The 133,507-nt window shown below is 37.6% G+C and overlaps 9 protein-coding genes and 1 non-coding gene across 17 annotated transcripts in view; 4 read left to right on the forward strand and 6 right to left on the reverse strand.

Annotated features, from left to right (window-relative positions):
* Positions 1–695: 695 nt before the first annotated feature.
* LOC113666762 (uncharacterized) lies at positions 696–10,190 on the reverse strand. 2 transcript variants are annotated; one of them, XM_027182550.2, is made up of 7 exons: positions 10,033–10,190; positions 8,673–8,793; positions 5,141–5,257; positions 4,282–4,446; positions 2,791–3,301; positions 2,252–2,497; positions 696–1,842 (listed from the first exon to the last, which is right to left on the reverse strand). In XM_027182550.2, the coding sequence occupies exons 1-7, from the start codon at positions 10,113–10,115 to the stop codon at positions 1,427–1,429; spliced, it is 1,659 nt and encodes a 552-aa protein (XP_027038351.2). In that variant the 5' UTR covers positions 10,116–10,190; the 3' UTR covers positions 696–1,426. The 2 variants fall into 2 exon arrangements, with proteins under 2 accessions (XP_027038351.2, XP_089049879.1); XM_089193753.1 differs by having other exon boundaries at positions 9,916–10,182.
* Positions 10,191–10,501: 311 nt separating this feature from the next.
* Positions 10,502–25,736, forward strand: LOC113666768 (CLK4-associating serine/arginine rich protein). Of its 2 annotated transcripts, none has more exons than XM_089193757.1 (22): positions 10,502–10,780; positions 11,498–11,595; positions 12,545–12,583; positions 13,323–13,382; positions 13,956–14,038; positions 14,145–14,229; positions 15,034–15,164; positions 15,958–15,995; positions 17,060–17,118; positions 17,880–17,958; positions 18,395–18,477; positions 18,988–19,029; positions 19,588–19,731; positions 21,070–21,408; positions 21,844–21,889; positions 22,082–22,136; positions 22,789–22,847; positions 23,353–23,399; positions 23,613–23,656; positions 23,999–24,035; positions 24,689–24,738; positions 25,303–25,736. In XM_089193757.1, exons 1-22 carry the CDS (start codon positions 10,682–10,684, stop codon positions 25,380–25,382), a joined length of 1,797 nt encoding a protein of 598 aa, XP_089049883.1. In that variant the 5' UTR covers positions 10,502–10,681; the 3' UTR covers positions 25,383–25,736. The 2 variants fall into 2 exon arrangements, with proteins under 2 accessions (XP_089049883.1, XP_089049884.1); XM_089193758.1 differs by having other exon boundaries at positions 24,692–24,738.
* A 5,677-nt stretch (positions 25,737–31,413) lies between these two features.
* On the forward strand, positions 31,414–31,487 carry Trnas-aga (transfer RNA serine (anticodon AGA)). Its single transcript has one exon. It is a non-coding gene; the product is annotated as a tRNA-Ser (tRNA).
* An 842-nt stretch (positions 31,488–32,329) lies between these two features.
* Positions 32,330–37,628, forward strand: LOC113666760 (solute carrier family 52, riboflavin transporter, member 3-B). The gene is made up of 3 exons (XM_027182547.2): positions 32,330–33,440; positions 35,213–35,400; positions 36,216–37,628. The coding sequence occupies exons 1-3, from the start codon at positions 32,435–32,437 to the stop codon at positions 36,396–36,398; spliced, it is 1,377 nt and encodes a 458-aa protein (XP_027038348.2). The 5' UTR covers positions 32,330–32,434; the 3' UTR covers positions 36,399–37,628.
* A 125-nt stretch (positions 37,629–37,753) lies between these two features.
* Positions 37,754–47,411, reverse strand: LOC113666761 (dnaJ homolog subfamily B member 11). 2 transcript variants are annotated; one of them, XM_089193874.1, is made up of 10 exons: positions 47,308–47,411; positions 47,071–47,227; positions 45,736–45,839; positions 44,915–45,047; positions 42,623–42,848; positions 42,148–42,205; positions 40,941–41,052; positions 40,135–40,294; positions 39,490–39,579; positions 37,754–38,704 (listed from the first exon to the last, which is right to left on the reverse strand). In XM_089193874.1, the coding sequence occupies exons 1-9, from the start codon at positions 47,373–47,375 to the stop codon at positions 39,524–39,526; spliced, it is 1,074 nt and encodes a 357-aa protein (XP_089050000.1). In that variant the 5' UTR covers positions 47,376–47,411; the 3' UTR covers positions 37,754–38,704; positions 39,490–39,523. The 2 variants fall into 2 exon arrangements, with proteins under 2 accessions (XP_089050000.1, XP_027038350.2); XM_027182549.2 differs by having other exon boundaries at positions 37,754–39,579.
* Positions 47,412–52,348: 4,937 nt separating this feature from the next.
* On the reverse strand, positions 52,349–63,410 carry LOC113666798 (uncharacterized). Its single transcript, XM_089193884.1, has 13 exons — positions 63,304–63,410; positions 60,789–61,151; positions 60,433–60,582; positions 59,810–59,932; positions 59,430–59,555; positions 58,241–58,489; positions 57,567–57,881; positions 56,743–56,994; positions 55,884–56,207; positions 55,250–55,501; positions 54,397–54,714; positions 53,402–53,650; positions 52,349–52,848 (listed from the first exon to the last, which is right to left on the reverse strand). Exons 2-13 carry the CDS (start codon positions 61,129–61,131, stop codon positions 52,529–52,531), a joined length of 3,021 nt encoding a protein of 1,006 aa, XP_089050010.1. The 5' UTR covers positions 61,132–61,151; positions 63,304–63,410; the 3' UTR covers positions 52,349–52,528.
* An 8,841-nt stretch (positions 63,411–72,251) lies between these two features.
* On the reverse strand, positions 72,252–90,386 carry LOC149033952 (allene oxide synthase-lipoxygenase protein-like). Of its 4 annotated transcripts, XM_089193879.1 has the most exons (15): positions 90,251–90,386; positions 88,982–89,129; positions 87,588–87,689; positions 86,985–87,086; positions 86,381–86,482; positions 82,678–83,029; positions 79,812–79,947; positions 78,790–78,896; positions 78,268–78,472; positions 77,730–77,836; positions 76,238–76,492; positions 75,371–75,477; positions 74,596–74,689; positions 73,764–73,982; positions 72,252–72,903 (listed from the first exon to the last, which is right to left on the reverse strand). In XM_089193879.1, the coding sequence occupies exons 2-15, from the start codon at positions 89,041–89,043 to the stop codon at positions 72,670–72,672; spliced, it is 2,184 nt and encodes a 727-aa protein (XP_089050005.1). In that variant the 5' UTR covers positions 89,044–89,129; positions 90,251–90,386; the 3' UTR covers positions 72,252–72,669. The 4 variants fall into 4 exon arrangements, with proteins under 4 accessions (XP_089050005.1, XP_089050007.1, XP_089050006.1 ...); XM_089193881.1 differs by lacking the exon at positions 86,381–86,482 and having other exon boundaries at positions 90,251–90,385; XM_089193880.1 differs by lacking the exon at positions 87,588–87,689 and having other exon boundaries at positions 90,251–90,360.
* A 7,000-nt stretch (positions 90,387–97,386) lies between these two features.
* LOC113666771 (polyunsaturated fatty acid 5-lipoxygenase-like) lies at positions 97,387–114,277 on the reverse strand. 2 transcript variants are annotated; one of them, XM_089193877.1, is made up of 15 exons: positions 114,214–114,277; positions 112,971–113,118; positions 111,625–111,726; positions 111,023–111,124; positions 110,420–110,521; positions 107,052–107,403; positions 104,524–104,659; positions 103,925–104,031; positions 103,402–103,606; positions 102,874–102,980; positions 101,374–101,628; positions 100,506–100,612; positions 99,732–99,825; positions 98,901–99,119; positions 97,387–98,038 (listed from the first exon to the last, which is right to left on the reverse strand). In XM_089193877.1, exons 2-15 carry the CDS (start codon positions 113,030–113,032, stop codon positions 97,805–97,807), a joined length of 2,184 nt encoding a protein of 727 aa, XP_089050003.1. In that variant the 5' UTR covers positions 113,033–113,118; positions 114,214–114,277; the 3' UTR covers positions 97,387–97,804. The 2 variants fall into 2 exon arrangements, with proteins under 2 accessions (XP_089050003.1, XP_089050004.1); XM_089193878.1 differs by lacking the exon at positions 110,420–110,521.
* A 12,220-nt stretch (positions 114,278–126,497) lies between these two features.
* LOC113666801 (polyunsaturated fatty acid 5-lipoxygenase) overlaps positions 126,498–133,507 on the reverse strand; it is a 21,152-nt gene continuing 14,142 nt past the window's right edge. The window contains exons 8-16 of the mRNA XM_089193885.1: positions 133,196–133,331; positions 132,781–132,887; positions 132,255–132,459; positions 131,722–131,828; positions 130,510–130,764; positions 129,639–129,745; positions 128,849–128,927; positions 128,180–128,398; positions 126,498–127,132 (exon numbers count right to left, since the gene is read on the reverse strand). Coding sequence (XP_089050011.1) covers positions 126,899–127,132; positions 128,180–128,398; positions 128,849–128,927; positions 129,639–129,745; positions 130,510–130,764; positions 131,722–131,828; positions 132,255–132,459; positions 132,781–132,887; positions 133,196–133,331 — 1,449 coding nt within the window. The 3' untranslated portion in view covers positions 126,498–126,898. The remainder of the gene's footprint in view (positions 127,133–128,179; positions 128,399–128,848; positions 128,928–129,638; positions 129,746–130,509; positions 130,765–131,721; positions 131,829–132,254; positions 132,460–132,780; positions 132,888–133,195; positions 133,332–133,507) is intronic.
* The window catches only part of LOC149033953 (uncharacterized), a 3,021-nt gene continuing 2,942 nt past the window's right edge, over positions 133,429–133,507 (forward strand). Inside the window, exon 1 of the mRNA XM_089193761.1 lies at positions 133,429–133,436. Within this exon, the coding sequence (XP_089049887.1) occupies positions 133,429–133,436 (8 nt within the window). The remainder of the gene's footprint in view (positions 133,437–133,507) is intronic.

The following is a 133,507-nucleotide window of genomic DNA, read 5'->3' on the forward strand; positions in this document are numbered from 1 at the left end:
ATCGGGGCGATTTATATTGGTTTCGGAGTTTAACGATCTTGCGCTGGGTTACATTCGAGTCTCGACGCAAATGGAATTTTTCCGTTAATTTTATAATCAGTCGAATGCCTGGCGTGTGGCAAAAATAGATGTAATGACAGGTTGTTTTTTAGAAAATACCACCTGTTTGAAAAGTAGTGACTGTTTTGATACACGACGGTATCAAAATCCATCTAAGGACAGAAAAACAAACAGCCTTTTCTATTTTTGAAAAGAAAATCAGAAAGACAACACACGTGTGAACAGAAAGTCGTAACGATGGTCTCTTTAACTCTGATGATGTTCGGAAAGTCCAATTTATATAAATCAAAATCGCTTCGTTGTTCAACAATCTAGTTCCGACTTATATGATACTTTCGATGACAGATTTCTTTGTTAACTTTGTTCTCTACGTCAAAAAGGGAGTAAACATTTGAGCACTTATGACATCGCAATTCCACCGTTCCTTAGCAAAGCAACCGGTTGCTAGGCGTTCCAAACGAAAAGCGACTGAGGAAGGTTAGAATAAATGAACGTTTTTTTTTTTTTTTCGTTTTCTTGCCTCTCTAAACGTGCTCTATTGAGAAACGGAACATTGCTTTCATGAATCACTTCCTTAAGGCCTCTAACACATGCCGGAAGGAAAACTATTTTAAAAACGCACCAACAATTATGTGCTTTCGAAAATCAGCTTTCCTTTTATTGTGTTGTACAACTGAATGTCCACCTTCCAATGACTTTGCTTGTTTCTAAAGTATAATAATGGAAGTTAGGTTTGTTAATGAGGAGTTTATAAAGCTCATTAATTTTCTTATCGTGTCTAAGGAATCCCTGATGGTGACGTCAGACAACCACTTCCGCCATTTTGTTAGTCTTGAGGTAACATGGAAGAGAGGGGCTGGGTACTTCGATTACATCTTTTTTGGGCTTCTCCCCTCGCACGTGACTCGCACTTGCCTCAGAAAAATTACACCTGTTTTGCAGGTTACTTTAATAATAATAAAAAAAATTGGTATTACACGTATTTCTAATTATTACAAATATACATGTGGCGATCTCTTTATAAAATTTACGGCTACGAATAGAAAAATGGCATGGTTGAGTTTCGCTAATTTTGTTACGATACATATCAATCCCTTAGCTTGGTAAAGATTATCTCTTTTAATATTCCTTTTCTTGTTGCAAACTCCATTTTCCTTCTCAAAACGAGAGGGATTTGTAACAAAAATTCTACTAACTTGATCAAATTTTACCGCCAAAGGCTTCGTAACCGGTTCCTTCAAGATGTGAATTTCGCGGGCTCTTAGGATTAGGGTTAGGGTTAGGGTTAAAACAAAACCCCCTTTGGTCCGTTCACTTCACTACAGATGTGAGAAATCCAGAAATTTCAGCTGAGGCTGTACTCCACTTATCGGTTCAATTCATTAACTGTCACAGGGATTCCAGAAATTTCCACGATTGCTTCATTGGCTTGTAACTGGCTGAAACCATTCTCACCACTCAATTGGCTATTACCAACATCCACTCCAGTCCCTTGATCATCAAAAGCGGCAACTTGCGCCCGAGGTGTACCGAGCCCGAGATTCGGTATGTTTCTGTTGTAGCCGTACAGCAACTGGTCTTTTTCCTTGGGATCAAGCCGGGGTACACGGGAACGGGCAGTCCGCTCGGCGGTAACCACACGGGGCATATTCATACGTTTCAATTGTTCTTCTCGCTGTAAACGGCGCTGTGCACGACATTTGCTATCAATCCTTGGCTTCAGAAACTGCCATCGCAGCTCTTCTTTCTCGGCGCTAATTGGAAACTTGTAGTTTACGTGAGCTAGAGAGAAATAAACAAATAATTTTTTTTAAAGAAAGATGAAAACACCAAAAAAAGATTGACAATGTTAATCAAAGAGGGACAAAATGTGAAGCATCTCCTGTGCTGGCAATCAACCTGACTAACGTAAATGCGTCACGTCACATTTTCCAAAACGTTTTTGGAGACGCGAAAAGTTAATTCAACTTAAAAGAGAGTGAGGAACAGAAAGCTTTCAATCTTTCTTAGTTCGGTGTGACGAAGGAACGCAAAAAAGCTGTCAAAAAACCAAGAGAAAACAAGTGTGGCTAGGAATGGGGAAGACTGAAAGAAATAAGAAATGACGAACTTTGCCTAATTTTTCCGATACACAAATCAAGACATAGCTTCGCTCAGCCCCCTTCTCCCACCCCCAGAGTTCACAACTAACCTTGAATTCCCTTTATTTTTATTGGATCTAGCAACTCTCTGCCACGTGCTCCGTTGATGTTTGACGCAGCCATCTCGTCCCGAACAAAAAACGCCTCCAGCAAATTGAGAGACAGTTTGGCGGGATTTGATCCTGAAGCCTCGGCGCGCCCTAGAATCTTGGGATTGCCACAGTACCACACACGAGACTGAGGGTTGCTCCTGTCTCCAAGCCAACAGCCGCGAGAATACGATATGTTTTCCAGACCTGCGGACAACAAATCAAGCGAGTTAAGTCTGAACACGACAATAATGACCCATCTCTCCGTAGGATTAATTGAGTGTTGTCACTCCCCTTGAAAGGAGGACTTTTCCAGTGCAGGTACCCTCCCCCTTGGGTCTCCCAGACAGGTAAGGGTAAAGATTTTGAGGGTAAAGTCTATTGCACAAGAACAAAAAACAAAGATGACCAGGCCTAGGCAGTTATCCTAACCAGCAGTGCAGAGCATTGATATTGAGATGTGTAGAGTAAAGGGGTTAAGAAAGTGCAATTTTGTATACCTTCCATAGCGCACGGAGCACCGTTTATGATATCTTTTAGAGGCACTTCCGTTGACACACATTTTTTGTCTCTATGAGAGGGTGGATTATCTCCAAGTGACACTATGACTGGCACCAGCCCTTCCTCGTCACCTAATGAATGATCTGTTTCTGTCTCCCTGGAGACTGATACCGGTTTTGTCGCCATGATGACAGGCCTTGCCACTGATTCAGCCCCTTGCCTTACGATTGGTGTCCGCCCTTCCTGTGGGATTTGCTTTGCCATGGTATCGAAGCCTTGATGGTAACCTTGATTCCATGCAACGAATGAGTGAGTTGTGACCGGGGAGCTTGCATGATTTGAGCTCACACCAGGAGACAAGCACACGCTAGGTGACTTGGTGCTGTCCGCGGGACTTGACATACTGGTGTCCCTGGGGTTCCCTACAGCAGTGGTAAGTGAACTGCTCCTGTCTGTGAGCACAGACATATCACTGTCTCCCTCAGGTATTGGAGGCTCTCGTACTTTCATCTGAGAAACAACATTTCAACTTATGCGCTCATTTTGCTATATTTGTATAAGAGAAGTATGGTGGAGTAACTAATTGACCAGCATCTAGTTTCTCCTTACAATATCACCCCTGAATCACACATTGAGGTCATGAGAATAAAGGAAATGATCACCAACTAAAGAAGCTCTTGATTGTTAAACAAATTCTCCCCGTCAGCACCTTAAAAACCGTAACAGAGAACAGTATAAAGAAAATGTATAGTGATATTGGGGTTTAAGTGTTGATTAGTGTTTACTTGTATTTTACTGAAAGATGAATTAATACAGGTGTATGTGCCGTCTAACAAAATGGAAGGAAAACAAAAATATTAGCCTCCACGAGAAAGAGTCCCACGCCTCCGCATTTCCTGTTGCTATGCTCTACCACTGAGTCACAGGGAATCCTACAATAAACTACGCCACGTTAATAGGGAGTTTGAGAAGCGACAACGGCGACGCCGTGGACAATGTCGGTTAAAAATTCAAAATATATTTTACCTACAAATCTCGCGATACTGTAAAGTCACTTAGTTTGTTTCTCACTGTCAAAACTATTTCGAAACTGAACATGGAATACAGCGTTGAATTAGGCATAGAAATTTTAAAAAAAATTAGCCGTCGTCGTTCGCGTTCTTCAGACAAGGCAAAGTTTTGCAGAGGACACAAATAAATTTGCAAAGATTTATAACGCTCGTGTGCAGCCATTGTTCTGATCACTAAACCTTTCGTTTAATGACGTTCCCGTTGCCGTTGCCTTCGTGGTTTTTTTTTAACTCCCTAATACGTGGCACCTGTCCCGCAAGTAAACCGAATAAGTAAGACGGTAATTTCCTCTGATTACTTTTGACTCCTGCAGAGAATTAAGTTAGAAAAACTCAGAGAATGTAAGAAGTTTATTCATTAATAAAACCTGTACAATTTCCCAGACACAATCAATCAATCAAACGTGTTCAGTGACCCACCTCCATCTTTCTAAACGAGTCTTGAACATGGTCTTTCTTTCTTGGTGTTTCTCGTGTTGATTCACCAGACAGAAAACTTTCAATCTTACAGTCTAAGGCCTCCAGGAACTTTTCAATATTTTCCAGCCTTTTACTGTTGGCTTGGACCATTTCACTGACAAAAGACTAATCGAGGTAGAAAATATGATAAACTACTAAAATAAACTACTAAAAAGAGAAAAAAAAACATTACAATGGAGATCAAGACATAAGCCATCCACATAACCACAGATATATTACCAGTGCTGCTATACCCTTTGACTCCCAGAAGTGATTAACAAGTAACTTCTCCCTTTAAAATCCCTAACTCATTCAACAAAAAGGTAATGAGAATACACAAATTTATCAGGTAGAAGTTTTATCATGATCTAGCACCAAATTCTCGTCACATATTTACAACAAAATGGGTAGCAGCTAGAGGGGAGAATTAACAAACAGATCTTGAGAGTTAAAAGACTAACGTATAGCTCCCTTAAGTCAGATTGACAACCACTTGTTGATAAAATTTCCTTCACAAAACATTTCCCTTTTTAACACAATTAGCAGTAACGTTGCATCATCTGATTGGCCAATTTGCTGTTGTCAGTAAATGTACAGATAACACTGCCTACATCAAGCAATGGTCTTGCACTGAGAGAATTATCTTATTTGATGTCAATATTGTGGTAAAAAACTGTGGTCAACAACATTTTGACCACTGTGATTAGGAATATCATTGTTGATAAGAGTATAGACTGCCGTTGACTGGTTAATTGTAGCAGTTTCCTGCATTTAACAATAAAACAAATCAAAAGTAATCCATAACTGTCTCATCTCCTACCAGAGATTTTGTGTAGTTGTCTGACACAAATGAAGAATCTGTCTGGGTATACACATCTAATTTCAGACAAGAGCCATTTGCCCATACACAGGACCTGTCAAATTTTGCACCTTTCTCCTACAAACAAAGAAAGTGACACTGTTATTCATTAATTCATAATGTGATGAAATCCTTGATTATGATTGGTTCTTAATGTGTCTTTTATTTGTAATTGGCATACAATCAGTGGGATGTCCTATCACTGCTGTGCAATTTTAACTTCAACTTTCTGTACCACAACACTAGCAGCAACCAAACATTCATAACGTGTTTTTCAATCCTTTGATCTCCAATGACGACCAAAAAGAAATTTCTCCTTAAAGTAGCAATACCTAGTCAAGTAGAAGGTAACAAGAAAAGAGTGAAATATATCCATAAAGGGATATCATTTGATCAAATTAGAAATTCTTAGAGAAAACATCTTAAGAAATGAAGAATAGACAGTCACTGACACATGTATTTCCAGACCCTTCCACACTTCAACTGAATTTCTACATTTCAAAAATTACAGATTCAATGAAAAATCAATATGTACTTTCTTCAAGAACATTTAAAATGTATTGACACAGTGTGTTTGCTGCACATCCCAACAATTTCACAATTATAGAAGTTTGTCCTTTTTCTCTCTAAAATAGTCTAAATGGTCCCAGTTACTTTATCCTAGTACAACCTCGAAGAATAATTTAGTACAGATAGCACCCAATTTATGGTGAAACATTACTGCTCTTAACGCAGAAATACCCCATCTATTGTTGTCTGTTTTATTTGTTGTTGACAGAAATAAAACAGGCAAACCTTAATTTAGAAATGACCTGACCTATATTCTTCCATGTCATTGGTTTGTTGAGGAACTTAGTTGCTGAAGAGTAAGTTTCATATTACAAACCAAATCTGATTGGTTGACTCAGTAACTTATATCCCAAAGAACTAATTAAAAATGTATTTGAGATCTTATTGGTTCATTCAGGAACTAAGATACCTAAAATTTCAAGTACACATCAAAATGGTGAAGTACATATTTAAATGGGGAGGTGTTTATAGTTGAAATTAAGTCTCCCTCCCTTTTGATACTTGTCTGCCAAATGTCTCTGTTTTTCACCACCACTTGGCAAATGCAAGCTTCATAGCTCCCTATGTAAGAAGCTGTGAATTAGCTGTTTATTGATTTGAAAACTTTAAGATCCCTTTCTCCCTGGGTAACTGAATGTTTGAAAATTGGTTTTGTATAAATTCCTACCCTTAGGCCAAAACTGCATTCAAATGCATCATTTAAATGCACATTTTGAATAATTCTTTGTGTGATCAACAAATGTTGAAGAATTTGCTGATTTCTTGCTTTTAAGCATCTTCAATGCTATTTGCTCATGGAAGCAGTCACTCTCTTTAAACCTCTCCAGAATTAAATTTAAACACCTGTGTTGGATGTTGTCCTTGAGTAGCATAGTGTTATAAAGTCAGACGTGTAAATTAAGTGAGGCCAGGTATGCTACGATAATTTAGTTTAGTTTTCCGAGCTTTTGCCAATCTATGGCATCATCAGGGAATGATCATCATTCCCTGATGATGCTGCAGATCAGCAAAAGCTTGGAAAACTGAACTAAATTATTTTGGTATACCTGGCCTCACTTGATTTACTTGTCTGATTTTACCTGTATTCCACCAATTTAATTTTCCCACCCAATCCAGACAAGGGTCCAATTCCCTATCACCAGGGCTCAGACAACAGTCAAATGCCCATGGGGGTGGGATATTGAGGCTTTGAATCAGTTGGCCCATATTAGTTGGCACATTATTGGAAAGTAGATCTGTAAACATTGAAACATTTGTCTAAGCTACATTCTCTTATCTTAGTGTTTCCCATAACCCAAAACTTGCTATAAAGAACTTAAAAATTATTCACAAGTCTTTTATTGTTTACACACCAAGATTACATCATACTGCTTAAAAAATGTAATGTACGATAACAATGAAAGACTGTTAGGTTTGATTTCTTAGTCCTACTTTTTAAAGTGAAACCAAGATACAGTTGTTGACTCCTGTTTAAGAGTGAGATAAAGGTTTCAAATCATTCCCACACAGTAACTAAAGATATGATGTTGAGAAAGTCTCCAAACATGTATGTGTGTCTACATTTGAATTGTCTATTTCAAGACTATAAAACAACTGCAATGAAAATGTCATTTGCAAAAATATTTTTGTCAAACAGACTTCAAAAATAGGAACATATTTTTCTTACCATGGAAATTAGAGGTTTACATCTGGGTAAAAAAGGGTAAAAACTGATAGAAAGGGCAGCTAAATCTTAATGTTAGAGTTTAAAAGAAAAAGTTGTTTTTAATGACAAGTTTAGGAGTTACAACACAGGAGAACCCTATGTTTCTTGTCTCAAAAAAACTACTTATGAAAATGTCATATTGATACCATTGGTTAATTTTTAGAAAGGGCTGCTAAATCTTAATCTTAGAGTTTGAAAGAAAAAAAAGTCATTTTTAATGACAAGTTTAGGAGATACAACACAGGAGAATATGTTGCTTGTCTCAAAAAAGCTACTTGCGAAAACGTCATAATATCAGTTGATTTTTTTTGTCAAGGAACAAAGACTTTTGCAGAAGTATAGTTTTAGAGTTAACAGCAAATATTTAGTATAACTACACTAAAAATATTTCATATATTAATTAAATTTCTAAGTTTGTATCACTATTTTACAAGCTTGCAGCTAAAGAATGCTTTTTTTTCTCTAATAATCATAAGGGAAAAGTGATCTGCATGTGTAAAATGGACTTTATAAAATGTTTTTAAATTCATCTAGGACTTGAGGATGTATATGTTAGAACTGTTACTGAGACATCTGCTTCAGGTCATCATGTTCAATGCTTGTTTCTTCTGAAATTTTAAGAGTTGTAGAAGATTTAATTAGCTAATTGGTTCCTAAAAATATTGTTAATGTTCTAGTTAAATTAAGTTAAATTGTAGAGGGGGAGAGAGGTAATTATTGTTTTTATGATAACAAAATGATCTTTAAGAGTTTCACCTGATTAATAATCGTTGTTGTTCGTATTCTGAAAATCTATGATTTAATGGACCTAAAACAAGTTATTTTTAATCTCATTTCATGTGTCTTATTCAAGGACTTAATTCTAATTTGAATTAATTTTTTTATTATGTTACAAGTAAAAAAAAAAGCACAGTAGAACCTCCCAGACTAAAATTACCAAATAAAATGAAGAACAGTATATTACAACAAGGAGTTTGGTTCAACTGATAGTTCATGAACCAAAAATGAAGTTTAATGTTGAGGTCTTTCATTAAAAACCCAAAGAAATTTTTCCATGGTTCCAGATGGTATTTTCATTTACATATTGCTTTACAAATGATATACATTTCAGAACTGTTGTAAAAAAGAATCCTAACAGAGGAAATGTCTGATCAAATGGCTTAAAATTTTGAAACAAAGCAAAGGCCTCTTTTAATGGACCTAATATTGTAGCCTTACCACTAAAACATCACTTTGCTGTCCATCTGTTGCTTTTCTTTTACGAACAGAATTTGAATTGGTTACATTGTTGTTGTAGAGGTCAGCCTCCATTGGCTCCATAGTACCTGAGTTTTTATCCCTGTGAGAAACAAATGATCAGTTGACAACATTAACCCTTTCACTCCCACAAGTGACCAAGACAGAATTTCTCCTCACAATATCAATACAGTATCAAGCAGACAAGTGATGAGAATAAAGAAAAATATCAATTAGGGGATTATAAGTTGATCCAATACAAAATTCTCCAAATTAACATCGCAAGAACTGTATAGCAGACTGTAAGGAGAATTACTAATGAGATCTTGGGAGTTACAGGGTTAAAACATCATTTGAAATATTTCTAACAACTGTATTGCTTACATTTGTCTGACCATTACATTCAATGAGGTAACATCCTCTAACAGATATGTTGGTTTGTTCTCATTACCTGCTTGTGGGAAAATATATTGATATTGTAAGGAGAAGATGCATGTTGGAGGTGAGAATTGTGTAGTTCTAGAATTACCCTGCAAGCACATGCAAGTTAGTTGGGCTGCAGCACAGGTGTTTTTGCCCAATAAAAAGAACCAGACCCCTCCCAGACCTGAATCTGGGTTCCTTTCCACAAGGCCTCTAAGTTTCTTGCCAGTAAAGAATTGCTTGTGTTGCATTGATCATGATGTGAGCCTGCTGTAGGCAATTCTTGAATCCAGAGTGTGCAGGATTTTTGGCCAGCAATCACTATGTGACAATGCTGGTAGCTTTTTTTTTTAATGCTGAACAATTACCTTACCTCTTCCTCCCCCCCCCCCCCCCAGCCGCCCCCACCCCACCGTCCAAAGGCATGGCACTTGTCGCGTACAACTCAAGATAAGTGATAAGTTTTCAAATGACGCATTCTGGCATAGAAAATGTCTGATTTTCTTACACCACAAGATTTGAGTGGTTTTGTTCAACGATGAATTTCCTGAAATTAAATTTTCATTCAAGTGTCTCGCGAGACTCTGCGTAGGCCTAACAGCCTTCAACTCGGTTTGCGCACATGCAAGACTTCATGATCGCAGACAGTAATGCGATCTAAGGTGAATCTTAATCAATTCACTTAAATTTTCAACACGCAAGAAAAAGCCTCGCCGCTATCTTGCCTCATTCATACCAAAAACCATCTGCGAATCTCAAAAGTTGCACTACTTATGTCAAAAATAGAAAAGCGAACGTGTACCTCCGTGTTGTCGAAGCCGTTACGTGTATCTGAATACGTGCCAAACCGAGAAACGCGATGGTCTGCGCTATTTTGCTCTGTTTCGTAATATTTTAGACCAAGGAGATGAAAACTTACTTGGCAGGTTGCATTGTCGACAACAGCTTCTGTTGAAGATTGGAAAAGTGCGCGTTTAACGCCGTATAACGCCAAGCTTCCATTAACTAGACGCGCTATTTTCGCATTCCAACGCCATCACACTCAGTCGAGGGCAACCGCGTGATCTCTGTCCGACCACGCGTGTGCTGCGTGATCAATCTAATAATTTACCCGAGCATTAGCGGGCAGCCCTCCTTGGGGCTTTTTCAAATATGAGTCTATACAACAAAATCATCTCAAAAACAACCAATATAGGCCTAATTAGAGATTTTCAACACTTGGAAAACATGATTATGTGGTAAATTTCCTAATCATGGATAAGGTGAAGACCTTTTCATGAAAGAAAACTAATTGTGATCTACCTACCGATCCCTAGAAAGTGAATTGTCGAAACGAAATTACCGCTCTTTCTTATCTTTTTACTGAGTGTGCGCTGATACAAAGATCTGCTGACCAACAAATAGAGCTAAAAACAGTGCAAAAACGGTGATAGCATAGTTGGATTATAGCATTTGCCACATTTTCCCGTAGGAAACGGGAGTCCCAAGGATGGGAATGCTCCAGAGTGACTTTGTAAAGATTTAAGTATTATTTGAGTAAACTTTCTATTGGAGACAAATCGTTGAAAATGTGGCACGAAGCGAGAAGGCAAGAGAAGAAATTGCGCGGAATGATGGTAGATTACCGCAAAAGGGCAGAGCGAAGAAGAGCTTTCTACGAAAGGATGGTTGGATTACACCTTCATGTTTATGATTTTACTTTATAAAAAGATTCTAAGGCGATGAATACGAGGTTTCGGACAACCAGACGGGGCGAGGTTGATTCCGAAAACCCTTTTGATGTTGAATCCGTATCCCACCTCCGCCATACCCCAACCCGCAGGATGTACCCTATAGTATTATGAAGGGATTAATTAGCTTGTAACTTCTTCCCATGAAATCGATTCATTACCAGCATATAGGCGATGAGAGCAGACAAACTTATCAGCCAAAAGGTGCTATTTAGATTTAACATCAAATTCCCTCATCTTACAACAATTAAGATAAAAAAGGAGGGATTTTCAAACAAATCTTGTAAGTGAAAGCGGGCTTCGAGACGCATGAAAGGATTTCAAATTCTGAAATGTTTGTCATTGTTCTTAGCTTGTTGTTCCTATCATTTGTCTGGCACTCCCACTGGGCTGAATTTCTTTTACACATAGGTTCAAGTGAGAAAACTTGTGAGTTCCAAAAAATAATGTACTCTAGTTGTTTGGAGGGAATACTTACAAAAGCTGGCAGCCAGCAAAGGTTCCCCCCTGATTTGCAGGGCTTCATTAGCTTATAACCTACACAGGGTAGAGAAGACAGTTTACTACAGATCCTCTGAGAACTATAAACAAAATCCAGCTGGATGATTACTTAGCAATAGTGTCAATTTTTCTCTCTTTATTATATTTATTCAGAAACAAGATCCAACTCAGTTCCTGAGAGTATATGGACAAAAATATAAAATCCATATTGATCCACAGTTGTCATCAGCAGGAGATGGGAAAACTGTAATGTGAGAAGGAATGATTATTAAATAGCATGCAAATACAGACTTTTTGGTGGCAGAGAAGCCGTAAGCAACAACCAGAAATAAAAGTGCATTACTGGACTATGATTAAAAGACTCACGAGAATTGTGAATCGAATAAAGTAGAAAGCTACAACTGATGAGAAAGTTAACACAGACAAATTTTATTTTGGTCATATATAAGCTTGCAATGGTTAGGCAAGCCAAGACTCCTAAAAAATGGCTTATGCATGTATGCTGATCATCAGCTCTTCGTATTTTGCACTTAACCCTTTAACTCCCAATATCTCATCAGTAATTCTCCTTACTGTCTGTCATACAACTCATATGATGTTAGTTTTGATATGTGTGTACGCTGTACCATTCTACATTACGCTGAGCCATTTGACGCAACGCTACACCGTTTGTGTGTAGGCTGTACTACTCGACGTTACCCTGAACCGTTTAACGCAACGCTACACCGTTTGAGTACTGTATTGCAAATGAGTGCTAAGCTATTCGTAAGTGAGCTAGTCCATTTCACAATCTCATGTTCCAACTCAACATGGGCTACTAGACCGTTTCTCATTTGGCTAAACTATTCATGTTTAGGGTGTTCTGTTTCACTAAGGAAAACTAGACTGTCTATAATTTGGCCATGCCATTCCTTTATTAGCTATGCTATCCTGCAACTGATCCTTAAGCCATCTATGTATTTGCTGATCTATTTGACATCCTTGTATTTTTGGTGGTGACGGCCGCCCATAGAATCAACCAATAATCACCTAACTGATATTTTTCTTTATTCTTATTACTTGTCTGCTTGACATTGTACTGATAGTGTAAGGAGAAATTCTGTCTTGGTCACTAATGGGATTTAAAGGGTTAAGTAATTTATTATTACATTTTGATTAAGGAAATTATGTTTTTATTTTTAATTTTTTTTCTTTCTCCAGGATGCCATGGCAAGGTGACTCAAATAACATGATTGACAGGTATTGCATTACTTAACCCTTTACACCCTAGCATCAGTATGCATATTCTACTCACATTTCCTGTGGTACTGACAAGGAGAATTTTTTTGATAATCAGGAGCTTCCTAAACTGGAGATATTTTCCTTTATTCTCTCAACATTTATATTTGAGTTAAAGGTGAAACCATGAGGAGAATTTAGAAGCTAGTCACTCTTAGGAGTTAAATGGTTTAAAGATAAAATTTCCAAAAGAAATGTGATGCTATAAGATGAAGTGTGAAAGAGGACTTCAGTTAACCTTTCTACTCACATGAACAACCAATATGGCATAACAGAAATTCTCTTTACAGTATCAATACAACATCAAGGCGACAAGTAATGAGAATAGAGAACAATATCAATTAGGGGATTATTAGTTGATCCAATAACAAATTCTTAAAACTCACATCAAAATAATTGTCTGGCAAACAGTAGGGTGAATTAGTAATGAGATCTTATCAAAGGAAAGGGTTAACAGTAATATATTTTAAGTGAAACATTAAAATGTCAAGTCTGTGTATTGTAAATGATGAATTCTAAGTAATGTATTGTAAGTTGATAGTTTAGGTATGGTAAACATTTTACATCTGTGTCAGTAGTATTATTAAAATTTGCATCATCAGTGTCTTAAGTCAATTTAATAGTGTATACTGAATAATTTAGTTGTTAAATGAGCAAAAAAATGATGTAGAAGTGAAAAGTGTTGGTCTTTCGTTTTCAGGTTTGATGTTCGAGCCCACCTTGATATTATCCCAGAACAACCATCATCAAGTTCTATTGGGTAGGTGCACAAATTATAGACAGAAATGAGATCTGTGTCAACCAAGAAAAAAAAATTATGATATGAATGCCTTTACACCTCTAAGTCCCGGTTGTGACCAAGACAGAATTTCTCCTTACACTATCAGTACAATATCAAGCAGACAAGTAATGAGAATAAAGAAAAATATCATATATTGGTGGAACCAATTCCAAATTCTCCAAACTAGCATCATATCAATTGTAAGGCAGAAAATGAGGAGAATAACTGATGAGATCTTGGGAGTTAAAGGGTTAAGGCAGATATTGGCTCCTTCACTTCTATTCTTTGGCAGTCTTGTTTCAAAACTTAAAAATTCATGCTGACACTGAAAAAGGATCCAAAGCCAAGCAAAGAAAGTTCAGCCTTGAAAGAAAGTTTTGTTTGTTTTTCTCCTATTTTCTATTTGTTCTCTCAGGATGTTACCAGTATGCCTTCTCTCAAAATTCTAGACCTTGTTCTCTTGACTTGCGTCTAAACGTATTGACTGAAGTCTATTGGATCAGTTGCAAATGTGACAATACTGAAAAGATTGCGCACTATTGTTTTTCTTAGAGCCTTGATGGAGACTGATCCAGAGGAAAACAGATTAAATTATGAAAGATACAGAACATTGGTAATGATAGATTACAGTGGAGGTCAGTAAGTCAGTTATCACCCTGCAAGAAAGAACAGCCCAGTGACCAAGAGAGTATGAAATAGGAAGCTTGTGGTGAATTTTTTGATATTTCATTTTTTTTTTAGCCTCAGAGGAGTCTTATCTTCGGCAGTTGGAAATAGAAGAAATGTATGGAGCCAAGAAAGCAGATGAGAAAAAAGACAAAGAAAAGTAAGCAACACAGCTTAAAATCTGAAGAGGAGTGGAGTTCTGTTTAAAGTAATCTGTATTTATATTGTAGACCGTAAGGAAACTGTGACAGCAACTGCAATGAGGAGGTAGTGAAGCAAAAGATCTAGGGGCAGAAAAATAGCTCAGCACAAGCATATGTATATACATATGGAAGCCTTCCTCTGCAAAATAACATTTTGAAATCACCAAAATTGCATGTTCTGAGAATGGAAAATTATTTAGGTTTTCATTTGGAACTCATCATTGTTGACATAAATTATACTAAGTTGAGGTGTAGTGTGATAAAAGACAGTAAACACATCCTGCTATTTGTTCTAAATTTATAAACTCATTTTTAATTGACCCCTTCTTTGGCGTTGCTGTCCTTACTGTTTAACCCTTTAACCCCTAAGACTGATTAGCATCTAATTTCTCCTTCCAATATCACCACTGAATCACACATTAATGTCATGAGAATAAAAGAAATGATCACCAACTAAAGAAACTCTTGATTGTTAGACAAATTCTCCTTGTCAGCACCTTAGTAAATGTACGGAGAACAGTAGGGAGAATATGAATATTGTTGAAAGTAGTGCTTGGAGAAAATGTAATTAATTTACCTCTACTTATTTCTCCAAGCTGTAACCTTTTTGGTGGCCACGACAAGAAAAAAAAATTTACCAGACACCTTAAAGTTTAACCAAATTTTTTTGGGGTATGAAGAAACATGAAAGTTTGAATGCTGTTTAATATTTCACTGTCAGTTATCTTAGAGAATAACTCCATTTCTTGATGATGGTACAGGAGTCAAGCTAAAGCTACCATTGGCTTCACGTATGACAACAGCAAAAGTGTCGGCGATTCGGACAAGGACGACGATGATGATAATGATGATGACAGTGACAGTGATAGTGACAGTATCCTTAGTGATATAGGTAAGGCATATCATAAGCACCTAATATGATAACACTGATAATTTCAAACCTTTGTTATCTTAAACTTGATTATCCATAATTTTTGATTATCCAGACTTGGTCCCATATTTTAAGGATATTTAATATTGTAAATGCGGGGACACAAACTACATCTTTTCTCCCAACAAATCATGGGGTTAGGGTTGGGGTTAGGGTTAGGGGGCTGCTTATTGGTGAGAAAATCTGGAAAACATGCTGAAAATTTGTATTAGAAAATACTATAAATTATAAATTTATAAGTCTGTATAGCAAACTGTTAAGAACTTCACAAAACTGTACCAGGATAGAAATTAATCATTGTTGTTGCCAAGTCTGCTGGGGTGCCCCTAAATGAGCCATTTTTGTTCATAAGCATAAGCTTCTATTTTTTGCTGTGGAATAGTGTTAAGCCTTCTTTGTTATGAGGCCTTTCAACTTGCATAGAGTCACTTAAGCTACCTTGATGAGCTAATGTTACATGCCAAGGAACCGTGGTTTAACTTTTTGTTAAAACTTTTTGCAAATGGTGACAGTTTATGCACAATGAATTATGGAATTTATAATTGCAGTGAATTATGGAATGTTTCTTTAGTTGGAGAGAGAAACACTTGAGAACTTGGGAAGAAAATCATGCTGTAAGGGAAAGAACCAATAGAAAATTGACAACTATAGATGCCAGATTTGAGAATCGACCCATGGCCACAGATGGTAGCAGATAAGCATTCCCAATGCCCAAAGCCTGATTGCCATTCCCCGTTTCATTTTTATTTTGTAGATGTTACAGTAGATGTGGATGAAATTGATACAAATCAGGTAAATACTTGCAAACTAATTTATTGCACTTCTACCAACAACATAAAAATATTTCTACAAAAGCTAGTCAACTCACAGATTCGAACAGCTTATGTAGGTCAGTTAATGTAAATGATGTGTCGACTCATTTGAATGGGCTTATTTCTTTTAAACGATTTGTAATGGGGAGCTGCATGTAGCAACAGTTATTGAAATACAGTAAATGGTTTGAACCCGGGGTAAAATGCGATGGTGTAGTCTGATCGTCAGGGTTAGTGTATTCCTGAGAAGGACTGTTGTCGGTAGTGGTGACTGACGTTTTTACAACCTGAGCGGAAATCATCATCAGAGGTAAGTGAATAGTTGTCAGTCAAATGTTCTTAGTCCGGTTTGTTTAAACTGATTGGTCAGTAGATAGAAATAAGAGATATGGTAAGTTTTGAGCTCGATAACCTGAAGAAATAGAGAAAGATGTTTTTTTCGTCTTGTCACTAGCGTGGGACAAAGAAAAAATTCTCAGTCCCCATGAGGAATCGAACCTCAGACCTTCGGATTCCGCGCTCCGATGCTCTAACCACTGATCCACAGAGACTCCACGTAGAGCGAGGTCTATTACGAAGTTCATATCACACGCGTCCTGCATACTGCTAGGATAAGCAATGTGTCGTTTGCATGGTACCGGTAGTAGCTGAGACACTACCGGCACCATACAAACGACTTCGCCCAGGTTGTCGAAACTTCAGTCGCCACTACCGATAGGACTACACCCCCCTGGACGATCAGACTGCACTCTAACGGTTGTTGAATGAATAAAGTGGGTAAGTTTCTAAAGAAACTGTGGTGTCGCGTCGGTGGAAGAGTAAAACAGGGTAATTTAGTATTATCAACTGAGTTGATAACGTATATTTGCCACCGTAAAGAGTTTAAAAGCTGAAGTTTTGAGCGTGAGCCCTTAGTCAGAGCGAATGGAGGAATCGTAGAAAAAATGGAGCCACGCTATTGGTGGGAACACGGTGACGAGAAAACAAGAATAAATTAGTTGAATGAAAAACCTGATGAAATGTTTGCCTTTGGTCTATCTGTAGAGAGAAACCTTAGACTCTCGCGGACTCCATTACGGCATGGCATCAGCACAATTCTGCAGGTTTGTCAACTTTATAAGTAGCTTGAATACTAGTTATAAGGTTGCCTTTTATGGTAGTGGTATATACCGCGGGTAACTTGAATAATAGGTCAGTAAGTAAGTCCAAAGTATGTTACCATTCAAACACAAGCCAGTTAGTGGATGACTGGTTTAGTCGCCCAAAAGTTATCTTCCCCGAAGTCATGTCGTCCCATACCAGAGTCATGTCGTCCCATACCAGAGTCGTGTCGTCCCATACCAGAGTCGTGTCGTCCCATACCAGAGTCATGTCGTCCCATACCAGAGTCATGTCGCATGAAATCCTCAGTCATGTTGTCCTACGAAACAGTAGACTTATTATGCTCTGCAGGGTTGTTCTGACCTTAAACCCTTTGATCTTTAAGAGTGACCAGCGTCTAATTTCTCCCTAAAATATCATCCCTGAATCACACATTAAGGTCATGAGAATAAAGGAAATGATCATCAACTAAAGAAGCTCCTGATTTTTAAACAAATTCTCCTTGTCAGCACCTTAGGAAATGTATAGAGAACAGTATGGAGGATATGCATACTGATGTTAGGGTGTAAAGGGTTAAGTCTGCACCTGAAAACCTTGTGTTTGACCATTCAAATGAAAGCTACTGAGCGTGGTGCTGTTTACTATACAGTCGGTACAGCGTGGCACTAACAACCACGGAAGTGTGGCCTTTCAAATGGACGCTTCATTGTTGAGTTTGAACGATGTTGTGATACTGCAATACAAGTCTGAATGTATTTTGTAGAAAGCTGAAAGAAGATAAAGAAGAGTTGGAAGAGCAACGGAGGCTTCGACAACAAGAAGAGGAACGTTCACTTGTTACTGTGAGTTGCATGAAATCTCTGATGTGGAGAGTTCGTCGTTTTTGATAGATTAGACAAAAGAAGTTACTATCGTAAGGAGGCAGCTGTTACTGAAGGTTCGACAGTACTGGTTAACAGTTTGAGGCGTTTAACCAGTAAAACGGAGTGACTTGGCAAACGACGCGATAACAGTCATAGTAGCGGATGAGTGTAAAAGCGGAGGAAGTCTGGGACGGGTCGTGTTCATAACGCGACCCGACCCGACCCGACCCGACCCGACCCGACAAACTTCCCTCGGCTTTTCACTCCTCCGCTTCTATAGCGCTGTCTACCATCGTGCTTCGTTTTACTAAGTGAACGCCTGGAACAGGCTTAGTATTGGTTCACTATATAGTCCATGCTTCTTTTATTATTATTTTTTAATTAACTGTTGAAGCATGTGCAACTTAAATTCCAGGGTCGGCGTGCCCGTCGTGAAAGACGTTCATTGCGAGAAAGACAGAGAAGGAAAGCACATGATGTGGAACTGTCACCACCCAGGTACTGTAGGTAGATGCACTGCTTTTGCACCAATGCGCACATTTATTCGTGCTAGCACGTCTTCATCCAGACCTTCATCATTCGTGAATGTCCTCGTTCGTTCGTTTGTACCTTGATGTGCTCATGCACTTGCTCGGTTTTTTTCGTGCGTTCGCTTCTTCATTCTTCCGGTGGTTTACTCGTGTGCTCGCTCCTTTTCCGTGCGTTCGTTGGTCCCCTTGTTTGTTCGCTCTTTCATTCGTGCATTCGTTAGCTAATTCGTTGGTGCGTTTGTGAGCTCGTTCGTTTTTATGTGCTTTTGTTCGTTCGTTGGTTCATTCGTGCAATCACTCGATTTCTGTGTATTCGTTCGTTCGTTGGTGCGCTCGTGCGCACGCTTTTTTGTTTTTCGTGCCGTTGTTCGGTCGCTCGCTTGCACAGGGGTCAAAGGCCGCTTCTTTTTTTTTTAAGCTGATATGAATGATTTAACCATTTGTCACAGGCACTATGTTTTTTACACTTCTTTTACAGTTATGCCAGAAAAGCAAGCCCTACATATGAACCATACAGAAGGTTAGTAAAAGTGATCGACTATTCCTTTTCTCTTTTGTTGAAAACCCTGGAAAAAACACAAAACAAAACAAAACAGAAAGAAAAACTTGCGATGCACTTCCATCGTCAAGTTATGAAGCGTGACAGTTCTGGTTTTTGTTGTTGTTGTTGTTGTTGTTTTACATTCTATTAAAAAAGTAATGAAAGTAGTTGGACTTGTGATAAGCGTTGATCAAAGAAAAAACGTGGAGTGTACTTGAGCAATTGAACCTCAGATCGACAGATTCCCCGCTCCGATGACCTACCATTAAGCCACAGTGAGCCAGGCCAACATTAGGTTCATAATTTGAGTTTAAGTGCATACCAGTGAACTCAAGCAAATTTATAATGTAGTGTGGAAAGTAATATAGGACTGCTTTGGTTTGGCATTACTTCTTTCTGTGATTGGTCCAGAAAACTCCTATCACATTCTTAACCGATTAGATTCAAAACTGAAACCAATCGCGACCTGGGAGTAACAGAAGGCTCCTACGATGTAAGTTTGACTGTTGTTAACTCTTTTTTCTCTTTTTCACTTAGGTCTTCCTCTCGATCATCGTCCAGATCGCCATCACCAGAAAACGCCGGCAAAGTGGAATTTATCACAGAATTCAGCCATTCTTCGACCGATCAGCCTTCCACGAAAGCGAGCGGTGATTCACGATCACGTTCATCCTCCTCCCGGTCGGTTTGCCTTACTTTGTTATCCGCTCGCTAGACCAATGCTTCCATCTTAGATTGACTGTAAGAAAATCGAACTGGTTCGTTCCTAGCTGGGTATACTGTGCGTCATTGCTGGGTATACTATTTGTCATTGTTGGGTATACTGTTCGTCATTGCTGGGTATACTGTTTATCATTGTTGGGTATACTGTGGGTATATTTTTGTCCATGGTCCACAAGTAAAGAAATGATCCTCGTGAGGTGAGCTGCGATTTAAAGAATTGCAAAGAAGAAACTTTTTTTAGGCTCCGACAGGATTCGAACTCTTGCCTCTCTGAAACTTTTAAGCGCTTCTACTAACTGAGCTTTGCAGCCACATGTTGTGAGCGACGAAAAGTTTATGTTGACATCGCTATTTTAATTCTTCGCCCCAGTGATTGAAGAATATGTTTGGTATAGCATAAAAATTTTGCGAATTTAGTACCGGGTTTGACAAAATCGCCATTGAAATAAGAATCCTGCAGTATGAAACGCTGCAAAAATTTACTGCCTCTGTTTTGATAAAACTCTCCATGGTAGTGGCTTGAGGTTTGGGGTAGGCTGTTTATTTTTGCTTAGTTCCCGGCTAAAATTTCGTTTATCTCAAGCGGCAAAAAATAATAATACTAATAAATCAGTGATCCATAGAATGATATATATATATATCAACAGGGTGCGATCATTTTCTTCTCTTACAAGATTACCATAGCAACACTACAGCCTCTTAGTCGCACCCCTAATTTTAACTTTGTATGCTTGTTACTCGAAAGCGAGTTCGGTGACCCCGTTTTTTTTTGCAATTAAATTGTGAACTGTTAAGATTCATCTTTTTGTAATATTTGTTTAAAGATATGTACATGCGGTTAAGAGCTACCAAAATGTCTTGACAGGTTCAGAGGGGTATTAAGTCAAGGTGGGGAGAAGGGAATAAATGAATCGGTTATTGTTAAAAAGTCCTTTATCTGCCTGTCAGTTCCACCCAGTTAGTTGAGATGACACATTCTAGGTGCCTTTGTTTGGAAAATCTAGGGGGATTTTACAAGATACAGGAACTTCTAAAAAAGAATAAAACTATTTCTGTCCAACTATTCTCTTTTTGCTAATTTTTTTTTCTTCTTCTTTCCTGCACCTGCCTTGTGCTTGTGGTTCCTCTGTGATTGCCCAATCCCTCGCCTTGTCAACACGTACTCTTCAAACACCAAATTCGGTATGTAAAAATGTAAATTTATAACGGTCCGTTAATTTTGCAACTATTTCTTCGTGTTATGCGATTTCTTTTGTGTGCGTAATTGTGCTGTGTTGTGAAAATTAAAACCATTAGTACTTCTGAACGAAAGAAATCGAAGGAGCGTGACAGGTTGCAGTCACACAAGAAACACAGAAGTAGAACACGCTCACGGTCACGCGACCGCGATCGACGGCGTTATCATGGCAGATCGCGAGACAGATCCCGCGAGAAAAGTAGGTCACGCGAGAGAAGTCGCTCACGTGACAGAAGCCGGTCACGTGACAGAGACCGTCACGGTACTCGTGGGCGTGAAAAGCATAGACACCAGAGTCGCAGCAGAAGCCGCAGTCATGAACATGACCGTGATCGTCGAGAGCGTGACAATGACCGTGACAACAAGGAACGAAAGAAGCAGCCGTCCAAGGGATTGGGGTGAGTTAGTTTAGCGTTGCTTTAATTTTGTTTCTACTAGCTGTCAAAATTTCTCCGCTAGCTAAAAATCGAACAATTTCAGCCGAGTATAGAGAATAATCCTGGATTACGTTGGATTTTCTTACCTACCTCTCTGATTGGCCCTGGAAACTCCCGCCACTTTCTCAACCAATCAAATTCAAGATAAGTTCTCCTCAGCTCCTTGTGATATCTCCCCTCGTTCTGATAGGCCGTCAGGGAATAAATTTGGTTTTGGTTTTATGAAAAGCACTCTATAGAGAAATGACAAATCCAGGGAAAAGGAACAACGGCCGACTGAACCAGTTTGCCGAGTTCATATCTTTTTTAATTGTGAAGTTACACGTTTGTTTTTTCTGATTTATAAAAGACAGATTATTATTATTATAATCGTCGCCATGTTCTTGTCACACGTAGGTTGTTGAAAACTAAAGCAACACCTTCCTCAGGCAGCAAAGAAAAGGTAAACTGTGAAGTTGTCGACCTTTTATTTTCTAGATCTGAACAGCTGTTGTTCTAATTGAGACCATACGATTCTTTCATCGCTTGTAAGAAGAATTTGTTTTGCTATCGAGAATTAACTAATCGATCTGCGAGTCAAAGGGCTTTCTTTCAGATGTTTGGTTTTTGTTTCATAATTTTCGTTTGTTTGCAGTTAAGTGCTCAGGAAAAGATGAAAAAACGAATGCAAATGATGCTCAACAAGCAACGTAAGACTCTAAATCGCTGCTGTTTGTGGTTACTGCTTATAAAAATAAGTATTTTTTTATTTGGCTTGTCGCAATGAACAATCTATGCGAGAAAACGTGCAAGCTATTACAAGGCCGATGTAAAGCGCAATGAATTTTCGAGTGGTGCAAAGCGCGGGAAATAATTTTATCGCAGGGCGCAGGAAATTTTGCACGGATGCACCTCATGCACCCTATATCACGTCAATCAAATTTTGTAATTGGTGGGAGGCGCGGAAAATTGTTTATTTGCAAAACGCGGGAAAATTTTGCAACCGGTGCAGAGCGGAAAATTGCGCGATAACAAAGCGCGGGAAAGTTTGTAACTGGTGGGAAGCGCGGGAAATTGCGTATTTGCAAAAGCGAAGAAAATTTTGTTACAAAGCGCGGGAAATTATGTAATTGGAAAGCAGAGGGAATTTAGTAACTGATGAGAAGCACAGGAAAACTATGCAAGTTGTTCCAAGCGGGAAAAATAAAGCAATTGTGTTAGAGCTTGAGGAAATCCAGCTGTTTTAACGTCGTAATTTACCATTAGCATATGAGGTTTTGACCAATCACATCACTCCAGCTGGGTGTAAGACGAAAACAAATTTGAATTTTGAAAATATTTTGTTTGTTTTTGTTATTGTAGTGAAATCAGACAGAAAAGAAGATAGACGAAAACGAGAAGTCAAAGAACAAGAAAGACGGGTAAAAATCTGCTTTTGTTGTATTATCGCTTGTTAAAAGTAGTCGGACTTGTCACAGGAAAAAATGCAGCCAATCATTTATATATATATTCCTCCCGAAACTTGTTCAACATTTTTTTAGATAACAGTGAAAGAAATGGAACATCTTATCCCTTCAAGGATCTATAAAATGAGTTTGTGTTAGTTTTAAGTCATTGCGGAAGTACTGCACCGCATTGCAAGGAAAGCTAAGCTTTGTAAGCTGTTAATACCAGTCCTTGTAGCTCAGAGTGCCTCCTAAGCTTGTGTCAAGACGAAAAGAATCCCACTCTAATTCATTACCGAGTTAAAAATTTACCCATTCCTCAAATACTATTTTACACATTGTTTGTTACCTTATGTGGTGTGAATCACGAGAATTTCTGATTCGTTCACGAATGGCGCGCAGTAATAAAAAAAAGAAAACTTTTGAGGATAGGAATAATTAAGATTTATGATGACTGAAATAACTTTTCTTTTCGTTTCAGGAACGCGAGGATGACCTTCGCGAGATGCAGCGGAAATGGCGTGAACGGTAAGAGCACACGATGTCATTGAAAAAAAAAAACATGGATCCTGTTTTGACTTTTTCAATCCGACCTAATTTCATCTGCCTTGGTTGTAAAGTATTTAAATGATTCCGCACGCCGGATTGTGTGATATGACTTGGACAAAAGAGAAGCTTGCTTAATCTGTCGACTTGAACCATTATGTTGTTTATGTTTTCGTGTTTTTGTTTTTTTCGCAGGGATAGGGACAGATATGACACAAGTCGGTCGCCTTCCCCTAGAGGTAAAAAGAATGTTAAAATGTGTCGAGTATGGCGAACAGTACTTCCTGAAAATACTGTTCAGTAACTTCCATTTTAATGGCTCGCACTTGGGTTTCATTTAAAAATGAAAGTTTGAACCAACTTGTACAGCACAATAAACAGAACCATTTGAAAGTGCTTAGTAATTTCTTTTTGAGTGGTGATACATGAGCCCTTCGCCCACGTTATAAGTTATGTAATTTACAACTGGAACCACATCGCACAACTTAATGAATTGTATCACAATTTATTGACTGACTTAACTGAAAATATTCAGTACACAGTGCATTGCCTTGTGACTTCACTTCGTATTCTATTCACAGGAAGGCGAAGAAGTGTATCTAGGTCTCCACCGCGGAGGTAAGACTTCTTTTTGTTTTATATTTTTTTCTTCTGATTTCAATTGAGTGTCGCAAAACCAAACCCAAACTAATAGCAACGACCAATTAAAACCAAGGCAAATTACCCAAGGAATCAATGAGAATCAATCAACTTCAAACAACCAATCCCCGCAAACCGCGGGAAAACGCGTGTTACAAAGTCGTATTTGATTTTGCCTTCTGTTCTGATTGATTGGGCAGAGTAAAGCCAAAACAATTTCAGGTTATGTTGATCACCCATTTGAAGAATTTTTCTATTATCCAGCTCCTGGGTGGCGCTATTTCTTTTTGCAGCTGAAAATTAGCCACAAAGGGTGACTGTTTTCTCATACTCTGTTAATAATATTGACGTTCTGATCAGTTTCCGGTAGAGAGTTGCTTTACTACGCTCTGTAATTGGTCCAGAAAACTCGCGCCAACTTCTCAACCAATCAGATGCAAAACTAACACCGATGGCGACTTGACCATTTGCGTTTTCCCACGCTTTTACCTGTTTTGACTTCGATTTCCTGTTTTCTGATTGGCTGTTGTGATCATAGTTTCCGTCTCTTATGACCAGATCCAAAAGTCCTCTGCCATGAAATAGACTTGTATTTGGTATCTGATCTTTGCCACTCTTTGAACTTGTTTCAGAAGACACAGAAGTAGGTCCCGATCACGATCGCCAGTTGAACCCCAGACAAGTAAGTTTTATGGAGAAATGTGTCACCGTTCATGATTCTTGAAGAATTGGGCCCCATTACTTTCAAGTTCGACATCCATCCTGTGTCATCCTTGCTCAATTAAGTTTGATTATCGTCTCTTTGGTGTTTTTCTACCTTACCAATTAATTCTTTTGTGGTCATTTACAATCCGGTCCAATCTCTTCCATTTTTAGCCATCCTTATACCATCTTGGTTTATCATTGCTTCTCCTGTGTTTTTCTATCTTACCAAACTAGTATTTTGTAGTCATTAACAATCCGGTCCAATCTTCTCCATTTTCAGCCATCCATGTACCTTCTTGGTGAATCATTGCTTCTCTTGTGTTTTTCTATCTTACCAAACTTATTCGTGCGTACATAATTTTTATTTAGTAGTGGTTGACAATCCTCGTTAATCTTCTTCGCATTTAACCATTCCTGTTTCCTGCCTAAAGGTCACTTGTTGGCACGCATGCATCCTTCGGTGTGGACGAAATAGAATTTGTCTGCTCTAGAAAGACGTCTTATGTCCTTCAGATATCGTTGATCAATTTGTTGTTTTTAGTCCCTGTTGTAGACATCGATGCACATGCTTTGGGAGAGGAGGTTGTCGAGTACGTCTACCCTGTAAAAGACCCCAAATGATGCATACCTCACCACTACTTCAGTTCTTGGATTAACAAAACAGCCTCTTTGTCATAAAGTGAAGTCATTGGAAGCTGAGATCTTAAGAAGAAATTGAAGTCGAATACAGAGGAAATTTCAGTGAACGAAGATATTGTCGGACACATAGTAATATAACATCATCAGGGATGTGGAAACCAAGTTTAAAATAGCACAGAGCGTGAAAGTTTTGAAGTCGTCCAACTCTGTGAACTGGTTAGGTGTTATAACTAAACTACGCAGCCAATATCCATTTAGTGTGGTTATTTAATACCTTGAGATTCCCGACATCATTGGAAATGACCGTTTCCTTAAATATTTTTTTATGCCTTTCTTTGAATCATCTTCTTTGTTATCTTCTCATACATTTACCCTTTAATCGAGAATTCCATTTTTTCCAGTGGGTGAAAGGAACGCTGTGCAAAATGAGGAAAAGGCCTTTCTTTCATTGTAGAATTAACCTCAGTGCGATGTTGCATTGCTTTTCGGGGTCAAATAAAATAATGAAAAAAGAAGCGTTATGATTGTAGCCACCAATTGCGAAGTCTCACGGTTAAGCACTTTTAAAACCTGCCCACTGACTGTGACAAAAATGACAGATAGACTGATGTCATGATTCTTCTTCTTTGTTTGAACATTGTGAGAGATAACGAAATGCTAGTTTGTTTTTAATCTTTATTGGCCCCCCGAAGGATTATACCTGAAACAGATTCTCTCCTGACTTGAATGGTATCAAAGAAATATGCTCGGTTACATAGTTATTTGCGACTGAAGAAATTTGCGTTTTACTCCCTCTCCTCATATCACCTCGGTGTGGTGCTCGAAGGCGCCTCGGATCTTAGGGTCACGTGAGTCAACCGATTGTGCGATCAAGCGGAAAAGCACTGGATACAAGTTCTTTCAAAAGGTCTGACTTTTTCCTTTCCCTTTTTTTTTCGTGGTTACGTTTTAACCAATTTTATTTTATTTTTTCACGACACGTCACTCGATAACACCAACAAGATACCATCTGCCGGACCAAAGGGTACTAACTACCGAGCCGAACGAAGAAGGTGATTTTAGATCAAGGAGACTAGGTACGAGTTAAACGGCTGTAAATCAGCCTTTTAAATAACTGAAAATGTTGAAGAACGAACCCAAAATCGAGGTCAGTTTGTTTTCATTCGAAAGTTGTTCAGAAGTTTTGTTTAAGAATGAGACCGTTGATTCTTCAACAAATCCTTACATATATGTGAACTGCATACGGAAGCATCCTCGCAGTTATGAACAAAATTACACCAGTGTCGCAGAGGTCATGGGTTCAAATCCCGCACAAGCCTGAATTTGTTTTCAGGCCTTATTTTTACTTTTGCTTAAGTTGTGTTCATAACTACGAGGGTCGCTTCCACATTAAATCCTTACATTTTTAAGACATTTCAGAACTGTACATCGGCAGTCGTCACCAGAGTCTCTCCTTCGACCAAATAATGGTGTTTCATGCAATCTAACACAACGAATCAATAACTTTCTGTAAATATATGAAAATCATATATGTGCACTGCGGTTGAAGAAACCAATATAGGAGCGATCCTCGCACCTATGAACACTACTGAACTAAAGTTGAAATAAGGCCTGAAAAGAAACTCATGCCCGCTCGGGATCTGAACCCATGACCTCTACGATACAGATGCAGCGCTCTACCAACTGAACTAAGAAGCCAACTGGGAAGTGATCGTTATGTTGGATCCAAGTAAACCTTCCAAGTGATGAAAAATGGCTGTAAATATATAAAAATGTGTACTGGCGTACGGGCCTGAATTTTTTTCAGGCATTTTTTTCAACAACTAGTTCAATAGTGTTAATGGCTGCAAGGATCGCTTCTATATTCGAACTAGACCCTGTGAGCAAGGTAACTGGGATACCTGGATGGTACTTGATCCTTGGAATCAAGTGTAGTGATACTACGGGTGTCAGACTAGTATACTGAAATAGTGCGCTCAAGTCTGGCCAAGGGCATTCACCTATTTCAAAACATAGGCATGCTATGCATGCAAGAGTTACTTTTTTGTAGGGTGGGTGGATTACTTGAAACATTGTGAGTGATGTCTACATTCTTACAAAAGGAGAGAAGAATATTAATGTGGGAAAGAACGAAAATGTCGAATTACCTCACCCACAGGTATTTTGTGGTAGATTATGTGTGTTTTGCGAATAAATGTAAGTAAAAATAAACTGTGTTGGTGCCACGGATACCTGTTAGCACAAAATGCAGACAGCAGACTGCAGACTGGATACAAAATATAGACTGCAGACTGCAGAGTGGGTACAAAATGCAGACTAAGAATCTGAAGAGTTTTTACGTCTGGTATATCACAACATGTCATCTTACAGCTTACCGAGCGTCACGCAATCGCTTTTCTGCGATCCGCCTTCACGATTATTTGCACTATTGTGGGATATTCCTGGCCCATTTCTTGATGAAAATCGATCGCAATATTATTTCAAGCCTTCAATATAGTCTTCTTACTTTGCGCGCGAGTTGGTTGGTGTGATGTCTGTACAGATTTTATCAACGTAATAAAAGTAGATGACGTGAATAACAGTGATGGTAAAGCAAGCTTAAAACAGCAGAAATCACCAGAAAATACAACGGATACACAGGGTATGAGTAAGTTTTATTGATTTTTACGAGAAAAATGTTCATATTTCGAAATATTTATCGTTGTAAATCGACCATACTTCGTTCCCTATACTATTCCTTATAACGTGTTCAAATTTCCAACAGTTCCTCTCGTAACTTAACACCGAGTCACACAACGCGTGAATTAATCGTTGAGCCGGTGACAAGACAATTGCGCAAACAATATTTAACACAATAAAATTATACACAAAAAAACACAGGATTTTGGATCACGTATTTATTAAAAAAGAATATCCATACAACTACAATGAAAACAAACATAAGATTCACCTTTCTGATCGTGAAATTAATACCATTCGTACTGTTATCGTAGCTACGTTCCTTGCCATCAAGTGAATCCAACATGTCGTCTTTCTTCACAAGCAGTTTGCATCCATTATAGTTATGTTCTTCAGTCTCACGGTAGTAGTGTTGTTCAATAGATTGCATAGAGTATATTCAGTTTGGTTTCAGATTTCAGATTTTGCTTTTTACAACAAGTGAACGTTTTTCAATTAAGACATTTAGTCCATGAGCCAAGACACCTCAAAAATGTCTTTCGTAGCACCCCCCATAAGACATAGTGTATTTGGTATCAAATGAAAGCTTAGTGTGTATACTTTGATAATATACTTGTTACTTTTTATGTAACTTGAGCGTAAGCGTGAAAAACAACTACTTCCAAGGGGGGGTGGGTGGTTTGACTTTTTGTCAAGAGTTAATTTTTAGTTTGAAAACAGCAAATATCCTCAGCCGTCTGATCTGATATGAAAAGAAAACAGCCAAAAGTGTTCTTAAGATAAAGTTATGTGCACTTGTTTGTCAAAACCCAAATTGGGTGTTGGCATGGCAACTGTTGCTAGGCAACTATTTCAAGTATAGACATTAAAATTTATTAACTTGATTTTATTTCAGAAACTGCATTTTAATAATAATAAAGCATTATTAGTTGCAAGCGACTCTTATCATTTAGATTAGATTGTCTCTGGCATTACTCGAAAATGGTGTAGAATGCCTACAGAGCTTACCTGATCAGACTACAGCTGTCATCATAGATGCAATGGCGATGCTACAGACAGTAGTCAGAGTGCCTGATAGATTTTGTGAGCTGGCAGAGATGGTGATGTCCAGAATTCTGACAGAAGCTGGCGAGGCAGCAAGAATTGACTTTGTAGGAGATCAATATCCGGCCATCTCAATAAAGAACACAGAAAGAAACAAACGAAGCAGAGATGGACAGCTGGTAGTCAACGTCACCAACGGTCAACAGCTGTGCCCACGTCAGTGGAGAAAGTTTCTGGCAAATGGTAAAAATAAAACTAACCTCCTAAGCTTCCTTTTACGGGAAAGGTCAGAAAATGCCGTGTACGCACAGAAAATTAAAGACCGCACCTTCTTTGTCACTCACGGAGACAACTGCACCAAACTTGTCGCCCCAAATGGTTCAACTACTGCAAGCGATGTGCCCGAACTTTGCACCAATCAAGAGGAAGCTGACACTAAAATGTTCCTCCACGCAGAACATGCATCTCAAAATGGACACCTGCGCATTGCCATTTAGTCCTCTGACACAAATGTAGAAGTACTAGCCCGCTATTACCAAGCCGTCATTTCTGCTGAAATAATTCTGATCAGTGGTACTAGTAGAAGATCTCGCATTGTTAGCATTCGACGGGTATGTGAAAGACTTGGCCGAGAAATATGCGAAATACTTCCAAGTCTCCATGCCATAACTGGTTGCGATAGTGTGAGCGCTTTTTCAACAAAAGGGAAGAAGAAGGCTCTTGATGTTGTACAGATGAATCCAGCTTTGAGGCAAACTCTTGGCAGTCTTGGTGAGAGAGTTCCTGCTAGACAAGATGACTTAAAAAAGCTAGAACGGTTTGTCTGTGCCTTATACAACGACCACCTATGCCAAAGTGTAAACGAACTCAGGTACAAGTTGTTCTGCAAGAGTAAAAGCCTGCAGTTACATCAACTTCCCCCTACGAAAGAAGCTCTTGAAAACCATCTCAAGCGTGCTAACTACCAGTCATTCATCTGGAAGCATGCCCTACAAACAGAAGTGAACCAGTCTCCTGATGGCCAGGGTTGGCAACAGAAGAATGGCCAATTGGAAATCTACTGGACTAACCAGGCACCTGCCCCTCAAGCGGTCATGGAACTTATTTGCTGCCGCTGCAAAGGATCGTGCCAAACACGACGCTGTTCTTGTGTCAGCAATGGCCTTCCCGGCACGGAGGCATGCACATACCAAGATAACTGCCTTAACTGTATTAGCAAGGACGATAGCGAAGATGATGATAGCGATGATGATACTAACGGTGATGAATATGAAAGCTAACCTGGGATTTCTTTTTCCTGTAAGCCGGCCACGAAAACAAAGAATGCTATTTGCAACACATTGGTTTAGAACACACTGTATTGAAAGTGTAATTAACCATGTACATTACTATTTCCACACAGTTTATCTTATAAACGATGAGAACAAAGTATGTTAATAGCAACACATTGGTTTTAAACATATTTGATATTATTTTGACTCACGAGTTCAAATGAGAATGTACAATGTCTCTCTTCAAATGTACCTAATAAGGGTGTAGTAAAAGACCTGCGTTAAATGTAACACCTAGTCTTAAAGACCCAAACGACGCAAATGCTACTGTTTTCATCAATTACAAAGTCTACTATCTATGCTTCTAAACGTTTAGCGTACAAACATTGCAATGGCAACAGTTGAGGCAGTAAAATTACATGGTACACCTCTTAGTGACTACAAGAGAAACATTGTTGGTAAGTTTTAATGCAAACGCATTTCAGTTGTCAATAGTATGAGTATTTTGAGTGTGTAATAAAGGTACTTCCGTTATCTTCCAGCCAGCCCCAACCCCTCCCCCACCCCCACCCCAAAGTTTAATTTGCATTTATCTTATTTTTCTGCGATAATTATGGCAAAGGATGCGCAAGAAAAGCCTAATTTTAAAAGTGGCATTCTTAACTTCTTCGCGTTTTTTTGTCAAAATTACACTCACAGCGAAATTTGGCCAGTGAAGATGACAATTCTGTAATTCACTATTTGGACGAAAACAGTTGCCATGGCAACTCCCAAAACCATGTTTTATACGTAAGATTCCTACAGTATTACGAGCATTAATTTTTTTTTTTTAAGTTTGGGGCAAAAACATTTGGTATTTGTGCAATGTGACAGCGCGATGCTGTTAGTGAGTTCGTATCTTGTTATGCTTTAATGTGACAGCGCGATGCTGTTAGTGAGTTCGCACTAATTACTTGGCTGTGTAACCGCGTGATGCGGTTCCAGTCAAGACCCATAAATTGACCCTTGCTCACCATAGAGTCTCCAGTAGCTCAGTGGTTAGAGCATCCGACTAGATCACGGAGGGTCGTGGGTTCAAATCCCATCTGGGGCTCGGATTTTTTCCGAGTTCTCCAAAATTTAATTTATCATTTAATTCCCTGTTCATAGTTTTTATGGGTTTACAAGTGCAAATTGTCCTTGCCTACCCCCCCTTGGGAAAAGTTGATTTTTTCGCTTACGCTCAGGTTACATAAAAAGGAACAAGTATATTATTAAAGTATACACAATAAGCTTTCATTTGATACCAAATACACTATGTCTTACGGGGAGTGCTACGAAAATTGATTTCTAGCCGCATTTCAGGATTTGGCTCATGGACTAATTAGCATACGTAGTGGCTTTCAAGCGTTCGCGACTCAATCCGTTCCAAAATTACCGCTCAATAACATCTTTTAGTAGTGTAGATTAGCCGCGATTAATACGACTTGTATATGCGTCTGTAAGTATTATGCGCGTTTGCGCCATGATGCTTCAGGAGGTCGCAATCCAAATACGTTGAAATACAAAATAACTGACCAGAAAGTTTTATAAGCAAAAATCTCGTGATTCGTCATGTGACCCAGCCCTGTCTGTGCATGACAACGTCAATCATCATCAAGATAACACGCGTGATCAGCATGTGAACACCTCATTGGATCACAGTTAGTTGTCATGGTGTTGAGGGCCCAATGACCACTGGGTACTATTGCGCAATTTTTCCATTTTGTGGCGGAGGAAAAAAAAAAAGACGACAAAAAAACAAAGGCATCTTATGACTGGGCTACCACAGGTATCCCAGTAATCAGTAACTAGTGTAAAATGCTAAATAATTGTCTTCAAGGAAGGTAGCCCAGGGTCATTTTGGCTCCTTGTCAGCGGTATGATCGCTAAACCAAAATAATGCCAAAATGGCCCTGGGCTCGAGACTGGGTCACGATGGGAAAGGGGGCATACTCCAGATCCAGTATTAGTACATGATTATGTAACTCTCTTCTGAAAGAGTTACCGGTAACTTGCGAAATGGCAGAGGGACAAGCTTTCATTCGAAGCACAGAATGGAACTCATTTTGCTTGAGAAAGAACATTTCCTGGACCACATACGTTCTAATCTGTCTATTTGGCCTGGGTTCCTGGGTAGCTGTCAATGGTTTGTGGGTTGAATTGCCTGTGCTTGTGGGACATGCCCCAGAACAGTGGAGCCTTCCATCGTATCTCACAGTTATCATTCAGTTGGCGAACATCGGCCCCGTGATTTACGCCTTGGGGAACCGCTTCGCTCCTCACATCGTTCACGAAAAAACGACGATTCTTTTTATTGTGGCGATTGGGTGTTTAGCGTGCGCGTTGTTGGGTCTTTATTGGGACGAGACAAGCTCTATTGGTGGCAAACAACACAGCACAGTTCTTTTTATCTTATCCTTCTTGCTGGCATTAGTTGATTGTACATCCTCTTTGGTATTTCTCACGTTCATGTCTACTTTCCCATCAACTTATATGAGTGCGTTGTTTGTTGGTGAAACCTCAAGTGGTTTGCTGCCATCATTAGTAGCTTTGGCCCAGGGCATTGAAAATGGAGGTACAAACAGCAGCAAAAACACTACTGATCACAAGACCCACTTAATTCCCCAATCAAGGTTTTCACCAGAGGTATTTTTCTTCTTTTTGTTCACAATCATGGTTATTTGTGGGATAGCCTTTTTGGCGCTGAATTATTTACCAGTGGCCAAAAGACAACATGTCAGACAAAAACAAATTAAAACACGAAGAAACAGCAACAGTTCAACACAGCCACTTTTCGATGATACTACAAGAAGTAGATTTCAGTCTACATCAACAAGTGACGTTTCTCCTCAAGATTCTTACTTGAGTCACCAATCTGTCAACAGTGATACATTCTCCTGGTGTGAACGTCACATATTACTTCTGCTCTGTATTCAAACTTGGATAAACTGCCTTTCCAATGGTGTCTTGCCATCGATACAAGCATACGCCAGTATACCCTATGGCAACAAGACATACCACTTAGGTAAAAAATGAATAATGAACTCCTTTCACTCGTAAGATCTCATGAATTACGGTCTTTTCGTCCAAAAGTCTCTTCGTCCAAGTCTTTTCATCCATAAAAATTTTCATCTAAGTCTGTTCATCTAATGGTAAAGTCTTTTCTCGAAACATATAAATAACTTTTAGAAGGCTAGACGAGGCCATATAAAGAACTTATTAGCGCGAGCCATTGCCATTTTGGTAGAAGTAAATTTCTTGTCGGGCTATGTTACTGGTCATGTTGGACACTTAGTGATGTTACACTTAGTTGTCTATTATGCCTAATTGATGCTTAACAACAAGCCTAATATTCCCATTTCTTTCGTGTGAAATAATTAAATGGCAAGTCTTTATTTTTGTCACTATTTAATAAAGTATACCTTGTTACAACTTCAGTTAAAACAATGTTGTAACTTTGACAAAAAGACTTGGACAAAAAGACTCTTGGATGAAAAAACTCTTGAACAAAAAGACCGGGCACTGATCTTGTAGTTATTACTCCTTACTGTCTGCAGTACATTTCTCATAATGTTAGTTTTAAGATTTTGTTGCTTGATGAGAGAATAATCCCACAATCAATATTTTCCTTTATTCCTATCATGTTTGTTCTTGATATTGTGTTTATGTTGTAAGTCGTGGTCATTCCAAGTAGTGAAAGGGTTACCAGTTATAAGGTGTTTGTGAATCAGCAGCTTCTTCCGAAATTCCTTGTGAATACCCACTAGGCAAGAAATGAAGTTAAAAAGGCAATTTAATTTAAATCCTGAAATCAGCATTTTGCTTCTTAGAGGGATTTCTTTTAGCTTATTAAAATGTTCCTACCTAATCCATTCAAGGGTATTGAAAATCCTCAGGAGGGAAAAAGCAACATTTTTTAAGGAAAGATACTGAAAAATGAAGTTTTAAGCTAACGACAAGTTGCAAGCTCTTGTTATTAAGGTCAAAAATAATGTGTGATGTCAGAATTTTACAGAAAGACTAGGGTGATATGTAAATTTGAGAGCCAGTGTGATGTGTGATTTGCCTCCCCCTCATTTCGCGAAAACCTCAAGATTTCCCTGAAACCTTGCACACAAGAAGAGAGATTTGAAGGTTTTGATTTGAAATTGTGACATGTTAAATGCAGTTTGAATATATGTGAGGTGACTTGTTGTAACATTGTAAAATCTGTATGTGAAACAGGATCAGAACACCCTTTGCTACCCTCTTTTTATGCAGAGCTGTGAAAGAATGGTTGTTACTCAGTACAGTAGAGTATGAGGCACAAATACCAGTTAATCACTCTTCCTTCTGAAAGAGATTTAGTCGTGCTTTATCTAACCCTCCCAGAAGTGATTAACAAGTAACTTCTCCCAATAATATCTAGACATTATCCTGCATATAGGTCATGAGAATACTCATACTTATCAGGAAGGAGTTGTTATAACACCAATAACACCAAATTCTCAGAACTTATTTACCAGGAAATGTGGATCAGCTAGAGGGGAGAATGAACAATCAGATCTTGGGAGTTTAGATGTGATCGAATTGTTGATTCTCCTCTTCAGATGCTACATGTTCCTGTGTAAATTAGTTACAAGAATTTGTTGTTGGATCAAGAAAACAACAATTTTTACCTGTTTGCTTGATATTGTTTGGATGTTATAGAGAGAATTAAGTTATATGATTATCACTTCTGGGAGTGAAAAGGTTAATTAATTAAAAAAACCAGGAATAAGTTAGCATCTTGACAGTGCATATCTTGTCTCTCCATAGTTGCCACACTGTCAAATATAGTGAGCGCATTGACTTGTTTCATTGCCTTATGGTTTCCGTCAACATCTTCCAGACTAGTTACAGTGTTGGCAAGTGTGTATACTGTCCTCAGCACATACATCATCATCCTTGCAGCCATGAGCCCAACACCACCCATGCATGGTACAAGTGTTGGGAGCTTGATAGTGGTAAGTTTATGAAAATGATGATTCACTGAATCTTGCATGTTAGTGGTTTAACCCTTTAACTCAAAGAGGTGATTAACATGTTACTTCTTATAATATACATACACTATTCAGCAAACAGGTAATGAGAATGTTCAAACTTACCAGGTAGAAATTGTTATTTTGATCGAACAACAAAATCTTGTTACTAATTTACAAGGAAATGTGTATCAGCTAGAGGGGAGAATTAACAATCCAATCTTGGGAGTTGAGGAGTTAAAAAGGTGAACTGTCTGAAAGTTGTCTGAACATTCTATGAACCATGTAAAATAAACCAAGTCAAAAGATACATAAGAGCTAGTAGAATAAGGAAGATGGTAGAGATGGTTTTCACAGGTGATAGACAAGAAAGTTTTTTGTCCCCATGAGGAATCAAGCCTCAAACCTTTTGATTTCAGGCTTTGATGCTCTACCACCACATGTAGGTGTTTCTCAGACCTACAATCAGCCTCAAAATTAGTTGACACATCATGTTTGAAGAGTGCTATTTATTTTGTAGAATAATACTCCTGTTTTTACCACACTCTAAATCATTGACAAGACCCTCCCTCCCCAAAAAGTTCATAAAATCATAATACAACATTGTTTTAGGGGGAGGGGGGATGAATAGGTTGGCTTAACTGAGAGCAAAAGAGATAAAATTGGAAAAAAAATGGGGACCTTAAATTGTCTAAGTGTCAACAATTTTGTTGCTGATTGTAGATAAGGAATTATTTGGCCCTGTATTTTTATCTAATTTAACTTGTTTTCTAATTCTTATTTTTGTTCTCTGTTTCCAGATTTTTGTTAGTATTGTCAGCGGCATTCTAATTAGTTATACTAAGTTGACCATCTCAACAATCATGCGTGACCATGGTAAACGGGCATTATTTTGGTGTGGTATTTGTATACAGATAGGGTCATGTATCGGTGCTCTTGTCATGTTCCCTCTTGTAAATATTGCTAAGCTTTTTCACCAGTGAAAGAGCTGTTAGCCAGTGAAATTCCCAAAATTTGTGGAATAAATCACTACTAAATCAAACAATCAAATTGCTTCAGAATTTGTCCAATAGAAACATGAGTTGCTAGAAAGTAAAATTCTCAGCTTTATCCTCTTCTGCTTTAGTTGGAAATTTTGACTCTGGTAGGGAACAGCTGTGAGTCAGATGCGAAACTTTTTTATGTGCTGAGCTAAATACAAGAGTTATAACCTTTTCTGTAGCTATTTCCAGAAACTGTGTATGGAACATTTCAAGATGGTTGGAATGATCAGTTGTATGTTTTTGAACAGGAGTTGGTCATGATGTGAATTAAGTTCAGCTCATGAAAACTTTGGTATTTGAACAGAATCTTATGTGTGATTAACTTCAGGCTTTAATGTGATTAATTTGTTTTAAGAATTCTTCAACTGGTATTTCTTTGATATTTCTGAATACCACGGAATTCTATAGAAGGTTAGTAGAGAAAGAAAACTGCATTACAATTTGAATCACTAGCATGCACTGAACAGTACCAACTGAAACCACAGGGAGTCATCTGTGTGTTTTGTGTGGTGGATGTGCAGGCATAATCACATTATGCCTGTGCAGTGAACAAAGCACAGACAAAAATAAGGGAAAATCATTGAGAATTTTTGCAATTACTGGCTTTTGTTTGTCTATTGAAATTTGCTTTTGTTTGTTTAACTTCTGAAATTTACATACAACTAATATCAAGAGGTAAAAAATTTAATTAATAACTGGATAATTTTGTCTAGTGGATGGCATGATGCCTGGCAGTGTCACGCAAACACTCTTGTTTCATCCAATATGTTGGGAAATTTGTTCCTAAAAGGACAGGGAAAGATATGGAAACCTGGGGCTAGATTTGGGGAAGTTTTAATGATATGGCATAAATTTCTGCTTATAAAAACTACTTACCATTTTATGCATTAGCCTGCATTGCTAGTAGTCTGCAATTTTGGGGGCGAAGAGAAAATTTTTTCACTTTTCTCTCTGCCCCCAAAATCACAGACTGCCAGCAATGCAGGCTATTTATGCACAAAATTTTTTTACATAAGAAGCCAAGCTGTGGCTGGGTAGGCCAATAAGCTCGAATACAGACTTTACTTTATGAATAGTACAAGATTTTAAGAGTGAACTGTTAGGACTTGCATTAGGTATTTAAAGATGAGGGCATTGTAATTTGTGTGTATTAAAAATAAGTTTAAGTGATCATGATTCCTCTTAATTGCTTAGTTGAAAAAATCACTATTCCAGTGGTTACTTAACATTTTGATCCCTAAGAGTGATGAGAATCTAATTTCTCCTCACAATATTACACAACAAGGACACAAGAATAGAGGAAATTATTGGGTTTTAATGAAGATCTTGATTGTTCAATGAATTCTCCTTGTCAGCACCTTAGGGAGTATACAGAGAGGACTGTGGAGAATATGCATTTTGATGTTAGGATGTAAAGGTTTAATGCCATGAAACTATGCCAGCAAAGAAGCAAATTATACTTGACCCTTTTTTTAACACAAGACTTTATTTACATCAGTAATAACAATAAAATTCAGTGCTTCTCCATATCTTTGAAATAATACCATAGTTGCCACATAGTTGTTGGGTTTTGAATTCCCTGACTTTCCTTTAGACAAACATAAAATTTCCCTTTTAAACCATCCAAACTATTTCACGAGTGACTTCTGATAGTGTCCTACAACCTCAACCCTCAGCCTGAAAACTTAAGTTTCCAGCAAGTCACAAAAAGTGTAAATAAAGTCACATACAGTGTACATGCATTGATAGCTCTTGAGGGTAACATGGTAAGTGGACTGATTCAGTTGGAAACCTAACATCAGTTTGTCATTGAATTACATTATAAAAAAAATCTACCAAAGCAACACTTACTGAGGAATTGAAAATGTTAAAACAATGAAAAATTGAAACACATGTGCATGATTACATTCACAAACCAAGTTGGACTTTCTTTACAAAGGGAAAGGACAAGATTGTCAGGAAATGTCAATAGTTCTCAAAAACATACACGAGTAACCTCAACATGACCAAGGAAAGTGTCGCCATGTTTCACCAGGAACAGGTTCAGGAGAAGATGAATAGGCAAATTCTTGACAACTTGAAATTTCACTTCACTTGACTTCCTTCAAATATGTAAATTTCCCCTGAACCAAAGTGAAATTCCTGGACTTTCCCAGATCTTGAAGAAATTTCATTTTCCTAATCTTTTCTTTGACCTGTGGCAACCATGGAATACCCATAGCTAGGGTGTTTTGAAGACATGGGAACTGTAAATCAATGTTTGTATGGATAATTTACCAAGATAGAAAGAAATTCATACTTTTCTTTACAACATGCAGCCTTGGGGAGGGTTAGAAGGAAAGAGCCAACAATTCTTCCACATCAGAATTCTCATGACTGTATAATCCTGGGTTAAGTATTTAATTTTTACAATGACAATAATAATAATGGAATTTAATGGTGGATATTTGACTGTTTCCAAGTCCGATAGGAATTTGAAATGTTAGTTTTGTGGAGGGAGGGAAACTGGAAAACCCTGCCATGAGAACCAACAACAAACTCAACCTAAGCCTGACATCAAGTCCGGGATTCAAACCCAGGCCACAGCAGTGCCCTCTTGTCACTCCTCCCAGAAAGGGGGTGAAATGCAGCTTTCTCAACATTATCCCAAAAGAGGTGACAAGAGCACCAAACTTATCTGTTCAACAAAATTAAGGAATGTTACCAGGAAAGAACACCAACTTCTCTCTAAATGAAAAAAAGAGGGAGATCTCCTACTGACAACAAGGAACAGAGAGTTAGTAGTTGACTTCTCTTCTTTTTCCCTGTTCCTTTCTGCAAAGAACAGAAAGATGTCCTAGACATTATCTGTCCCAAGCTCAACTAGGAAACATCACCCAGTAAAGGTTTAAATAACTGCACTTTTTTTCATTTCGTCAAGCAAGTTATTTCATTCAAAAAGTGCAAGCTCAAGAAACATTTTATCCTTTTGTGATACTTTAAAAAGCCTTTTGTAAGGAGGCAAAGTTTGAAAAATACAATGTTACACTACCTATATTGAAAAATCTTATTTTATCAACAATTGGTTAGAGTCCATTATAAACTTTCTGTTGAGATTGTTGCTTCAAGATGGTCTTCAAAGCTGAAAACAAAGACAAAGATTAATTAGTGATTTGCTAATTTATGAGCAATACAATAGTCTAACATAAAAGAGTGTTTTTTTCTTTTTTGTTAAATGGCATCCTTATCTTCTTTGAGCTGGTATTGAAGCAATACAAAAAAGACCAGTCTTCATCAACATGTACAGTCAAACCTGTACTCAGTAATTACTCATGGGGAATGGCTTAATACAAGTTGACCACTAAATACAGGTTTAACAGAATAAGGGTGTAACCTAACCTAACCCTATATATTTATATACACTGTGCATTTCTTTTCTTTTTTTTCCACACAACACGTACATTAACCCCTGTTAATTAACTCTCCCGTAAGCAAACATCCACCCTAATTTTCCCTAGTATCCCCTTGTGGGAATAATTCTCAAAGGCAGACAGCTCTACTGATGGACACTTTTTACAATTTTCAGGGGTGCAGCAGTTAACTGTGTGTTATCTCAATAACAAATAAAATGGAACTCCAATATACTCTTGTTTTAGTTTCTTGGTTAATCAATTCTCATGGTAGATATAGAACCTACCTTCTTTTTCACTTTCTGACATACCACCTCTTGGAAATTCAACATCAAATGTTATAAAAAGATCTCCTTTCTCATGATTGTTTTCGTAGTTAGGCATGCCCTCTTCTTTCTTTTTTATGCGTGCTCCTGGCCATGTGATTTTCTCCCGCACAATGTGCACCTGATGGATAAACAAACTCATCAACCTTCCATATCCATTCTCCCTGCTCTTTGACATGCATTTCTTATGATTTAAGCCACAAGAATTATTTTTCAGTTATCTTTGGTGATCCTTGCAATCCAATTGGCTCACAGTGGTGCAGAGGGGTGGTATACAAATAGCTGAATATCAAACTGTTATCACAGTGTAATATAAAAACTCTTATCAAGATGTGATAGACATTTAATTTTCATTCTTATACACTGCAGGCAAACAAGAGAAGACAACTATTTCCAGGGCATAGGAGTAGGTTGTAAAGTGCTGGAAATCAAATTATCATCAATTTTCATTGAGAAAAACCTTAGAAAAACTTTGAAAAACCTTTTAACCCTCTAACACCCATGAATGACCAAGACGGAATTTCTCATTACAATGTTAATACAATATAAAGCAGACAAGTGATGAGAAAAAGAAAAATATCAGTTAGGGGACTATTAGCTGATCCAAAACCAAATTCTCTGGACCAACATAACAAGAATTGTATTGCAGAAAGTAAGGAGAATTACTAACAAGATCTTGGGAGTGAAAGTGTTAAGGGCTGATTGGTTTAATGTTTATGTAAACAAATCTCATGTGAAGCCACTCACAAGCTCAACCATAAACTAACCTTGTGACCATCAAGATGGTCAATATCCATTTCAAATCCATTTAATGCATCAATTAAAGCAACAGTCACATTTGTGTAAAGATCATCTCCTTTTCTCTGAAATCTATCATGCCTGTTGATGTGATATACTCTTTAAAATTGCTGCACCGTAAGTCTGCTTACAAACTGATAATGGCTAATACTGTTGGGTCCTATCCAAGTTGCCACGTCATTAACCCTTACCCTCCCAGAAGTGATAAACAAGTTACTTCACCCTATAATATCCATACATTTACCAGAAAACAACTGATGAGAATGCTCAAAAGTTTTCTTGATCAAACACAAAATTCTTTTAACAAACTTAAAAGAAAATGAATGAAAGCCACAGGAGAGAATTAACAACCAGATTCCAGTAGCTCAACTAAAAGGGTTCAGCAAATTGGAGTGTTTCCACCCCCTCTGGATGGGATTCTACTCCATTTAGGTAACACTTGCCACCCTCCCTCCCTTCCCCTATTTTGTCACATTTCCCACACAGTTGGCAAGTAAAATTTTATGCCCCAGGGTGGGGTGAGTGGGGTATGTTGAAGTATAGAAGTTAAGCATCTTGCCCACAGCTTGACCCCCTGACCTCTTGATCAGACTGTTTCTTGCAAGTCTCACTGACTTAACAGGCCCAAAGCTAAATCTTAAGATCAAAACTGAAAGAATAGAGAGACCCACCTTATCAGTCCACTTTGTTTCTTTAGCTAACAGTTTTTTTGGGTACAATTTTCAAACCTTTTGAAAACCCCATTTTGAATAAAACAGAACAGCTTTATGGGCTTGTTAAGCTACCGGGAACTTTGAGAAACATACCCCAGGAACACAAACCATGTCATAATAACTCCTATCACTTGAAAGAGTGCCTAGAGCAAAGCCTTGGGTAACCCTTGAGACAAAATGTAATTCTCTTTTAATTTCACAGAGAAATACCAAACAACTTGAGAACATTAAAACCCTTTAACTCCCAGTTCAAATTTGTAATTCTCCTTACTGTCAACTGTACAGTTCTTATAATGTTAGTTCTAAGAATTTAGTGTTGGATCAACTAATTATTCTCAAGTTTATATGTTTCTTTATTCTCATCACTTATCTGCTTGATGTTGTAATGATATTGTTAGGAGAAATTCTGCCTTGGTCACTCATGGGAGTTAAAGGGTTAAAATCAGCCCTAATCTAGTTGTACCTTTGTTCTCTTATGATAAACTTCAAATCACCAGGTTCACCATCAATGTGAGGCTCACCTAACCAACAAAGAGAAGCATCATTTGAAAGACAATCGTGGTGATTCCTTTAAAAGAGACTTCTCAGGAGATTAATGGTGCAACTGGACCCAAAAAAGTTAAACTTCAAAAAGAAAAACTTCAAAAAGAAAAAAAAGGGAGGAATTGTGGATGCTGTGGTTCAATTTTGTTCTTGGTTCAAACAGTAGTTGCTTGATTATTTTGAAATCATTTGCATTCCTTTGATTTCTATGGTAGAAGAGATTAAAAATTAGTAGCAAAATGGAACCATGTACAGAGCTTTTTCAGTATTATACTTTAACAAGCTCATGTTTAAATTTTAAATTTTGTGGATTTGTTGCTTTGCTGATCAAAGCAATCTCAGAAACAACCACAGCACAATCAGTAATATCAAATTCAAACTGTTCCAGTCCTTACCCTCTGCAACAAAAGGATATTCTTGTCCGTCTCTCATTCCAGGTTCCACTTCAACTTCTAAAAGTTTTTCTTTAGTGACATAAGTTACAGCAGGACACTCATCACAGATATCCACTGGTGACATCTGAAACCTTCCAGGACCCAACTGTGTTGTTCTCATCTCTTGCCGACAATTGCACTTTCTTGTGCCAGGAACTGTCTGTGTGACTGGTTTGATGCGTAAAACCTGTGGACAGTGAACAAATGATCAATCAGTTCACCTCTGAAATGACTGAATGATGGACTGACTGACCAACTGTATTAGGACAGATTGCCTGACTGCCTAGAAATGTTAAGGAAACAAATTTCACTTGATCTGCAAATGAAAATCAAGTAAATAAATGATCCTACTGCATGGTGGACTTCAATTCAGGTAATTGCAGAAAAGAAGCCCAGAAACTTTAAGGCTTTGATGGGATTTAAATTCATGCCTCCCTGACTGACTGATTGTCCGACAGATGAACAAAATTACCTGCGACTGATTGACTGACTATCTGACTGATTGACTGACTAACTGAGTGACTGACTGACTGATTGACTGACTACCTTGCTGAGAGACTGACTACCTTGCTGAGAGACTGACTACCTTACTGAGTGACTGACTGACTGATTGACTGACTATCTGACTGATTGACTGACTAACTAACTGAGTGACTGACTGACTGATTGACTGACTACCTTGCTGAGAGACTGACTACCTTGCTGAGAGACTGACTACCTTGCTGAGTGACTGACTGACTGATTGACTGACTATCTGACTGATTGACTGACTAACTAACTGAGTGACTGAGTGACTGATTGACTGACTACCTTGCTGAGAGACTGACTACCTTACTGAGTGACTGACTGACTGATTGACTGACTATCTGACTGATTGACTGACTAACTAACTGAGTGATTGACTGACTGATTGACTGACTACCTTGCTGAGAGACTGACTACCTTACTGAGTGACTGACTACCTTACTGAGTGACTGACTACCTTGCTGAGAGACTGACTGACTGATTGACTGACTACCTTACTGAGAGACTGACTACCTTGCTGAGTGACTGACTGACTGATTGACTGACTACCTTGCTGAGAGACTGACTACCTTGCTGAGAGACTGACTACCTTGCTGAGAGACTGACTACCTTGCTGAGACTGACTACCTTGCTGAGAGACTGACTACCTTACTGAGTGACTGACTGACTGATTGACTGACTATCTGACTGATTGACTGACTAACTAACTGAGTGACTGACTGACTGATTGACTGACTACCTTGCTGAGTGACTGACTACCTTACTGAGTGACTGACTACCTTACTGAGTGACTGACTACCTTACTGAGTGACTGACTACCTTGCTGAGAGACTGACTGACTGATTGACTGACTACCTTACTGAGAGACTGACTACCTTGCTGAGTGACTGACTGACTGATTGACTGACTACCTTGCTGAGAGACTGACTACCTTGCTGAGAGACTGACTACCTTGCTGAGAGACTGACTACCTTGCTGAGAGACTGACTACCTTGCTGAGAGACTGACTACCTTACTGAGTGACTGACTGATTGACTGACTATCTGACTGATTGACTGACTAACTAACTGAGTGACTGACTGACTGATTGACTGACTACCTTGCTGAGAGACTGACTGACTGATTGACTGACTACCTTACTGAGAGACTGACTACCTTGCTGAGTGACTGACTGACTGATTGACTGACTTCCTTGCTGAGAGACTGACTACCTTGCTGAGAGACTGACTACCTTGCTGAGAGACTGACTACCTTACTGAGTGACTGACTGACTGATTGACTGACTACCTTACTGAGTGACTGACTACCTTACTGAGTGACTGACTACCTACCTGAGTGACTGACTATACCTGACTGATTGACTGACTGACTAACTGACTGGGTAATTTGATATCATCAAATGAGTTGATGACTAAATTAGCCATCATATAGAATTTCAAAGCTGACATTTCAAGTGTTAGCCCTTCGTCAGAGCAAATGACTATTGACTGCCTGACTGCCTGACTGCCTATATGAAGGACTGATATTAGGATTAAGATTAAATCACTGAATACTTATATTAAAACCTAGTAATTTAACATTCTCTGTGGCAGGGATTTGCTAACTTGTAACTGTCCACTGTACTCATAATTGCTTTATCAGACCTGTATCAACAATCCAGTACATGTAAACATAAAGTTTGTATAAAAATATGTTTATTGTATTAACAGGGTTGAATTCTTCACTAACTTCTACAAAGTTTCCAGAGTAGAGTTCTTCCAATGTGACATGGAGATCCATGTGAATATCACTTCCACGAGGGACTTCCCTTTCACCCCCACGTTGCGATCCTTCAAAATGAAAACCAAACCCTCCAAAGAAGCTAAAAGTAAAGATGACTGAGTCAAGATTATAAACAGTCGAGGTCAAAACAATGCCTCAAATGAAGTAACATTACATGTGTTCACCCTTAATAACCAAACATTAGTATCCATGCTCTCTAAACTGTTCTCTTTACAATCTCTGTGGTACTGACAAGGAGAATTTGTTTGACAATCAGAAGGTTCCAAAATTGACAAGTCTTTTACTTTATTTTCACAACTTTTACATCTAAAGAAAAGGTGATACCGTAAACAGAAATGAAAAGCTAGTCACCCTTGGGGGTTGGAAAAGTGGCCAGGGAAGGCTTGCTAGCTGATGATTTTGTTTACAATCCACATGTGTTTTCTCAATAATAATAATAAATTATATATATTTATTACCTTGAGGAAAAATTGATAATAGGGTGAGATGTGGAATAACAAGGAAAATTCAAATCAAAAAAATAATAATAAACAGTAACTAGAGAACAAAATAAGGTAAGTTTTGAGTTTGGTTAAGGAGTACAGAAAGAGCATGGAAGAAATGAAAAAACCCTTGGTGCTCTGTGACTTAATGGAAGAGCATTGGAGCACAGAACCTACAATCACAGGTCCAAGGTACCATTCCTTCCAGAAAAGTGAAATTCTATCGTTGTGCCATGCTCATGAGAAAAAGAATAAGATCTTTCTTCATCACGCAAAACAATGTACCTTGAAAAAGGATCAAAACCATCACCACCTCCTTGTTGCATATTTTTCAGTCCTTCCTCTCCATGCCTGTCATAAACCTTCCGCTTCTCGTCATCAGCGAGGACCTACAGCATAAAGCAAAGTGTTCCATAGGTTTATGAAACATGAAAAAAAAAATTAGAGAAACACAAAAATAATTATCAAATATATAATTATATTGGTGACACAAGCTGTTGAAAAAAATTCGGTGTCAACCTTTAAACACCAAGAAGTGATTGAGATGTAACTTCTTCCCATAATATCCTTACATTATCCAGCAGACAGATAATGAGAATACCTGACCTCATCAGGCAGAAGTTGATAGGTTTATCTACCTCCAAATTCTTGTAACTAATTTACAAGGAGATATATAGCAGCTAGAAGGGAGAATTAACAATCAGATCTTGGGGGTTCAAGGGTTAAGAGATAAATATTTTGAAAACAATTACCATCAACACCACCTGTTTGCCTTAAGTGACAATGAACTGACAAAGTTGAAAAAAAAAAAAACCTAGCTGAAAATTTACTTTGACTTTCTGCTTAAAGCCACATTTGAAATTAAAACAAATAAATCATAATAGCATGGTAATAACCCTGTAGCATGACTGAAATGCACTCGATAAGACTTTCTTGACCCAATGTGTCAACCGAGATAAACTAACCAATCACGGACAGACACCTTGACCAATTTGCATAAGATGCAAAACTTACGTTGGTTTTTCCGAAAATGTACATTGTAAAAATGATAAATCACACGGAAATAAATATAACTTTCTCTTCTCTTCGAAATCCTTCACATCTACGTCTACAGAGTATTTAGCTGAGCTTTCGTGACTCGTACATGAATCGACTAAAGTTCCAGAGCTATCGGTATTGCAAAAACACAAAAACCAATTTGGAGCGAAACAAGGAACAATGAAATTATCTCGCGCTGTATAACAACTGCTATTGATTCTGGAGCTTTAAATTCAGCTGATATTTAAAAAGAGCTGAAAACTCACTTAGCTTTACGTAATCTACTGCTTAAATAAATGACGCTAGGCTAAGGAATCGATAAGCTGATTGAAAACATGCAGTACAATTGAACTTGTAAAACACAATAACTTACTGATGTACTTAAAAGTTTAAAATTTATTGAAACGTTTGTTTCGTGATTTCCATAAGGTACAATACACCAAAACGGGAAAGTCGACAATTTTCTGTAGCCTAACGGGGATGCTTTTAAACCTTGAGGAAAGTTGAATTATTAATCATCATAAACAGATATTCAAGGAAGGTCTTAACAGTGTATGATATAGAATTGTTATGAAAACAAACCTCGTATGCACTACTCAGATCCTGAAATCTTTCTTGTGCTTTAGGGTCCTCCTTGTTTTTATCGGGATGCCACTTCATCGCCAGTTTTCTGTATGCCCGCTTGATTTGATTCTTGCTTGCATCTCTCGAGACGCCCAAGATTGCATAAAAATCCCGCCTGATGATACGCAAAATATTTTAAAAAACAGCAGATAGAAAAAAAATTATATAAAAGAGATTAGAAAGAGCACGATTTACCCTGCTAAAATTTGTATGCAGCAAGATAAAACGAGGGCTGAAATAAAATACACGTGTAAGTCCGCCATTTTGCCGGCTGACCTGACAGAAGGGAAATGGCATAGAATTCTGGGAATGTTGCTCTTGATCTATCCCATGAAGACTTGCCCCTCCATAGTGGTGTTGCGTGACTGCGTAACCTAAGCACAAAACATTGGCGATGACATCTTGCGTGACAGCCATAAAGCGATTCGCATTGAATTTTTTGTCAAAATAACCCGAGCTCTTTTCATCCCAGACGCATCTCTTATGGCGGGCCAGGAAAGAAAATTGGAGGAATCAAACTTAACGGCTCCTAATATTATTATTGTTTGATTTCGCCTTGATGTTTTCTCGTTTTTACTGTTTACTTATCAACAGCAGCAACCAGCCCCTTCTGCTCAAGACTTTCCACCCCCTCCGGTCGAGAGTACATTTTGTGAACAACAGTTCCTCGTCCCCGCCCACCATCACTTCCTTGTCCTCAAAGAATGCCTATGTGCTGACCAATATCAATTTCAGACTTGCGGGCGCATTTACTGATGACGTCATTTTTCACTGACGTAGAAAAGCCCCAAAACAGAATCAAATTTGTTTTCTAATAAAATTTTAAAAATCTTCTTTGCAAAATGACAGCAGATTTGTGTGAACTTCACGTAGCGAGCTCTCAATACTGAGGTCAATGATCAAGATTGATCTCTAGCAAGAGAATATAAACAGTTCATAATCGATTTCGTAAAAAAGGTTGTGGTTATTCATCGTGGTGAAAACAATAAAAGCTAAGGTTTTTCATTTGTCTCACGATGTAGTCACGGATGTCTCGATCGTGCGCCTTAACTCTGTCCGTCTCGCCCATACCGAGACCTTCGCCGTTTCAGAGTATGCTTACAACACCGGACACAAGCCACCCTGGAACGAAGTAAAGTTTATTGTTCGTGACCCTTATTACAACACGCACAGAGTCAAAGAGGCAATTCGTATGAGACTTCACCCTAACAACATCAACAGGGATAGTGGAATAGAAATTCCAGAAGCGTGGATGCCCACGATCAAAAAACACAACAGGAGAGCTGTGCGACAGCGGACCGCCGAGGGAGCAAATCACCGAGTGAAAACAGCTAGGATCGAAATGCACCAATCAGAGCCGTTGAAAAACGACTAATCACAGCAGAGCATCATGCTTATAACATTACGCATGACCAGTCGACCTCATCACCTGAAGAAGACTAGCAGTATGCAGTCGAAACGTCGCGAACTACATCACACGTAACTACATCGTGAGACAAACGAAAAAACTTAGCTTTTATTGTTCATAATCAGTTGTCTCCGCTACACAATCTAAAGATGGTAAATCCGTGAATGTGAACATTCATGAGCGGTTCTTTCGATGAGAATTCAACCTTTTCTACATTACTTTATTGAACCTTTTCTCCTGGTGGTGGTAATTCATGCTACGTAAGCATGAAACCTACCGAGTGGTCCTTTCATGTGGTACTGTATATCATGTTAAATAAGTTGGTTCTCATTCTGATTGGATGTGGAAAAGAGCGGTCCGTTATGGTTCGATGAGCAGGGCGGCCACTCGAAACCTTCCGTTTGCGCGCACCGCTCTACTGGAAGACCCGGAAAAAAGGCAGGCGGTTTTTTATTTTTCTCTCTGCCCCCAAAGTAGGCTATGGCTGCTATAGCGCAGGAAACACGAGCTCATATCTATGGTAAAGCAAAGTGGCAACTCGAATGCATGTTACTGCAGGCAGCAGCGCAAGTGCAGAGTAATACGATTGCTAAGGAATGGGTGATAAATGGCGAACATAGGAAAGAATATAGCTGTTGATTGGCGCTTGGAAACATTGAAAGGGTGAACTGGAAAAAAAAGAGCGGGAAAGAACAAAGCAGTAAATAAGCGCGGGAAAATGTGGAGGCGCTCTGAAGCACAGGATAAACTCAGTAATGGGAATTTTGCTAAGGTGGAACCACTCGTTGGATCTGGCACGTGATGTGCACGTGCGAACATTTTGCTTTGGGTTCATCGCTCTAATACTGTTATGCATCAATCAGTCGTTGAAAACTGAGACCGAAAGTTATCTTAATGCGGTGAAATGAAATACAATGAAAATAAACGAGTGGTGAACTTAGTTTTATTTACATTCAAAGGATTACAGTTGATTTCTGACAGGCACAGTTATTATCAGATATAAACTTTATGTTCAAATAAGTTTCAAATTATATTTGACCATTTCTTTCTAAAACTAAACTATATCGACCTAGGGTTCACACAAGCTTGAGACATCAAGAACAAATGAGGTCGGAATGTCGTTCAGAAGCCTTGTTAAAAGGCTAACTTTCTGGATGACATAACCACATCTCTGTCAAAAGAATCAACTGTCCGACAAAGTGTTTTTACACAAACTGAAAATGGTAAGTTTAATGGTAAGTTTAAATATGTTAAATATCGGGGCTAGGTAAGGCTAAACGCAAATCTCAAATCTCCTTATCTCTCAGTCTGTAGCAGGCTCTCAGCAAGTCTGTAATCGCCTGCTAAAAAACGGAAGTCAGCCGTTTTCCTAAGAACCACGACCGCCGTTTGCGGTTTGCTCGCCCTTTTGCTCGTCTTTACACTGGAACCGACTTTTCATGTCTCTATCCACCTCTAACCCCCTTAAAACTACATACTGTTTTTTTTAATATTCCCTGAAATTAGGATAAAAACGTTTAAAGATTTCAGGTACACCTCTAACTGGTTAAAATCTACAAGACTAAGACTCGAGCCTAATGATTAAATAAGATTAAAAAAGAAGCTTAACCTTGGGCGACATGTTCTTGATATTGGTGTTGCATAATTATATTCTTGTTATTTACTTTTTATCTTTGTTATGGTAAAGCATAGTATGAATTGAGAAAGAAGGAAAATGAAATGCAACCACGGCTTTGTGCTATGAGGGGTGATCACCGCCAATATTTTCTGTCAAATTCTGTTGTAAAGAATCAACAATTTCCATTTCTCCTCATCAGAACTGAAACTAAACCGGCAGAAGAGAATTTAAAAAATTAAGAACACAACGTAAAAGAATTAAGTTGACGCTGAAAGTCATTGATCAGATTCGCAATTGAACCAAGAGAAGAACTTTTAAATCATGAGAACACTTCTCTTTTTTTGCGTCGCCACAATTAGGCTAAAACTGATTTTTGGCTAGACTACGCTTTTTTGGATAATTCAGTACGTCTGTAATCACCAGAATATCAAAATTTATTCATTAATCTTTGGGGAACAACAAACCTTCCTTTTTATAACTGATGTATCCTAAACCCTTTTAAGGGTAAAAAATGAAACAAAACCTGAAGAAGATAATTTAAGAATTAAGAACACAACGCAAGTCACTGATCAGAGCCAAATTGGACCAAGAGAACAACATTTAAATCATGAGAACAGAAACTGAGACATGAGGCAGAAATTGAAGTAAAAAGACAGAAATTAACACCACTGATCATTCCGCTGTTCAATTGCTATTCAGATCCCGCCTGGGGACGTGACACGATCACGGGTAATCGAGTAAGACCCGTGGAAGTTACTGATGAGCCGCTTTCACTAAAAGCGGTCCTCTCGACTTCCCATTTCCTGTCGAAAAATGTTTTTCTTTCATTTTTTGCCCATCAAAAGGGTTTAGGACACATCAGTTAAAAAAAATAAAAGGTTCGTTGTTCCCCAAAGATTAAGGAATAAAATTTTGCAATCTGGTGATTACAGACAAGTGTTCTCATAATTTAAAAATGTTGTTCTCTTGGTTCAATTGCGGATCTGATCAGTGATTTCCAGCGTCAACTAAATTCGTTTGCGTTCGTCAATTTGGATTTTGACTCGCTAATTTCTGTTCTTAATTCTTAAATTCTCTTCTGCCGGCTCAATTTCAGCTCTGATTAGAAGGAAAGGAATTGTTGGTTCTTTATGACAGAATTAGTAAGAGAATAATGGCTGTGATTACTCGTCATATTGCACTGATGTCTGTGTGGTAGTCTTCAATGGAAAGAGGCAATTTCTTCTTTCAATAATTCTTGTAAAAACGTATCACTGACAGCGAGCATTTAAATTCTGTGAAGCAAAACTTTCGCCATCTCGCGGCGCAACACCCAAGTTACAACAATATATAACAACACTCAAAAATTATTGATTAATGTTTAAAATGATGCACATAATATTAATCTAACTTAATTACTTAACTGGTAACATTATCATATCTACAACACTGAACTTACCGTAAGTTCAGTGTTGAAAAGAGTAGATATGATTATTAACCTTAACGGTTAAGGTCAATCATGTAGCAAAATGTCCTGGTGTAAATAACATGACGGCACCAGGGGTACTACTTCCTCTCTCTTGACCGCTGACCGGATGTTAATGTATGGCAGATGTATGTAAACCCTAAACCTTTCGTCTTTGACTCCTACATTTTACAGGTAGCCATTTCTACTCCTGGGTGGAGAGGGGTATTACTAAGTAGAGCCTGGTCACACGTGCGATGCAACTGAAAACGCACGTGCGACGCCAATGAAATGTACGTGCAACGCAAATGAAATGCACGTGCGACGAAGATAAAATGTATGTGCCACGCAAATAAAAGCGTACGACGGCGGTGCCCGCCACAAATTCCTCATACACAATAGGGAAAGGGCTCACAACTTGGGTGTTTCTAAGATCTATTATTTCGAATGCTCTACAGCTTAATATTTTCTCACTTACAGCATGATGTTCCAATTGCAGAGTTTAATAAATGGAGGCGCCCTAAACCTTGCCAGTCTTAAATGCGCTGTGTTTTTACTATAACATTCTCTTTATATCAGTTCATTGGCTTAACAAACCACAAAAGGATGTTAGAAGAACAAGAGAAAAGCTTGTAAATTACTGCTCATAATCTACGAAGGTTTTGAGTGAACTACTAACATACTGCGTATTTTATTACGCTAGTAAACGAATAGAAAGTGCAGTCTGTTGCATTTGTAACTAAAACTATGTGTGTATCGGTACAATTAACTATGAATTTTTATTCGATCAGAGTGCTTTTTTAAATACGAAAATTAGCAACAAAGCACGGAGAGAATACAGAGCAAGTTCTGTTGACCGGGCCTTGCGTGAGGAGGCATTAACTCTATTAACTCTATTGTTACAATACTTACTTAATACTTACTTAGACAGCAGAGTTTTTAGTGTTTAGTTTGTTATTTCGAAGAAAACTTCAATATCAGTTGGGGAAAAATAACGACTTCCAGTAAAAAATCCACAGTATGTACCTGAATAACCCGTGGGGTTAGAGTACGAGTGGCCACATAAAGTATGAGAGTTTTGATTGTTTTTTGCGCCATCTGATATGTGGATATCATGTCCCGAACCAAACGTGGGTCCGTAAGAGGAACATCTGTACATCGCGTTTTGCTGGTTTTGGTTTTGTGTGAGCTTCACAGGATTGTATCCTTTGACGTTATAAAGAGAGAAAACGAAAGCTTTGCTGGCTGAAGAATAAGCACAGGGACCTAAAATGAAAAGATTTAGGAGCATTAGAAACAATACGAATGAGAAAAAAAATTCATGATGATAACCTTAAAAAAGATACTTTTTTTACTTGCCGAACCAGAATCGAGCATTTTAATTAATTTGCAAAAATTTCAAGAACTCGAGAGCATATTTTCACTTTTCAAAAAAGCATCTGAAATAAGGTCCGAATTGTTATTCAAAGGAAACATATGATCTAAAGAGAGCATTAATTAAACATCCTTCGTTTCAGCTCTCCAATATGAATAATGGATACAACGATATATGGGGAAGTGGCACGAAATGGAGCTGTAAGAATCAAATCAAATCAAAATCAAAATCAAATAAAAAATCAAATCCGAAACAAGACTTTAAGTTAAAACCCGTTTCAAACGCGTTTTCAGGCTATTTACGAGTTAATCTACTTTGGTATCTCAGTTGTTAATGTGATATTTTCTGTTTCTAAGATGAACTCGCTGCTACAAGAAAAGTCCACAACTAATCGATTTGTTATCTGTTCTACATGTGAGAGATGTTTGCTTGTTTTTTACTTACTGCTGGTCCAGGACACGTCAGTGTATCCACCAAAGATGTAACTGTTAACTTTGATGATAGTCACTGTGGGTCCTCTCCCATCGCAGTTACTGTGGAATGTCGATACTGCCCAACCGTCAGTCTCTGCGTGCCAACACCTCACAAACCTGCTACGCTCTTTATTGATAAGGACTGGGTCCAAATACGAAAACAGCACCTTCAAGTACTGGTTGTAATCAAGACTTCGAAGTATGGCGGACAAACCGAGGCCTGAGTAGGGAAAAGAAAAGGAAAAATAACAATTGGACAAATAAATGGAACATAATCTTTGATTTGTGGTGTCGCCTTTGAATCTTAGGTGGATAATTTCTTGACCCCCGTTCGGCCCGCTAGATAATCTAACATTACTGATCCGGCGAGGTAGAAAATTCCCAGCCCGTCTACCAAGCGGTATTTTAGGCGGCAGAGAGAATGAAATTTGTTTTAAAGTTCACAAAGCAATCAGGTGGACAATCAGACATGGTTTGATGCCACTCTGGTTTAAAGATTTAATGAATGTAACCGAAAAGTTACAATTGACCCAACTTTTCGACACTACTGTCTAGTGCCTTCGCCATCACCCCTGATTAAGTGCCGAAACGTTGGGTCTATGAATTGTAACTTCTCGGTTACATCCATCAAATCTTTAAGCCAGAGCGCATCAAAGCATGTCTGAGATTTTTTTGTTCCCTCAGGCGTTCTTTCAAATAGCCCCACCACGTACACCTTTCGTTTTCATGTAATACCCACAAACCCCCGCGGAAATTTAGGCAAGTCCTCGTCAGACTCGACGAACTTAAATGAATACTGCGAAAGAGACTTTATAAGCTTACACATTCTTTTGAAATGACAAAAAAGTGAGCTATCCATATTCCAGCAACACTAATTTCCGAGAATATTTTTACAATACACGATTTGATTTTGCCACAGGCCCTACTGAGTATTTATCCTTGGAAAGGGATGATTTTCTTGATTACCTGCTTCATAAAATACTTCGACGTCCGTTGGAGAGAAATGAGATCCCCCTGTAAAAAAACCACAGTCACCAGTTGAGTACCCTGAGGGTGTCGTGTATGTGTAACCGCATCTGGTGTAGGAGTTTTGGTTATTTCCAGAGTCGTCGGATATGTAGATACCATGACCACTCCCAAAGGTGGGTCCACGCGTATTACATCTGTACACTGCAAATTGCTGATTTTGGTATTGAGTGAGCTTTACGGGATTGTATCCTTTGACGTTATAGAGAGAGAAGATGAAAGCTTTATTGGCGTAGGAATAACCTGCACAAGAACCAGCTGAAATGGAAGAATAATGTAGTCGTACATTAAAAAGTTGGAAGAAAACATAAACCCTCCTTAGGAAGGGGGGGGGAGTTCAGTTTCTATCGTGAGTTGGACGGAGAGTTTTTTCTCAGACTAGAGATTTGTGAAAGGGAGGAAGATATTTTACTAGTTTGGGTATAGAAACGAGTACCAAAAACAATCATGGAAGACTTGAGGGGTTTACTTTGAAGAAAAGCGAGTAAAAAGTTTTGAGACTTGAAGCAAATGACCCCTTTGGTCTACGTGTTGCATTACTGGATGTTTTAAGATGTAATGTAGTTCTGCAGGTGTATCAAACAGGAAACATTTCTATAGACGATATAGATGTGAAGAAATCTTGATGGCCAAAAAACTAATATGAAAAAATAAAGGCTTAGAGCTCTTATCAAAGAAGCATCGTTTAATATTTCCTCTAGCGTCCTCCCCCCTCCCCCTTAAATCCCAAAGGGAATGAAAGTTGATCCTATAAACTTGTCTTGTCCCCTCTTAAATAATTTGATATGCCTGCCTCCGCTCCAGGACACATCAGTATATCCACCAAATATGTAATCGTTCACTTTGATGATTGTCACTGTAGGTCCCCTCCCACCGCAGTTGCTGTGGAATGTCGATGCTGCCCAGCCGTCAGTCTTAACATGCCAACACCTCACAAATTCAGTGCGGGATGCAGTGGGAAGAACTGGGTCTAAAAACGAAATCAGCTTTCCCAAGTATTTACTGGGGTCCAGGCCTCTAAGTATAATAGATGCACTGAGGCCACCTGTGTGCGTGAAAGAAACTCGAATGTAAATTATAGTAACAGACGTTCCAGAATATAGAAAGATGTTATTTCTTCTTTCACAACCGTAAGAGTATTTCACAAAAATTATAGTCCCAGATCTTCTCATTCACAGGGCGATGTGCTAAACATGTGATCCCATTTAAACTTAATATTTCTCTGTGCATTTATTGTGTGACGAACTCAAATGAATGCTGCTAAAGAGACTTTATAAGCTTACACATTCCTTTGAAATGACAAAAAAGTAACCTATCCGTATTCGAGAGACACAACTTTCTAAGAATATTTCTACAATACACGATTTGATTTTGCTACAGGCCATATTAACTATTTATCCTTGGAAAGGGATGTTTTTCTTGATTACCTGCTTCATAGAATACTTCGACGTCCGTTGGAGAGAAATGAGATCCCCCTGTAAAAAAACCACAGTCACCAGTTGAGTACCCTGAGGGTGTCGTGTACGTACAACCGCAGCTGGTTTGGGAGTTTCCGTTGTTTCTAGAGTCGTCGGATATGTAGATATCATGACCACACCCAGCGCCAAAGGTGGGTCCATACGTATTACATCTGTACATTGCATATTGCTGATTTCGGTATTGTGTCAACTTTACGGGATTGTATCCTTTGACGTTATAGAGAGAGAAGATGAAAGCTTCACTGGCGTAGGAATAATATGCACAAGAACCAGCTGAAATAGAAGAACAATGTAGTTGTACATTAAAAAGTTTGAAGAAAACATAAACCCCCTAAGGAAGTGGGGGGGGGGGGGGGGAGTTCAGTTTCTATCATGAGTTGGACGGAGAGTTTTTTCTCAGACCAGAGATTTGTGAAAGGGATGGAAATATTTTACTAGTTTGGGTATAGAAACGAGTACCAAAAACAGTTATGGAGGATTTAAGGGATTACTCTGAAGAAAAGCGAGTGAGAAGTTTTGAGACTTGAAGCAGATGACCCCAAAGTGTTGTCATTACTACATGTTTTAGGGTGTAATGTTGTTTTGCGGGTGTATTAAATAGCAAACATTTCTATAGACGATATAAGTGTGAAGAAATCTTGATGGCCAAAAAACTAGTATGAAGTAATAAAGGCTTATAGCTCTTATCAGAGGAGTATCGTTTCATATTTCCTCCAGCACCCTCTCCCCCCCCTCCCCTCTAAATCCCAAGAGGAATGATATCTTATAAACTTGTCTCGTCCCTTATTAAAAAATTTGATATGCCTGCCTCCTCTCCAGGACACATCAGTATATCCACCAAATATGTAATCGTTCACTTTTATTATTGTCACTGTGGGTCCCCTCCCATCGCAGTTATTGTGGAATGTCGATGCCGCCCAGCCGTCAGTCTTAGCATGCCAACACCTAAAAAAGTCACTATGGGATGCAGTGGGAAGAACTGGGTCTAAAAACGAGATCAGCTTTCCCAAGTATTTATTGGGGTCCAGGCTTCCAAGAATATCAGATGCACCAAGGCCACCTGCGTGCATAAAAGAAACTCGAATGAAATTACAATAACAGACGTTCTAGAGTAAAGAAAGGTATTATTCCTTCTTTCACAACCGTGGGAGTTTTCCACGAAGAGTCGAGACCCACACCTTCTTATTCACAGCGCGAGGTGCGAACCATGTGATCTCATTAAAACTTAATATTTCCCCGTGAATTTTTAATGTAAAGACAACAACTAAATTCCACGGGAGCACATTTTCTCAAGTGCATGTAATACTGAGAAACGAAAACTAAAAACCAAAAGTTCAGTTCAGTTGGGTTGAACTGTTTGATTCGGCCCGACTTAGCGATTCAATTTCATGGCAAAACATGGCATCTAGATCAATTTGTTCCTTGATTTAGTTGATGTGCATTGATATCCTGGAACTAAGATTCAATTCACTTACCACTGCTGCCACAATAACCTGAATAGCATTTCCATGCTGTATATAGTTCAGCGCATGCGCTTTTAGAATCTCTGGCTGTTGCCAAGGATTAGAGTTTACGTATTAATTCATCGCATATTTACGACAGGGTTTTAAGTGTTTCTGTACAATAACTTACCTATTTCGAAGAAAACTTCAATGTCAGATGGAATAAAATTATAACTTCCTGTGAAAAATCCACAATTTCCAGCTAAATAATCCTTGGGGTTGGAGTACGTCCCACCGCATAAAGTATAAGAACGTTGATTATTGTTTACAGCGTCGTCATGTATGAAGATGTCATGTCCCGAGCCAAAAGTGGGTCCGTAAGAGGAACATGTGTACATTGCGTGTTGCTGGTTTCGGTATTGTGTCAGCTTCACAGGATTGTATCCTTTGATGTTGTTAAATGAGAATAAAAAGGCTTTGGTGGCGTAAGACCAAAAACAGGAACCTAAAATGTTGATTAAAAAGGAAATGCAAAAATGCACCCAAAGATTAAACAGGTATACGATCAGGGACCAGCCATAAAAAGCTGCTTTTTTTGCCGTTTTTACATTCAAGGTCGAGTTATGGATAGTTTTGTAATTCAAACGACGAGAATAGCATGAGACGAAACAAAATGGATCGACTCGAATAACTAGATATGGCTTTGGGTTCGTGGCGTTACGAGAAACGAGCTTCAGGAGACATTTTTTTTTTCTGTTTTAGACACCAGGCTAGATCAAATCCTTCCAAGGTTAATTCTTTGTCCTTCTAAATCCTTCAAACCTTGCACTGAAAAAAAGAACTTGATGGCCGAGATATACTTACTGCTCCATGATACGTCAGTGTATCCACCAAATATGAAATCGTTCACTTTGATGATTGTCACTGTGGGTCCCCTCCCATCACAGTTGCTGTGGAATGTCGATGCCGCCCAGCCGTCTGTCTTAGCGTGCCAACACTTCACAAACCTGCTCCATTTTGAACTCAGGAGGACTGGCTCTAGGTAGGAAAGCAGCTTACCTGTGTAGTTGTTGTAGTCGAGGCTGGTAAGAATGGCGGAATTATTAAGGCCACCTATACGAAAAACCGAAAAAGGGAGAAAAAATAAGAATTGCCCTACCTTGAAGTTTTGGCGTCATGTTGCATTCGTCATCTTGTTGGTGGTAATGTCTACAACTTGCTTTTTCGTTTTTACGAATTACAGCGTGACAACCGTTGTGTGACGCACATCGATTTGAGGCATAACTTGCCTTTCCGACCCAGTGAGAACCGGGAGGTGCACTTATGGAAACGTTGTATCCTTTTCAGACGTGTTTACACGATGAAAGCGTGTTTGGGTGACATTCCAGATTTCTAAACCCAGTACACGTAATGATATCTCGCCTCTTTATTTGCACTAATCAATGCTTTCTTAGAATTAAAGGAAACCACGAGATAAAAACGTGATAATAATGAAAAAAGAAGAATTAAGGCTGACCAAGATAGAAAGTTCGACATAGTTGTAAGCAACAGACTTTAAAGATCAATGATAATGTTCCTTTTATGAGTAGGGGGGGGGGGGAGAGGGAGTGGTCAGTTAGGCGCCAAGGGAGACGTATTCTTTAGTTAACCCTTTAACCCATAAGAAGGATTAACATTTAATTTCTCCTTACCGTATATTACAGCCGAACAAAACATCAGGATTATGAGAATAAAGGAAATAATCACCAAGTTATGAAGCTCTTGATTGTTAAGTAAATTCCCCTTGGCAGTACCATACGGTATGTATAGAGAACAGCGAGGAGAATATCTGTACTGATGCTAAGGAGTAAAGGGTCACAATGCAGCCCGTTTTCAGGACGAGTTCCATCTTGGTCCCGATTCAGGAACGACTGATGTTAAGAAATTATATGTATTCGAGAACTAATATCCAAAATTATAAGCTTCATATGACGATAGAGAAAGATAGAGAATGCGAAATGCGAGTATCATAACAAACTGAGGTAACTCGTATCTCAAAGTTAGTTAAACTCACGAAAATAGCAGCTTTTTCCGTTTCCTTGGTACCAGGGATTGCAGGTGCATCGATAGGAACCAATGGTATTGTTGCAGTAGGCATTGGCGCCACAGTCATCCGATTTATTGGCACATTCGTCGACATCTGAAAGAATGCATAAAAAATAAATGGTTTGAACTCAAGGGGAAGAGTCGATTGAAAATGACGGTTATTGGCGAAAGCGTCTCACCGTATGAGCAATTGAACGTAGCATGGTGTGGGGTATAATTCCAACTGGTCATTAAATTAAAGTAATTTTTTTAATCGAGTGTCCAAATTAAGCCGGGATTGTTTTGGTTTTGCTTTGTTTTAAAATGAAATTGCTTCAGGCAATAACGAAAGTCAATTCACTAACTTACCGACACACTTTTTTCCGTTTCCAGTGAAACCCGCATTGCACGAGCAACTGTGAGAACCGATGGTGTTCGCGCACTCGGCGTTGACGTCACACACGGGAATTGTTGAATTACACTCGTCCACGTCTGAGAAAACCAAATAGTTTGCGGTCGGTTTAAAAGCAAAAGAGAGGGTATTCGCTGAATTATTACTCGTTCGTGGATTCATCAGACCAATTGCTTCCAGCGGGAGCCAAAATTTTACTACGTACGACCCGTTCAGGAAGTAAAATTTCCCCTTCCCTATTCGTTAAATTTCTTAACGGTAACGGATTGCTATTTAATGATTATCTCTGTGGCAAGAAAGAAAATTTTCAATTCTATTTTACCTGTTCTCAAATCGATCAGTTTAAGAGAGATTATAGCATTCCTTCAAAGCTTTGTTTCCGTCAGATATCTCACTTTTTAAATTTTATTTCAGTTTGCTTTATTCTTTCATTTCCCTCTACGAATAATACGATTTTTTTTGGGGGGGGGGGGGGGGCAGGGGGTTGCAGTCTAACCATGACATCTCTATTAACGTTTTTGTTCGTAGTAAACCGATTTTTGTCTGTAGAATATGTGAATTAATAAACACTTGAATTCACCTTCGGTTTTCATGTCACAAGGAGCCAGAGCAGTCTTCTCGGGTACAATCGAGTGAAACCAGTATTTGCCGCTGACTGCTTGTCCTCCTTCGCTCATTTTGATTTCCTTGCAAGTCTCCGCAGGCAGCTCAGGAATGGAACCGAGAGGGACTAGAAGGAAAAAAAGCAGCTATTAGCATAGCACTCTAAGCAAGCAAGACTTGATGTTCGTCTTGGAGGCGAGGACACGCATATTAGGGGCCACTTGACTTAGGGCAAGAACGGAGGTGATGTGAGACAATTCCTTAATTTGGGGTTGAGTTTTTGTGCTCTGAAAATGTCTTTAAAGGGAAGAAGACAGTTAAAAGTGTAAAAACCTCTTTTGTAATCTCGCTTAAAGTAAAATCTCTCAGGGTTCGGAACATAATCCTCTGGTCTGGCCTCCTTGGTTCGGTTACTCAGCTCACAAATGTCTTGCGTAAAGACGTAGTTGAAACTTTGACATCTGACGTCAGCATAGCATCCCCGCAAGCACACATCTGAAAGACCGGCCCCCGTGATCCTCTTGAAGATGTGGCGTTGAAGCATCATACCGAATTTGGAAACTTCCGGCTGGCCCGTAGCCTCCAATTGCTGTGTAGCTGTACAGCATAAGAAAAGGCTCTCGATCAACAGCCCTGCTGCGTACAAGACCTTTTTGGCCATTTCCTCTCGACGCATGTTTTGGGAAAAAACGTTCCCTGAAAAGAAAAAAGGCAAATAATCTTCTAGGTAAAACTTGCCCTAAGTTTCGTTTTAGACTGGGTTTTCGTGAGTTCACGATCAACATGCATGCTTCTATCTTTGTCATATGACTTTATTTTCATCAGTTTATTTTTTAAGAATTGAAAGCAGAGAAGAGTCATGTCTATTTTCCAAACTAGACCTCAAATTCGAGGAAAACGCTTTTTTGCTCAATCCCAAAACGTATTTTGTCATTCAGTAATTGCGGTTTTTATATTTAGCTTTATTTGCATTCTAATCAGGAAATGCAATATCAAATGAATAATGGAGAAAGGCTGGATAGAGCTGTATCAGTTAGGATAGTTAGTTAAGAGCTGTTAACGAGTTAAGATTTGGAGTTTCTCCGTTATTGAGCGGTCAATTGAACAGCATTTGAAAACCGATTATTGGCGACTGAAGGTCGTAGTACGAAGTCGAAATTTTACTTCTGAGCAAAAATTCCTTCGAGTTAGGATTTTGAGTCAGATTTCGAGCTGGATTTTCGAGATGGAGTTTCCAGTAAGGCAAGGCATAGAACGAAAAAATCCGTTAGTAATCAACCATGAGTTTATAAAGGAAGCGAAAACCACCATAGCGAAGTTTGAAAAACTGACGTTTCGAGTATGGTCGCTTCGTGGGAGCAAGACAATGCTTAGTTTATCAATCAACGAGTCCTTTTTTAGAATATGTAATCCTCCACGGGATTTCAGGGAATAAGGTGAACGCACGCATACGACACGTTATAAAACGCTCGCACGATAATGGCATGAAAGAATCATTTTGTTTCCTTGACACGTTAGCTTATCTTGTACAACCCAGCTCACTTTCTCACTTGTGTTTGTCAGCTTCTTAAAATTGTGAGAGTAGTGTTTGTAAAGTATATTACTTACAGAATATAAGCGAAAATGAAGAGGATCTTTTGTCCTATCCGAAAGTTGTACTGAAAACATTCACGGCAAATCATGGCTCTTTCCCTCAGGATTTTCACAAGGAATTCAACGAGCACGACGTGTTTCACAAGGTCCAGAGGAGCTCAGTTTGAACACATTACTTTTTAAAACTTAATTCTTACTTCGTAAATTATAAATCCTTATTGCTTCACGCAGTTTATAAGGGTCTTAAGCGGTCAGGACGGCGACGCCAAGAAGGAATTCGATTAAAAAATTAACCTCTGCCTTTAGTTAGAATTTCAAAAATGGCTGCATGTGTTTACCGTCTCATACGGTGCCACAACTCAACTTCCGCAGAACGTATAAAAGAAGCGCTGTGTTCCAAATGGAAATTAAAATAATTTACTGTCGCGGTTTCGGTTCGCAGACAACAAAAATTGTGATGATTTCACGTTGTTGTTTTGCATAGGACGGTCAAGAAATGTACAAACTTTTAAAACGCACGTGCTGAGCTACTGTTCTACCAATTAGATCTTTTGTTTTTCCATGTCCTCGTTGCCGTCGCCGTCGTGGCTTGCTTAAGGTCCCTCATAAGCCCAGTACCGAATCTTTGTGAATCCTTTAGCAACAGATTCCCCGCTCCAAGTACAAATCGAAAGCAGCTTTAACTTTAAGAGGCGTGTTATAAAATTGGCACGGTCAATGTATTGTATCGTGCAAAGTTGCGAGCAAGATCTTAACACGCTCCTTTGCTTCTACGGTGCGAAGCAAGACAATGGCTGCGAAGTTAATGAGGCAAGTAACTAACACGCACCTAACGTGCTAAAAGCTAGTTCTCTGGTTTAGCGTGCGAGTGTACCGCGTGCGTGCGTTCACCTTATTCCCTGAAATCCCGTGGAGGGTCACAACTATGCTGGGATTTGAGTCCTTGCAGAAGCTTTTTAGCACTTGTGAAACGAATTTCACATCTTTCTTTTCTTTTCGTTTCTCTCTTGGCTAATCCAATATCTCCTCCATTCTATTTTACTCTCTTACTACAGTAATTAAGCCTCTTGTTGCCAGAAATAAATTGTCCAATTTTTGGACATAATTTCTGGGTTTCATCGAGACACCCACAGTTTTCATTTTCCTTTTTTTTTTCTTTATCAGAAAATACCTTTGCGAAGCCATGCCATTCTTACATAGCTCTATCTGTGAACGAAATACTCCACAACTAAGCACAAACAAAATTATTTCCCACCGTTTTCTCCGAAAATGTTTCTTTGCTGGCGATTCTTGTCTGTATTTTAGTGTAGCTCTTGCATGTGATAACAACGACCTTATTAACAGGTGGGAAAGAACTTATGCACATTGGGTACTATTATCCTGCTTTTGTACCTGCCTAATGAGGAATTACCCAGGAGAATGATGGCTTTTAAAATTAATCACATTCTGAAATTTTCAATCAGTCAAAAAACCTCACGCTAACATTTCTGCAGCCTTTTAGGACTGTGGAAAAAGTTCTGAGTGATTCGTCTGGCACCTTCCAATAAAGAAACAGGTCAAAAGTGACTTTGAAAATACTCACATTTGCTGGAAACATGTTTTGGGGAAAAAAAAGTTCCCTGAAAAGGAAAAGGCAAACAATCTTCTGGGCTAAAACTTGCCCTAAACTTCTTTTTAATCTGGATGCTGGGTTTTCGTGAGTTCACGATCAACATGCATGTTTCTATGTTTTTAATTTGACTTTACTTTCATTTTTTTATTTTTTAAGGATTACAAGCACAGAAATATCATATATATATTTACCAAACTAGACCTCAAATTTGAGGAAAACGGATGATTGTTTAATTTTAAAACGTATTTTGTCATTCGATAATTGCGGTTTTTTCCATTAGCTAGATTTGCATTGTGGTCTGAAAATGCAATATTAAATGAATAATGGAGAAAGGCTGGTTAGAGCTGTATCAGTTAGGATAGTTAGCAACTGAATGAGCTGTTAACGAGTTAGGATTGGAGTTTCTCCGTTATCGAGGAGTCACCTGAACAGCGATCGAAAACCGATTGTTGGCGACTGAAGGTCGTAATACGAACTCGAAGTTCTGCTTTTGAGTAAACACTCCTTCGAGTTAGGATTTTGAGTCGGATTTCGAGCTGGATTTTCGAGTTGGAGATTCCAGTAAGGCAAGGCATAGAACTTGAAAAAATGCCGGAATACTTCGTTTAATTTTTGCGGGCCACAAAATTATCTTCGGTCCTGCATGACATAATTTTTAATATTAGTCAGGTCCATACGCTTTGTTTCGTTTAAGAATTGTTCATACTAATCAATTATTCAAGACTCGGATTCCTTGTTAGTCTCCTACTTGTTTTTGAAAACTTTTACGATCCTTCCGGCAAAAACTCGTTTTATTTCTGACACTAACACAATTATAACGGCCGGAGTTACTAAACATTTTAAGTTGAAAAGTGGGGACATTTAGGTATCACTTTAGGAACACATTCTTTCATTCATTTTCAAGTTATCAGTGCATGCAACTGGGGTTCCAAAAGATTACAACAAAAAGTTGAGGATGGAGTGAGAAAATCTAATATAACCTGCCATAAATGAGGAATTTTTCAGGAAAACTCAACTTAGAGAGTTTAGCATAACGCATGAAAAATTTTCAGCTGTTCGAGTTGGACAGTATAAAGTTTTGTTGAAAATTAATTTGATTGTTGGCTTGCCATTAAAGTGATCCAATATCTAACAAATTCCTTTTGGAATATTTATGGAAAGGAAGTTCGAGGTATAGAATTTCAAATCAAGAGGAGTGCTTGTATGTAAACTTGGCGTTAGACAGCGAGCTTGCCAGTCTCTGAAAGATCTGTTTACGCTGCTGCATCGTCGAGAAAAACGAAAAACTTGGTTAATAATCAACCATGTGTTTATAAAGGAAGCGAAAACCACCGTAGCGAGGTTTGGAAAACCTGAAGTTTCGAGTATAGTCGCTTCGTGGGAGCAATACAATACTTAGTTTATCAATTGACGTGCTCTTTTTCAGAATATGCTGGAATTTGAGTTCTTGAAGTGGCTTTCCAGCACTTGTGAAACGAATTTCACATCTTTCTTCACGTTTTAACTTTTCTCGCAAAACTATGCAAGGTTTGGCGAAGGCGGCAGACATAGATGGAAGTGAAAAATAAAATTAAAAAAAAAGTGAAAGGGACCGCTGCTTAACAATTGGTTCATATTTTAGCGTGCACTATCGAGTTATGGAGCACGTGGGAAGTTTGGAGAGCACGAAAGAAGCGTAAGAGTTGCCGAGGCAAGAGCCGAGGGCAACTCTAGCTTCTTGAGTGCTCCATAACTCGATAGCGCACATCCCACCATCCCACGTACTCCATAACTCGATAGCGCACATCCCACCATCCCACGTACTCCATAACTCGATAGCGCACATCCCACGTACTCCATAACTCGATAGCGCACATCCCACCATCCCACGTACTCCATAACTCGATAGTGCGCAGCTAAAAGCATGAACCAATTGTTTTATGACATAGCCGGTGGAATTGTGCATCAAATCCGACGCGAAAAACGGACAACAATATCAGAAGTGATTGTTCGTGGTAAGCGAAATATTAAGCAAAATAGGAATTGATTTTATTTCAAATTTTTTGTTAAAAGCTCGAGTTTTATTTCACAGCAGTTTAAATGCAAAATTCAGTTTGTCATTTGTTTGGTTTTACCAGAGTGTCTTTCTGTCAAAATTTGTTGCATTTCACCCTCGGACAGTGAAGCGAATCGTGACGGCGCTGATGCCGAGTCTCCTTTTCCGTTGTTTTTCTCTTTTTCTGCCTCATTTAAGAACTCAAGCCCAAGGGAAAAGGTCGGAAATTGTCTTCGTTTTGGGACTGGTGGGCCGAGTCTCTGTTTGTATCCATTATTGTCGCGAAACATATTATTTTTCCCGGCGCTAATAATGGCCGCTCGCGCGAAAAAAAATTTCTGGCGAAGCGATTTGCTCACGCTATCACCGTGTACTATCGGGATTTTGAGCACGCTTTCGTATACTGAATTTGATTGCGCGGCTCTGCTAGCTATGTTATAATTTTGTATGAAATCACCCGACTAAGCTAATATCTTCTCCATCATAATTTACTCTCTTACCACAGTAATTAAGCCTCTTGTTGCCAGAAATAAAGTCGTCCGACTTTTTGACTTAATTTCTGGGTTTCATCGAGACACCAACAGTTTTCATTTTCCTTTTCTTTCCTTTACCAGAAAATACCTTTGCGTGGCCATGCCATTCTTACATAGCTCTATGTGTAAACGAAATACTCTACAACTAAGCACAAATAAAATTATTTCCCACCGTTTTCTCCGAAAATGTTTGTTTGCTGGCGATTCTTGTCTGTATGTTAGTGCAGCTCTTGCATTTGATAACAACACAAGTGCTGTCCGACCTTATTAACAGGTGGAAAGGAACTTATTCACATTGGGTACTATTATCCTGTTGTTGTACCTGCCTGATGAGGAATTACCCAGGAGAATAATGGATAATAAAATTAATCACCATGTGAAATTTTCAATCAGTCAAACCTCACGTTAACATTTCTGCGGCTTTCTATGACTATGGAAAAAGTTCTGAGTAATTCGCCGTAATACGTATTACGTATTACGTAATACGTAATATGTAATACGGTATGACACCTTCCAAGAAAGAAACAGGTCAAAAGTGACTGTGAAAATACTCACATTTGCTTGACGCATGTTTTGGGAAAAAAACGTTCCCTGAAAAGGAAAAGGCAAATAATCTTCTGGGCTAAAACTTGCCCTAAACTTCTTTTCAATCCGTAGACTGGTTTCTCGTGCGTTCACGATCAACATGCATGATTCTATGTTTGTAATTTGACTTTACTTTCATCAGTTTCTTTTTTAAGAATTGCAGGCACAGAAAAATCATATGTATTTACCAAACTGGACCTCAAATTTGAGGAAAACGGATGATTGTTCAATACCAAAACATATTTTGTCATTCGATTTTTATCATTTGCTTGATTTGCATTCTGGTCTGAGTAATGAAGAAAGGCTGGTTAGAGCTGTATCAGTTAGGGTTGTTAGTTAGGAGCTGTTAACGAGTTAGGATTTGGAGTTTATCCTCCGTTATCGAGCAGTCACTTGAACAGCAATCGAAAACCGATTGTTGGCGACTGAAGGTTGTAATACGAACTCGAAATTCTACTTTTGAATAAATACTCCTTCGAGTTAGGATTTTGAGTCGGATTTCGAACGGATTTTCGAGTTGGAGTTTCCAGTAAGGCAAGGCATAGAACTTGGAAAGATACTGAAATAGTTCGTTTAATTTTTACAAAATTATCTGCGTTCCTGCATGACACAACTTTAGATGTTAGTCAGGTCCATACGCTTTCAGGGTGTTACGGAACCCATCAAGAGAATTTTGAATAGCCGCTACGTTTAAGTTGCTCAAGAACCTTTTCAGATTTTGGAGCATATTTTTGCCCAACCTAAGGATCCCGTTACGGAAGAATAACGAACCGACGCTATTTATTCTATTCATTGCCATGACTGTGATAACGAGTATATCGGACAGACCAAACGTCAGTTTGTTACACGTTTGAAAGAGCATCAAAAAAGCGGTTTTCTTTTGCAAAAAGGAAAATTCAGCTTCATCGGAGCACACATGGCTAACAAACCATACAATTGCATGGGATAAGTCTAAAATCATCACCACTAATCGGCGTTACCCCTGCGCCTTTGTTTGGAAGCCTGGCATATTAACTTCGCCCACGCTCCTTTAAATCGTGATGATGGCGGCTTACTTCCTGACGCCTCTTTACACCTCGTCAGAAGAAAGGCAGCTAATAAGTGAACGTATAAAAGGACCTCTAGTTGCAGCGTTTAGATCACCCCTGATGAAGGCAGTAGACAGGAATGTCGAAACGTTGGGTCTGTAAATTGTAACTTCTCGGTTGCATTCATTAAATCTTTGAACCAAGGTAGCCTCAAACCATGTCCATACGCTTTGTTTAAGAATTGTTCAAACTAATCAATTATTCAAGCCGGACTCGGACTCTCTTTTTCAGTCTCCTACTTGTGTTTAAAAACCTTTGCGATCCTTCCGGCAAAAATTCGTTTATTTCTGATACCGACTAAATTATACCGGCCGGAGTTACTAATTAACTTTTCAAGTTACATCAAGGTATTGCTTTCTGAACATATTCATTAAGAATTTTCAAGTTATCAGCACATGCAACACTGGGGTTATAAAAAAGATTGAAAAGTTGAGTACCGAGTGGGAAAACCTAGAATAAAAACTCCGCGAAACTCAACTTTGAGAGTTTAGCAGAACGTTTGAAAAATTTTAAGCAGTTCGAGTTGGACAGTTTGGAGTTTTGTTGAAAATGATACTTTCCAATTGGATCGTTGGCTTGCCAATAAAGTGATCCAATACTTAACAAATTCCTTTTAGAATATTTATTGAAAGCAAGTTCGAGGTATAGAATTTCAAAATTTTCTGCGTCTTTAAGCCTGACTCTTTCTCCAACACTGATGATAAGAGATCTTTCTTATTCAACGACCAAGCTGAAATTTTACATCTTAGTCAGGTCCATACGCTTTGTTTTGTTTAAGAATTGTTTAAACTAATCAATTATTTAAGACTCAGATTCCTTGTTAGTCTCCTACTTGTTTTTTTTTAAAACTTTAGCGATCCTTCCGGCAAAAATGCGTTTTATTTCTGATACTCTCTCAATTATAACGGTCGGAGTTAGTAAACTTTTCAAGTTGCAAAGTGGGGACATCAAGAAATTGCCTTTTGAACACATTCATTAAGAATTTTCCAGTTATCGGTGCAGGCAACTGGAATTAAAAAAAGAGACTGAAATAAAAAGTTGCCTACCGAGTGAGAAAACAAATGTAAACAGCGTAATGTAGACAGTTGAATGGAATGTGAAAATCGACTTTTATGGTTAAATATAACTTTGGCTGTTATTTACATGGTTTGCTAAGTAAAGAAACAGTTTAAGTGGATCATTGAATATTAATTATTGGTACATAATTTTCTACTATCACGAAAGTATAGTTTGTGTGTTAACTTGGAGTTAGAGTGTTCACATATGACATGTAACTTTCCTCATAGGGGCTGCTCTCATATAAAATTGATGACACAGGGGCTTAACAGTTTGAAAGGAGCCCAGAACGTACAGGATAGAATCTCATTTTCAGTGTGTCACTTGAATTCATTTCCACCCCTATATTGCATCAGAGGTATTCTTTTCTAACAAGTAGTTTCTGTCATTTCAATTACAATTTCAAATCTTGAAAGGTTCCAGGCTAGGATAACAGTAACAGTGCATTTGGTCCTTTTAGATTTCACCCTTGGTAGTTCACTTTTATTTGAGAGGAGTCCCTTTCTGTGGTAACTTGGTTTATAATACTGTTTCAGTTTAGTTACAATATTTTCAACACAAGTTCTGAGTCAAATCATATTTGATAGTAATATAATTTGAAATTGATAACAGGATTTTGACACAACGTTTTAGTTGTTTTAGTGTCATTCATAGTGACAATGTGGGAACAGCCTTTGTGTTTGTAATGTATTTAACCGTTCAATAGATAGTCAAAAATAAAATAATTTATGCTCTGATAAGTGGCTAGGAGTTCACTCTGTCTGATGCAATTAATTTTGATGATTAGTATTTTTAAGATCTCGGTTAATAATTTTTTTCAAAACCTCACTATTCGACCAGGAAAGCAATAGGGCCGGGCTGAGTTTAATCTCATCTTTAAATCAATAACCAAATCTCTTAAAATAAGAATGAATTGAAGCATCCATAATTAAAATGCTTGGCGATTTCAACAAATCTTAAAACAATACTCAGACACTGAAAACAATTTTCAGTTCAACGCCTGGCATTCTTAAAATAAGATTGAGGTTGTTAAGTTCAAGGACCCAGATCTTGATTTTAATTGATCAACTTTTGGAGTGCCACATGGCCATCTATCTACAAACACCTCGCAAGGCGATTCTTAACGACGAAATAGAACCTGGAGAATATAATGAAAGGTTCAACCAATTGTATTTAACACACTCTACACAAAATGTTCGTCAAGACACTACCACGAAAACATTTACTGCTTAAATTACATTACAAAACTTGTTGCACATTCGATCGTTTCATTGCGTTTCAGCGACATTATCGAGTTACGCCAGCGATGCGATATTGCACTTACACAATCCTCAAATGCTTTGATTACTAAGTTTTGTATAGCAGAAGCACTCCGATCAATTTCTTTCCTCGCATTGTTCGAGTCCTGTCGTTTCAAAGCCCGTTCATAACGCCACATCGCCTCTCCTGCCATGTCTACGCTTGGTTCACTGTCTTCCCCATAACTTACGTCATCAACTTTGAGAGGAACCGCTGACATGTGTGTTCTGAGTCGCCGTACCACGACAGCACATCGACCCAAATATAACGAAAAACTTTTCGTTTTTTGCATGGAAAATTTTCTTTAAGCGGAAAAGAAGGACGTAACATCGTTTTTAGTGCATAATTGAACAAGCTATGTTGAAAAAAATTACTTGATTTTGGGTTTCAGTTCTCCTGCAACACCGGGTTGGTTGGGACAGGAGCCTGGGGAGCCATATATGGGCTTGACGGATATGTGCCGCTCAACAGGGTATGCTTTTTGCCTCTCTGTCTCTGAAACAGGGTATAGAAATCACCCTTTTTCTCTGGAAGAGGGTATCTTTTGCTTTAGATTTGACTCTGGAACAGGTTCGCCTTTTCCCAGAATTCTGATTAATCACAAATCATAAACGGTATAAAAGAAGAAAGTGATTGTCTAAGAAACTGATTGTCTATGAGTGGATAACTGTCTGGAATTGGGTACCTATTTTCACAATTTTTGTCTGGACCAGGGTTGCAAATACATCTTTTTTTTTCTCTGGGAACAGATCCCCCCCAGGACAGTGGCCTTATCTCCACGAAGGATAAGTTCGGCTGCTGCGCGCACTACGTGAAATGAGGCTACCATTGAAATGATGTTGCTTATATAAATCCTGACCGACGATTATTGAAATACGACAAATAAATATTATATTACTGGAGTATAGATGTATTATCCAGGTGAGAGTGTTTGTCATTGCTCTTAGATCACGTAAGTTCTAGCCCATTTCCAACCTCGATGCAACGCAATCGTTTGTTTTTGTTTTGAACCACCCCTTTTGTTTAAATAGCGCCTCTAATTGGTCAGTTATTTTTACCTTGTTACGTTGTCTCAAAATACCTCGTGCGTTTTCTCCAATGAATTTGAAGAGCTTGTCAAAGTAATTCTGGTTAAAACAATTCTATACGTTTTAATCCGGCATGGAATCAGATGAATCCATTGATTTTGTAGATTCCGAGGCAGTAAACGCTTATGGATTGGTTGTTGCTAAAGAGGAACACGAAAATCCTTGCAAGTATTTCGAAGAAGGCGAAAATGTTGATCCACCACGTTTTCATCCATTCATCAATTTTTTTTAAATTGAAGTTTACTATCCTTATTAAATAGGACCAAGAGTCAGTTGCAGGTTTCTGCCTGTGGAGAGCCGGGAGCTTGCGCGCGGAAGAGTGGTCGAGGTTGTTGTGCATGCAAAGCAGCAAATAAGAATCGTAACGCAAACTGTCAGTGTCGCTGACATTCCTGCAGTGAAGTGACTAAACTTACAATAATTAAACGTCCGGCAGTCCGATATTTTTCCATATTTCTCTTCGAAATCCAAAAAATATTTATACGAAAACATTCTACCTTTATTTAAAATCCTCAAGCGCTTCCAGGCAGCCTAAAATTTCGAACTTGATGTTTTTCGCTAACCCTGTTTACAGAGTACGAAGCCATTCAAACGCTTGACACTTAACTTTTCAATGACACAGCGGGACACGGTCCTCAAATAACCCCATATTTCTCTCTGAAATATACCAATTTTTCGTTGGAAAATATTCTACCTTCATTTACAATCCTCAAGCGCTTCTAGAAAGTGAAAAAATTCTAACGTCGTCCGTTTCGCTGACCTTGTACACAGAGTGCGAAGAGATCCAAGCATGACACCAACTTGTTCAGCAAGTCCAGTCTTATCACGAAGTAAAAAAAAAATAGACGGACTTCGTTTTTGGGACACCACAAATGTAAACTGCTAATAAAATAAAGGCTATAGCAAATTCATCACAAAAAGAAAATGTTTAATCTCTTATGCTACAGTAGTTGCAAACAGTGCAATTGAAATATGAAGTAAAGAAAGTAACTTCCCTTGCACACTGCTGGCCGTATGAAAAAGAAAACACGCATATAACACTTTAAGAAATCAATGAATATCTAAATACAGCTTCTTTTAAGTAATAAGCCGGCTGGTGTGTGTAATTTCACAGCTGGCTCCATCAAATCCTTAAAACAATTTTACTGATGCAGGTAAAGCCACATAGAATGTGGCAGAGGTCGGTTTAATGCACGAAAGCTCCCCAATTTTAAAAACTTGAACTAATTACCAATGTAACAAACAATGCATGTGTAGTACTTTCTAAAGCTACGTCAAGTGAAAAAGAAAGTGTAAGGACAGTTCGTTTTTGAGAATGTGGTGGATCAGGTTTGAATTCCATTTGGCAGCCATCTTGGAATCAAGTACGGATAAGTCAAATAATTATCTTCCTTCCTCTTTCGGTTCTTTTCTTGCATTTGAGGCTGAATAACATTCATGAGGTAAGTGTAATAACCATTGACGAGTTTGACGGCCTCAGGATCAAGAAGTTCGTTGCCGTAGTCAAACAAGGAGTCAAAGCGGAACAGCGAAAGCATGTTACTAAAGCTGGCTTCGATCTGGGGAGTGAAAATAGAAAAAAAGTTAGTTTTGACTATCTGATGTTCAAACTTAATCAATGTTCTACTCATCGTCTTTCTATCAAGTGTATCATGGCTTTTTAAATCAGTGGAGTACCAACGCACTAATTCAATAAATTATTTGCTACCGGAGTGCCTGCCTGACTAACCGACTGGCATAAAGGTGGATTGTGTTTACTGACTGCCTGAGATAGGTGTTAATTGCTGACTCCCTATGTATGATTGACGGGCGTGTAGGTTTAAACACTGTTTGCCTATCTGGCTCCTTGGGTAAATTTCTAAATCAACAACTGACTGACGGCAACTCGGCATGCCACAGCCATAACTGGCGTACAGTCACATCACTGCGTATGAATAGAATGTCTGAGGAAAACAGAAACGCCAAAAATACCCTGAAGGAAAATTGTCCCTCGAAGCAGATGTTTATGCTACCGTAGAGAGCTCATAAACTGTAACAGACACGTTTTCCCCTTCCACCTTATTCATTTTTTCTGTTTGGAAAAACGTTGTGTACCATGCATTTCCGATGTGCCCCTGAGTACATTGTGTCGGGGAAGATCAATGAAGGAGCTAAATAATGATTTAGTCCAGATTCACGAAATTCAAACGTACGAGGACCGAGTCGCGATTTTTTTTAGTTTGCATCTGATTGGCTGAGAGGGTGGCACGAGTTTTCTAGACCAATCACAGCACACAGTAAAGCAAAACCAATGCAATCTCGGATTACTTTCAACACTCAGTTGAAAATTGCTCAAACGGCACAAGCTAAATCCACATGATTAAACCTGTGATCATGCCATATCCAGCGTATAGGTGTTCAATATGGTCGCACAACTTACGGAGGAAGTGTTTCTGTTTGGCAGACGTTGTACACCGTATTCGCCTTCCTTCAGCCTGGTATCGTTGTACAGTTTGGTTGGTAGGTTGGGAGTGTACAGACCATAGTCTGTCAGGGGATAGTTTACAGCAGCGTGTTGGAAGCTCAGTTGTGAGATAATGCGGGTCACAATGTCACAGAGCTCATCTTTAGTCGCAATCTTTGAGGGTAATCCTTTGACCTGTTAAAACGCAGAATAAAGCATTTTATGTAGCACTGCGAACTTAACGTATTTCAGTGTTTAAGTGATTGAAGTCCAGTATTAAGTTTGTTTTGTCTGTTTTTTGTGTGTTTTGTTTTCGTTTTCTAAGTTAGTTGAGAAATGTGTTAAAAGGAAACAAATCGTTAAACAAGGTCGCATCAGGTCACATTCTTTTGCTTTAATAGAATCTGTATCTTTTCGGAAAATCCCAACATGGCGACCATCTTCGATAACGCCTCGCCCCAGCAACGCCGTAACCCAGAATGTTTACAGTTGTGCCTCATCACAGGCTATCTCTTTAAGTTTTAATGATTTCAAAATGTTAAATGTAACACAATGTTATCTACAACGAAAACTCTTGGGAGAGGAATGTACGTCCGTTTGCCTAAGACGGTAACGTTACAATAATCGATGATTCAGACGCCAAAAACTGAGCTGACAACAGCAGGTACCCGCAGTTACACAGTGCACGCCATATATCCCTCCATCACTGGTCGAAGATCAAGATATTTAAGCAGACGAATTGTAGATATATAAAACCAAAGACAGCGAAAAACAAACCACTATAACAATCAGACTTTTTTACACTTACATAGATGCGGTGAAAAATCGTTTGAGTAGACAATTCACGGAGGAATGATCCAAACTCATAATCCTTTTTAACATCCTCATTGTCGTAATAATACCTGAGAAAACAGTACAATGCAAAACGTTTACTGACATTCCCTACTAGGTGTTTTCTAAGTTATAATTAGTGCTTTTTGTGGAGACAATTGAAAAAATCACCACTAAATTGGATATACATAGATGGAATGATTGTATGGTAAGACTAGAAGTCATCATCGACGCCCTGGCTGCTTTTGCAACTACAAACATTGTCTTCTAAAGGAGAGTCAAAAGTTAGTGTTTTAAACCCGTACCTAGTACACAAAGGCATATCCTGCCACAAGCTATCTGTTGCTATTTGATTGTGCACTCGACCAGAAATCAGAAGGTCTAAGGTTTGACTACTCATTGGGGACATTGGACATCGGACACAGTATCACTCTAACGCAAGGATCATACTCGGTATAAACATACCTTAGAAAGCTAACTTTTTAAGACGCTGCAGTGCTGCGTCGACAGGCATGTAAAATATATAGTTTTAAAATAGTCGACGTGAACTGCCATCGCGAGCGTAGGAAAGCTGGTGTCACGAGGTTTAGCCCTTTTCGGCGGAACTGTGTTGTTGCTGTTATCCCAACACCCAAGGTAGATGGGCTAACATTATTAAACTAACTAGTGTTCTTAGTGAGTTGGTCTTGATAACTAGGAGTTAGTTCAGAGCTACAATTTTTTCCAGTATTTTCCCGTGAAGTAATACTTACAAGTCGACGTAACCCTTCACCATATTTTCGATAATTTTCAAAATTTTCTCTCCATCATCACGGTAAGGATAGTACGGAAGAAGCTTCTTGTCATCGACTCCGCGTTTCTATTCATCCAAAAGAAATGAAAAAAGTCCACACTTGATTGTAAATGTATTACAGCACAACATACTCAATTTCCAAGCTATGTGTTTCCACAAAATTGCTCCTTTTAAAATTACTTTGCAAGCGCATGCACCGGGTTCGTAGGCCTATTCGTAGACTATTCTTGCTATGCTCGAGTTATAGTTAAATAAAACAGAATTCATTTTTGTTCTATTTATGTCGCTGCAGTTCTTTCCTTCCTTTTAAACAATAATTCAGGTAAGGTCATCATGTCAAAGACGCCATTAGAAATAATGGAGACTGGAGTACTATATATGGATCACCGTTTCAACTTGCATTTTGATTTGAGACGTGTAGTACATTATCTGTGAACGCTTTTCGAGTAAAATACTCGATCGAAGATGTCGTATTCATTTGGTATGATTTAAGGCTCCAACGTACATGTGTGTAACCGAATGTGAACAAAAAGGGGCGGCAGAAGAAGGCTTGATAAAAAGGGGAAAAGAAAAGAAGTATTAGGTACAAGTTTATTAAAGGACTGCATGAAAAAATATGAGTTCAATTTTTTCTTCTGCTTAGGCTCTTTTGTTGGAGAAAAGGGTTGACTGTCTATTCTTCATGCGAATATATAGTCTGAATATTGTGGTCAATAGGAATACATTTATATGTCTTTTAAGCCTGAAAAAGTGTTTTGGTTGACCGAAATGTTTTGAATTTTTATAGGTTGAAACGTTAAAGGGGGAAAACCGACGCATCACATACCTTTATTTCGTTTCTAAAATCTGTGACATCCCATGTGCTTAATTTATGTGCTTCTCTAAGAATTCGGGTGGTTCCTTCATTTCCAAATGCAAACAGCTGATCCATAAACTCTCCTTCGCCAACAAGTTTTGGAGCACCAATGGTATTTGGGACTGTCACGTCCCTGCAGTGATACTTTAAAATTTGATGAAGTGGATGAGAGGACGACAGGGTGCGTTTCAATACCACGCAAAATGGCTCCATCAAAAAATGAACCTTGTAAGACAAGCATTATGGTTAAACGTCGTGTGGTATAACTACTTTAAAACAGATCTATAAGAAATTTTCGATATAACGCGCGCTCTGATTGGTTGAAATAGCGTGCTCTATGAGAGTTTATATAATAAGCTCAGTAATGCACGCATTCTGATTGGTTCTCACTTATGATCTATTGGAGGACAGACGAATAGATGACGTCATCATTAAAATTTTTTTAAAATTCTTAATATATAAAACAAATAGATTCCAAGTTGCCGTGCGTCTGTTCAGTAATAGATCACAGAGGACGTCAAAATGTGGTAAGAACATCAGTGACACACTCGGCTGCGCCTCGTGTGCCACTTTTTTGTTCTTACCACATTTTGACGTCATCTCTGATCTATTACTGAACAGACAACCGGCAACTTGGAATCTATTTGTTAAATAGAGCACGGTGATTGAAAATTGGCGGGTAGAATTTTACTAATTTTTGCTTCGGCGTTATCTTGAAGAATTTGACCTAAAGTCAGCGAAAAGAAAACGATCTATTTGTCTAAAATAAAGATGGACTACGCGGAGACAATCATTAATCACAGTGGTGTTTAAAATGCTAGTAAATTGCAAGTAAAGAAACGTTTCCGTCAAACTGCCGATGAAAATACAGCACTCGAGTAGCGAAATAAACAAGTGTCTCTCGACCTAACGAACTCTTTAGTAAGTGGCGCTTCATTCATCACAGACGAAGTAATTACACTGTAAATGTAAAAATCAGCGAAAGGAAACAACACATGAGCTGTCTGCGTTTCTGAAAAAACGAGCTTTATTTTTGTGAAGATGTCGATAAAAGAGTATTGAAAAGCTTGCGTGAGGAGCGTACGCTCGTTCACCACAATAGCGATCTACGGTCATCTCAGTGGAGCAAACCTCAACAGTTACAATGCTCACTGTTCTAGTGATCCGTTTAACGATTGCTCTTGCATTCTCCCGATGTTCTGGGTGAAGCAGCCCAGTTGTTTTGCCCTTGTCGCCATTTCGGGCAATCCCTTTGCTGCCGTAAATTGTTCATCATTTCAAACTCAGCTCAGCAAATTAAAAGGTTTCAACAAAAGCTTCGAGCTCTTTCTTTCGCAATACGCCACAATTCAGCCGGATTTCATCGAACAATTGCCTTTTCCGATCCTATTTTTTGCATTAAATCGAAGGCACCCGTGGAATTCCCAGGAGTGCCTATAAAAAATTTCTAGTTGTGACATACCTTGCCAAGATGCTCCACAATTTGTGCATATCCGAGATCTGTAACCTGGACATTCAATTTGGCCAACATCCAGTTGTCATCATCATCAGGAGTGTATACAGATGAATCTGATGAGGAAAAGATGTTAGCTCAGCCAACTGGTTATTTCATTTACTATTTGCAAAACAGTACTAGATTTATTACTATTTACCTATACTTCATACTGTCTGCATGATTCATCCCAACTTAACAGACAGTTTAAATCAGACAGCAGATCTTTTTTTTTTTTCGTTGACTGACTTCCTCTTTCTTATAATTTCGTTCTTTTCAGGCTATTTTGACCTGCTTTTTTCCCTCAAAGTGATTTTTACCTGACTCAGAAATAATCCCATGACTACTTGGCCAGCAGTTTAGTCGTTTAAAAAAAAAGGAAATATAAAATGATCACATTTCCCAAACTATTCGATTTCCGAAGTACGGCGAAACAAGGCTAACAAGATTATGGCGGAAAGGTAATGTTTAGTAAATATTAACTTCCTAAATCTTTAATACACTGAACCTGGAGTGTAGTCCATTTGGATGGCTACAGGGACAAGATCATTGGTTTTTGTCAGGAAATCTTGCTTAGACGCAAACAGAGCAATGGGAGAGAGTGTGTCCCACATTGTCCTGTTGGGATCATTGTCAGTAAGGTCCACTTCTTCTCTGGGTAGGTCGTCACACAACTCGTAACGAAGAACGTAGACTCGACCCTGATAAATGGCCTGAAAACAAAAGATAGATAAATAAATTGATTAAAATTTATAAATAATTAGACAAATTAGTAAATGAATAGAGAAATAAATATCAAAACTGAACTTTAGAATGGAGCTTTCTCCAAACCCACTAGTTAGGCGACAGTTCTGGACTTAGTCTGTGTCCCCCCACGCAATTAGTCGGCTTAATTTACAAAAAAATAAAAATTATAATACCTTTGTTCTAAAGTTAAGCGCTTTAATAAGAAACTTTCCTTCGAACTGGTGCGGCTTAAGAAGTTGTATTTTAAAGCCTTTGGCTTTTATGTTTTGGACGGTAATAATACCTCTTCTAACGTGTCATCGCTTCCCAAAGCTTTTTGAACAGCACCTTCCCAGTCAAATTCTGGATTCAGTGTTTTATTGAGTGTGTCCCAATCCAACCCTACTGGACCTGGACGAGGATAAAGGAATGATTGAAAGAAAACAATGTAGGACATGTGCACACTTATTTTTATTTGTATTCGTTCCTGTCTTGTTATTATTGTTATCATCATCATCATCACCACCGTCATCATCATCATCATCATCATCATCGTCATTATTATCATTATATTCAATATGACTATTATCATCATAGTGATTACCCTTTATCATCATCATCATCATCATTACCATCACCATCATCCATATAATCATAATCAATATCAGTTTTCTTGCCATAATCACTAGAAGATGGATGACAGTTATTTACATTGTTCTTTTCATATCATTACTGCTGAAAGAAAGTGTAAGAGCCGGCAAAGAGCCAGCGTTTGAAAAAACCTATCGAGTACGAACCAAAGTTGAAAAGTGGCTAAAAAAAGTTATTAATGTTTTTCTGTAGCTTGAAAGATGGTAATTGTTCTTCTAGCGACACCATTATTAAAGAAAGTTTTACCAGCTTTGAGAGTCACTCGTCTCAGTGACATAGGGTTGATTCCTGCCATCATCATCATCATCATCATCATCATCATCGTCATTATTATCATTATATTCAATATGACTATTATCATCATAATGATTACCCTTTATCATCATCATCATCATCATCATCATCATTACCATCACCATCATCCATATAATCATAATCAATATCAGTTTTCTTGCCATAATCACTAGAAGATGGATGACAGTTATTTACATTGTTCTTTTCATATCATTACTGCTGAAAGAAAGTGTAAGAGCCGGCAAAGAGCCAGCGTTTGAAAAAACCTATCGAGTACGAACCAAAGTTGAAAAGTGGCTAAAAAAAGTTATCAATGTTTTTCTGTAACTTGAAAGATGGTAATTGTTCTTCTAGCGACACCATTATTAAAGGAAGTTTTACCAGCTTTGAGAGTCACTCGTCTCAGTGACATAGGGTTGATTCCTGCCAGACGCTGTTGAGTGAAGAACCTGTCACTTATCCACGTAGTCTTGTCGTCATTAAAGGCTTCGTACTTCGATGGCCGCCTGTTATTAACCTTGAAGAAAAAAACACAGAGGTTTGTTCTAAGACTGAAGAATTCTTAGTCGCCAGTTCGAATGATTCAGTACATAAGCTAAATCACATGCTATACATGTATGTGTATAGCTTACCTAAGCTTTCGTTTAAAGCTGGTGTTGTATATTTTTTTGTCCATTAGCTTACACCAAGAAGCTTTGTCCGTCCATACTGACCATTAAATCTTTGTAGCAGTAATAGCTACAGAGGTGGATAGAGTACTAGTAGTAGTACTAGTAGTAGTAGTAGTAGTTCTACTAGTAGTAGTAGTAGTAGTAGTAGTAGTAATAGTAGTAGTAGTAGTAGTAGTAATAGTACTAGTAGTGTTAGTACTAGTAGTAGTAGTAGTAGTAGTAGTAGTAATAGTAGTAGTAGTAGTAGTAATAGTACTAGTAGTAGTACCAGTAGTAGTAGTACTAGTAGTAGTAGTAGTAGCAGTAGTAGTAGTAGTACTAGTACTAGTACTAGTAGTAGTACTGGTAGTAGTAGTAGTACTACTACTACTAGTAGTAGTGGTAGTAGTAGTAGTAGTAGTAATAGTAGTAGTAGTAATAGTAGTAGTAGTAGTACTAGTAGTAGTAGTAATAGTAGTAGTAGTAGTACTAGTAGTAGTAGTAGTAGTAGTAATAGTACTAGTAGCAGTAGTAGTAGCAGTACTAGTAGTAGTACTAGCACTAGTACTAGTAGTAGTAGTAGTAGTAGTACTAGTAGTAGTAGAAATAAACTTTATTTGCATGACCATAACATTTTACAGTGTTGCAAAAGGAAAACTGATTAATAACAAAACAAGGCTAATAATACTCTAATATTCTTCTTAGATACATTTCTTTTATTTGATATCGATAATGTATTACGTATATTTATACATGTGGATATAAACTTTATAACTATCTTGGTTACGCTGCAGTCATTAGAATTCATAAGAAGGTTTAAGCTTTCGTAGGTCGATTTTCTTTCGATGTCAGGTATTATTTCATTGATTCGATTTAAGAAATTTGTCACTGCAAAGTGTATCTATTGCACTGAAACAAGAAATTATTTTCATTTTCTACTTGATTTGATTTGCACAATGGGCAAAATCTCCTTTCTCTGGGTATATTATCATATCGACCAACTTCAATCATAAGTTAGTGATTACTAATCCTAAACTTCACTAAAGTTCGTCTCTCATTAAAATTTCTCAGCTGGTGTAAATAATCAGATAAAGAGTATTCCTCTTTAAAAACTTTGTAAAATTCAATTTTTTCAGAATGTTTAAGGCTATGGCGCCATAAAAATATATATTTTTCTTTTATAGTAGTTGTATATTGCTAATTTGATCGTTATCAAAAGATTCAGGACCTAAGTTAGATGAACGGTATTGTGCTATCATGCTCATAAAATTGGAATAAAATCCCGAGTTATAAAAGAGATGTAGATTCTTCGACATAAGAAAAGATTGTTTTACTATAGATTCATCATCTTTGTTTTTTAAATAAACAAAATATTTCGTAATTTTTTCATTAATTGGAATAGTTAGAGGTAATCTTCCAAGTTTAGCTCTACAGGCTAAGTTCGAGGCCTTATTGTTTACTTCTTGGTAACGTTTGCTGAACTGGAGATGAATTTTTTCTATCGGGGAACTATCCCATTTTTTGAAATCCTGTTTAGTATACATACCCCATACCTCACTGTTGTAGCTTAAGATCGGAAATATCATAGTGTCAAAAATCTGCAATGCGGTATTAGGGTGAAGTCTATCAAGAAGTGTATGTTTTCGTATACTGGAGAATGCGTGTAAGGCTTTTTCTTTTAAGTGTTCGGTTGCAAGGGTAAAGTTTCCAGTTGGAGTTAAACGTGTGCCTAAATAGGTGTATTCTTGAACAATTTCAATTGTCTCGAAGCCTATCTTGAAACTTATATCAACGGATTTCCTTCAGCGTTTTTGAAATCTCATTGTTTTAGTTTTTTCGGAGTTATTTGAAGCATCCATGCTTTGTAATATTAAGAAAGCGTATTCAAACAGTTTTGCAATGCTATTTTGGATCTTGATAGGATAATCAAATCATCTACATATAATAATGAATTTATTTTGGTTCTCAAAAAGCAAAGAATTTCAGACCGAAAAATCTCTGCAACTCGACGAACTAACACTGAATCCCGACAAAGCATCGTTTTGGAGTTGTTTGAAATCTAGGAACGATACTGTCGCCCAAAATGCTCCCGCCCCAATCTCGGAAGAAACTTGGCTAAAACGCTTTCAATCTTTACATTCTAATGAATGAAGAAGTCTATACAGAGCTACAGTCATTAGAAAAATATCAAGAAAAACTTAACTATTTAAATCATGAGATAAGCGAGCAAGAAATACGTCAAGCAGTGAAGAAATTGAAAAATAAGAAATCTCCTTTCTTTGACAAAATAAGAAGAAAGAAGAAAATAAGAAACGAAATGATCAAATCGAGCCTTGAATCACTTCTGCCTGTTTACATCAAACTTTTAACCTCATTTTACAATGTGGAAAAATACTAGATATTTGGTGTCAAGGCCTTATAAGCCCAATCTATAAATCGGGTGACAAGAGTGACCCAACAAACTATATAGGCAATGTGTATCTAGTTGCCAGTAGTATGTAGTAGTAGTATTATGTAGTAGTGGTAGTAGTATGTAGTAGTAGTAGTAGTAATCAATAAACAAACAAACAAACAAACAAACAAAAAGTTAGTCATACCCCTCCAGCCATCGCAGACATTTCAAAGAACTTTGACAAAATCTGGTAGTTGACGTTGTGGCTCATTTCTTCATCGGTGGTTTTATTGAACAAACTATTGTAAACGATACCGCTTAAGTCGGCGGTAAGGAGAGTTTGAAGGTATCCCTCTAAATAAAACCTTGTGAAGGGATTTATGAAATCACGACCAATTAGTGTCAGCGGGTCCAAATTTAACAGAGCGTATCCATAGGGGCTAAATTTCAACTTCCATTTTCCTTTCATCTCGAGAAGTTCCATAAACCTCTTGACTTTGCAAACAAAGTTACTCCTTTGAGGAAGAGAGACACTGCATTCCAGAAGCAATCCGAGCCTTAAAAAGAAAAGATTATTTGCGTGACTATAAACTTTACAGTATTGCTAAAGCTTATACAATTATTCTAAGTTGTATTCGAAAATCAAATTACATCGATAACAATTCGTCTTGAAAATTGAAGCAAGATGTAATAAATCTTAATTCTAAATTACGAACATAATTAGAAAAATTCATTAATTCTGTGGTGTGTTGATTGACAGGTAACTGCCTAATATTTGGAATCAAAGTCTGTATTTAATTGTAAAAAGTATACCTTATTAATGAGTATTTGGAACATGGAAAAGAAAATGGATTTCGTCTTCGATCTGATTAATTAGATCCTCAGACTTGGCAGAGTCAATAATCTGTAGAGATTTGGTTGTATCTGCCAAGTTCAATCATGAGTTTTTGATTGCTTCTGCGTGGTTCAGTCAAGACCCTTCTTTCAGATGTTCTTGTAGTTAGGTCTAGATAATATAATGTGGAGGAGCATATTCGATTTTAAAAATTATATAAAATCCTAGTTTTTGAGAATAGTGAAGGGTTTGTTGCCAATATGAAATATATTTCTGTTTCATTAAACTTACGAAGTGTCTGATTTCAGCGGTGTCTAATAAATCAGGGTCTTGGTGACTAAGATTAAAGTATTCGGACATCTCCATAAGCCTAGAGTGAAAGCTATTTTTACCAGAGGCGCGAAGATCTAATGACATCAAGAAGACTGTTTAACAATGGAGTCTTCGTGTTTACTTTGGAGTTATAGAATGTCTAGGTATCATTTGCAAAACTGTAGATGCGTTTTTTTTTCAATTTGTGAGTTATCCCACGCCTTAAATTTAGACTTAGTTTACACAGCCCAGATTTCAATGTTGTAAGTCAGAATCGGGGAGATCATTGTATCAAAATTTTAATATGGTTTGAGCTTGCTAAAATTCGTGTATCTTCTTAGACTGAAAAGAGCATGAAGTGCTTTCTCTTTTAGGTGGTCAAGTGTTACTGAAAAATTTCCTTATGAAGAAATTCGAGTTTTTAAGTACGTTTATTATATACTCAACAAAATATCGCGTTTCTGATTGGTCAATGATGAATGCATAAATAGGTTATAGAGTGCAATAGAGGTTATAGAGTGCAATACGGAGAAGTTGCCATGGAAACACCGGGGAAGCGCCAAATTTGAACACCAAATTATAAAAAAATCGAGAATATAATAAATAAAAAATCGTATGAACCTGCTCGTGCATTTCGTGATTTATGGTCACTCGTGATGTTTTGAAAGTTCTCAAATTGCACTCGCCTACGGCTCGTGCAATTTTGAGAACTTTCAAAACATCACTCGTGCCCATAAATCACGAAATGCACTCGCGTTCATACGATTTCCTATACATACACGGTGCTCTTGCACAACATCAATAATTTGGTTATCTATATAAAATCAAAATTCAGTGCGTTTTCTTGCGCGTTTTTTAAATAACACAATCTTGTTTTGGTTTTTTTTTGGGAGGGGGGATTTATACCTAATATCTACGAGCTGCAGTAGGAAGATAGTGTTAAGACAATTTTGTAGTCCTGTTTTAGATCGCGATAATATGATCAAATCATCTGCAATATAGAAGGGAATTTAATTTTTCGCCGTTTGGTAGAACAAAAGGGTCAGATAAAGTATGTTGAAAGGAGAATGGTAGATTAATGATACAAAGATTAAAGAGCAATGGACTAAAAATACAACCATGGCGTACACCTCTTGCTTACTGAAAGGATCTTGTTTTCTTTTGACCAGTTTTGATTGAACATGAAGATTTGGAATAAAGGCTTTTAATCAAACTATAAAAGCAGCCTCACAGATTGATCGTGCCAGACTGAGTCAAAAGCCTTCCTGAAATCAACAAAACAAGCATAGACTTTTTCATTGTGATTATGATCGCGTTTGTCTATCAAGGTTCGTTGTGTAAAAATATGGTCTGCTGTACAATTTTATTGGTGGAAAGCCAATCTGAGATTTGTGAAGTATATTACGAGAAACGACACGCTCTAGAAGTCTTTGGTATAAGATGGAGCAAAAAAGTTTTCCCAGGCAGCTTGAAACACAGATACCACGGTAATTGGACGGGTTACTTCTTCCACGTACCTGATTTCTAAATCGGTGAAATGAGACCACCACACACGGCCTGAGGCATGGTGCCCGAATAAATAATTGCATTAACAAGTTTGTAATATACGGGCAACATATCATTAAGACTGGCGTTAATCATTTTATTTTTAATTTTATCTAAAAAGGGAGATTTTATATTCTTCAATTTTTTAACAGCTGTGCGTATTTCATTTTCGGTAATCAAGTAATCTAAACGACGAGACTGCTTTTTTACGATCTTCTTGTTCCCGTAATTCATCACAAATGAACTGTTGAGCGGGATTAGGCTGTGCATTGGAATGAACGGACTGGAAATACGACTGCCAATTTTCTTCCGAGACTAAAGGAGCATGTTTTGCTTTCATGGTGTCATCCATTGACTCAAGACATTTCCAAAATTTTGTCATATCTGTATTTTTTGCAGAATCTTCCAAGTGAAGAATTTTGGCATTGTACTATTCGTTCTTTTTAGAGTGGAGCAATGTTTTGTATTGTGTTAGAACGGCGTGGTACTCCTCACGTAAAATGAGATCCAAGGGATCTCTGTGTTTTTGGTTCTTAATTCGTGTCTTCCAAAGCTACATTCCCTAACAAACCATTTTCATACTCGAAACGCTTTTGTTTTAAGTCAATTTAATTTTTGAACATTGTTTAGCGATTGTGATGAGAATATTTTCTACTTTTTCAAGCCAAGTGTTCACGTCGTGAATTTGTGTTCTGTCGCTTATGTACTCCCGTATTAGAGTTTGGAGGACTGGAGAACGTCTGCAATCTTTGAATTTTTGTGTGAATCATTTTCCTAAACAAATGCTTTGATTATCGCATAATTACACGAACACGAAGTCCGTGCCATATGCGCCTTCTAAACAAAATGGGCATGCCTTTGTAACGAAAACCATGACATGCCCATAGTAAAATTAGACGTATTAACTAATTCTTTCTTTAATATGTTCATTTAACAGTGATGTATGGAATACGGTTATAACTTATGAGTCTAACGCTAAAAATTTTCGTTTGCTTATTTTGTTTTTGTTTATTTTTCTTTCGCTATGTTTGGTTTTGCGCCCACTTTTGTTTGTGATGATTAAAATATATTTATATTTTCTTCTCTAGTATACGCTGGTTGTTTATGTTTATACGTGTTGTGCCGATTTGTAATTGAGAATTATATGTATTTAAAAACTTGTTTTCAGTCATACTAAATTCACGTCGTCCCTCGCCAGGCTTGATGTGTTACTTACAATTTAGCCATTTTTTGAATCCATTCCAAGTCTTTAACTGATATGTCCATCTTCGGTACCATCTTGGCCGCGCCACGCGTATCGTTCTGGCCAGACGACAAACTAGGAAAAAAATTTATGAAAAATATCTTGTATTATACTCTTTTTTATAAGAACCTTTTTTAATTAGAACGGAGAGGCTGAGATTAACCAAAATTTTAAGAACGTATTGAGAACATTCCTCAGGCTGAGGGTCGATTAAGAACGTTATTTTGCCCATCTGTATATTAAATGACAAGCATAAAATAAAGGTGACAAAAAAAAAGGAAGCTCACCGAAATACTTAAGGGCACGTTTTGTATAACATTAACAGTGGTTTTCTTACTTCATGACGCACATCTCTCGGTTTGTAATAATCAGCAGTTCTTATTTATAACTGTTCCAAAATAACTTAAATCCACACCGTTAAAGTCATCAAGATTGTTGTATACATATAGTATACGCCGGTTGTTTATGTTAATAGGTGTTGTGCCGATTTGTAATTGAGAATTATATGTGTTTAAAAACTTGTTTTCAGTTATACTAAATTCACGTCGTCCCTAGCCAGGCTTGATGTGTTACTTACAATTTAGCCATTTTTTTAATCCTTTCCAAGTCTTTATCTGACATGTCCATCATCGGTACTTTCTTAACTGCGTGAGGCTTATCGTCTTGGCCAGACGACAAACTAGGAAAAAAATTAAAGAAAAATATCTTGTATTATACTCTTTTTTATAAGAACCTTTTTTATTAAAACAGAAAGGCTGAGATTAACCACAATTTTTAAGAACGTATTGAGAACATTCCTCAGGCTGAGGGTCGATTAAGAACGTTATTTTGCTCATCTGTATATTAAATGACAAGAATAAAATAAAGGTAACAAAAAAAAGAAAGCTCACAGAAATACTTAAGAGCACGTTTTGTATAACATTAACAGTGGTTTCCTTACTTCATGACGCACATCTCTCGGTTTGTAATAATCAGCAGTTCTTATTTATAACTGTTTCAAAATAACTTAAATCCACACCATTGAGGTTATCGAGATTGTTGTATACGTATAGTATACGCTGGTTGTTTATGTTAATAGGTGTTGTGCCGATTTATAATTGAGAATTATATGTGCTTAAAAACTTGTTTTCAGTTATATTTAATTCTCGTCGTGCCTCGCCAGGCTTGATGTGTTACTTACAATTTAGCCTTTTTTTTAATCCATTCCAAGTCTTCATCTGAAATGTCCATTATCGGTACTCTCTTGACTGCGTGACGCTTATCGTCCTGGCCAGACGACAAACTAGGAAAAAAATTAATGAAAAAGATCTTGTATTATACTCTTTTTTATAAGAACCTTTTTTATTAAAGCGGAAAGGCTGAGATTTACCAAACTTTTAAGAACGTTTTAAGAACATTCCTCAGGCTGAGGGTCGATTAAGAACGATATTTTGCTCATCTGTATATTAAATGACAAGAATAAAATAAAGGTAACTGAAAAAGGAAGTTCACAGAAATACTTAAGTGCACGTTTTTTATAACATTAACAGTGGCTTTCTTACTTCACGAGGCACATCTCTCGGTTTGTAATAATCAGCAGTTCTTATTTATAACTGTTCCAAAATCACTTAAATCTAAACCGTTAAAGTCATCAAGTGATACAAAGCATTATCAAGGTAGTTGATAGGTATCCTGATCACATCCACATTGATTTATGAAATACTGTATACCATGCAAATTCAAGAACATCTTAAGAAAGTTTTGAGCCTCAAATCGCAAAAAAAGAACGTTCAGCCTCAGCTCCAACAGTAGACGTTCTTATTAAAAAAAAAAATTGAGAATACCAAAATTATTGTAAGATGAGATTTGAGCTGTGGTGTACGAGGCGGGAAACAGAAAGAAATGAAAATAATAAATAAATGAAGTAAATTAAATAAAATAAACGAAAAATCTCAACAATGCATAATACTGAAAAGGTGCCGAGCTTCGTGACTGCCAATTTGTTAACTTCTCATTTTACCACTTATCGTTTTGCTGTGCAAATCACCGCAAAGGTTTCTATTTTGCTTGTAAATTCTGCGTGGCAGTTGAGATCAGACATGTGGGAAATGGGCTCAGACATGCAGAATTTCTTCACATGCTCGAGCTGGAACGTTTGTCGCAGGTTAATCCTGTAATTCCAATGCAAGTTCTACCAAGAAACAAAGCTGTTACAATACAAACAAGTAAATGTGGGTTTGATGTCCTCGAGCAATGCGTCCCCGAAATAGGGCTTTAAGTTTCCTTTTAACCATGGCTTCTACGAATTTGTTTTCGAGCTCGCTGTTGTCGGCGTCCTTATTCTTAAGATCTTAATTTAATGAGGTCTCCACCCCTTATATTCGAATTCCGTGCGCCTGTGGTTTTTAAGCAAGCAGTTATTCTAATTTGAAGATATTTATTTGCAAATAGCTATTTCGGAACTAGTTTTAATAGAATTACAAAAAAAGTGATAAGATTGATAAGATTAAAAAATAGTACTGGTTTTATAAATCGAAGAGTTGGAAGCTCCCTATCATAACAAGGAATATTTTAATTACACGAAAGAAAATTTACCTCGAAACTGCACCATAACAGGCGACTATGAATACTATACCAAGCAAAATATTCGCGTTCATAACTGACACCGAAATTGCTCACTGTCTGTATGTGGCCTTTGTTGTCTCAGGACTTGAAGCCTGCTGTTTCTTGGCAGTCAGTGAACCTATTTTTCAGGCAAAGAAATTTCATAGGTCAAATACAAACTGTATGTCTATATATAGTGAACTATCGGCCCACTTTGTAAATCACAGCTTTATATTTTGGTTTAGCTCCTAGGTGGCAATTATTGAGATTGGACTGGTGGCGACATCAAGTTAAATTGGCAGGGGGGCTTATTATTCGTGTGTAGCGAAGTGGAAAATAGCAAGGCAAAGAGCGCCACCTTGTTAGCCTTTTGCCTCTGTTTCAAGACGAGTCTACGTGCACCATTCAAATGATAATACGTTTCACTCGATCCCATGCCCATTTTCATGTAAATCAAACTCATTTTCATTTGAATGGTTTGTACTTGGACTCGTTTTTAAACGGAGGCAAAAGGCAACTCGGAAATAGCCTATTACGCATGGCGTCATTTGTGAATGTCTACGACCAAGGGTGGTGTGACAGGGAGTGAAAAGTTTTTTTGTGAAAAGACTCGTCTTACTTTGTGAATTTTTAACCATAAACCATTTACTTCTCTTATGTCTATTTAAACGAAAAGAAATACAGATGATTGAAAAAGAAAAAAGAGCAATTGAAACAACTGTTCTACAAGCCCTTTAAATGACTCAAATTGAAATTAAAATTGCTACCTGTCAGCTTCGATCGATTCAAACCAAGCGATGAAGCGTGGAAAAATTAACGCGAAGAATTTATGGAAACAAGACATTACAAAAAATGTACATATTTTTGTTCTAAACTTTGATTGCATCACGCGCAACATAGCCCAAATTCAATTTTTCCGAGTGTGCTGTCATACGCTATTTTTTGTGTTTGGCAGAATCCGAATGTTAAGGCCCTGTGAAATTTTAGAAATGCGTCTCACTAGCTGTCCGTAAGATATACGTTATCAAGAAATTTTAGACTTCAGCTGCCAAAATGTTTAGTGGAATTGTAGCATCTTCTACACCCAGTCATATTTACAACCGCATCGAATGAATCAACCTATTTACGGCAAAATAAACTCAGGTAGATTTAGTTACAACTGGAAAAATGATTCACGAAAGTTACAATTTACAAAACACACACATTAATGAAAATACTTTATATATCAATTCCTATAAGTTAATAGACAGGCCCACTCACCTTCGATCGGAGCTATGAACTGACCAGAAGCTGTTTACACCCGGAGAGGTGGAATAACAACTGTGGTAAGTAAATGGTAGCGTTGGTTTTTATGACTGTTACTGACTGTATTGTTTGCCCAAGGTGACACTTCAATAAACTATTGTCATCAGGCATTAATTTTCATCAAGATCCGACATGCCATGAAATAAATGAAAAAGTACATTGTAGTCTTCTCATGGTGTGTCACGGATGGGAGACCATAAAACGGCGCGACGCCCACAGCTTATACTTAAAAATATCGATTTGAAATTCTTGGATCGACCTAAGCAACAAGTTTATTAACTACTTGACTGCCCCTTAATTTAGCCCCAATAAGTATACCATGAAGGAAGGTGATACCAGTTTTTTGTTTTCAAATGTATCATTCCAGATTTTTTATTGGGTGCCGCCAGACTTGCTGTGCAGCGAAGTGAAAATATAAAATTATTAAGATCCGACATGCCATGAAATAGGCGTTGGTTCTTATGAATATTACGGATTTAAAACAGCCATTAACTAACTACAAGACTTGCTATGCAGCGAAGTGAAAATTGAAAAGAATAGTTTATTTTGTTTCGTTTCCTTTCATTTGCTTTTTTTTCTCTTTATGTAGCGTGGAATAATAGGTATGAATTAAGTAGACGCCCGGGTTGATATAAGAGTCACGCACATTTGGTTTCCAGCCTTTTTCATATGAACAGACGTAATCTACACGTCAGATACTGCCAAATACAGAAGAAAAATCACCAAACTTATTTTTGTAAATTGCATTTCACCCGAAACATTTTTCTGCTGATTTATTTTTGGACTTGCAAGGACACTTTGATATTTGAAAGCACCCAAGAGAGCGCTTTGTCAAAGAGTAGTGAAGTGGAAATTTTTCAGACAAAGAACTGAACTAAAAATATACTTCCTACGACTGGCGTTATTTCTTTCATCTAAGAAAGTTAATTATCAACTGTGTGACTGCCTCATAGTTTAACCCCAGCAATTGCACCATGAAGGAAGGTAGATACCATTTTTTCCTTTTTTTTTTTTTCAAATGTTTCATTCCAAATTTTTCATTGGGTGCCGCCAGACTTGCTGTGCAGCGAAGTGAAAATATAAAATTATTAAGATCCGACATGCCATGAAATAGGCGTTGGTTCTTATGAATATTACGGATTTAAAACAGCCATTAACTAACTATATTATTTGCCTATGGTGACACTTCAATAAACTATTGTCATCAGACATTAATTTTAATCAAGATCCTACATGCTATGAAATAAATGAAAAAGTACATCGCAGCCTTGTTATGATGTATCACGGATGGGAGATCATGCAACGACACGACGCCCACAGCTTATATTTAAAAATATCTATTTGAAATTCTTGGATCGACCTAAGCAACAAGTTTATTAACTACGTGACTACTCCTTAGTTTAGCCCCAATAAGTATACCATGAAGGAAGGTGATACCAGTTTTTTGTTTTCAAATGTATCATTCCAGATTTTTCATTGCGCGCTACCAGACTTGCTGTGCAGCGAAGTGAAAATATAAAAGAATAGTTTGTTTTGTTTTGTTTTTTTTTCATTTGCTTTTTTTTCTCTTTGTGTAGCGTAGGTATGAATTAAGTAGACGCCTGGTTTGATATGAGAGTCACGTACATTTATATTCCAGCCTTATTCATATAGCAGACGTTATCCACATGTCAAATACTGCCAAATACAGAAGGAAAATCGCCAAACTCATTTCTGTAAATTGCATTTCACCCAAAGCATTTTTTCCGATTTATTTTTGGACTTGCAAGGACACTTTGACATTTGAAAGCACCCAAGACAGCGCTTTGTCAAAGAGTAGCGAAGCAGAAATTTTTCAGACAAAGAATTGAACTAAAATTTGTACTTCCTACGACTGGCGTTATTTCTTTCATCTAAGAAAGTTAATTATCAACTGTGTGACTGCCTCTTGGTTTAACCCCAGTAACTATACCATGAAGGAAGGTGGATACCCTTTTTCATTTTTGTTTTCAAATGTATCATTCCAGATTTTTCATTGGGTGCCGCCAGACTTGCTGTGCAGGGAAGTGAAAATATAAAAGAATAGTTTGTTTTGTTTTGTTTTGTTTTGTTTTTTTCATTTGCTTCTCTTTTTTTTCTTTACGTAGCGTAGAATAATAGTTATGAATTAAGTAGACGCCTGGGTTGATATGAGAGTCACGTACATCTGTATTCCAGCCTTATTCATATAACAGACGTAATCTACATGTCAAATTCTGCCAAATACAGAAGAAAAATCTCCAAACTTATTTCTGTAAATTGCATTTCACCCGTAACATTTTTTCCGATTAATTTTTGGACTTGCAAGGACACTTTGACATTTGAAAGCACCGAAGACAGCGCTTTGTCAAAGAGTAGCGAAGTAGAAATTTTCAGACAAAGAATTGAACTAAAATTTGTACTTCCTGCGACTGGCGTTATTTCTTTCATCTAAGAAAGTTAATTATCAACTGTGTGACTGCCTCTTAGTTTAACCCCAGTAAATATACCATGAAGGAAGGTGGATACCATTTGTCCTTTTTTTTTTCAAATGTTTTATTTCAGATTCTTCAATGGGTGCCGCCAGACTTCTTGTGCTGCGAAGTGAAAATATAAAATCCTTGAGATCCGACATGCCATGAAATAAGCGTTGGTTTTTATGTTGTAGCGTGGAACAATAGGCATGAATTAAGTAGACGCCCGGGTTGATATAAGAGTCACGTACATTTGTTTTCCAGCCTTTTTCATATGAACAGACGTAATCTACATGTAAGATACTGCCAAATACAGAAGAAAAATCGCTAAACTCATTTCCGTAAATTGCATTTCATCCAAAACATTTTCGATTTATTTTTGGACATGGCGAGGACATTTTGACATTTTAAAAGCACCAAAGACAGCGCTTTGTCAAAGAGTAGCGAAGTGGAAATTTTTCAGACAAAGAACTGAACTAAAAATGTAGTTCCTGCGACTGGCGTCATTTCTTTCATCTAAGAAAGTTCATTAAAATTTCATGGGAAGCGTACCGATGCAAAGAACTCAAAGACTTAAACTGTGACCACCATGAGTTCGTTTACTGTTTGTTTCACATAATGCAAAAAAAAAAGAAAAAGGGAGTGCCTCATAACTGAAATTCACTATTTTTACAGCCATTAATGAATCACCGTCCGCGTCGTTTATAATACTGGGATGACAATATTGTCTTTGTTACCAGTTCACCTCTTAAAGGCGCTGTAAGACAATAATGCGGCACTGTGTGATATCTAGGACAATTGTTATCTTTCATCTCACTTCTTTTACTTTGTCGAAATGAAAAAGTAATAAGAAAAATGTTAATACCCAACATTATGCAACTCAAGTCTATCATTCTGCTTTTTTTCCTTATGGGAGGTAGGGGTAAGGGGAAAAGGGAGTTTAGATTGCATGGGCCGGGTAATGTAGGTGGCAGTCTCGTTCCCAGAGTCCTCGAGCTCCTTGGTCAGCGGTTTGGTCGCCGGGAGACAAAATTATGTGTTTATTGGTACAATTAACCATGGATTTTCCACCAATCACAACACTTTTTTAAATGCTAGATATCAGCACATGCAACACTGGGGTTATAAAAAAGATTGAAAAGTTGAGTACCGAGTGGGAAAACCTAATATAAACTGCCATAAATGAGGAATTGTTTCAGCAGTTCGAGTTGGACAGTTTGAAGTTTTGTTGAAAATGATACTTTCCAATTGGATCGTTGGCTTGCCAATAAAGTGATCCAATACTTAACAAATTCCTTTTAGAATATTTATTGAAAGCAAGTTCGAGGTATAGGATTTCAAAATTTTCTGCGTCTTTAAGCCTGGCTCTTTCTCCAACACTGATGATAAGAGATCTTTCTTATTCAACGACCAAGCTGAAATTTTGCATCTTAGTCAGGTCCATACGCTTTGTTTTGTTTAAGAATTGTTTAAACTAATAAATTATTCAAGACTCAGACTCCTTGTTAGTCTCCTACTTGTTTTTTTTTAAAACTTTAGCCATCCTTCCGGCAAAAATTCGTTTTATTTCTGATACTCTCTCAATTATAACGGTCGGAGTTACTAAACTTTTCAAGTTGCAAAGTGGAGACATCAAGATATTGCCTTTTGAACACATTCATTAAGAATTTTCAAGTTATCAGTGCAGGCAACTGGAATTTAAAAAAAAGACTGAAATAAAAAGTTGCCTACCGAGTGAGAAAACAAATGTAAACAGCGTAATGTAGACAGTTGAATGGAATGTGAAAATCGACTTTTATGGTTAAATATAACTTTGGCTGTTATTTACATGGTTTGCTAAGTAAAGAAACAGTTTAATTGGATCATTGAATATTAATTATTGATACATAACTTTCAACTATCACGAAAGTATAATTTTTGTGTTAACTTGGAGTTAGAGTGTTCACATATGACATGTAACTTTCCTCATAGGGGCTGCTCTCATATAAAATTGATGACACAAGGGCTTAACAGTTTGAAAGGAGCCCAGAACGTACAGGATAGAATATCATTTTCAGTGTGTCAATTCATTCATTTCCACCCCTATATTGCATCAGAGGTATTCTTTTCTAACAAGTAGTTTCTGTCATTTCAATTACAATTTCAAATCTTGAAAGGTTCTAGGCTAGGATAACAGTAACAGTGCATTTGGTCATTTTAGATTTCACCCTTGGTAGTTCACTTTTATATGAGAGGAGTCCCTTTCTGTAGTGACTTGGTTTATAATACTGTTTCAGTTTAGTTACAATATTTTCAACACAAGTTCTGAGTGAAATCATATTTGATAGTAATATAATTTGAAATTAATAACAGGATTTTGACACAACGTTTTAGTTGTTTTAGTGTCATTCATAGTGACAATGTGGGAACAGCCTTTGTGTTTGTAATGTATTTAACCGTTCAATAGATAGTCAAAAATAAAATAATTTATGCTCTGATAAGTGGCTCGGAGTTCACTCTGTCTGATGCAATTAATTTTGATGATTAGTATTTTTAAGACCTCGGCAAATAATTTTTGTCAAAACCTCACTATTCGACCAGTAAAGGAATAGGGCCGGTCTGAGTTTAAATTGAATTCCTAATATTTAAATCAATAACCAAATCTCTTAAAATAGGAATTAATTGAAGCATCCATAATTAAAATGCTTGGCGATTTCAACAAATCTTAAAACAATACTCAGACACTGAAAACAATTTTCAGTTCAACGCCTGGCATTCTTAAAATAAGATTGAGGTTGTTAAGTTCAAGGACCCAGATCTTGATTTTAATTGATCAACTTTTGGAGTGCCACATGGCCATCTATCTACAAACACCTTGCAAAGCGATTCTTAACAACGAAATAGAACCTGGAGAATATAATGAAAGGTTCAACCAATTGTATTTAACACACTCTACACAAAATGTTCGTCAAGACACTACCACGAAAACATTTACTACTTAAATTACCTTACAAAACTTGTTGCACATTCGATCGTTTCATTGCCTTTCAACGACATTATCGAGTTACGCCAGCGATGCGATATTGCACTTACACAATCCTCAAATGCTTTGATTACTAAGTTTTGGATAGCAGAAGCACTCCGATCAATTTCTTTCCTCGCATTGTCGTTTCAAAGCCCGCTCATAACGCCACATCGCCTCTCCTGCCATGTTTACGCTTGGTTCACTGTCTTCCCCATAACTTACGTCATCAACTTTGAGAGGAACCGCTGACATGTGTGTTCTGAGTCGCCGTACCACGACAGCACATCGACCCAAATATAACGAAAAACTTTCGTTTTTTGCATGGAAAATTTTCTTTAAGCGGAAAAGAAGGACGTAACATCGTTTTTAGTGCATAATTGAACAAGCTATGTTGAAAAAAATTACTTGATTTTGGGTTTCAGTTCTCCTGCAACACCGGGTTGGTTGGGACAGGAGCCTGGGGAGCCATATATGGGCTTGACGGATATGTGCCGCTCAACAGGGTATGCTTTTTGCCTCTCTGTCTCTGAAACAGGGTATAGAAATCACCCTTTTTCTCTGGAAGAGGGTATCTTTTGCTTTAGATTTGACTCTGGAACAGGGTCGCCTTTTCCCAGAATTCTGATTAATCACAAATCATAAACGGTTTAAAAGAAGAAAGTGATTGTCTAAGAAACTGATTGTCTATAAGTGGATAACTGTCTGGAATTGGGTACCTATTTTCACAATTTTTGTCTGGACCAGGGTTGCAAATACATCTTTTTTTTTCTCTGGGAACAGATCCCCCCCAGGACAGTGGCCTTATCTCCACGAAGGATAAGTTCGGCTGCTGCGCGCACTACGTGAAATGAGGCTACCATTGAAATGATGTTGCTTATATAAATCCTGACCGACGATTATTGAAATACGACAAATGAATATTATATTACTGGAGTATAGATGTATTATCCAGGTGAGAGTGTTTGTCATTGCTCTTAGATCACGTAAGTTCTAGCCCATTTCCAACCTCGATGCAACGCAATCGTTTGTTTTTGTTTTGAACCACCCCTTTTGTTTAAATAGCGCCTCTGATTGGTCAGTTATTTTTACCTTGTTACGTTGTCTCAAAATACCTCGTGCGTTTTCTCCGATGAATTTGAAGAGCTTGTCAAAGTAATTCTGGTTAAAACATTCTTCATTCAATCATTCAATGATTCTTGTGATGTCTTATTTGGTTTTCTTCAAGGATATTTTCATTGCCGTCTATTGCGTACTTAACCCTGTTTTTTATTCTTAACTAAAAATGATTTGAGCCCTGTCTGAAATTGAATAGCCACAAATGGCAGGCGTCCCCAACTCTTTCCCTCACTTCCCCCCCCCCCCCCCTTAGCAGCACACTCACATTTTGCACCTTGCTGCTGCGAAAAGGAGATAAGTACTCTTGTATAACGCTCTTTGGAGTTAGGAAACCGTTGGTGAAAAAAAAAAAAAAGAAAAAAAAAAGAGTGATGTACATGCGTTGTTATGCATACGTTGTTCAGCAAGTCCAGTCTTATCACGAAGTAAAAAAAATAGACGGACTTCGTTGTTGGGACACCACAAATGTAAACTGCTAATAAAATAAAGGCTATAGCAAATTCATCACAAAAAGAAAATGTTTAATCTCTTATGCTACAGTAGTTGCAAACAGTGCAATTGAAATATGAAGTAAAGAAAGTAACTTCCCTTGCACACTGCTGGCCGTATGAAAAAGAAAACACGCATATAACACTTTAAGAAATCAATGAATATCTAAATACAGCTTCTTTTAAGTAATAAGCCGGCTGGTGTGTGTAATTTCACAGCTGGCTCCATTAAATCCTTAAAACAATTTTACTGATGCAGGTAAAGCCACATAGAAGGTGGCAGAGGTCGGTTTAATGCACGAAAGCTCCCCAATTTTAAAAACTTGAACTAATTACCAATGTAACAAACAATGCATGTGTAGTACTTTCTAAAGCTACGTCAAGTGAAAAAGAAAGTGTAAGGACAGTTCGTTTTTGAGAATGTGGTGGATCAGGTTTGAACTCCATTTGGCAGCCATCTTGGAATCAAGTACGGATAGGTCAAATAATTATCTTCCTTCCTCTTTCGGTTCTTTTCTTGCATTTTAGGCTGAATAACATTCATGAGGTAAGTGTAATAACCATTGACGAGTTTGACGGCCTCAGGATCAAGAAGTTCGTTGCCGTAGTCAAACAAGGAGTCAAAGCGGAACAGCGAAAGCCCGTTACTAAAGCTGGCTTCGATCTGTGGAGTGAAAATAGAAAAAAAGTTAGTTTTGACTATCTGATGTTCAAACTTAATCAATGTTCTACTCACCGTCTTTCTATCAAGTGTATCATGGCTTTTTAAATCAGTGGAGTACGAACGCACTAATTCAATAAATTATTTGCTACCGGAGTGCCTGCCTAACTAACCGACTGGCATAAAGGTTGATTGCGTTTACTGACTGCCTGAGATAGGTGTTAATTGCTGACTCCCTATGTATGATTGACGGGCGTGTAGGTTTAAACACTGTTTGCCTATCTGGCTCCTTGGGTAAATTTCTAAATCAACAACTGACTGACTGCAACTCGGCATGCCACAGCCATAACTGGCGTACAGTCACATCACTGCGTATGAATAGAATGTCTGAGGAAAACAGAAACACCAAAGATACCCTGAAGGAAAATTGTCACTCGAAGCAGATGTTTATGCTACCGTAGAGAGCTCATAAACTGTAACAGACACGTTTTCCCCTTCCACCTTATTCATTTTTTCTGTTTGGAAAAACGTTGTGTACCATGCATTTCCGATGTGCCCCTGAGTACATTGTGTTGGGGAAGGTCAATGAAGGAGCTAAATAATGATTTAGTCCAGATTCACGAAATTCAAACGTACGAGTGACCAAGTCGCGATTTTTTTTAGTTTTGCATCTGATTGGCTGAGAGGGTGGCACGAGTTTTCTAGACCAATCACAGCACACAGTAAAGCAAAACCAATGCAATCTCGGATTACTTTCGACACTCAGTTGAAAATTGCTCAAACGGCACAAGCTAAATCCACATGATTAAACCTGTGATCATGCCATGTCCAGCGTATAGGTGTTCAATATGGTCGCACAACTTACGGAGGAAGTGTTTCTGTTTGGCAGACGTAGTACACCGTATTCGCCTTCCTTCAGCCTGGTATCGTTGTACAGTTTGGTTGGTAGGTTGGGAGTGTACAGACCGTAGTCTGTCAGGGGATAGTTTACAGCAGCGTGTTGGACGCTCAGTTGTGAGATAATGCGGGTCACAATGTCACAGAGTTCATCTTTAGTCGTAATCTTTGAGGGTAATCCTTTGACCTGTTAAAACGCAGAATAAAGCATTTTATGTAGCACTGCGAACTTAACGTATTTCAGTGTTTAAGTGATTGAAGTCCAGTATTAAGTTTGTTTTGTCTGTTTTTTTGTGTTTTGTTTTCGTTTTCTAAGTTAGTTGAGAAATGTGTTAAAAGGAAACAAAACGTTAAACAAGGTCGCATCAGGCCACATTCTTTTGCTTTAATAGAATCTGTATCTTTTCGGAAAATCCCAACATGGCGACCATCTTCGATAACGCCTCGCCCCAGCAACGCCGTAACCCAGAATGTTTACAGTTGTGCCTCATCCCAGGCTATCTGTTTAAGTTTTAATGATTTCAAAATGTTAAATATAACACAATGTTATCTACAACGAAAACTCTTGGGAGAGGAATGTACGTCCGTTTGCCTAAGACGGTAACGTTACAATAATCGATAATTCAGACGCCAAAAACTAAGCTGACAACAGCAGGTACCCGCAGTTACACAGTGCACGCCATATATCCCTCCATCACTGGTCGAAGATCAAGATATTTAAGCAGACGAATTGTAGATATATAAAACCAAAGACAGCAAAAAACAAACCACTATAACAATCAGACTTTTTTACACTTACATAGATGCGGTGAAAAATCGTTCGAGTGGACAATTCACGGAGGAATGATCCAAACTCATAATCCTTTTTAACATCCTCATTGTCGTAATAATACCTGAGAAAACAGTACAATGCAAAACGTTTACTGACATTCCCTACAAGGTGTTTTCTAAGTTATAATTAGTGCTTTTTGTGGAGACAATTGAAAAAATCACCACTAAATTGGATATAGATAGATGGAATGATTGTATGGCAAGACTAGAAGTCATCATCGACGCCCTGGCTGCTTTTGCAACTAGAAACATTGCCTTCTAAAGGAGAGTCCAAAGTTAGTGTTTTAAACCCGTACCTAATACACAAAGGCATATCCTGCCACGAGCTATCTGTTGCTATTTGATTGTGCACTCGAACAGAAATCAGAAGGTCTAAGGTTTGACTACTCATTGGGACATTGGACATCGGACACAGTATCACTCTACCGCAAGGATCATACTCGGTATAAACATACCTTAGAAAGCTAACTTTTTAAGACGCTGCAGTGCTGCGTCGACAGGCATGTAAAATATATAGTTTTAAAATAGTCGACGTGAACTGCCATCGCGAGCTTAGGAAAGCTGGTGTCACGAGGTTTAGCCCTTTTCGGCGGAACTGTGTTGTTGCTGTTATCCCAACACCCAAGGTAGATGGGCTAACATTATTTAACTAACTAGTGTTCTTAGTGAGTTGGTCTTGATAACTAGGAGTCAGTTCAGAGCTACAATTTTTTCCAGTATTTTCCCGTGAAGTAATACTTACAAGTCGACGTAACCCTTCACCATATTTTCGATAATTTTCAAAATTTGCTCGCCATCATCACGGTAAGGATAGTACGGAAGAAGCTTCTTGTCATCGACTCCGCGTTTCTATTCATCCAAAAGAAATGAAAAAAGCCCACACTTGATTGTAAATGTATTACAGCACAACATACTCAATTTCCAAGCTATGTGTTTCCACAAAATTGCTCCTTTTAAAATTACTTTGCAAGCGCATGCACCGGGTTCGTAGGCCTATTCGTACAGACTATTCTTGCTATGCTCGAGTTATACTTAAATAAAACAGAATTCATTTTTGTTCTATTTATGTCGCTGCAGTTCTTTCCTTCCTTTTAAACAATAATTCAGGTAAGGTCATCATGTCAAAGACGCCATTAGAAATAATGGAGACTGGAGTACTATATATGGATCACCGTTTCAACTTGCATTTTGATTTGAGACGTGTAGTACATTATCTGTGAACGCTTTTCGAGTAAAATACTCGATCGAAGATGTTGTATTCATTTGGTATGATTTAAGGCTCCAACGTACATGTGTGTAACCGAATGTAAACAAAAAGGGGCGGCAGAAGAAGGCTTGATAAAAAGGGGAAAAGGAAAGAAGTATTAGGTACAAGTTTATTAAAGGACTGCATGAAAAAATATGAGTTCAATTTTTTATTCTGCTTAGGCTCTTTTGTTGGAGAAAAGGGTTGACTGTCTATTCTTCATGCGAATATATAGTCTGAATATTGTGGTCAATAGGAATACATTTAAATGTCTTTTAAGCCTGAAAAAGTGTTTTGGTTGACCGAAATGTTTTGAATTTTTATAGGTTGAAACGTTAAGGGGGAAAACCGACGCATCACATACCTTTATTTCGTTTCTAAAATCTGTGACATCCCATGTGCTTAATTTATGTGCTTCTGTAAGAAGTCGGGTGGTTCCTTCATTTCCAAATGCAAACAGCTGATCCATAAACTCTCCTTCGCCAACAAGTTTTGGAGCACCAACGGTATTTGGGACTGTCACGTCCCTGCAGTGATACTTTAAAATTTGATGAAGTGGATGAGAGGACGACAGGCGGCGTTTCAATACCACGCAAAATGGCTCCATCAAAAAATGAACCTTGTAAGACAAGCATTATGGTTAAACGTCGTGTGGTATAACTACTTTAAAACATATCTATAAGAAATTTTCGATATAACGCGCGCTCTGATTGGTTGAAATAGCGTGCCCTATGAGAGTTTATATAATAAGCTCAATTATGCACGCATTCTGATTGGTTCTCACTTATGATCTATTGGAGGACAGACGAATAGATGACGTCATCATTAAAATTCTTTATTATTTTTAAAATTCTTTATTATATAAAACAAATAGATTCCAAGTTGCCGTGCGTCTGTTCAGTAATAGATCACAGAGGATGTCAAAATGTGGTAAGAACGTCAGTAACACACTCGGCTGCGCCTCGTGTGCCACTTTTTTGTTCTTACCACATTTTGACGTCATCTGTGATCTATTACTGAACAGACACACGGCAACTTGGAATCTATTTGTTAAATAGAGCACGGTGATTGAAAATTGGCGGGTAAATTTTACTAATTTTTGCTTCGGCGTTATCTTGAAGAATTTGACCTAAAGTCAACGAAAAAAAAACGAGCTATTTTTCTAAGATAAAGATGGACTACGTGGAGACAATCATTAATCACAGTGGTGTTTAAAATGCTAGTAAATTGCAAGTAAAGAAACGTTTCCGTCAAACTGCCGACGAAAATACAGCACTCGAGTAGCGAAATAAACAAGTGTCTCTCGACCTAACGAACTTTTTAATAAATGGCGCTTCATTCATCACAGACGAAGTAATTACACTGTAAATGTAAAAATCAGCGAAAGGAAACAACACATGAGCTGTCTGCGTTTCTGAAAAAACGAGCTTTATTTTTGTGAAGATGTCGATAAAAGAGTATTGAAAAGCTTGCGTGAGGAGCGTACGCTCGTTCACCACAATAGCGATCTACGGTCATCTCAGCGGAGCAAACCTCAACAGTTACAATGCTCACTGTTCTAGTGATCCGTTTAACGATTGCTCTTGCATTCTCCCGATGTTCTGGGTGAAGCAGCTCAGTTGTTTTTCCCTTGTCGCCATTTCGGGCAATCCCTTTGCTGCCGTAAATTGTTCATCATTTCAAACTCAGCTCAGCAAATTAAAAGGTTTCAACAAAAGCTTCGAGCTCTTTCTTTCGCAATACGCCACAATTCAGCCGGATTTCATCGAACAATTGCCTTTTCCGATCCTATTTTTTGCATTAAATCGAAGGCACCCGTGGAATTTCCAGGAGTGCCTATAAAAAATTTCTAGTTGTGACATACCTTGCCAAGATGCTCCACAATTTGTGCATATCCGAGATCTGTAACCTGGACATTCAATTTGGCCAACATCCAGTTGTCCTTATCATCAGGAGTGTATACAGATGAATCTGATGAGGAAAAGATGTTAGCTCAGCCAACTGGTTATTTCATTTACTATTTGCAAAACGGTTCTAGATTTATTACTATGTACCTATACTTCATACTGTCTACATGATTCATCCCAACTTAACAGACAGTTTAAATCAGAAAGCAGATCTTTTTTTTTTTCGTTGACTGACTTCCTCTTTCCTATAATTTCGTTCTTTTCAGGCTATTTTGACCTGCTTTTTTCCCTCAAAGTGATTTTTACCTGACTCAGAAATAATCCCATGACTACTTGGCCAGCAGTTTAGTCGTTTAAAAAAAAAGGAAATATAAAATGATCACATTGCCCAAACTATTCGATTTCCGAAGTACGGCGAAACAAGATTATGGCGGAAAGGTAATGTTTAGTAAATATTAACTTCCTAAATCTTTAATACACTGAACCTGGAGTGTAGTCCATTTGGATGGCTACAGGGACAAGATCATTGGTTTTTGTCAGGAAATCTTCCTTAGACGCAAACAGGGCAATGGGCGAGAGTGTGTCCCACATTGTCCTTTTGGGATCATTGTCAGTAAGGTCCACTTTTTCTCTGGGTAGGTCGTCACACAACTCGTAACGAAGAACGTAGACTCGACCCTGATAAATGGCCTGAAAACAAAAGATAGATAAATAAATTGATTAAAATTTATAAATAATTAGACAAGTTAGTAAATGAATAGAGAAATAAATATCAAAACTGAACTTTAGAATGGAGCTTTTCTCCAAACCCACTAGTTAAGCGACAGTTCTGGACTTAGCCTGTGTCCCCCCACGCAATTAGTCGGCTTAATTTACAAAAAAATAAAAATTATAATACCTTTGTTCTAAAGTTAAGCGCTTTAATAAGAAACTTTCCTTCGAACTGGTGCGGCTTAAGAAGTTGTATTTTAAAGCCTTTGGCTTTTATGTTTTGGACGGTAATAATACCTCTTCTAACGTGTGATGGATTCCCAAAGCTTTTTGAACAGCACCTTCCCAGTCAAATTCTGGATTCAGTGTTTTATTGAGTGTGTCCCAATCCAACCCTACTGGACCTGGACGAGGATAAAGGAATGATTGAAAGAAAACAATGTAGGACATGTGCACACTTATTTTTATTTGTATTCGTTCCTGTCTTGTTATTATTGTTATCATCATCATCATCACCACCGTCATCATCATCATCATCATCATCATCATCATCGTCATTATTATCATTGTATTCAATATGACTATTATCATCATAATGATTACCCTTTATCATCATCATCATCATCATTACCATCACCATCATCCATATAATCATAATCAATATCAGTTTTCTTGCCATAATCACTAGAAGATGGATGACAGCTATTTACATTGTTCTTTCCATATCATTACTGTTGAAAGAAAGTGTAAGAGCCGGCAAAGAGCCAGCGTTTGAAAAAACCTATCGAGTACGATCCAAAGTTGAAAAGTGGCTAAAAAAAGTTATCAATGTTTTTCTGTAACTTGAAAGATGGTAATTGTTCTTCTAGCGACACCATTATTAAAGGAAGTTTTACCAGCTTTGAGAGTCACTCGTCTCAGTGACATAGGGTTGACTCCTGCTAGACGCTGTTGAGTGAAGAACCTGTCACTTATCCACGTAGTCTTGTCGTCAATAAAGGCTTCGTACTTCGATGGCCGCCTGTTATTAACCTTGAAGAAAAAAACACAGAGGTTTGTTCTACGACTGAAGAATTCTTAGTCGCCAGTTCGAGTGATTCAGTACATAAGCTAAATCACATGCTATACATGTATGTGTATAGCTTACCTAAGCTTTCGTTTAAAGCTGGTGTTGTATATTTTTTTGTCCATTAGCTTACACCAAGAAGCTTTGTCCGTCCATACTGACCATTAAATCTTAGAAGCAGTAATAGCTACAGAGGTGGATAGAGTACTAGTAGTAGTAGTAGTAGTACTACTAGTAGTAGTAGTACTACTACTAGTAGTAGTAATAGTACTAGTAGTAGTAGTAGTACTAGTAGTAGTAGTAGTAGTAGTACTAGTAGTAGTATTAGTACTAGTACTAGTAGTAGTACTAGTAGTAGTATTAGTAGTAGTAGTAGTAGTACTAGTAGTACTAGTAGTAGTAGAAATAAACTTTATTTGCATGACCATAACATTTTACAGTGTTGCAAAAGGAAAACTGATTAATAACAAAACAAGGCTAATAATACTCTAATATTCTTCTTAGATACATTTCTTTTATTTGATATCGATAATGTATTACGTATATTTATACATGTGGATATAAACTTTATAACTATCTTAGTTACGCTGCAGTCATTAGAATTCATAAGAAGGTTTAAGCTTTCGTAGGTCGATTTTCTTTCGATGTCAGGTATTATTTCATTGATTCGATTTAAGAAATTTGTCACTGCAAAGTGTATCTATTGCACTGAAACAAGAAATTATTTTCATTTTCTACTTGATTTGATTTGCACAATGGGCAAAATCTCCTTTCTCTGGGTATATTATCATATCGACCAACTTCAATCATAAGTTAGTGATTACTAATCCTAAACTTCACTAAAGTTCGTCTCTCATTAAAATTTCTCAGCTGGTGTAAATAATCAGATAAAGAGTATTCCTCTTTAAAAACTTTGTAAAATTCAATTTTTTCAGAATGTTTAAGGCTACGGCGCCATAAAAATATATATTTTTCTTTTATAGTAGTTGTATAATGCTAATTTGATCGTTATCAAAAGATTCAGGACCTAAGTTAGATGAACGGTATTGTGCTATCATGCTCATAAAATTGGAATAGAATCCCGAGTTATAAAAGAGATGTAGATTCTTCGACATAAGAAAAGATTGTTTTACTATAGATTCATCATCTTTTTTCATTAATTGGAATAGTTAGAGGTAATCTTCCAAGTTTAGCTCTACAGGCTAAGTTCGAGGCCTTATTGTTTACTTCTTGGTAACGTTTGCTGAACTGGAGATGAATTTTTTCTATCGGGGAACTATCCCATTTTTTGAAATCCTGTTTAGTATACATACCCCATACCTCACTGTTGTAGCTTAAGATCGGAAATATCATAGTGTCAAAAATCTGCAATGCGGTATTAGGGTGAAGTCTATCAAGAAGTGTATGTTTTCGTATACTGGAGAATGCGTGTAAGGCTTTTTCTTTTAAGTGTTCGGTTGCAAGGGTAAAGTTTCCAGTTGGAGTTAAACGTGTGCCTAAATAGGTGTATTCTTGAACAATTTCAATTGTCTCGAAGCCTATCTTGAAACTTATATCAACGGATTTCCTTCAGCGTTTTTGAAATCTCATTGTTTTAGTTTTTTCGGAGTTATTTGAAGCATCCATGCTTTGTAATATTAAGAAAGCGTATTCAAACAGTTTTGCAATGCTATTTTGGATCTTGATAGGATAATCAAATCATCTACATATAATAATGAATTTATTTTGGTTCTCAAAAAGCAAAGAATTTCAGACCGAAAAATCTCTGCAACTCGACGAACTAACACTGAATCCCTACAAAGCATCGTTTTGGAGTTGTTTGAAATCTAGGAACGATACTGTCGCCCAAAATGCTCCCGCCCCAATCTCGGAAGAAACTTGGCTAAAACGCTTTCAATCTTTCCATTCTAATGAATGAAGAAGTCTATACTGAGCTACAGTCATTAGAAAAATATCAAGAAAAACTTAACTATTTAAATCATGAGATAAGCAAGAAATACGTCAAGCAGTGAAGAAATTGAAAAATAAGAAATCTCCTTTCTTTGACAAAATAAGAAGAAAGAAGAAAATAAGAAACGAAATGATCAAATCGAGCCTTGAATCACTTCTGCCTGTTTACATCAAACTTTTAACCTCATTTTACAATGTGGAAAAATACTAGATATTTGGTGTCAAGGCCTTATAAGCCCAATCTATAAATCGGGTGACAAGAGTGACCCAACAAACTATATAGGCAATGTGTATCTAGTTGCCAGTAGTATGTAGTAGTAGTATGTAGTAGTAGTAGTAGTATGTAGTAGTAGTAGTAATCAATAAACAAACAAACAAACAAACAAACAAACAAAAAGTTAGTCATACCCCTCCAGCCATCGCAGACATTTCAAAGAACTTTGACAAAATCCGGTAGTTGACGTTGTGGCTCATTTCTTCATCGGTGGTTTTATTGAACAAACTATTGTAAACGATACCGCTTAAGTCGGCGGTAAGGACAGTTTGAAAGTATCCCTCTAAATAAAACCTTGTGAAGGGATTTATGAAATCACGACCAATTAGTGTCAGCGGGTCCAAATTTAACAGAGCGTATCCATAGGGGCTAAATTTCAACTTCCATTTTCCTTTCATCTCGAGAAGTTCCATAAACCTCTTGACTTTGCAAACAAAGTTACTCCTTTGAGGAAGAGAGACACTGCATTCCAGAAGCAATCCGAGCCTTAAAAAGAAAAGATTATTTGCGTGACTATAAACTTTGCAGTATTGCTAAAGCTTATACAATTATTTTAAGTTGTATTCGAAAATCAAATTACATCGATAACAATTCGTCTTGAAAATTGAAGCAAGATGTAATAAATCTTAATTCTAAATTACGAACATAATTAGAAAAATTCATTAATTCTGTGGTGTGTTGATTGACAGGTAACTGCCTAATATTTGGAATCAAAGTCTGTATTTAATTGTAAAAAGTATACCTTATTAATGAGTATTTGGAACAGTGGAAAAGAAAATGGATTTCGTCTTCGATCTGATTAATTAGATCCTCAGACTTGGCAGAGTCAATAATCTGTAGAGATTTGGTTGTATCTGCCAAGTTCAATCATGAGTTTTTGATTGCTTCTGCGTGGTTCAGTTAAGACCCTTCTTTCAGATGTTTTTGTAGTTAGGTCTAGATAATATAATGTGGAGGAGCATATTCGATTTTAAAAATTATATAAAATCCTAGTTTTTGAGAATGGTGAAGGGTTTGTTGCCAATATGAAATATATTTCTGTTTCATTAAACTTACGAAGTGTCTGATTTCAGCGGTGTCTAATAAATCAGGGTCTTGGTGACTAAGATTAAAGTATTCGGACATCTCCATAAGCCTAGAGTGAAAGCTATTTTTACCAGAGGCGCGAAGATCTAATGACATCAAGAAGACTGTTTAACAATGGAGTCTTCGTGTTTACTTTGGAGTTATAGAATGTCTAGGTATCATTTGCAAAACTGTAGATGCGTTTTTTTTTCAATTTGTGAGTTATCCCACGCCTTAAATTTAGACTTAGTTTACACAGCCCAGATTTCAATGTTGTAAGTCAGAATCGGGGAGATCATTGTATCAAAATTTTAATATGGTTTGAGCTTGCTAAAATTCGTGTATCTTCTTAGACTGAAAAGAGCATGAAGTGCTTTCTCTTTTAGGTGGTCAAGTGTTACTGAAAAATTTCCTTATGAAGAAATTCGAGTTTTTAAATACGTATACACGGTACTCTTGCACAACATCAATAATTTGGTTATCTATATAAAATCAAAATTCAGTGCGTTTTCTTGCGCGTTTTTTAAATAACACAATCTTGTTTTGGTTTTTTTTGGGAGGGGGGGATTTATACTTAATATCTACGAGCTGCAGTAGGAAGATAGTGTTAAGACAATTTTGTAGTCCTGTTTTAGATCGCGATAATATGATCAAATCATCTGCAATGTAGAAGGGAATTTAATTTTTCGCCGTTTGGTAGAACAAAAGGGTCAGATAAAGTATGTTGAAAGGAGAATGGTAGATTAATGATACAAAGATTAAAGAGCAATGGACTTAAAATACAATCATGGCGTACACCTCTTGCTTACTGAAAGGATCTTGTTTTCTTTTGACCAGTTTTGATTGAACATGAAGATTTGGAATAAAGGCTTTTAATCAAACTATAAAAGCAGCCTCACAGATTGATCGTGCCAGACTGAGTCAAAAGCCTTCCTGAAATAACAAAACAAGCACAGACTTTTTCATTGTGATTATGATCGCGTTTGTCTATCAAAGTTCGTTGTGTAAAAATATGGTCTGCTGTACAATTTTATTGGTAGAAAGCTAATCTGAGATTTGTGAAGTATATTACGAGAAACGACACGCTCTAGAAGTCTTTGGTATAAGATGGAACAAAAAAGTTTTCCCAGGCAGCTTGAAACACAGATACCACGGTAATTGGACGGGTTACTTCTTCCACGTACCTGATTTATAAATCGGTGAAATGAGACCACCACACCAGGCCTGAGGCATGGTGCCCGAATAAATAATTGCATTAACAAGTTTGTATTATACGAGCAACATATCATTAAGACTGGCGTTAATCATTTTATTTTTAATTTTATCTAAAAAGGGAGATTTTATATTCTTCAATTTTTTAACAGCTGTGCGTATTTCATTTTCGGTAATCAAGTAATCTAAACGACGAGACTGCTTTTTTACGATCTTCTTGTTCCCGTAATTCATCACAAATAAACTGTTGAGCGGGATTAGGCGGTGCATTGGAATGAACAGACTGGAAATACGACAGCCAATTTTCTTCCGAGACTGAAGGAGCATGTTTTGCTTTCATGGTGTCATCCATTGACTCAAGACATTTCCAAAATTTTATCTTATCTGTATTTTTTGCAGAATCTTCCAACTGAAGAATTTTGGCATTGTAGTATTCGTTCTTTTTAGAGTGGAGCAATGTTTTGTATTGTGTTAGAACGGCGTGGTACTCCTCACGTAAAATGAGATCCAAGGGATCTCTGTGTTTTTGATTCTTAATTCGCGTCTTCCAAAGCTACATTCCCTAACAAACCATTTTTTATTTGAAGATGACTCGAAACGCTTTTGTTTTAAGTCAATTTAATTTTTGAACATTGTTTAGCTGTTGTGATGAGAATATTTTCTACTTTTTCAAGCGAAGTGTTCACGTCGTGAATTTGTGTTCTGTCGCTTACGTACTCCCGTATTAGAGTTTGGAGGACTGGAGAACGTCTGCAATCTTTGAATTTTTGTGTGGAATCATTTTCCTAAACAAATGCTTTGATTATCGCATAATTACACGAACAAAGTCCGTGCCATATGCGCCTTCTAAACAAAATGGGCATGCCTTTGTAACGAAAACCATGACATGCCCATAGTAAAATTAGACGTATTAACTAATTCTTTCTTTAATATGTTCATTTAACAGTGATGTATGGAATACGGTTATAACTTATGAGTTTAGCGCTAAAAATTTTCGTTTGCTTATTTTGTTTTTGTTTATTTTTCTTTCGCTATGTTTGGTTTTGCGCCCACTTTTGTTTGTGATGATTAAAATATATTTATATTTTCTTCTCTAGTATACGCTGGTTGTTTATATTTATACGTGTTGTGCCGATTTGTAATTGAGAATTATATGTATTTAAAAACTTGTTTTCAGTCATACTAAATTCACGTCGTCCCTCGCCAGGCTTGATGTGTTACTTACAATTTAGCCATTTTTTGAATCCATTCCAAGTCTTTAACTGATATGTCCATCTTCGGTACCATCTTGGCCGCGCCACGCGTATCGTTCTGGCCAGACGACAAACTAGGAAAAAATTTATGAAAAATATCTTGTATTATACTCTTTTTTATAAGAACCTTTTTTAATTAGAACGGAGAGGCTGAGATTAACCAAAATTTTAAGAACGTATTGAGAACATTCCTCAGGCTGAGGGTCGATTAAGAACGTTATTTTGCTCATCTGTATATTAAATGACAAGCATAAAATAAAGGTGACAAAAAAAAAGGAAGCTCACCGAAATACTTAAGGGCACGTTTTGTATAACATTAACAGTGGTTTTCTTACTTCATGACGCACATCTCTCGGTTTGTAATAATCAGCATTTCTTATTTATAACTGTTCCAAAACAACTTAAATCCACACCACTAAAGTCATCAAGATTGTTGTATACATATAGTATACGCTGGTTGTTTATGTTAATACGTGTTGTGCCAATTTGTAATTGAGAATTATATGTGTTTAAAAACTTGTTTTCAATTATACTAAATTCACGTCGTGCCTCGCCAGGCTTGATGTGTTACTTACAATTTAGCCATTTTTTTAATCCTTTCCAAGTCTTTATCTGATATGTCCATCATCGGTACTTTCTTAACTGCGTGAGGCTTATCGTCTTGGCCAGACGACAAACTAGGAAAAAAATTTATGAAAAATATCTTGTATTATACTCTTTTTTATAAGAACCTTTTTTATTAAAACAGAAAGGCTGAGATTAACCAAAATTTTAAGAACGTATTGAGAACATTCCTCAGGCTGAGGGTCGATAAAGAACGTTATTTTGCTCATCTGTATATTAAATGACAAGAATAAAATAAAGGTAACAAAAAAAAGGAAGCTCACAGAAATACTTAAGGGCACGTTTTGTATAACACTAACAGTGGTTTTCTTACTTCATGACGCACATCTCTCGGTTTTTAATAATCAGCAGTTCTTATTTATAACTGTTTCAAAATAACTTAAATCCACACCATTGAGGTTATCAAGATTGTTGTATACGTATAGTATACGCTGGTTGTTTATGTTAATACGTGTTGTGCCGATTTGTAATTGAGAATTATATGTGCTTAAAAACTTGTTTTCAGTTATATTAAATTCTCGTCGTGCCTCGCCAGGCTTGATGCGTTACTTACAATTTAGCCTTTTTTTTAATCCATTCCAAGTCTTCATCTGAAATGTCCATCATCGGTACTTTCTTGACTGCGTGACGCTTATCGTCTTGGCCAGACGACAAACTAGGAAAAAAATTTATGAAAAATATCTTGTATTATACTCTTTTTTATAAGAACCTTTTTTATTAAAGCGGAAAGGCTGAGATTTACCAAACTTTTAAGAACGTTTTAAGAACATTCCTCAGGCTGAGGGTCGATTAAGAACGATATTTTGCTCATCTGTATATTAAATGACAAGCATAAAATAAAGATAACAAAAATAGGAAGCTCACCAAAATACTTAAGTGCACGTTTTTTTACTTAAGTGCACGTTCTTATTTATAACTGTTCCAAAATCACTTAAATCCAAACCGTTAAAGTCATCAAGTGATACAAAGCATCATCAAGGTAGTTGATAAGTATCCTGATCACATCCACATTGTTTTATTAAATACTGTATACCATGCAAATTCAAGAACATCTTAAGAAAGTTTTGAGCCTCAAATCGCAAAAAAAAAAACGTTCAGCCTCAGCTCCAACAGTAGACGTTCTTATTAAAAAAAAAAATTGAGAATACCAAAATTATTGTAAGATGAGATTTGAGCTGTGGTGTACGAGGCGGGAAACAGAAAGAAATGAAAACAATAAATAAATGAAGTAAATTAAATAAAATAAACGAAAAATCTCAACAATGCATAATACTGAAAAGGTGCCGAGCTTCGTGACTGCCAATTTGTTAACTTCTCATTTTACCACTTATCGTTTTGCTGTGCAAATCACCGCAAAGGTTTCTATTTTGCTTGTAAATTCTGCGTGGCAGTTGAGATCAGACATGTGGGAAATGGGCTCAGACATGCAGAATTTCTTCACATGCTCGAGCTGGAACGTTTGTCGCAGGTTAATCCTGTAATTCCAATACAAGTTCTACCAAGAAACAAAGCTGTTACAATACAAACAAGTAAATGTGGGTTTGATGTCCTCGAGCAATGCGTCCCCGAAATAGGGCTTTAAGTTTCCTTTTAACCATGGCTTCTACAAATTTGTTTTCGAGCTCGCTAATGTCGGCGTCCTTATTCTTAAGATCTTAATTTAATGAGGTCTCCGCCCCTTATATTCGAATTCCGTGCGCCTGTGGTTTTTAAGCAAGCAGTTATTCTAATTTGAAGATATTTATTTGCAAATAGCTCTATCAGAACTAGTTTTAATAGAATTACAAAAAAAGTGATAAGATTGATAATATTAAAAAATAGTACTGGTTTTATAAATCGAAGAGTTGGAAGCTCCCTACCATAACAAGGAATATTTTAATTACACGAAAGAAAATTTACCTCGAAACTGCACCATAACAGGCGACTATGAATACTATACCAAGCAAAATATTCGCGTTCATAACTGACACCGAAATTGCTCACTGTCTGTATGTGGCCTTTGTTGTCTCAGGACTTGAAGCCTGCTGTTTCTTGGCAGTCAGTAAACCTATTTTTCAGGCAAAGAAATTTCATAGGTCAAATACAAACTGTATGTCTATATATAGTGAACCATCGGCCCACTTTGTAAATCACAGCTTTATATTTTGGTTTAGCTCCTAGGTGGCAATTATTGAGATTGGACTGGTGGCGACATTAAGTTAAATTGGCAGGGGGGCTTATTATTCGTGTGTAGCGAAGTGGAAAATAGCAAGGCAAAGAGCGCCACCTTGTTAGCCTTTTGCCTCTGTTTCAAGACGAGTCTACGTGCACCATTCAAATGATAATACGTTTCACTCGATCCCATGCCCATTTTCATGTAAATCAAACTCATTTTCATTTGAATGGTTTGTACTTGGACTCGTTTTTAAACGGAGGCAAAAGGCAACTCGGAAATAGCCTATTACGCATGGCGTCATTTGTGAATGTCTACGACCAAGGGTGGTGTGACAGGGAGTGAAAAGTTTTTTTGTGAAAAGACTCGTCTTACTTTGTGAATTTTTAACCATAAACCATTTACTTCTCTTATGTCTATTTAAACGAAAAGAAATACAGATGATTGAAAAAGAAAAAAGAGCAATTGAAACAACTGTTCTACAAGCCCTTTAAATGACTCAAATTGAAATTAAATTTGCTACCTGTCAGCTTCGATCGATTCAAACCAAGCGATGAAGCGTGGAAAAATTAACGCGAAGAATTTATGGAAACAAGACATTACAAAAAAATGTACATATTTTTGTTTTAAACTTTGATTGAATCACGCGCAACATAGCCCAAATTCAATTTTTCCGAGTGTGCTGTCATACGCTATTTTTTGTGTTTGGCAGAATCCGAATGTTAAGGCCCTGGGAAATTTTAGAAATGCGTCTCACTAGCTTTCCGTAAGTTATACGTTATCAAAAAATTTTAGACTTCAGCTGCCAAAAAGTTCAGTCATATCTACAACCGCATCGAATGAATCAACCTACTTACGGCAAAATAAACTTAGGTAGATTTAGTTATAACTGGAAAAATGATTCATGAAAGTTACAATTTACAAAACACGCACTTTAATGAAAATACTTTATATATCAATTCCTATAAGTCAATAAACGGGCCCACTCACCTTCGATCGGAGCTATGATTTGACCAGAAGCTGTTTACACCCGGAGAGGTGGAATAACAACTGTGGTAAGTAAATGGTAGCGTTGGTTTTTATGACTGTTACTGACTGTACATTAACTGACTGTATTGTTTGCCCAAGGTGACACTTCAATAAACTATTGTGTTTCGTTTTCTTTCATTTGCTTTTTTTTTCTCTTTATGTAGCGTAGAATAATAGGTATGAATTAAGTAGACGGCTGGGTTGATATAAGAGTCACGCACATTTTTTTTTCGAGCCTTTTTCATATGAAGAGACGTAATCTACATGTGAAATACTGCCAAATACAGAAGAAAAATCGCCAAACTCATTTCTGTAACTTGCATTTCACCCGAAACATTTTTTCCGATTTATTTTTGGACTTGCAAGGACACTTTGACATTTGAAAGCACCCAAGACAGTGCTTTGTCGAAGAGTAGCGAAGTGGAAATTTTTCAGACAAAGACCTGAACTATTATTTGCCTATGGCGACACTTCAATAAACTATTGTCATCAGACATTACTTTTCATCAAGATCCGACATGCCATGAAAAAATGTAAAAAGTACATCGCAGCCTTGTTATGATGTGTCACGGATGGGAGATCATACAACGACGCGACGCCCACAGCTTATAATTAAAAATATCTATTTGAAATTCTTGGATCGACCTAAGCAACAAGTTTATTAACTACGTGACTACCCCTTAGTTTAGCCCCAATAAGTATACCATGAAGGAAGGTGATACCAGTTTTTTGTTTTCATGTATCATTCCAGATTTTTCATTGCGCGCTACCAGACTTGCTGTGCGGCGAAGTGAAAATATAAAAGAATAGTTTGTTTTGTTTTGTTTTTATTTTTCATTTGCTTTTTTTTCTCTTTATGTAGCGTAGGTATGAATTAAGTAGACGCCTGGTTTGATATGAGAGTCACGTACATTTATATTCCAGCCTTATTCATATAGCAGACGTTATCCACATGTCAAATACTGCCAAATACAGAAGGAAAATCGCCAAACTCATTTCTGTAAATTGCATTTAACCCGTAACATTTTTTCCGATTTATTTTTGGACTTGCGAGGACACTTTGACATTTGAAAGCACCCAAGACAGCGCTTTGTCGAAGAGTAGCGAAGTGGAAATTTTTCAGACAAAGACCTGAACTAAAAATGTTCTTCCTACGACTGGCGTTATTTCTTTCATCTAAGAAAGTTAATTATCAACTGTGTGACTGCCTCATAGTTTAACCCAGCAATTACACCATGAAGGAAGGGGGATTCCATTTTTTTCTTTTCTTTTTTTTCAAAAGTTTCATTCCAAATTTTTCATTGAGTGCCGCCAGACTTGCTGTGCAGCGAAGTGAAAATATAACATTATTAAGATCCGACATGCCATGAAATAAGCGTCGGTTCTTATGAAGATTATGGATTTAAAACAGCCATTAACTAACGGTATTAGTTGCCTATGGCGACACTTCAATAAACTATTGTCATCAGACATTAATTTTCATCAAGATCCGACATGCCATGAAATAAATGAAAAAGTACATCGCAGCCTTGTTATGATGTGTCGCGGATGGGAGATCATACAACGACGCGACGCCCACAGCTTATAATTAAAAATATCTATTTGAAATTCTTGGATCGACCTAAGCAATAAGTTTATTAACTACGTGACTACCCCTTAGTTTAGCCCCAATAAGTATACCATGAAGGAAGGTGATACCAGTTTTTTGTTTTCAAATGTGTCATTCCAGATTTTTCATTGCGCGCTACCAGACTTGCTGTGCAGCGAAGTGAAAATATAAAAGAATAGTTTGTTTTGTTTTGTTTTTATTTTTCATTTGCTTTTTTTTCTCTTTGTGTAGCGTAGGTATGAATTAAGTAGACGCCTGGTTTGATATGAGAGTCACGTACATTTATATTCCAGCCTTATTCATATAGCAGACGTTATCCACATGTCAAATACTGCCAAATACAGAAGGAAAATCGCCAAACTCATTTCTGTAAATTGCATTTAACCCGTAACATTTTTTCCGATTTATTTTTGGACTTGCGAGGACACTTTGACATTTGAAAGCACCCAAGACAGCGCTTTGTCGAAGAGTAGCGAAGTGGAAATTTTTCAGACAAAGACCTGAACTAAAAATGTTCTTCCTACGACTGGCGTTATTTCTTTCATCTAAGAAAGTTAATTATCAACTGTGTGACTGCCTCATAGTTTAACCCAGCAATTACACTATGAAGGAAGGGGGATTCCATTTTTTTCTTTTCTTTTTTTTCAAATGTTTCATTCCAAATTTTTCATTGAGTGCCGCCAGACTTGCTGTGCAGCGAAGTGAAAATATAACATTATTAAGATCCGACATGCCATGAAATAAGCGTCGGTTCTTATGAAGATTATGGATTTAAAACAGCCATTAACTAACGGTATTAGTTGCCTATGGCGACACTTCAATAAACTATTGTCATCAGACATTAATTTTCATCAAGATCCGACATGCCATGAAATAAATGAAAAAGTACATCGCAGCCTTGTTATGATGTGTCGCGGATGGGAGATCATACAACGACGCGACGCCCACAGCTTATAATTAAAAATATCTATTTGAAATTCTTGGATCGACCTAAGCAACAAGTTTATTAACTACGTGACTACCCCTTAGTTTAGCCCCAATAAGTATACCATGAAGGAAGGTGATACCAGTTTTTTGTTTTCAAATGTGTCATTCCAGATTTTTCATTGCGCGCTACCAGACTTGTTGTGCAGCGAAGTGAAAATATAAAAGATAGTTTGTTTTGTTTTGTTTTTATTTTTCATTTGCTTTTTTTTCTCTTTGTGTAGCGTAGGTATGAATTAAGTAGACGCCTGGTTTGATATGAGAGTCACGTACATTTATATTCCAGCCTTATTCATATAGCAGACGTTATCCACATGTCAAATACTGCCAAATACAGAAGGAAAATCGCCAAACTCATTTCTGTAAATTGCATTTAACCCGTAACATTTTTTCCGATTTATTTTTGGACTTGCGAGGACACTTTGACATTTGAAAGCACCCAAGACAGCGCTTTGTCGAAGAGTAGCGAAGTGGAAATTTTTCAGACAAAGACCTGAACTAAAAATGTTCTTCCTACGACTGGCGTTATTTCTTTCATCTAAGAAAGTTAATTATCAACTGTGTGACTGCCTCTTGGTTTAACCCAGCAATTACACCATGAAGGAAGGGGGATTTCATTTTTTTCTTTTCTTTTTTTTCAAATGTTTCATTCCAAATTTTTCATTGAGTGCCGCCAGACTTGCTGTGCAGCGAAGTGAAAATATAACATTATTAAGATCCGACATGCCATGAAATAGGCGTCGGTTCTTATGAAGATTATGGATTTAAAACAGCCATTAACTAACGGTATTAGTTGCCTATGGCGACACTTCAATAAACTATTGTCATCAGACATTAATTTTCATCAAGATCCGACATGCCATGAAATAAATGAAAAAGTACATCGCAGCCTTGTTATGATGTGTCGCGGACGGGAGATCATACAACGACGCGACGCCCACAGCTTATAATTAAAAATATCTATTTGAAATTCTTGGATCGACCTAAGCAACAAGTTTATTAATTACGTGACTATCCCTTAGTTTAGCCCCAATAAGTATACCATGAAGGAAGGTGATACCAGTTTTTTGTTTTCAAATGTGTCATTCCAGATTTTTCATTGCGCGCTACCAGACTTGTTGTGCAGCAAAGTGAAAATATAAAAGAATAGTTTGTTTTGTTTTGTTTTTTCATTTGCTTTTTTTCTCTTTGTGTAGCGTAGGTATGAATTAAGTAGACGCCTGGTTTGATATGAGAGTCACGTACATTTATATTCCAGCCTTATTCATATAGCAGACGTTATCCACATGTCAAATACTGCCAAATACAGAAGGAAAATCGCCATACTCATTTCTGTAAATTGCATTTAACCCGTAACATTTTTTCCGATTTATTTTTGGACTTGCAAGGACACTTTGACATTTGAAAGCACCCAAGACAGCGCTTTGTCAAAGAGTAGCGAAGTAGAAATTTTTCAGACAAAGAATTGAACTAAAATTTGTACTTCCTGCGACTGGCGTTATTTCTTTCATCTAAGAAAGTTAATTATCAACTGTGTGACTGCCTCTTAGTTTAACCCCAGTAACTATACCATGAAGGAAGCAGGATACCCTTTTTTCTTTTTGTGTTTTCAAATGTATCATTCCAGATTTTTCATTGGGTACCGCTAGACTTGCTCTGCAGGGAAATGAAAATATAAAAGAATAGTTTGTTTTGTTTTGTTATGTTTTTCATTTGCTTCTCTTTTTTTTCATTACGTAGCGTAGAATAATAGGTATGAATTAAGTAGACGCCTGGGTTGATATGAGAGTCAGGTACATTTGTATTCCAGCCTTATTCATATAACAGACGTAATCTACATGTCAAATTCTACCAAATACAGAAGAAAAATCTCCAAACTCATTTCTGTAAATTGCATTTCACCCGCAACATTTTTTCCGATTAATTTTTGGACTTGCAAGGACACTTGACATTTGAAAGCACCCAAGACAGCGCTTTGTCAAAGAGTTGCGAAGTAGAAATTTTCAGACAAAGAATTGAACTAAAATTTGTACTTCCTGCGACTGGCGTTATTTCTTTCATCTAAGAAAGTTAATTATCAACTGTGTGACTGCCTCTTAGTTTAACCCCAGTAAATATACCATGAAGGAAGGTGGATACCATTTTTTTCTTTTTTTTTTCAAATGTTTTATTTCAGATTTTTCAATGGGTGCCGCCAGACTTCTTGTGCTGCGAAGTGAAAATATAAAATCCTTAAGATCCGACATGCCATGAAATAAGCGTTGGTTTTTATGTTGTAGCGTGGAACAATAGGCATGAATTAAGTAGACGCATGGGTTGATCAAGACTCACGCACATTTGTTTTCCAGCCTTTTTCGTATGAACAGACGTAATCTACATGTCAGATACTGCCAAATACAGAAGAAAAATCGCTAAACTCATTTCCGTAAATTGCATTTCATCCAAAACATTTTCGATTAATTTTTGGGCATGGCGAGGACACTTTGACATTTTGAAAGCACCCAAGACAGCGCTTTGTCAAAGAGTAGCGAAGTGGAAATTTTTCAGACAAAGAACTGAACTGAAAATGTAGTTCCTGCGATTGGCGTCATTTCTTTCATCTAAGAAAGTTCATTAAAATTTCATGGGAAGCATACCGATGCAAAGAACTCAAAGACTTAAACTGTGACCACCATGTGTTCGTTTACTGTTTGTTTCACATAATGCAAAAAAAAAAGAAAAAGGGAGTGCCTCATAACTGAAATTCACCATTTTTACAGCCATTAATGAATCACCGTCCGCGTCGTTTATAATACTGGGATGACAATATTGTCTTTGTTACCAGTTCACCACTTAAAGGCGCTGTAAGACAATAATGCGGCACTGTGTGATATCTAGGACAATTGTTATCTTTCATCTCACTTCTTTTACTTTGTCGAAATGAAAAAGTAATAAGAAAAATGTTAATACCCAACACTATGCAACTCAAGTCTATCATTCTGCTTTTTTTTCCTTATGGGAAGTAGGGGTAAGGGGAAAAGGGAGTTTAGATTGCATGGGCCGGGTAATGTAGGTGGCAGTCTCGTTCCCAGAGTCCTTGAGCTCCTTGATCAGCGGTTTGATCGCCGGGAGACAAAATTATGTGTTTATTGGTACAATTAACCATGGATTTTCCACCAATCACAACACTTTTTTAAATGCTAGATAAGCGACTAAGCTCTGAGAGAATACAGAGCAAGTTCTGTTGACCGGGCCTTGTGTGAGGAGGCATTAACTCTATTAACTCTATTAATATGATACTTATTTGATATTCACTTAGACAGCAGAGTTTTTAGTGTTTAGTTTGTTATTTCGAAGAAAACTTCAATGTCAGATGGAGAAAAAGAAACAACTTCTAGTGAAAAATGTACACTATTCAACCGTATACTCGAGTTTCCGACTCGTTATTTGCACCAATGAATGTTTTCTTAGAATTAGAGGAAACCACGAGATAAAAACATGATAATAATGAAAAAAGAAGAATTAAGGCTGACCAAGAAAGAAAGTTCGACATAGTTGTGAGCAACAAACTTTAAAGATCAATGATACTGTTTCTTTTTTAAGGGGGGGGGGGTGGTCAGTTAGGCGCCAAGTGAGACGTATCAGTTCAACCCTTTAACCCCTGAGAGGGATTGGCATTTAATTTCTCCTTACCGTATTACCGCTGAACCAAACATCAGAATCATGGGAATAAAGGAAATAATCACCAAGTTATAAAGCTGTTGATTGTCAAACAAATTCCCTTGGCAGTACCATACGGTATGTATAGAGAACAGTGAGGAGAATATCTGTACTGATGCTAAGGAGTAAAGAGTCATAATGTAGCCTGTTGTTAGGACGATTTCCATCTTGATCTCGATTCAGGACTGACTCATGTTAAAAAAATATATTAACAAAATTGTAAGCGATATATGATAAAGAAAGATAGAGAATGCGAAATGCGAGTATCATAACAAACTGAGATCGCTCGTGTCTCAATGTTAGTTAAACTCACCAAAATAGCAGCTTGTTCTGTTTCCTTGGTACCAGGAATTGAAGCTACATCGATAGGAACCAACGGTATTGTTGCAGTAGGCATTGACGTCATAGTCATGCGATTTATTGGCACATTCGTCGACATCTGAAAGAATGCATAAAAAATAAATGGTTTGAACGCTTGTTAGTAGCTTGTCCGTGAAACGTTAACACAAACCTTAATGTTTTCTCTCGGTTTTCGCTTGATACAACATCCAACATGTGTAATGCGTTGACAATTGACTTTCAAGATTTGGTGGCTCCTAAAGGAGCCGTTTTGTGAGTGGTGAAATATACAAGATACTTCACTCGTAGAATCGTGATTTTAGCGGCGCGCGCCTAAATCAATTATCGCATCACGCATCCAAGTCTAATTATCGAATTGTTGCGTATAGTAATTTATTACTTAACATAACGAGTAAAAAGATTCACAGTTGTATCATTTATTAAACTTGAAATTGGAAATAGCAATTCATCCCAAACCTGCAAGATAGAGGACGATGTTAGCAACACAAATGCACAAGGTAAACATTATTGATACATACATAACATACCATAAGAGGCAGCGTTGCATTGTTGGGCGATTTGAACGAAAGCGTTTGTATTGATACGTAGCTTATGGTTATCAGAGTTTTTGGCCGAGTTTTTCGATTAAATTATCTTCCAATGCGATTCTTAGATTGTCTGGTGTGTTGTAAATTACGCAAGTGATATATCCTATACGCATCTGATAACAACATTTTGGAAGAAACGTTTCTTTACATACTTTCAACTTTGCCGTCGATCGGTAAGTAGGTGAAGTCTGTCGAGTCATACATCACCATTACGGATTGTTATGTCACGTTAACTGTTCGTTTTTAACACAATTTTTCTTTTTTCTTAACCTGTCGGTAACCTGTTGGTTAGCTGTCGGTAGACTGTCGGTAACCTGTCGGCCGATAGTTGACCGACAGTCGGCCGACAGGTTTTTTGGGGAGCTCTTCTTCACAATTACCGAATTCATAGTTTCGAGTATAGTCGCTTTGAGGGAGTAATACGATGCTTAGTTTATCAATCAACGAGCTCTTTTTCAGAATATGCTGGGATTTGAGTATTTTCAGAGGTTTTCCAACACTTATGAAACGAATTTCAACTCTTTCTTCACGTTTTAACGTTTCTCGCAAAAATATTTTAGGTTTGGCGAAGGCAGCAGACGTAGATGGAAATGAAAATAAAATAAAATTAAAGAATGAATCTTTAGTAAACGTATTGTAAGAAATAATCTTTAAAAAATTAAAGAATGAATCTTTAATAAACGTATAGTAAGCCTTAGTAAAAACTCTCCTGACTAAGCTAATATCTCCTCCTTCCTATTTTACTTTCTTACCACAGCAATTAAGCCTCTTGTTGCCAGAAATAAATTCTTTCAGTTTTTTGACATAATTTCTGGGTTTCATCGAGACACCGACAGTTTTTAATTTCCTTTTTTTTTCTTTACATAGCCCTATCTGTAAACGAAATACTCTACAACTAAGCACAAATAAAATTATTTCCCTCTGTTTTCTCCGAAAATATTTCTTTGCTGGCGATTCTTGTCTGTATGTTAGTGCAGCTCTTGCATTTGAGAACAATGCAAGTGCTGTCCGACCTTATTAACAGGTGGAAAGGAACTTATTCACATTGGTTACTATTATCCTGTTATCGTACCTACCTGATGAGGAATTCCCCAAGAGAATATTGGCTACTAAAATTAACCACATTTTGAAATTTTCAATCAGTCAAAAAACCTCACGTTAACATTTCTGCAACCTTTCATGACTATAGAAGAAGTTCTGAGTGATTCGTATCACACCTTCCAATAGAGAAACAGGTTAAAAGTGACTTTGGAAATATTCACATTTGCTTTGTTTAATAGCGCTTTCCTTATGCTTTCCATGACGCTTAGTGTATCTCTAACCTGAAAAAAAAAATGTATTCCAAACCTTCCTTGCGAACCACACACGTCAAGACTGATGGAAAATTTATTAATTTTTTGAACTTCCGGTATTTCTGTTTTGTTTGGTTTTGTTTTTGTCGTGTTACTGACGTCTTCAATGTGCGTAAGTTATTAGGAAGAAGGTTAAAAAAAAAATTTGTTTCCAATTTTTATATTCCCAGACATGTAAAACAATGTTCATTGCTGGAAAAAGTGCTGAAGTAGAATTGGACAACTGATATTTTCCTGTTCACAGTCTGTCCGACTTTTACAGCAGTTCAAGCAGTTCAAGTTGTCTTACTGACATTTGTGGCAAGCCATGTTGTTGTATAAATTTCTCCTTGGTTCAGATGATTGATTTCTGGTCCAGAAATTCTGCAGTTCGAAACCTTAATAAACCCTTTACACCCTAACATCAGTATGCATATTCTCCATACTGTTCTCCAAACATTTCCTAAGGAGCTGACAAGGAGAATTTGGTTAGCAATGTAGAGCTTCTTTAGTTGGTAATCATTTTATTCATTCTCGTGACCTTAATGTTAGATTCAGGGGTGATATTGTGAGGAGAAATTAGATGCTGGTCACTCTTAGAAGTCAAAGGGTTGAGACATTTTCTTTGTCCCTCTTCTGACAAGTGCTGAACAGCAAGGATCGAGATGCACCAATCAGAGCTGTTGAATAACAACTAATCACAGCAGAGCATCATGCTTTATAAGATCAGGCGACCTCATCGCCTGAAGAAGACTAGCAGTATGCAGCCGAAACGTCGCGATCTACATCACACGTGACTACATCGTGAGACAAAAAAAAAACTTAGCTTTTATTGTTATTCACCACGATGAATAACCACAACCTTTTCTACGATTACTTGTTTATCACATAAAGGGAAAAATTCTGTACAAAAGAAAAATTTCAAGGTCTTGCTGTCGCGGTAGCAGGTTTGCAAGTTGTTATTAAAGAATAAGATAACAGTAGAACAGGAGAAGCCTGTGGCCTAATTAATCTTAGAGGAGGGATTCTTACATTTTTGGCTGACACACTAGAAAGAAATAAGGCTGCTGGTCTTAAAGAAGGTGTAAGTGGAGCAAAAAGAAATACCGCCACTGCATGGCCACTTTTGAAGATATGCAATTGTAAAAACCATCCCTCGACCCAGGCCGCCTCGTTAACATTAGTTATTTCGCGCTCTGCATGCTAATTTATTATTCAGTCTGCGAGTCACATTGTTCAAGTTAGTTATCAGTTGTCCGTTGTCAGTAAAGTTTCGCAGTCAAGTTTCGCTTCTACGGCCCTTATCCCGTCACGTCTGGTACGTTCTTTATTCTAGTTGTGTTTGCTTATTAGTTTATCCTTCCTTGTGTTCGATTTTCCCGAGTTATTTTTATTTTATTCATCTATTTAGAAACCACATTGGCAATTACGTAACTATGGTGAGACATTAAATCGAAGTGAAAACCTATTGCTGGTGTGCGTCGTCTATAGCAATGTTATTTTACTGAAGAAGATTTTCATCAACGTAACATCGATGAGCACAAACAACATTTGCTAAAACTGGAAGGTGCTGCTTCTTAATGTCTAAGAGACTTTTATTCTAAACATTATGGAATTAATAGTAGAACTGTGCTGCTTGAATCACCATACTTTGATCCTTGTGAACAACTTGTTCAATATATCATGCATGTCTTTCTTGAAGGGATTTTATGTGAGATAAGGCTTCTCCTAAACTACTGTATGAATGAAATTAAAGTATTTAAGTTGATAGATTTGAATTCCAGAATACAAGGATTTCCATATGGGTTCTCCAATAGCAAAATTAAGCCAGCAGTTATTTTGGATAAGGGTTTACAATAAGGGCCTCCTACAAATACGGGACAAAGTGCCACTCAGATGTGGCTTCTTTGTAGTGTGTTGCCTTTTATTCTCGCTGAATTTGTAGACATTGACACTGACAGATAGAAATGTTTTATTTCCATCATTGAAATTGTCTCTTTGTTTTGCCCATAAGATCTCCATAGCTGCTACTGTATACTTGAAAAAAGCTATCAAAGACCACTTGACCCTCTTCAAGACTGTGCATAAAGACATAAACATTACACCAAAACAACTCTATCTTGTTCAATTGCCTTCTCTAACTTTGAAATTTGGTCCTTTAATCCGTTCATGGTGTTTGCGCTTTGAGGCTAAGCATGCTTATTTCACTTATTTCAAGGATCAAGCAAGGATAACAAAGAACTTTAAACAACTACCATTATCATTGTCAAGGAGGTATCGGTCTTCTGTCCAAGCTGATTATGTTAGGCTTAACAAAGAAGATAAAGGTCCCCTCTTTTGGGAAGATATTAAATTTGGAGTAAGTAAGGAACTATTTGGTGATGACCGAGAGACTGCGTGATCAAACATGGAACGGTTTTATGAATTGGGGAGTCATGATGGTATCAAAGTTTATTCCTTAGATTCGGTACATGCCTATGGCACTTAATACAAGCCTGATAAGGATGCTTTTCTGAATTTTGGGAGGCGGAGTGGCTTGCCAGAGTTTGGTAAAGTTGCAAAAATTTGGTTTATTGTCAATCATAGCATTTACTTTGCCCTTCATGTAGTTACAACTTTAAATTTTAATGAGGATCTGAATGCCTTCGAGATCAAAGAAACAGATCTTCGGTCGCCTTTTCCCAGAATTCTGATTAATCACGAATCGTAAACCGTATAATAGAAGAAACTGATTATCTACTGGACAACTGTCTGGAATTGGGTACAGGGTTCCAAATACATCTTTTTTTTTCTCTGGCCACCCCCCCTCCCCCTCCCCGGGACAGCGGCCTTATCTCTACGAAGGATAAGTTCGGCTGCTGTGCGCGCTACGTGAAATGAGGCTACCATTGAAATGATGTTGCTTATATAAATCCTGACCGACGATTATTGAAATACGACAGATCCATATTATATTACTGGAGTATGGATGTATTATCCAGGTGAGAGTGTTTGTCACTGCTCTTGTATCACGTAAATTCTAGTTCATAAAGAGTCACTTATGCCTTGCCAGCGAAACCATTAGCTTAGGAATAAGTGCATTCAATAAGTAAGTCTGTTGATCAAAAGAACAAAAGAACCGCTATCATCAAGAGTTCCTGATTCTTGTGATGATGTATTTGGTTTTCTTCAAGGATATTTTCATTGCAGTCTATTGCGTACTTATTGAGTAAAGAATCTTTCATGCGAGACCTAAAGAACACATCTAGAAACGTTGGCTAAATGATCCTGTCTGAAATGGCGGCAATTTCAAGACAAACGAAAATGGGAAGTGTTCTAAATGCCAGAGATATTTTAAAACTGCGGGTCAAAATGAGGTGTGTGGACGTGCCTGGTAACCTTTGCTTCGTAACGGTGTTTACTGTCAATAAATTTTCGACTCAACTTTTTTTTAACTTTTAACAGCACACTCACATTTTGCACCTTGCTGCTGCGAAAAGGAGATAAGTACTCTTGTATAACGCTCTTTGGAGTTAGAAAATTGTTGGTGAAAAAAAACAGAGTGATGTACATGCGTTGTTATGCATACATTGTTCGGCAAGTCTAGTCTTGTCACGAAGTAATAAAGATAGACGGACTTTGTTGTTGGGACATTACAAATGTAAACTGCTAATAAAATAAAGGCTATAACAAATTCATTGCAAAAAGAAAATGTTTAATCTCTCATGCTACAGTAGTTGTAAACAGTGCAAATTGAAATATGAAATAAAGAGAGTAACTTCCCTTGCACACTGCCGGCCGTATGCAAGAAATCTAAGAAATCAATGAAAATCTAAATGCAGCTACTTTTAAGTAAAAAGCCGGCTGGTGCGTGTAATTTCACAGCTGGCTCCGTCAAATCCTTAAAACAATTTTACTGATGCAGGTAAAGCCACAGAGAATGTGGCAGAGGTCGGTTAAATAAACGAAAGCTCCCCATTTAAAAACTTGAACTAATTACCAATGTAACAAACAATGCATGTGTAGTGCTTTCTAAAGCTACGTCAAGTGAAAAAGGAAGTGTAAGGAAAGTTCGTTTTTGCGGAGAATGTGGAGGATCAGGTTTGAATTCCATTTGGCAGCCATTTCGGAATGAAGTACGGATAGGTCAAATAACCATATTCCTTCCTCTTTCGGTTCTTTTCTTGCATGTGAGGCTGAATAACATTCATGAGGTAAGTGTAATAACCATTGACGAGTTCGGCGGCCCTAGGATCACGAAGTTCGTTGCCGTAGTCAAACAAGGAGTCAAAGCGGAACAGCGCAAGCGCGTTACTAAAGCTGGCTTCGATCTGTGGAGTGAAAATAGCAAAAAAATTAGTTTTGACTATCTGATGTTCAAACTTAATCAATGTTCTACTCACCGTCTTTCTATCTAGTGTATCATGGCCTTTGAAATCAGTGGAGTAAGAACGCACTAATTCAATAAATTACTTGCTGTCAGAGTGCCTGCCTGACTACCCGACTAGCATAAAGGTTGATTGCGTTTACTGACTGCCTGTGATAGGTGTTAATTGCCGACTCCCTATGTATGATTAACGAGCGTATAGGTTTAAACAGTATCTGCCTATCGGGCTCCTTGGGTAAATTTCTAAATCAGCGACTGACTGACGGCGACTCGGCATGCCACAGCCAAATTATAACTGGCGTACTTTAAGAGTCACTGCGTATGAATAGGATGTCTAAGGAAAACAGAAACGCCAAAAATACCCTGAAGGAAAATTGCCCCTCGAAGCAGATGTTTATGCTACCGTAGAGAGCTCATAAACTGTAACAGACACGTTCTCCCCTTCCACCTTATTCATTTTGTCTGTTTGGAAAAACGTTGTGTACAATGCATTTCCAATGTACCCCTGAGTAAAATGTGTTGGGGGAGGTCAAGGAAGGAGCTAAATAATGATTTAGTTCAGATTCACGAAATTCAAACGTACATTCCTTAGCTTTTAATACGATACTAAACTGTATCGCTTTAGAGCGCTTTTCGATTGAATGTCAAAAAACCAAAACCAAAGTAATCACAACGGCCAATCAGAACAAGGGAAACTATCAGAAGGAGCCAATGAGAACTCGAAGTAAACGCGTGTAACCGGCCTGGAGCGCGGGAAAACGCGAGTGACCAAGTCGCGATTTTTTTTAGTTTTGCATCTGATTGGCTGAGAGGGTGGCACGAGTTTTCTAGACCAATCACAACACACAGTAAAGCAAAACTAATGCAATCTTGGATTACTTTCGACACTCAGTTGAAAATTTCTCTAAAGGCACAAGCTAAATCCATATGATTAAACCTGTGGTTATGCCATATCCAGCGTATAGGTGTTCAATATGGTCGCACAACTTACGGAGGAGGTGTTTTCATTTGGCAGACGTAGTTCAGGGTGTTCGCCCTCCTTCATCCTGGTATCGTTGTACAGTTTGGTTGGTAGGTTGGGAGTGTACAGACCGTAGTCTGTCAGGGGATAGTTTACAGCAGCGTGTTGGACGCTCAGTTGTGAGATAATGCGGGTCACAATGTCACAGAGTTCATCTTTAGTCGTAATCTTTGAGGGTAATCCTTTAATCTGTTAAAACGCAGAATAAAGCATTTTATATAGCACTGCGAAATTATAACGGATTTCAGTGTTTAAGTGATTGAACGACCATCTTCGATAACGCCTTGCCCCAGCAACGCCGTAACCCAGAATGTTTACAGTTGTGCCTCATCACAGGCTATCTATTTAAGTTTTAATGATTTCAAAATGTTAAATGTAACACAATGTTATCTATAACGAAAACCCTTGGGAGAGGAATGTACGTCCGTTGGCCTAAGACGGTAACGTTACTATAATCGATGATTCAGACGCCAAAAACTAAGCTGACAATAGCAGGTACCCGCAGTTATGCAGTGCACACAATATATCCCTCCATCACTGGTCGAAGATCAAGATATTTAAGCAGACGAGTTGTAGATATATAAAACCAAAGACAGAAATAAACAAACCACAATAGGAATCAGACTTTTTTACACTTACTTTCCCATAAATAGACAATTCAGAGAGGAATCCTTCAAACTCACGGTCCTTTTTAACATCCTCGTTGTCGTGATAATACCTGAGAAAACAGTACAATGCAAAACGTTTACTGACACTCCATACACGGTGTTTTCTAAGCTATAATTAGTGCTTTTTGTGGAGACAATTGAAAAAAATCACCACTAAATTGGATATACATAGATGGAATGATTGTATGGCAAGACTAGAAGTCATCATCGACGCCCTGGCTGCTTTTGCAACCACAAACATTGCCTTCTAAAGGAGAGTCCAAAGTTAGTGTTTTAAACCCGTACCTAGTACACAATGGCATATCCTGCCACGAGCTATCTGTTGCTACTTGGTTGGGCATTCGACTAGAAATCAGAAGGTGTAAGGTTTTATTACTTATTGGGGACATCGGACACAGTATCACTCTAGCGAAAGAATCAGACTCGGTATAAACATACCTTAGAAAGCTAGCTTTTTAAGACGCTGCAGTGCTGCGTCGACAGGCATGTAAAATAAATAGTTTTAAAAAAGTCGACGTGAACTGCCATCGCGAGCTTAGGAAGGCTGGTGTCACGAGGTTTAGCCCTTTATCGGAACTGTGTTGTTGCTGTTATGCCAACACCCAAGGTAGATGGGCTCACGGTCAAAACGCCAGCATTTCTAAATCAAACTTAGCGTTGTTATTTAACTAACTAGTGTTCTTAGTAAGTTGTTCTTGATAACTAGGAGTTAGTTCAGAGCTACAATTTTTTCTAGTATTTTCCCAGGCAGTAATACTTACAACTCGACGTAATCCTTCACCATATTTTCGATAATTTTCAAAATTTTCTCTCCGTCATCACGGTAAGGATAGTACGGAAGAAGCTCCTTGTCATCGACTCCGCGTTTCTATTCATCCAAAAGAGATAAAAAAAAAGTCCACACTTGATTGTAAATGTACTACAGCACAACATACTCAATTTCCAAGCTATGTGTTTCCACAAAATTGCTCCTTTTAAAATTACTTTGCAAGCGCATGCTCCGGGTTCTTAGGCCTATTCGTACAGACTATTCTTACTATGCTCGAGTTATAGTTAAATAAAACAAAAATCATTTTTGTTCTAATTATGTCGTTGCGGTTATTTCCTTCCTTTTAAACAATAATTCAGTTGAGGTCATCATATCAAAGACGCCATTAGAAATAATGGAGACTGGAGTACTATATATGGATCACCGTTTCAACTTGCATTTTCGTTTGAGACGTGTAGTACATGATCTTTGAACGCTTTTCGAGTGAAATACTCAATCGAAGATGTCGTATTCATTTGGAATGACTTAAGAATCCAACATACATGTGTGTACCCGAATGTGAACGAAAAGGGGCGGCAGAGGAAGGCTTGATAAAAAGGGGGAAAGAAAAGAAACATTAGGTATAAATTTATTAAAGGACTGCATAAAAAATATGAGTTCAATTTGTTTTCTTCTTCTTAGGCTCTTTTGTTGGAGAAAAGGGTTGACTGTCTATTCTTCATGCAGATATATAGTCTGAATATTGTGGTCAATAGGAATACATTTATACGTCTTTTAAGCCTGAAAAAGTGCTTTGGTTAACCGAAATGTTTTGAATTTTTATAGGTTGAAACGTTAAGGGGGAAAACCGACACATCACATACCTTTATTTCGTTTCTAAAATCTGTGACATCCCATGTGCTTAATGGCTGTGCGTTTGTAAGAAGTCGGATGGTTCCATTATTTCCAAATGCAAACAGCTGATCCGTAAACTGTCCTTCGTTAAGAAGTTTTGGGACGCCAAGGGTATTTGGGACTGTCACGTCTCTGCAGTGATACTTTAAAATTTGATGAAGTGGATGAGAGGACGACAGGGTGCGTTGCAATACCACGCAAAATGGCTCCATCAAAAAATGAACCTTGTAAGACAAGCATTATGGTTAATCGTCGTATGGTATAACTACTTTAAAACATATTTATTATAAATTTTCGATATAACGCGTCCTCTGATTGATTGAAATAGCGTGCTCTATGAGAGTATAGAGCACGGTGATTGAAAATTGGCGGGTAAATTTTACTAATTTTTGCTTCGGCGTTATCTTGAAGAATTTGACCCAAATTCAACGAAAACAAAACGAGCTATTTGTCTAAAATAAAGATGGACTACGTGGAGACCATCATTAATTACAGTGGTGTTTAAAATGTTCGTAAATTGCAAGTAAAGAAACGTTTCCGTCAAACTGCCGATGAAAATACAGCACTTGAGTAGCGAAATAAACAAGTGTCTCTCGACATAACGAAGTTTTTAATGAATGGCGCTTCATTCATCACAGACGAAGTAATTACACTGTTAATGTAAAAATCAGCGAAAGGAAAAAACACATGAGCTGTCTGCGTTTCCGAAAAAACGAGCTTTATTTTTGTGATGTCGATAAAAGAGTATTGAAAAGCTTACGTAAGGAGCATACGCTCGTTCACCACAATAGCGATCTACGGTCATCTCAGCGGAGCAAACCTCAACAGTTACAACGCTCACTGTTTTAGTGATCCGTTTAAAGCCTGCTCTTGCATTCCCCCCGATGTTCTGGGTTGAAGCAGTTCAGTTGTTTTGCCCATGTCGCCATTTCGGGCAACCCTTTGCTGCTGTAAATTGTTCATCATTTCAAACTCGGCTCAGCAACTTAAAAAGTTTCAGCAAAAGCTGCGAGCTCTTTCTTTCGTAATTGTCATGTTGGAAAAGTACACGTTGTCATACGCCACAATTCAGCCGGATTTCATCGAACAATTGACTTTTCCGATCCTATTTTTTGCATTAAAGCGAAGGCACTCGTGGAATTTCCAGGAGTGCCTATAAAAAATTTATAGTCGTGACATACCTTGCTAAGATGCTCCACAATTTGTGAATATCCGAGATCTGTAACCTGGACATTCAATTTGGCCAACATCCAGTTGTCATCATCATCAGGAGTGTATACAGATGAATCTGATGAGGAAAATATGTTAGCTCAGCCAACTGGTTATTTCATTTACTATTTGCAAAATGGTACTAGATTTATTACTATGTACCTATACTTCATACTGTCTACATGATTCATCCTAACTTAACAGACAGTTTAAAACAGACAGCAGATCTTTTTTTTTCGTCGACTGAGTTCCTCTTCCCTATAATTTCGTTCTTTTCAGGCTATTTTAACCTGCTTTTTTCCCTAAAAGTGATTTTTACCTGACTCAGAAATAATCCGATAACTACTTAGCCAGCAGTTTAGTAGTTTCAAAAATAAGGAAATAAAATGATCACATTGCCCAAACTATTCGATTTCCGAAGTACGGCGAAACAAGTTTAACAAGATTGTGGCGGAAAGGTAATGTTTAGTAAATATTAACTTCCTAAATCTTTAATACACTGAACCTGGAGTGTAGTCCATTTGGATGGCTACAGGGACAAGATCATTGGTTTTTGTCTGGAAATGTTGTTTAGACGCAAACAGAGCAATGGGAGAGAGTGTGTCCCACATTGTCCTGTTGGGATCATTGTCAGTAAGGTCCACTTCTTCTCTGGGTAGGTCGTCACACAACTCGTAACGAAGAACGTAAACTCGACCCTGATAAATGGCCTGAAAACAAAAAATAGATAAATAAATAAATATATTAAAATTGATAAATAATTAGATAAATTAGTAAATGAATAGAGAAATAAATATGAAAACTGAACTTTTGATTGGAGCTTTTCTCCAAAACCTCTAGTTAAGCGACAGTTCTGGACTTAGTTTTTGTCCCTCCACGCAATTAATCGGTTTAATTTACAAAAAAAAAAAATTATAATATCTTTATTCTAAAGTTAAGCGCTTTGATAAGTAACTTTCCTTCGAACCGGTGCGGCTTAAGAATTTGTACTTTAAAGCCTTTGGCTTTTATGTTTTGGACGGTAATAATACCTTTTTTAATGTGTCATCGCTTCCCAAAGCTTTTTGTACAGCACCTTCCCAGTCAAATTTTGGATTCAGTGTGTTATAGAGTGTGTCCCAATCCAACCCTACTGGACCTGGACGAGGATAAAGGAAGGATTAAAAGAAATCGTCATTATTATATTACATTCAATATGACTATTATCATCATTACCATTATTCTTGCCATAATCAGTAGAAGATGGATGACAGTTATTTACATTGTTCTTTCCATATCATTACCGCTGAAAGAAAGTGTAAGAGCTGGCAAAGAGCCAGCATTTGGAAAAACCCATCGAGTACGATCCAAAGTTGAAAAGTAGCTAAAAAAGTTATTAATTTTTTTCTGTAACTTGAAAGATAGTAATTGTTCTTCTGGCGACAGCATTCTTAACGGAAGTTTTACCATCTTCGAGAGTCACTCGTCTCAGTGACATAGGGTTGACTCCTGCCAGACGCTGTTGAGTGAAGAACCTGTCACTTATCCACTCAGTCTTTTCGTCAATGAAGGCTTCGTGCTTCGATGGTCGCCTGCTATATACCTTGATGAATAAAATCACAAAGGTTTGTTCTACGAATGAAGAATTCTTAGTCGCCAGTTCGAGCGACTCAGTACATAAGCTAAGTCACATGCTATACATGTATGTGTATGGCTTACTTAAGGTTTCGTTTATAACTGCTGTTGTATATTTTTTTTGTCCATAAGCTTACACCAAGA

Source organism: Pocillopora damicornis, chromosome 14 (assembly GCF_964200805.1).
Source record: "Pocillopora damicornis chromosome 14, jaPocDami1.2, whole genome shotgun sequence".
NCBI classification, from domain to species: Eukaryota; Metazoa; Cnidaria; class Anthozoa; order Scleractinia; family Pocilloporidae; genus Pocillopora; species Pocillopora damicornis.

Excerpts from the sequence above, each read along its gene's own strand:
- LOC113666762 (XM_027182550.2), bottom strand. The coding sequence starts at position 10,115 with ATGGAAGCTTGGCGTTATACGGCGTTAAACGCGCACTTTTCCAATCTT. Across the intron at positions 4,447-5,140 it reads ACAACTACACAAAATCTCTG|TCTTTTGTCAGTGAAATGGT; the intron begins GTAGGAGATGAG and ends TACCTCGATTAG. Across the intron at positions 3,302-4,281 it reads ACTCGTTTAGAAAGATGGAG|ATGAAAGTACGAGAGCCTCC; the intron begins GTGGGTCACTGA and ends GTTGTTTCTCAG.
- LOC113666768 (XM_089193757.1), top strand. The coding sequence starts at position 10,682 with ATGTGGCACGAAGCGAGAAGGCAAGAGAAGAAATTGCGCGGAATGATG. Across the intron at positions 18,478-18,987 it reads GTGGAACTGTCACCACCCAG|TTATGCCAGAAAAGCAAGCC; the intron begins GTACTGTAGGTA and ends CTTCTTTTACAG. Across the intron at positions 19,732-21,069 it reads TCACGTTCATCCTCCTCCCG|TACTTCTGAACGAAAGAAAT; the intron begins GTCGGTTTGCCT and ends TAAAACCATTAG.
- LOC113666760 (XM_027182547.2), top strand. The coding sequence starts at position 32,435 with ATGGCAGAGGGACAAGCTTTCATTCGAAGCACAGAATGGAACTCATTT. Across the intron at positions 33,441-35,212 it reads CAACAAGACATACCACTTAG|TTGCCACACTGTCAAATATA; the intron begins GTAAAAAATGAA and ends GTCTCTCCATAG. Across the intron at positions 35,401-36,215 it reads GTGTTGGGAGCTTGATAGTG|ATTTTTGTTAGTATTGTCAG; the intron begins GTAAGTTTATGA and ends CTCTGTTTCCAG.
- LOC113666761 (XM_089193874.1), bottom strand. The coding sequence starts at position 47,375 with ATGGCGGACTTACACGTGTATTTTATTTCAGCCCTCGTTTTATCTTGC. Across the intron at positions 45,048-45,735 it reads GGTTTTGATCCTTTTTCAAG|CTTCTTTGGAGGGTTTGGTT; the intron begins GTACATTGTTTT and ends CTTTACTTTTAG. Across the intron at positions 41,053-42,147 it reads TTTATCATAAGAGAACAAAG|GCATGATAGATTTCAGAGAA; the intron begins GTACAACTAGAT and ends TCACATCAACAG.
- LOC113666798 (XM_089193884.1), bottom strand. The coding sequence starts at position 61,131 with ATGCGTCGAGAGGAAATGGCCAAAAAGGTCTTGTACGCAGCAGGGCTG. Across the intron at positions 58,490-59,429 it reads CGGAAAAAGCTGCTATTTTC|GTGGCCTTAATAATTCCGCC; the intron begins GTGAGTTTAACT and ends TTTTTCGTATAG. Across the intron at positions 55,502-55,883 it reads CGAAGTATTCTATGAAGCAG|GTGGCCTCAGTGCATCTATT; the intron begins GTAATCAAGAAA and ends TCACGCACACAG.
- LOC149033952 (XM_089193879.1), bottom strand. The coding sequence starts at position 89,043 with ATGAACGCGAATATTTTGCTTGGTATAGTATTCATAGTCGCCTGTTAT. Across the intron at positions 78,897-79,811 it reads ACGAGTGACTCTCAAAGCTG|GTCCAGTAGGGTTGGATTGG; the intron begins GTAAAACTTCCT and ends ATCCTCGTCCAG. Across the intron at positions 73,983-74,595 it reads CGATTTTTCACCGCATCTAT|GTCAAAGGATTACCCTCAAA; the intron begins GTAAGTGTAAAA and ends GCGTTTTAACAG.
- LOC113666771 (XM_089193877.1), bottom strand. The coding sequence starts at position 113,032 with ATGAACGCGAATATTTTGCTTGGTATAGTATTCATAGTCGCCTGTTAT. Across the intron at positions 101,629-102,873 it reads TTGTGGAGCATCTTGGCAAG|GTTCATTTTTTGATGGAGCC; the intron begins GTATGTCACAAC and ends TTGTCTTACAAG. Across the intron at positions 99,826-100,505 it reads GTGAAGGGTTACGTCGACTT|GTATTATTACGACAATGAGG; the intron begins GTAAGTATTACT and ends CTGTTTTCTCAG.